Source organism: Scylla paramamosain, chromosome 2 (genome assembly GCF_035594125.1).
Source record: "Scylla paramamosain isolate STU-SP2022 chromosome 2, ASM3559412v1, whole genome shotgun sequence".
Lineage (NCBI taxonomy): Eukaryota > Metazoa > Arthropoda > Malacostraca > Decapoda > Portunidae > Scylla > Scylla paramamosain.
Genome location: NC_087152.1, coordinates 26,638,994 through 26,783,172, shown reverse-complemented (window position 1 = coordinate 26,783,172; position 144,179 = coordinate 26,638,994). Strand labels below are relative to the sequence as shown.

General features: G+C 39.1%; 1 protein-coding gene across 3 annotated transcripts in view; it reads right to left on the bottom strand.

Annotated features, from left to right (window-relative positions):
- Positions 1-137,985: 137,985 nt before the first annotated feature.
- The window catches only part of LOC135112558 (uncharacterized), a 7,482-nt gene continuing 1,288 nt past the window's right edge, over positions 137,986-144,179 (bottom strand). The window contains exons 1-3 of one of the 3 annotated variants that reach the window (XR_010274457.1): positions 138,642-144,179; positions 138,330-138,447; positions 137,986-138,016 (exon numbers count right to left, since the gene is read on the bottom strand). The exon at positions 138,642-144,179 is cut by the window's right edge and continues 1,288 nt beyond it. Coding sequence is in view for 1 of the 3 variants with exons in the window: in XM_064027012.1 (XP_063883082.1) it covers positions 139,053-144,179 (5,127 nt within the window). In the remaining 2 variants the exon portion in view is untranslated. The other 2 variants (XR_010274466.1, XM_064027012.1) reach the window with 2 other exon arrangements.

The following is a 144,179-nucleotide window of genomic DNA, read 5'->3' as shown; positions in this document are numbered from 1 at the left end:
GGTGGATACCCGGTTCACTGTATATACATACATATGCACGTCAATGTTGATCCATACTGTGTCATCAATAAGCTCCAACCGAGGCTCGACACCGGGCGGTAATTTGATTGATAGTTTAAATGTTCTGAAAAGCCCAGTTGAGCCTGGCTGGAGCTTGGAATGACACAATGAATTCAACTGAGCGTCCAGGCCTGTGTTCCCCAGTTGTGTTCGCGCGTGACCCTCAGGCTCCGGCCAGGTTCAACTGGTGTCGGTGGTTTCGTTGAATTTTTCAGAAGTTTAATTAGATTAAAAAGCTACACAGGTTTTTGAATGTCAAAATATTCTGAAAAGGCCAACGATACCGGCAACGCCTCCTAAGCCGGGCCGTCCCAGCTCAACTGGCTCACCGTTATCATTGAGTTTTTCGGAAGATTCATATTAATATCAAAAGTTTGGTCTTGATGTGGTAGGTTTTAAAAAGTTTTTTTTTTTCTGAAAAGCTCAACGATTCCAGCGACAGCAGTTGGGCTGGGCCGGAGCTTGGAGTGACACTGAGCGCCCGGAAGAGTCGAGCCTTTTAGATGAACTTTTAAAATATACCTCATGAAATCCAAAAAGCTGCGCAGCTCTTTGATGTTAATATGAATCTTCTGAAAAGCTCAATGAAACCGGCGACACCAGTTGAGCCTAGCCTGGGTTGGATGGTCGCGCGCGAACGCAAGCAAACCAAATTTATCATAACTCTGCTGTAGATGAAAGAAGCCCTATCATCTTGTCGGTGCAGCTTTTCCACAGACAAGACAAGAAGACCGCTTACGAAATTCTTTAACATGTTCTCTGTGATACTAATCTCTCTTGTTTGTTCCTCTCTGCTCTTCCTCTGTTCTTCTATCTTGGAGTCTAATTTGTTCATATCCTTTTATAAATGCTGTTCGACGTTGTAGTAGCTCGCATTGCGGGGCGACACGTTCTTCCAAAAGGTAGCCAGATCTCTGCTGAGTGACATCTTCAAGTCGAGCGTTATCCACTCTCCACCAGCTTTCTTGTCGTTAGAAACTTTTCCTTCTCTTTTCCTGTCGGGTGTTAACAGAGGACGGATAGAGTTTGTAATTATTTTGATGATTCCTAGAGGGGAGAAGCATTGTCTTAAACATGAGATTCAAGAACAGAGGCGTTGAAGAAGCTTCGTCGTTCTTGATAAATACGCTAAAGTTGTTATTACTACTAGCACTCTCACCCGAAGAACTCTCCTTTCCTCCTCCCTTGATCAACCACTGAGTACCTCGTTCTTCAATTCATTGAAGACTTTAAGAATTCTGCCTTTGTAGAAGATATGCAATGTATGAGCGTGCTGTTTGAGTCATTGACAAACAAGAGAATAGGATGATCTTCACCGGGTCTCCATATAACGAACCTGTCAACTAGAGAGGAAATGAGCGTTGATTCCAGTGTGACTCTGTTTCCAGAACGCATCTCTGTCTCTTCGCTCAGTTCTTCAGGCCAATTGTACAGGTTGCGTCTGGTCCACTCCTAGACCAGCAGATTGGGGGGCAGACTCTCTACTACGTTAGTGAGAAGGACAGGAACGTTTTCTTCTGCGGTGTCGTCCTTCAATAGCGTCGCAGTGAACTTGTCCTTCTTGTCGTTCAAGAATAAGATGAGCACAGCTATCAGTAAGAACCATTCCAGTTTAACATTATCGATATCATCCCAGACGCGTTTAGCGTTGAACGGAGCTTCCATCACTTTGTATAGGTCAGTCTCAACTATAGCCTGAGCACAATTGCGTAAATGGACACAGAGTCACTATAGCTCTAGCCATGAGCGCTTTAGGTGCAACCATTCTAGTCATAAAGTCGGTTAACGCCTTTGATAGATAGACCTTTGTCTCCTCAAACGTTAGAGAAATCGTACCACCACCAAGGATAGTTAGTTCCTTCGGGGATGGACGGGCGGTGTTAGTTGTGTATTGCCCTCCTCTTCTTTCTCCTCTTCTTCGTCGGTGCATATATCAGCTCGATAAAGCTCGTGTCTTTATCGTCGAACCTGATCAGCCTCTTGTTGATTCCGTTCTCTCTTTTGAGAATGTCATTTTCAAGTTGAATCTTGCCCATGGCTTCTCTTATAAGGCCAATATTGCCAAACCTTCACCCTGTAGGATGGCCGCACTTGCTATGCTCTTTGGATCCGGAGGTCGCACCAAGGCTAGGGAGTGAGGTCTGTTCTCAAACACTTTTGTGTGTTCTTCAAATGCCAATGCTTTTCTTTCTTTTTCTGGTATCCTAGAGAGGGAGCTAACGTAATTGGCAAGGACGAGTCTAACTTCTCCCAGTATATTCTCTACAGCTGTCGAAAGGAATTTCATGTGATTCTTCATGCTATAACAGGCCGTCAGGACGTAATCCCAACCTTCCGGTTTAGCCCACCTGGCCATGGCCACGGCGTTGATGTTTATTCATTCGAATGTGTCGGTATAGTTAGCGCTGTTAATTATACGTTGAATGTGCTTTAGAAGGTTGGAACTTATAGAATCGCAACTCTTTTTCATTCCTTCCCTCAGATTGTGTTCAGAGTCGTCGATCAGAGATAAAATTAAATCCAATTCATTAGAGCCCATCGTAGGTATATCACCTAGATGAATATGGATCCGAAAGGATTTGTAAACGGTGTGTTCGGCAGTTGGTGTTGGTTGTTTGAATTTATGTTTATCGTGACGTTAGTTACCCTAAAGAATGGAGATTTTATCATCAGAAACCTCGCCGGTCTTGTAATAACGGAGGATATAAACGGCAAGCTTTGACGTCAACCGTCAAACTTTCTTGACGAGCAGCGAGCAAGAGGATCTGACACGGCCGCCAAGTGGAGAACGGCAGAAGATTTCACCCTGATCAGTTCCAGCGGCAAGTATTCACTGCCTGTATCTACAAGTATGGGCGGGAGGTGAGCCGCGGCAAGAGAGTCTTGAGATTGGACCCGAGAGTGGGTCTCGTGGCCAGCATGGGAACTTTTGACAGATTACTAGTTGTCGACTTTGACAAGAACACTCGTCTATAACAAGAACACTGGTCTAGTCAAAGCTGTAAAGTATTTGGGCTATATGCATCCTTTGGATAAGAACAGTCCAATCAGATTAGATATGGCTTCTTCTGCCTTACAGGATTTCGTATGGAACAGGAGAACATTTAGAGGAAACGAACTGTTTCTGTGTGTAAAAATACCATCCGTGGCAGACCTCTCATGTAGTCGAAAAGTCAGATGAAAACAGACTAGAATTATTTGACAGTATGGTTGAGGAAGATGTAGTGTCTACAAGCTACATAACATACATAAACAATATCTCTTTTGAAGTTTTATTTACCTAATGAGCCAATTTATATATGTGCAAAATTATAGGGAAAAAATGGTCATTTCACAGAGTTGGGTTAAATCGTAGGCCTTCCCGTCTATATCACATTTCCACAGCGGTCGAGCTCCGAAGAAGCGCCTTCTTCATCAGCGGCTCTCTTCACCAAACTGGTAAACCATAACATTTATAATTATTAAAACTAAGTTGTAAGAATTTATCGACTTCGGTCATGCACATGTGGGCATATACGAAAAATTCGATATGTTCTGACACAAATATACTATTCTTTGGAGTCAGTTGCTCGATATCAAGGTCATAGTTATTAATCATAATCTTGTCGCCTGACGTAAGCACGGTAGTAGCTGCTTCAAATGCCCCTTGATCATTTCCTCTTCTCCCTCCTCCTGTTGCGCAGTATCGATAGCGATACTCCGTTCCTCGTTTACTTGTTCTTCTTTTTCTGTATAATCCAAGATTACTCTTTGCTTTACACACTGAAATCTTTTAACTGTTGCAGGTGAAACACGTATGGAAAGATAGCTAGCACCCATAACTACATTTTTCTGTTGCGGCATAAACCTTCTATTTTATCATCTATAGCCATTACTGCTCAGGTACTTATGAAAAGATTTCTCATCAACTCGTCCTCCCTTTTGGCTCGTTTGGACCCAAAGTACTCGTTCTGGAACTGTTTATAAGTCATTGTGCCAGTAAGGCGTTTAGCTAGGCATAGAGCATAAGAACTATAATAATAATGGTACGTTAACTGCCTCAAAAGCGTCAATGACATCCTTACATTATATACCAATCTAGGATCTTCTTTACATAGTATTGTAATAACGTTAGTGGCAGCTACCGTAGATATGGATGTCACCATAGATTCGGACACGACGAAACCGGGTATGTCTCCGTGGGACATACCCGGCTTCCAATCAACACCAAGGAGACGTGAAGACCTAATAACACGATGTTTAAAAAGTAACCGTTCGTGACATCCAACCCCTCCACAAAAGCGTAAAAACCAGCCCTGTCTTCCATCTTGATGGTCATTTTCGACAGAGCTATGAAGATTTCTATAGGATTCATGTCTCCCGTCAACATTTTTATCATCGTGCCCATCGTCTTTAACAGTAGTATTGTTGCTGTACCTATCGGCGAACGATCCAGCTTGAGAATCTTTAACTCTGGCTTCCAAACTATCAAACAACCGCGAGTCCGATGATGATATAAGGTAGATGAGTGAAGTCAACTGTCCGTTACGGTGCGTTTTGCCAATAGTCTCTCTGTAAGAAATGGCATTATAGGGCAAGTCTATGATAAAATGAACTCGTCTGCCGTTGCATTTGTTTTTTTTCGAGTCGTGGAGGAAATATCCCATGCTCCCTTTGGGGCCAAGAAGCATGGCATCCACCTGGGAAGAGTTGTAAAAGTTGCTTATGCATTTGGCCGTGTTGGAAGTCTTCAAGTTGCTCCTAATCATCATCAAACCGTTATCTGAGAACCTAGAAATGTATTTTCTGTTGGATATTTCAGCATGCTTGGACTCTCCTACCGACTGTTCTATAATGTCTATAGAATTGCCGGGAAGAGACATGAGGGGGTTGATGGGAGGAGGTCTGGTTACAACTAGGACGTATAGATCCTCTACCGTGCCGTTTTCCGTCCCGGTTATCCTCGTTAGTGTTCCTAACGCCATGGCCATACACACCTCGGCGTAACCGTTCATGACATTACTCGCCAAAGGCGAAGATTCATACAGGTTAATATCGAATATATTATAGTTCTTGTTCGTCGTCGTCTTCTTTTTTACCTTTTTTTTTACTACTACCACTTTCATAAGTCGATGAAGATTAGCCATACAGGAGCCGCGAAGCCAAGTCCGATAAGAACGAATATCCAGTCTGTTCTAGCGACCTTACCGCTTACTGCTGTCATTTTTTTACTTTCTTAGTCGCTTGACAGTGTCCGGTATGGATCTCGACTTGATAGACAGTAGTGCTGCTTTACAGGCGGCCACCGTTTTGCACACTATCGACGCTTTATACTATGTTAGCTTCTTTGATAAAACCTCGTTGATTATGGGCGCTGAGCAATAATTGTTTGAAGATAAAGCCGCCGTGGTTGATTTCTCTGGCAGCAGCCCCGCTCCCGAGAGGAGTTTGTCTACGAACCTAACACATTCTTCTTCTTCTTCTTCAGGCATTACAACTTCCTCCTCCTCTTCTAGATCTTTTATAGATATTTTTTTTCCGTTTTTTGTTGTTAGTCTTGGCAGATGAATTCTTGTGTTGCTGCGATGTATCTCCGGCCATCAGGCTCTCTATAAAGAACGGGATGGTGATATCGGAATTCTTCGATGAACTATCTGTGGCTCTCAACATTATAACCTTCATTCTGTGGTCTATCTTCTCAATTAGATCTTGGCCGATAATTTTTCCTTCGTTTATTTGTTTAATATTTAATATGTTTAATGTATTTAATGGCTTTATCGGAAGATTCTGTCAGAGGGGGCGGCAGAGAAGACAACAACGACCGTAGCGTCTTGCCTATACCAATCACATCGGTCCGAACTCTCAACGTTCTCCAGACTTATACTCCTGCTGACAAAGTACCCTTTGTTCCCCAGCAACTTGACTATATCCTCGAGGAACACGGTCGAGTATTCCGAGGCGTCCACGATGCCCGAGGGGTTAGACTTGCCCGTTCCTCTCAAAGCCATACAGGAAGACGTGTAAGCCGGCACTACTCCTCTGATGATATGATCTATAGAGTGAAGATCGTCGGTTCCCTTGAAGGGCGTGGCGCTGGCCATGAAGAAGAAGGTATCGTACTTCAGCAGTTCCACCAGCAACCTGAAGCTATCAGCCTTGCTCAAAGTTCCCAAAAACTTTTCAATGTCGCTAACTGAAGAAGAATACTTGCGACTGACATGCGCCTTTTTTCTATCGCTAGTGTTATTCTTCCTCTATTTGTCAAAAGTGTCTTTCAATCTTTTGATGGTGTCGGTGACCGCCGGCCTCTGATGATGGGATTGGTTTTTCTAATGTCTCATGTCCTCATTGTTGTTAGTCTTGGCAGATGAATTCTTGTGTTGCTGCGATGTATCTCCGGTTATCAGGCTCTCTATAAAGAAACCAAACATTTTCTAGAAACCCCCTGAACGTATCGCTAATATTATGAGCCGTATGGAATTCATTGCACAACAGCGCGTTCAGAAACGTATCGGGTTTAGAAAAGCTGTTTTCGTAATCTCCGAATAAGAATTTGAGTAAGATTGGGAGATTGCAGTTCAAGCCGTCGTACGTCATGAACAGCACCGTCGGGGTCAGCGTCATGTAATTGATCACCTGCGACACGTCCTTCGCTTTTATGTGTGCCTTTATGGCCAACAGATTGTCGAATCTGAGCTTGATGGTTTCTCCATTGTGGTCGGTAGTGTTGATGCTGTAGTTGTTGACGCTGCCGCTTCCGCTAAGGCCCGAGTCGAGTCGATCTGCGGCGAGTCTGTGAACCCTCGCTTAGCCAAAGACTCTTGGTTCGAGTTCACTAATATGCCTAATGCGTCCAACTGACAGTCTATGAAATGAGTCCGACTGCACGTCAACGAAATAAAGAAGACGTAGAGGAAGAAATAAAGAAGACGTAGAGTGGACCAGTGATCTTCTCCCGAAATGATATACATGTATTTTGAATTGGTGCAGTTTTGTACTTCTTTTTTTTTTTTATGTAGGAAGGACACTGGCCAAGGGCAACAAAAATCTAATAAAAAAATATCCACTGAAATGCCAGTCCCATAAAAGGGTCAAAGCAGTGGTCAAGAATTAATGAATAAGTGTCTTTAAACCTCCCTCTTGAAGGAATTCAAGTCATAAGAAGGTGGAAATACAGAAGCAGGCAGGGAGTTTTAGAGGTTAGAGAGGTGGACAGAATAGGAGTGAGAGAAAGAAGAAAGTCTTGTGCAGCGAGGCTGCGGAAGGAGGGGAGGCATGCAGTTAGCAAGATCAGAAGAGCAGTTAGCATGAAAATAGCGGTAGAAGACAGGTAGATATGCAACATTGCGGCGGTGAGAGAGAGGCTGAAGACAGTCAGTTAAAGGAGAGGAGTTCATGAGACAAAAAGCTTTTGATTCCACCCTGTCTAGAAGAGCACTATGAGTGGAACCCCCCCCAGACATGTGAAGCATACTCTTGCTCTGCAAGTACCACGCTGATCAGGAAGGAGGCCATCATTCTAGTCTTACCTATACCGGTACCGTCTCCTATGACCATCCCACCACCATAGCGATTCTTTAGTTTTCTGGCCTTCTTTGTTGAAAGAGTACATGATCGAGTGTTCTTCACTTAGGTAAGGTCTCCATAGTCGATGCTTGTAGTACTGTATGAGAGCGAGTCGAACCGCGTGTGCCTGAACAGAATTAATGGCGTACGGGCTAGGCAAGTACTTGGTATAGCTTGTCCTTGAAGCTACCGCACAGGCCGGCGGTTAGTAAGGTATCACTCTCGTAAATGTCAAAGACGGGCTCTGGAAATGTAGTGCCCAACTCGGCCGCTTCTTTGGATCAAATAAATAGGCGAGACTTCAGCTCTGAAGGAGTATTATGATGACGGTATCTCTTCTGGATGGCTTTGTCCTTGCTGCTTCCGTCACTATTACCAGTAGAACCTATAAAGGCTACATTTTGGACATTTCCTTTTTCCTCTTCTTCATCCTCCTACATGGGTTCTAACGCGTTGTCATTGCTAGCTTCTGTTGTAGTAGTAGTGTTATCGAAAAAAAATATGGTTCCATATATACGAAAATGATTAGGTAATCGAGCACACAATTTATATGTTACACTGACATAAATGTATTTTGTGGGTAAAACGGCATCATTCGAGGGCTTAGCCTTCCTCAAGGCAAAAAAGAAAAGGGAACTGGAAGATTTTAAAATACAGCAACAGAAATTGCTACTTTTGAAGCAACAACAAGAGAAACAAAGTGCTGCTGCTGCCAACAAACCGAACGAAAAGAAATGCAAGAGACAAGAAAAGTATAAACTGCCGCCATAACTGTCCCCTTCTCCTTCTCCTACCGTTATCAGTGCGACCAACCCTCTACTATTACCACCCCCTCCGTCTCTAGGGACTTCCCCGAAATTAAAATTCGAAAGAGACCGATGAAAGAATACAAGAATGACTGTCTATAATAGTAGAGGCGGCGAAGGAGGGAGAGAAAATTTTGAAAGAAACAGTGCCTTTTTCCGAAAATGATGACAAGTTCTCAGGAATCAGCAATCACATATACAAAATCTCTGCATCTTCTCTCGGCAATCATATATATCGCGTGGCAAAGCTGGCAGAGATAGACAGCGCCATATCCGAACTCGACGTCAAGAACAGGTGTTTTCTTGTGTTCAACGAAAAAAAGTGCATAGAGTTCATCAACGAACAGAAGACGGTGATACTTCAGATCGCCTTTCAGATCCTCTCGCGCAACTTGTCCATATACAGCAAGAAAACACAGACATAAGTTGTAAAAGTAATCAAAACTCATCTTTGTCACTCGCGACGAGAACGAGAAACAGAAGCTCATCGGCGGACGAGGTATCATAGGCGACAACGGGGAAGGGACCAAAAATGAAACGGTGAGAGAGTTTACCACCCGAGGAGTAGATCCGTCCGTAATGGCCAGAGTCTTGATGAAAAAGACGTGCGCCGCCGACGACGAAGACGAGGGCTACGTCAGACCACAGGAGCGAGTGTCTCTCGATCTCCGAATTGGCCTCCGAGTTGCTATCGAACTACAGGAGGCTCCTAGTAAAGAACGCCAGAGACAAGAGGTATCCATCCAAGCTAAAAGAGCGTGCGATCAATCCCCAGTGGGACAATCCTGTAGAGTACACCGAGATCAACAAAGTCATCGACGACACGCTGGACATCATGCTGAGTATGTCCCCGGAGAGCGTCTTTATAAACCTCACGGTAACCAACTATAGGCGAAAGTTTAAGCAGTACACGGTTTTGCTTCACCATGTTTATCATGGATCTATGCCCCTTTCTGAGAGAATATATACAACAGTACAACAAGTACTAGTACAACAAGTATAGTACAACAAGTACTTGGAGAACCACAACCACGGCAACGCTGTCAGTCCTTTGTCGTACAATTTCTTCAACTTTTCTCGTACATGTACGCCAACGGCCAATGTCTATGCTTCGTTTTATATATCCATAATGAACTTTTTATAAATCCACCTTTTCAATCTTGTGTCCAGCGCGGCGCTGGCCTTCTCGGTAAAGCGCCTGTTGGACATTAATTCTACGGTACTCAAGGGAGGTAAGACCGCCATATGGGACTTTGGGTCTCCGGCTAAGACTATCATCCACACGAGAACCATGGTGTCCTTCCTGGGATTCGCCAAGAACATGTTGCGTCTCAGCATGTCGATTCTGAGAGGAACGGGCATAGATCCGAACAACAAGTACTTGAAGAAGAGCACTCTCTCGCTAGAGAGGTAGTGCAACGCTATACTCTTTGTCTTTTTTACTTTTGTCTTGTTTCATCGGTTCAGTATGGCCAAGAAAATAAATCTAGAATGACTGATGTTGGGGCAGACTCATCTGCACATAAACAAAGCATGAGCTTCCAAACTAGTCAGAATGGCTAAGCCGGATAGTCTTTTCGCAAAATATACCGTGGATGAGCATGTAGTTTGTTTCAAGACAGACATGGACGTGGGAGGAGAGGAAAATGGATGCATCGAGCAAGAGGAAGAGGAAAAAAACTAAGACAATCAATTGGCAATCTAGCTTCATCTACAATCCATCCATCACCTCTTAGGCTTTGCCATACAGCGAGCGTTAGTAGTAGAGTCTGCGTTTGAAGAGTGCGCGGCCTTACTAAAGTTCGGTATTAACATTCCGAACATACCGATACAGCACTCCAATGGAGGCGCTATCACTTCAATTGACATGTTCGAGAACCTAGTCTCTGACGCTTTCGACAGATTCTACGGTAAGGACTCCTTCGTCAGCATAGTCAACGCCACTAAAAAATCGATGGAGATGACCGAACTGATGCCTAACGATAGACTATCGGCCGACCTCGTAGAGACGTGCGACATTAGAAGAGGAGAAGGAAACTGCGACGACCGCGACAGGAACAATTGCTCGTTCGATATCGCCAGAGACGTGCTGGATTACTTTAGTGCTTCGCCGATGGCGCTCGTGTTCACTGTGATAACGGACGTGGAAGATCGGGAAAGAGTCATGAACATCGGGAACATGGCGTTGCTCGCCATATGGATCAAAGTGAGAGTTCTAAAGTTGGATTGGCAATCTAACGCGATAAACATATCTAACAACAAGTTCTTGAGCACTGATTTGTGCACTCAGCTGTTACTGACAGATCTGGCCAACTTTGGCGTATTGGGAGAATCGAAGATTCTAAACAAACTGGATTGCAACATCAACAAGATGCACAAGGACGGAATCCAATCGCCAACCGAAGCTGAGCAGTTCAATTTTTTAAAGATGATGCCCCTCCAAGACAGAAAGGTCGCGGCCAGCCTCCACGGGCATGTCAATGCTCGCACCCGCACTCACTTGGAAACGCGCTCTGCACGCTGACTAAGGGCGATAGCGCCGTGTTTGGCAGACTCGTCAACAATCTGGATCTATTTCGCCTGGGGCACACTAACAGTGCGAATCTAGTGCCTTATTACAGCAAGTACTTGAAATCCAATGAGAAGGAGAACGGCCTCTGGGGTTACATAAAGAGAACGTCGTCGCTAAGGACCGAGGCCGAGGTTTGTCAGACACGGCAACAGGTCTAGCTGCTGCAGATACTTGAACTTGGAAAGATCGAAAATGAAAGAACGCGCGCTGTGGAGCAGCAGCAGATGATGTTTCCAAATCGGCTTTCAAGATGAAATCCCTTTGGAAGTTTCCCGATCTGGTCGAGCGCCTTCTGAAGGGTTATGCACCTTCGGTGGTGTGCCCCACCACTGGGTTTCTGAACGTGGCCGTGCACGACTACATTCTAAAGTATGACTTCTTCAAAGATAGCAATTGTGTCAAGATGAGTCTGCGCCTACTCGGTGACCGCGACATCGCCACAAAGGAAAAGAAATTAAGCATGTACAATATTGAAATGAATGGAACAAACAAGAGGAAGCTGGATGACAACGTCATCGTCACCTTTTCTAACAAAATCTTTAAATCCAACTCTAAAGAGATACGAGATCGACTCAGAGAGAAGGATAAGCAGTGCAGAATAGCTTCCAGTATTAAAAAGGTCCTAGCTCACCCCGTTCAAGGCGGTATCGGTTATAACGATATTGTATCTACAGAAAAATTGATGAAACAGGCAAATAAACTCGCATTCCTGTCATATGATTGAGATGGTATCCAGGGAGACGGCAGAGAAGATTGTACGATGGCATATGGAATTCGGTTGCAATTGGAACGACAGGACAAAACTGGATAGGGTCTTGGGCATGTTGGGCGGAGTGGACACGGCTTCCGTGAGGAGCAGGCCCTTCCTAGAGACTAGGGAAGATGACGAGAAGGCACCCGCCAAGATCAGTGACATAATCCACCTAGTACTCAAAGATTACTAGGTGGCGACAGCCGTGTTCAAAATAAACATAAAGCAATATTCCTTTTGTGAATGCTCCGATCACAGAGGTAACTCTTCGGTCTTTGTGATGACAGCGTGGTTCAACGACATTGACGATAAAGACATTGAAGTTACTTGTCCTTCTTGCGCCGAAGACTACAGCAGACGAAGAGAAAGCGTGATGAAAAAAAGCATGTCTCTGACTAGAATGCTCACTGCTGGTGGTGATCCATAGACCGGCGACCTCACCGAACAGCTTCTATTCATGTCTCTATCCACAACGGGAGGCTGCGGACGCAATTCGGAGGCTAGACTATCTTCTTTCGGTGGATCTTGGACCGGACTGACTTACAACATTGAAAAAAAGATAATAGACCGAGATATTTTAATGAGCAACGCGGTATTTCCCTCGTGTAGGCTCCAGCCTTCGTGCTCCTGCAGTGAGATATTATATATCGTATCGAGTATTATTCGCAAGCTGGAAGAAGAGGATGTAACATTTGCATTTAAGGCTTCCGAGGTTAAAATTTTGGGCGGAGGAGAATTCTTGTTCATCAAATACAATTTACAGACAGGGGTCTGTATTTGATAGAGTGTCTTTCAAAGCTTTGAAAAGCCTGGTGGCTAGTGAACCGAACGGCCTAGCCGTGAGCGAGACCATGGAAGAAGGCGAAGACGACAAAGAAGGGGATTCGGGAGGCTGCAGCATTAAGAAGCTGACGACCGGCAAGATGCCTCCTCTACCACCACTGCCTGTCCAGGCATCATGAAAGAGCAACCGAAACGCCGAGAACGCCGCCACTGATCACGACAACGTCGTAAATATGCAACAATTGATGGCAATGATGTCAAAAGGAAAGAAAAACAATAATGCTAGACAAAAGAGCAGCAATAACAGAAGAAGAGACGATTCACTCACAGATGTGAGTGAATCTACTGTATTTACTGTATCGTAGGTGCGGTAGCGACCTGAAAGGCTTGTATAACTCCTGCACGCCCAAATCGACCTAACCGACATTGGGTCTTGGTCGATAAAAGGTTCAAAAGAACTTTCGTCTTCGCGAGTGCCTGCCTCTCGAAGAAGAAGACGACGATGTAATTGTAGTATGTGGTTTCGTCCTAGGTCCATGACTAGACCCTCTTCTTCCTTCTCCTCTATTTTTTTTTTTCTTATTCTTGTCGTTTGATGCTTCGTTCTTGTTCTTCATATTTCTGCCCCATCCCAATCCCATCAATCCACTGCCACCACCTCCTCCGATCTTCAGATATGGTTGAAACAAGGGTGTTCTTTTTCTCTTCTTCACACTCCATCGATTCTTCAGATCCTTTAAGTGGCGCATCTACGTCGCAAAGCCTGAGGGTTTCCTTGTTAACTATGCACACTTTTCTAGCTGACGGACTGTCGTTGATGGGATTCATAGAAGAGAACATAAACCTCTGGGTACCAGTATTGTTGCTGCCGACATTGGCCGTGGCCATCTCTAATGCCACCATAGTGGACAGGGCTACTGATCTAGCTCCTAGCACCTCGGTCAGAAATCCGACAAGATAGTTGTATTTAGGAGACGACTATTTTTTTTAAATGTGATCTATATTGCACAAAACTAATGTATCACAATCATTATCTATCTTTCCTACGAAAAATTGATGTTGGTTCCCTTCTTTGCCGGTATTGGCACTTAACATCTCTTGGGCGATTACAACCACCTTTTTTAATTATGAGATTTCACATGGAGTTGGAAGCGTCAGTTCTTTTCGTCTCCCAGAAGCTGTAGGGCTTGTAGTAGCAGTAGAAGATGGAACTGGATTGCTTATGCTTGACGAAGCATCGATAGTAAACGAACTGTGGTTTAATCGTGCAGTTTCGGCATTAATGATACTTAATCTCGTTAACCTAGGAATCAAGCGGTTGTTTACTTGTTTCCTCATACTGGGCATCATCTCTATTCCCAATCCTAAATGTTTCATTACGTTCAAGTCTTTGTTGATGTTGGTATCCAAATAGTTCGAGTTGGCCACGAATAGAGACGCGAACACTACGGCCGCGGCCGTATTAAGGATTAGAATCGTGAATATGCCCATCCTGTTTTTAAACTTGTCTTTTGTTAAATGTTAGCTTATTCTTCTACAATACGATTGCATACATCGTTGGATGGGTACCTGTTATTTTTATTCATTGGGATCCAGTAGTATAACTGTATCCCTTAGCGACAACGTTTTCCTACCATTCGTCTCTTTTAGATGATGACGAAGAGGACTCGTCATCAATAGGGGAGCTTCAGCATGAACAGCAGCCGTCGGCCGCAGCTATATCGGGCGGTGTAACCGAAGAAGAAGTGAACGATCACGATACGGAAGAAGACAGTGATGAATACTACGAAGAGGAAGATGACGATAACGGTAATGATGAAGAAGAGGGCAACGACAATGAAGAAATAACAGAACGGGCTCTCACTGAAAAAGAAAAAGGAAACGCCGTAGAACCTTTTTTTTAACGACATAGTCGATTCCAGTGTTCAACCAGTAGATGATCGCTAAACTAAACAGACTGACGATGCCCTGTCTACATCGGCGGTCGGCTCCGATCCCAAGATGAGTATGTTGTCAAATTTTTTTTTAAAGAGACTACTAAGACAACAACTCAAGAAAAAAACGAAGAAATAATTGTTTCATCTAGCGGAGACCACATATCAGATGAAACACCAGCATCCCCGAGTAAGTCCGACGCGGGCGCAACTTCTACCGCTCTTCCGGCGCCACAACCCGCTCTGAAGGAACCTGTCCTTCTTCAGATTATTATTATTATTATTATTATTATTGTTTATTAACCATCAACATCCCTTACAAATTTACACTTAATTACATACGATTGGTCCATAAAATAATGACAAATAATTCCTCATATATGCAAATAAACTTCATATTTCAATAAATAATGCATCACTGTTAGCAGTTAACCGAAAGAAGAAAGAAAAGAAAGAAAACACTAGTTTTCAACTGATAAAACTGAAAAAAAAGAAAATATCCTATAAAAACCAATAATCTTCGAATAAACTGTAACAATTTACATGCGTACTAAACAAGATAAAAGGGAATAACATTCAAAAACATTAACTTAAAACTTAATCAAACTAACCTAATATAAAAAAAGTTGTAAATAAAAACTATTCTAAAAAGATCAAACTCATGTAAAACTAATCCAAAACTTAATTACACACGCATCAATACAAGAAAAAAATATTAAAATTAGGTAAATCACAATTAAACATCCCCTAATTCATGACACTAGTTTTGACACATAAAAAGTAGTATTTAGTGGAAAAATCAGTTGTTGTGTTAGTGTACAATATTGAACCACATGTACCTCTGTCTGTATCTGACCACACACACATGTCCTGTCCTCTACCGGCAATCATCCTCTACCCCTTCTGTTCCACCTTCCAACTTCAATTGCCAGTGAATGTGCCGACACCCAGAACCGAGTGAAGGTAACACGATGGTGCTCACTGACGTTACATTTCGTACTATACACAGAGTGAACTGACAAACTAGGGTTTATATCTTTATATACAATTCGTCTGGAAGAAGTTGAATCAAGGAGATGTGCTCTCAGCTCATTAACTCCCTCACATAATATGTCGTCAGTGTTGGCATACAACAAATCACTGACGTAATTGCGTGTCCTCTATTAACTTTCCATAACAGTTTTTACAGAAAAAACCAAGGGATCATCTTCCATTGACGACCTCTCGTTCCACATCTTACCAAAGAAGTTTCTCTGCCTACTCTTTACTAAAGCGGGCAATGGGGGACAACCAGACTCGGTATAACATACATCATTACATGTAGATAATCGTACTCCCAATAAATATTTTAATGCCCAATTATATAATTTCATCACCGGTCTCAAGTCAGCATTCAGCCAGGACTCACACCCATACAGTATAGCTGACATTACGCAGGCTTCAAACACTCGTTTTTTGACATGGAATGGAATATCATTAATTTTCTTTAGGAACGATATAAATTGACATGAGCCATTTTAGCAGTGGCGTGGGTCTCCACTGACGACGACATGGACCTATCAGCAGTGAAGGGTGACCCTAGGTACATGTACTGGCTACACGGCTCCACCTTCAGGTCACCTATGCGTACAATTTCTCGATCGTGCCATTTATCACAAAAAAAAATTTGTTTTTGCCTCATTGACTTCCATTCCGTAACCATCACAAAACTTATTCATAAGAGACAATTTTTTAATCATTCTTTCTCGGGTAGTTGACAATAGAACAGTGTTATTCATTAGAATATGTATGTGTAACCATTTCAAGAAGCCATCATCATTACAGTTATCCTTAATAAGCTTAATAAGATCATTTACATATATAATAAATAACAGACAGGATGTGAGAGAGCCCTGGCGGACCCCGATTGTGGCCACGAACATAGCGGTACCAATGATACTCTCTGTCATACTGTACATGGCATAGACGACACATCCCACACCCAAGGCGCATTAGAATTCTTGGCACTAAATCATACGCTTTCCTAAAATCGATAAAATAATCGACAAATATTTTTTTTCTTTCTTCTGGCAAAGTCCATGAGGAAACGTAAGGTTACAATATGTTCCGTACACCCACGACCACTCTGTGGTCGTGGGTGAACGGCGACCTGCCTGCTCACAATATGGTTTGAACCACTGCTCTAGCCTTGCGCACAGCACCATATCGAACAACTTCGAGATACTGTTTGTGACGCTAATGCCCCTATAATTTTTAGTGTTTTTCCGATCCCCACTCTTAAAAATGGTAAAAAAAAAACTTTGGGCGATTCCAACTTGTAGGGTACTAGGCAGTAGTAAATATTGTGTTAAAAAGTGAAGTGACAAACATTATCCACTGGGCTGGAAGCAGCTTAAAAATCCCAGAAGCTATGCCGTCAGGACCGCAAGCCTTATTTGCATTAATCTTAGCAATCTGAGCCGTGACCTCGGCGGGAGAAATCGGGTCATCCAACACCGGTAGCATTACTTGAGCGTCACGGTACTCATCTGCGAGGTCGGGTGTGGGAACATTCATTAAATTGTTATAATAAAGTTTAAATTCCTCATCAGAAGGCTTAATATCTGCCTGAACACTATCATGTAGGTTTCCTCTCCAATTGATGGCCTGCCACACCCGCCTATCATCCCGGTCTTCTAATAGTCGTTCCCAGGGAGTGAGCATACTGCCGCCACCTCGCATCCTCTCACCGCGACAGCGGCTTGACTTGGCACAGACGTACAGCGTGCTGGCTAAGCTTTCAGCACATTCATTGATGTCAGTCATGTCATGAAACCTTAATATATCAAGATTGTGCATATTATCTGTGAATAAATTTCTATCAATACAAGTAAATCCTACAGGTCTGCGCACCCTCGAATCATGCTCTAAGGATTCGAACCAGGCGTGCGCACCAAGGTGACACACGAGGCGGTAAACATTGTCCAGACTAATCCGAGTGTAAACAGTTTTCTTGATACACACAAAAGGATTCTATAATATTTACCACATCATGTGACACCAAACATACATCTAATTCTGATATCCAATTTCTCCTTCTATGGTATGTCATATTACCCTTAGGTATGGAGTAGGTATGTTATCAGAAATAGTAGGATATTCATACATGTGAGCGTTAGGGATGTCACTAAGTGCTGGTAACTCACGGACATATTCTCTAAATCTAGCATTCATGTCCTCCATGATAATGCACTTGTCGTCAGTCTGGAGTTTTTCTTGGATGGCTGAAAATGCATGGTGAGTGAAATATTCAGAGTTGTGGGGCGCAATACAGCAAAAACCAAAAGCGAAACTTGGAATACATCTTAGTTGATCATCTGTGTTGCAATGTACATTACTAATATATCGAGTTAGATAATTCTTAATCAGCACTATGGTGCCACCTCGGTGGGCTACAACACTATTAGTACATCTGAAGGTTACATAGCCGGACAAAGACACACTCATTTCAGTTTTGATTTCACTCAAGCTGCTGTTCTTTATAGTCCATGTAGATATTACAACCGACATTTTCAGGTTTTTCTTTCTCTCTTTTTTCAACATCCTTTAGCCGCTTCCATTCTTCTCTTACCGCTGGGTGTGTATCCTTTTTAATGAAGATCCTTTTTATACGCAGCGCTTGGCACGCTCCAGCACAAAATCGCGGTCATTCCTTGACGCCACAGTGATTAGTATGGGGCGGCGTCGACCACCCTCCCGACCCAGGCGTCTTGATGATATTACGGCAGTGGATGATCCTACAGCTGTCCACACTTTCTCGATCTAGGTCTCGTCTGTCATAGCACTATCTATACTCTCGCTCCCGTCAGGCACACCAAGCAGCACCAGGTTACACTCCCTCTCCTTCCAGTCGTGTAGCCATAGCCATAGCGTCGTGTAGCCATACACGTCGTCTAGCCATACATACAGTCGTGTAGCCATAGCCATAGCGCACTGCGTTATCTCACTAAACCAGCAATCAACCACCAGATAGAGTCAAGGTAGCGACAGGGAGGCGGCGCCAGGGCGTCACGGTTGCCTTGGAAACCATGTAAATCAAGTGTGCATGCACAGACTTGGAAAAATCTTCCAGGGAAGGTTTTACCACCAGTGTTTAGCTTTTACTGCTTGTAACTATAAAGTCCACCGGTTTTTCCACCAGTTAACACTCCCAGCATGAACTTACTGCATTCATGGAGTGGTATTCTGCCAAGATCGGCGTACAGAGGTTCTAACAGGGATTAATTCCAGTCAAGTTAGTGGAGACGGGGACACTTGTTTTCACACACCAGACATCACCTCCTCCTACGGTAAAGCGCACATCGGAAAGAAAAGAAGAAGCAGCAGCAATGATAAACCAAGAAGAGAGCCGCAATGCATTCTCAGACGACGATTACGAGTTTGTCTCTACTTTCTTTAATGAAGGAGGTAATAAAATAGACTTTGAACACGTTTCTCGGGAGTCCTTCGACGCCCCTCGCAACAACAACAACATGCGTCATTTACGAACAGGACACCGATGACGAACTAAACGACGTAGACGGCGATACACAAGATGTATTTAAACCCACTATTGAAAAACTATTGAAAAGCAGTTCCTGATATAAGAGGAAAGGTCAGCTAGATCAGAAGCTATAAGATCAGCAGCTTCTGTGGCTAAAACTTTTAACAACATTAATAGCAAAAATGTTGGTAAGTCTTCTTCGAGGGGTTTACCTCCTCTTTGTCGTCGCTCATGAGGACAGGACCGAATGGAGTCTGAAATATCTGGTTTTCAATGATAGCGCTTTTGGTGCCGGTGAAAGTCAGAGTAGGAGCACTCGCCAACACAGGAGAAGGACACCGCACGAAATCTCTCCCGACCACTAAAGTGTCTCTCCTCAACAACTACCACCACAGATATCACCAGTGCCTGCTCTCCCACCTTTACCCATTAATGTGTTCTCTGCAGCTTTTCCTCCACAAAAAAATTTACCTCTGCCAGAAAGAATTTACAAGAAGTATATTACAGGGAGAAGGAAGAAGGAAAAGGAGACTAGGATTCTATAGTCTACAACCCCTCTTATACGCCCGAACTGGATATTTTACTCCTCCTCTTCCCCCGCAAGCGTCGCCGGGATTGATAGTATAAGCTGGCGTGGCTGCTTCCGAAATAATGTCGCAGGAGGAGAGTAATGCCAACAAGCTTAAAAAAATATCATTCGCCATTAAAGTCAAGATGCTAAGGGAAGAAACTAAAGGGCTCCAGTGCAATAAATTAGTAGATATGCTCTTTGGAGAAGACGACGACAACCCGACGATGCCATCTCTAGAGATGCTCCAAAAGCTAAAAAAGTCAATAGATATCGACCTCACCATCAAGCGATTTATAGATTACAGAATGGTGGTTGACATCAAAACGGCGGAACTTTACATGAAAGACAAGAGTGTCCTAGAGAACATTTGCAGACAACAGGTCATGTCCAACCCTCTGCTCTCTTCGTTATACTATGATAATTCAGTACCTAAGAATTATAATAAATCCAAGAAGAAAATCTTTATGTCGGGAAGTCCTCTAGAGGACGAATTAGACTCGGCTTCAATAGTCAGTGAGAAAGACGCCGTCGCAATTACTGCTGCTGCTTCGGTAGTGGTAACGCCAGAATTGATCCTTTATCAGGAACTCACCGATATTTTAACCAACTCTTCTAAAAACACCGATCCGGCTACGCGCTTGACCAACAAGATCTCTTTTCTCAAAAAGATGTTGGCCTTCAAGATTGGAAACATGTGCAACATGAGCAAGATGTTAAACCTGTCTTCATTTATCGTAATGTAAGCCATAAATACGATAAGGGGAGGTGCGGCGACCGAACGAGTCTTGTTGCACGGCGGCGGCAGTGGCGGCTCATTCTACAGTGGCGCGATGGGAGAGGGTCCCTCGCTTCTGTTTGGGACGATATTAGGAGGAGTTAATTCGGTCATCGTCCGACCTTGCGTGTCGGTAGCCAGACTAGCCAGGACTATGGGCGTACTCATAGTCATGTTAAACTGGCCACAAGAATTCAAAGCCAGCAAGGAATACGAGAATAATCTTTGTGAGAGCATTCTCAAGTTTAAACACACTTCCAATGTGTCTCTATCCTTTATTCTGGTTTCTGTATTCCATGTGGAGGAAGAGGAGGAGGAAAATGAAACATCCAGCAACAATCCAACCGCTGCAGTGTATATCTTGACAAACATGGAAAAAGCCAAGAATATAAGAGATTCCATCAATAATGACAATAATTACAGCGATAGAGACTTTTTTGGATCTCTCTTTGAGGGCTATTACGGACACAATAGTAATAAGAAGCAAAGAGGGAAGACGTTAGAAATACCTATGGAATTACTATATCAGAACGCCTCCAACGTAACAGAATACAAAAACAGAATAACAGACAACATGTTGAGTGGCATCGAGTACTTAGAAGAGAATAAGATACTATTGTCCAAGATTCTAAACAAGCTGCCACCATGTATTACATCAACTCTTCTTCCATCAAAAAAGTCAATAACGATAAAAACAACAGCGCTCACAAAGTGAGTGGAAGCTACTAGAACGATCCTCACCGACAGGAAAGCGATGGTGGAAGGTGGTTTGAGCGCCAGCTGAGGTAGACTTAGATTTATGATGCTGGTCATCGCCAGGTGGCAGAAGAGAACCAGTGCGAAACCGTCCAGACTGTCTAGGTACAGATGCGATTCTAACGACTCTGATTTTCAATTCGCATCTGTTTACCGATTACCGGAGGACAGCATTCAGATAATGGACCGACGCATAGTAACTGTGTATGCGTTTTTGAAAGCAGGGCGAGGGAGATGGGATCCGTGCATCAAACAAGAGAAGAATGTAGATAGAGCTACCTGTCACAAAAAAAAAAAAAAAAAATGGATTTCTCTAACCTCACTGGGAAAGACATCGCTGTCGTTCTGACCATCCTCGTTGTAGCCATTGTGCTGATTGTTTTCATCATCTTGGGCTTTAAAGAGAAGAAGATCACTGTATTACATTGAAAAACATGGACTTTACCGTGTATCCTACTCTGACTTTCACCGTCACCAAAAGCGCTACCATTGAAGACCAGATATTTCAGACTCCATTCGGTCCTGTCCTCGTGAGCGACGACGACGAAAAGATCGAGGTGGATAAGACATCTACTGTGCTCGTGCAAGTTGAAAGCTACTCTTCCAATGTCCCACTCACCGATAAAGTAAGTGGTTTTCACTCGACAGTGAAAACCCCACCATGGTGGCTGACACGACGGCCGAGCCAACTGGGACGACTTTAAGGAGTATCTTAGTGCTAAAGCCGAAAACAAGATGAGGTTCCTGTCCCTTATCATTTTGAGGGCCGTCATGGGCGTCGGTAAGAGACTGGAACGATCTGACAAATGGATTTTCTACGTGACCATAGACAACGAAGAACGTGTTGGGATGAAGAAATGTGAAGATGTACTGGAAGACTCGGCAGAGTTCATCGCCTTGTGCACGCCCGTTACGGACGAGGACATGCAGCTAGAATTCGTGGTGTGCTGGGTTCTTTGACGGCAACTGCCGTATGATAGTATGGAGGTTGAAAAGAAGCCGAAACAAAAGAACAAGAGAGCTGCAGCGCCTCTAACAATGACGATGACGAATTTCACGAGTGCCAACGCGGTGACAATATTCTGATATCGAGAAAGCTGATCCTGAACGACATCAAAATGACCATCACCGAAGCTGTGAGAGACTCGCCTTTTGTCTTCTTTGATAGATGCATGAGAAAAATATATAGAAATCTAAATGAGATCATTCGACCTGCAGAGTTTTTACATGAGAGAATTTAGATGGCCGAAAGAGGATATATAAAAGGATATCGCCCCGCCAGTCTAAATCATAGAAGCAATGACCTCTCCAGAAAGATGAGCTTTACCAAAGTATTGCTTCTGCTGTCGCTGTTTGGCATTTGGCACCAAATTCTTCAGAGAACCTGTCAAAGTCCGCATATATGGGTCTGAGAGCCAATCACGTCAGAGTCGTGTTTGGCAATGTTAACCAAACGGAATTTCCAGATATCGATCCTAAAAAAGAGATTGAGGACGAGGAGTGGCACTGTGGACGTATCAATGATCGACGTGCAGTCTACTTCGATATAGGGATTGATAACGAGTGTCGCTTAACCATAACTCCTTCATTTGTTGGGACTACAGACGTCTTTTATCTCAGAAGATGGCTTCTTGTTCTTTGTCTACGGACGGCCGCGCCAAGGGCGTCAAGTATCCCTTCCGTTCCACACACTCGCTGCTTTGGAAGAGTTGCCAGCGGGATAACTCTTTTGCAAACCCCATGAAGGGGAGCATCATCAACAAAAAGAGAATTACCGAAACCGCCTCCTCAAATATGATGCACGGCAACAGCAATTACTTTGAAATCTCGAAGGTGGACCCCGACAGAAGATCCTTAGAAAAGGTCAAAGTTTTATTGACCCAATAGTTCATAGTCAAAATGCACCGAATGTACGACCGGTAACTTTTTCCACCTCGGCGGTTTGCCGGGCGAGGGCAAGACGGCCACCATCACATCTTTGATCGAAGACTTGGCCGACGCCAACATGACCAGCAAGGGCGCAGCAAAACGAACGCCGGCAAGTCGAACATGTTCTCTTCGTGTGTCGATCAATCGACGCCGGGTAAGGACAGCGGGTACATGGTCGAGTCCAAGTTCGTCACCATCAACTGGGGCTTCGCCATACCGGTTATCAAGAACAGCGCTGATACTGAAGACGTGATGATCCAGTGTTACATCAACAACCTTAGTCGCAAGTTTATCAGCAACATTTGTCTTTCTGACATGATTGTGATGGACGTGTAAACCATGACTAACATCAACGAGATACTATTCATAGATTGTCTCCTGAGGGCCTCCAGAGGCAGACCCAACGTGCCGTTCGGTGGTGCGCCCGTGATATTCTTGAGCAACAACAGACAAAATTCTGCAGTGGTAGATAGGAGGAACTCTTCCACCACAATGATCAGAGGAGGAGGAGCCCTTGATGTGAATCCTGATAAAGATAAGACAGCAGGAAGGAGCGTGATAGATTTGATTTCCGAAGTGGTCACCTTTGTACAAAGCAAAGACTTTATCACTCTGTTCACTAGAGGCTGTAAAATAAGGAAGGACGCTCTCGTCGACAGACATAGTCTGACAAGAGTCTGATTGATGATAGCTTAGCCGTGACAAATGAGGTTCCAAACAAACGACACAGGACGTCTTCTTTTCTTCTTCGACACCTCCGGAAGCAGCAGAAGAAGAAGACAGCACTAGTATGGACGATCTGGATCTCTTTGACGATAGCGACTTTGAAGAACTCATGACCGAGATGTTGGACGTGCACGAAAGACCTCTAACTACCTTTGCCGTGTGCATAGACAAGATAAGATCTGCCAATGGAGGCGGAAAAGAAGAAGAAGGAGGAGGAATCGCAACGGTAACCAAGATCACAGGCTACGACGTGCTCAGAGAGGAAGCTCTTCGAGCCGAGATTGCCCACGTCGACAAGTACCTGACTTGCAAGGGCGAGAGAACAAAGAAGATGGTGGACGACATGGTAGAAGAGATTGTGCAATTTGCCACGCTCGCAAAGCGAGAAATTATAAACACTGGACGAGAGAGGCCCTATATCCTATCTGGAATGACGGACATGTTACAGGATTGTCACGTTCTGTCTTTGGCCAACGAAGAGATCATCAACATCAAACTAAACTTCGTAAATGATCCGAAATGTTTAGATTCGACCAAAATCGCAGCCTGAATATCGGAAGGAGTAGAGGATGAGAGTGCCGAGCATGTATCCGACGCAATCATGAATGCCATATATAGACGTTCACGACACGTCCGAGTACTTTTCCGAACTCGCCAGCATGAACATGTATTTTGACACAAGGGAGTATCTCTTTGTTCTTGTCTTTGAGTCGAAGTTGGGAATCAGCACCAAGGGGCAGGCCACGAAATATGTGGAGCAAGTGTTGGCGAACCACGGGTGTTCAGTGAGGGGAATGGAAGCCTTGGAGTCGTTGGACGAGTACAGCTCGTATTTCGGAGTCGTGGCCAATAGAACGCTGCACAAGGCCTGTCCGACGGAGCCGTGCGCGCTGGAATCTTCTACTGAATTTACATGCGAGTACGCCAGTCGACATCAACCACTCTACGCCTCTTCCATAGAGAAGGTATCTCACGTATGCCGAGAGTCCATTAGCGACTTGAAAGGGTCGCTCATGTACAGAGGAATCTACACCAAAGGACCCTTTTTCTCTTACCGAGGTAGGAGAGCCATCACGCACGTTACACATGATGAGTATGGACAAACTACTTTGAACCTGGGAGGGAAACAAGAGTACAAAACTATACAAGACGATGAGGATTTGCTCAGTGAGGGGAACCTGTGCAACGTGTACAGGAGAATAAACAAGCTAAAAGACGAGCGCGACTTGATTCGGAAATGCACCTTCCAACACGTGGGTGTTGACAAGTGGGATGAGGGACCCATGTACAACAGACATCGCTTGTATGCCGAGTCATCCGGTATCGTTAGTCTTTTCAGAACATTTATAACACAAAAACATAAGTTTGTGTTATTTTTCTTCATTTACATAGGCTCAGATGGTGGAAAAAGCTGAGCAAAGTTTTTGATGTTGATCTGATCAACACTAAAAAAGCAGAGCTGGGTTTTAGTGTAAAAAGCTGTGCAAGGTTTTTGATGTTCATCTGATAAACACTAAAAAATCTGCGCACCGTTTTGGTGTAAACAGCTGCGCAAGATTTTTGATGTTCATCTGATCAACATTAAAAAGCTGCGCAAGGTTTTGGTGTAAAAAGCTGCGCAAGGTTTTTGATGTTCTTCTGATCAACACTATAAAAGCTGCGCAAGGTTTTGGTGCAAAAACCTGCGCAGGGTTTTAGTGTAGAAATCTCCTCAAGTTTTTTTTTTTATAATAATCTGATCAACACTAAAAACGCTGCGTAGCGTTTTGGTGCAAAAAGATGCGAAGGGTTTTGGTGTAAAAACCTGTGCAAGGTTTTTTACATTTTTCTGATCAACACTAAAAAAACTGTGCAGGGTTTTGGCGTTAAAACCCGTGCAGTGTTTTGATGTTCATTTGATCAACACTAAAGAAGCTGCCCAAGGTTTTGGAGCATGATGTTCATCTGATCAAAACAAAAAAAGTTGCACGGGGTTTTGATGCAAAAAGCTGTGCAGGGGTTTAGTGTAGAAACCTGTGCAGGGATTTGATGTTCATCTCATGAAAACTAAAAAAGCTGCGCAGGTTTATGGTGCAAAATTCTGCGCAGGGTTTTGGTGTTCTTCTATAAACAATAAAAAGGTGCTCAAGGATTTGGTGTGAAAAGCTGTACAAGGTTTTGGCGTAAAAAGCTGGCAGGCTTTTAGTGTAAAAACCTGCGCAGGGTTTTGGTGTAAAAACCTGTGCAGGTTTTTGATGTTCATCTGATCAACACAAAAAATGCTGCGCAGGGTTTTATTATAAAAAGCTGCGCAGGGTTTTAATGTTCATCTGATCAACACTAAAAATAGCTTTGGTGTAAAAAACTGTGCAGGTTTTTGGTGTTCATCTGATCAACACAGAAAAAAAAAAGATGCGCAGGGTTTTGGTGTAAAAAGCTCTGTAGGTTTTGCATGGTTTTGGTGTAAAAACTCTGCTTTTTTGGGAAGGGGGAGTAAAAATATGTGCAGGGTTTTAGTGTAAAAAGCTCCACAGGGTTTTGGTGTAGAAAAATGTGCAGTGTTTTAGTGTAAAACCTGCGCAAAGTTTTGGTGTAAAAAGCTTTGCAGGGTTTTGATGTAAAAAGCTGTGCAGGGTTTAGCTGTTCATCTCATCAACACTAAAAAAGTTGCGCAAGTTTTTGGTGTAAAATGCGGCGCAGAGTTTTAGTGTAAAAAGCTAAGCAGGGATACTGTAAAATGCTGTGAAGGGTTTTGGTGTTCATCTGATCAATACTAAAAAAAGCTGCGCAGGGTTTTGGTGTATAAACTGTGCATATTTTTTGTGTTCATCTGATCAACACTAAAAAAAGCTGGTTAGAGTTTTAGTGTGAAAAGCTGCGCAGAATTTTGGTGTTCATCTGATCAAAACTAAAAAAGCTGCGCACAGTTTTAGTGTAAAAAGCTGTGCAGGATTTTCGTGTCCAACTTATCAACACTAAAAAGATCCGATGGGATTTAGTGTAAAAACGTGTGCAGGATTTTTGGTGTAAAAAGCTGTGCAGTATTTTTGTGTTCATCTCATCAAAAATAAAACAGCTGCGAAGGGTTTTCGTGTAAAAACCTGTGCACGGCTTTGGTCTTATACCATCTGCTGGTTTTGGTGTAAAAAGCTCTGTAGGATTCTGATGTAGGATTCTGGTGGTGTGCAGGGTTTTTATGTTTATCTGATCACCACTAAAAAAAAAGTTGCGCATGATTTTGGTGTAAAAATCTGTGCAGGTTTTTGGTGTTCATCTGATCAATACTAAAAAGAGCTCCGGAAGGTTTTACTGTTAAAACCTGTGCAGGTATTTGGTATTCATTTGTTCAATACCAGGGTTTCATTGTTAAAACGTGCGCAAAGTGTTGGTGTAAAAACCTGCGCATGGTTTTGGTGTAAAAACCTGTGCAGGGTTTTGGTGTAATAACCTCTGCAGGGTTTTAGTGTAAAAACCTGTGCAGGGTTTTCGTGTAAAAACCTGTGAAGCGTGAAGCGTGAACCTGTGATGTCTTCTAATCAACACTAAAAAAAGTTGCACAGGGTTTTGGTGTAAAGAACTGTGCAGGTTTTTTTTTTTGGTGTTCATCTGATCAACACAAAAAAAACCTGTGTAGTTTTGGTGTTCATCTGAACACTAAAAACACTGTGTAGGGTTTTCCTATAAAAAGCTGTGCAGTTTTTTTGGGTGTTCATCTGATCACCATTAAAAAAAGCTGCACAAGATTTTGTTGCAAAAACATGTGCAGGTTTTTAGTGTTCATCTGATTAACACTAAAATAAAAAAAAACCTGCGCAGGGTTTTGGTGTAAAAACCTGTGCAGGATTTTGGTGTTCATCTGATCACAAAAAAGCTGTGTAGGGTTTTGGTGTTAAAACCTGCGCACAGTTTTGCTGTAAAAACCTGTGGAGGGTTTTGTTTTAAAAACCTGTGCAGTATTTTGGTGTAAAAACCTGTGCATGATTTAGTGTAAAAACCTATAAAGGGATTTTGTGTAAAAACCGGTGCAGGGCTTTGGAGTAAAAAGCTATGCAGGGTTTTGGTGTTCATCTGATCAATACTAAAAAAGCTGGGCAAGGTTTTGGCGTAAAAAGATGAGCAGGATTTTGGTGTGAAAAGCTGCGTATGGTTTTTGTGTAAAAACATGTGCAGGGCTTTGGTGTTCTTATGATGCACACTAAAAAAAAACTGCGCAGGGTTTTGGTGTAAAAAGTTGTGCAGGGTTTTGGTATTCATCTGATCAACACTAAAAAAGATGCTTAAAGTTTTGAGGTAGCAACCTGTGCAGGGTTTTGGTGTTCATCTGATCACCACTAAAAAAAGCTGCGCAGGGTTTTGGTCTAAAAATCTGTGCAGGTTTTTGATGTTCATGTGATCAACACTAAAAAAATCTGAGCAGGTATTTGTTGTTATAAGCTGTGCAGGGTTTTGGTGCTCATCTGATCAACACTAAAAAAGCTGCGCAAGGTTTCGGTTAAAAAACCTGTGCATGGTTTTGGTGATTGGTGATTTTGCGTGGTGATTTTAGTGTAAAAACACACTAAAATTTTTGGTATAAAAAGCTGTGCAGGATTTTGGTGTTTATCTGATAAATACTAAAAAAGCTGCGTAGGGTTTTACGGTAAAAAACCTGTGCAGGGTTTTGGTGTGAAAAGCTCAGCAGGATTTTTGTGTTCATATGATCAACACTAAAAAAGCTGCGCAGGGATTTGGTGTAAAAACCTGTGCAGGGTTTTGGTGTAAAAAAATGTGCAGGGTTTTTGTGTAAAAACCTCTGCAGGGTTTTGGTGTAAAAATCTGCGCAGGGATTTGGTGTAAAAACCTGCGCAGGGATTTAGTGTTAAATGCACTGCAGGATTTTGCTGTTCATCTGATCACCACTAAAAAAAGTTGCGCTTGGTTTTGGTGTAAAAAGCTGAGGAGAGTTTTGGTGTTCATCTTATCAACAGTAAAAAACCTGCTCAGTATTTTGGTATAACAACCTGCGCAAGATTTTTGTGTTTATGTGATCAACACTAAAAAACCTGTGCAGGGTTTTGGTGTAAAAAACCTGTGCAGGGTTTTGGTGTAAAAAGCTGTGCAGGAAATTTGTTTTCATATGATCATCACTAAAAAAGCTCCGCAGGTTATGGTGTTAAAAGCTCTGCAGGATTTTTTGCGCAGGTTAAAATCCTGTGCAAGATTTTGGTGTAAAAACCTGCGCAAAGTTTTGGTGTAAAAAGGTGTGCAGGGTTTTAGTGTTAAAAGCTGTGCAGGGTTTTAGTGTACATCTGATCAACAATAAAAAAGCTGCGCAGAGTTTTGGTGTAAAATGATGTTCAGTGTTTTGGTGTTTATCTGATCAACACTAAAATAAGCTGCGCAGAGTTTTGGTGTAAAAAGCTGCGCAGAGTTTTGGCGTTCATCTGATCAACATTAAAAAAACTCAAGGTTTTGGTATAAAAAAGATATGCAGGATTTTGGTGTTTATCTGATCAACTCAAAAAAAGGTGCACAGGGTTTTGGTGTAAAAACCTATGCAGGATTTTGGTGTAAAAAGCTGTGCAGGATTTTTGTTTTCATCTGATCAACACTGAAAAAGCTGCGCAGGGCTTTGGTGTATAAACCTGTGCAGGGTTTTGGTATAAAAAAAACTGTGAAGGGTTATGGTGTAAAAAGCTCTGCTTTTTTTAAGGGGGGAGGTGAGTAAAAAAATGTGCAGGGTTTTGGTGTAAAAAGCTGCACAGGGTTTTGGTATAGAAACCTGTGCAGTGTTTTGATGTAAAAACCTTCGCAAGGTTATGGTGTAAAAAGATTTGCAGGGTTTTGGTGTAAAGAGCTATGCAGGGTTTTGCTGTTCATCTGATCAACACTAAAAAAGCGGCGCAAGGTTTTGGTGTAAAAAGCTGCGCTGAGTTTTAGTGTAAAAAGCTAAGCAAGGATACTGTAAAAAGCTGTGAAGGGTTTTGGTTTTCATCTGATCAACAATAAAAAAAAGCTGCGCATGGTTTTTGTGTAAAAAGCTGCGCAGGGTTTTGGTGCATAAACTGTGCAGATTTTTTGTGTTCATCTAATCAAAACTAAAAAAAAGCTGCGCAGAGTTTTAGTGTAAAAAGTTGCGGAGGATTTTGTTGTTCATCTTATTAATACTAAAAAAGCCGCGCACAGTTTTGAAGTAAAAAGATGTGGATGATTTTGAAGTTCAACTTATCAACACTAAAAAAGATCCGCAGGGATTTGATGCACGTGTGCAGGGTTTTTGTGTAAAAAGCTGTGCAGTATTTTTTTGTTCATCTCATGAACAATAAAAAAGCTGCGCATGGTTTTGGTGTAAAATGTTGTGCAGGATTCTGGTGTAAAAAGCTGTGCAGGGTTTTGGTGTTTATCTGATCACCACGAAAAAAAGTTGCGCATGATTTTGGTGTAAAAATCTGTGCAGGTTTTTGGTGTTCATCTGATCAATACTAAAAAAAGCACCGCAAGGTTTTACTATTAAAAGCTGTGCAGGTTTTTGGTGTTCTTTTGATGAATACTAAAAAAAGATGTGCAGGGTTTTGGTGTTAAAACTTGCGCAGGGTTTTCGTGCGAAAACCTGTGGACGGTTTTGGTATAAAAACCTATGCAGAGTTTTGGTGTAAAAACCTGTACAGAGTTTTGGTGTAAAAATATGTCCAGGGTTTTGGTGTAAAAAGCTGTGCAGGGTTTTGGTGTAAAAAACTATGCAGGATTTTGGTGTTAATCTGATCAACACTAAAAAAGCTGCTCAAGGTTTTCGTGCAAAAAGCTGCGCAGGATTTTGGTGTAAAAAGGTGAGCAGAGATTTTGTGTAAAATGCTGTACAGGGTTTTGGTGTTCATCTGATCACTACTAAAAAAAAAACTGTGTAGGAATTTGGTTTAAAACCTGTGCATGTTTTTGGTGTTCATCTGATCAACACTAAAAAAAGCTGCACAGAGTTTTCCTGTAAAAAGCTGCGTAAGGTTTGGTGTTCATCTGATCAACAGTTCAAAAGCTGCGCAGGGTTTTGTTATAAAAAGCTGTGCAGGATTTTGGTGTTTTTCTGATCAACACTAAAAAAAAGCTACGCAGGGTCTTGGTGTAGAAAACCTGTGCAGTGTTTTGGTGTAAAAAGCTGAGCAGGTATTTGGTGTAAAAACCTGTGCAGGGTTTTGGTGTAAACACCTGTGCAGGGTTTTGGTATAAAAAGCTGTGTAGGGTTTTGTTGTAAAAAGCTGTGTAGAGTTTTAGTGTTCATCTGGTCAACATTAAAAAAGCAGCGCAGCGTTTTGGTATAAAAAAAAAAATTGCGCAGGGTTTTGGTGTAAAAAGCTGCGCAGGGATTTGGTTTAAAATGCTGTGCAGGGTTTTGGTGTTCATCTGATCACTACTAAAAAAAGTTGCGCTTTGTTTTAGTGTAAAAGGCTGCGTAGGGTTCTGGTGTTCATCTAACTGATCAACTGTAAAAAACCTGCTCAGAATTTTGATGTAAAAAGCTGTGCAACATTTTGTTTTTTATCTGATAAGCACTAAAAAAGCTGCCCATGGTTTTGGTGTAAAATACCTGTGCACGGTTTTGGTGTAAAAAGCTGTGCAGGATTTTTGTATGATAAACACTAAAAAACGTGCGGAGGGTTTTAATCTAAAAATCTCTGCAGATTTTGTGTAAAATGCTGTGCAGGGTTTTGGTGCTCATCTGATCACCACTAAAAAAAGTTTTCCAGGAATTTGGTTTAAAAACTTTTGCATTTGTTTGGTGTTCATCTGATCAACACACAAAAAAAGAGCTGCGCAAAGTTTTGATGTAAAAAGCTGCGTAGTGTTTTGGTGTTTATCTGATCAACAGAAAAAAAAGCTGAGCAGGGTTTTCGTGTAAAAAGCTGTGCATGATTTTGGTCTTTATTAGATCAACACTAAAAAACCTGCGCAGGGTGTTGGTGTAAAAAACCTGTGCAGGGTTTTGGTGTAGAAAGCTGAGCAGGTATTTAGAGTAAAAACCTCTGCAGCGTTTTGGTGTAAAAACCTGTGCAGGGTTTTGGTATAGAAAGCAGTGCAGGGTTTTGGAGTAAAAAGCTGTGCAGGGTTTTAGTGCTCATCTGGTCTACATTAAAAAAGCTGCGCAGAGTTTCGGTGTAAAAAGCTGCACAGTGTTTTTGTGTAAAATACTTGTGCAGGGTTTTGGTGTAAAAAGATGTGCAAGATTTTTGTGTTAATCTGATCAACACTAAAAAAAGGTGCGCAGGGTTTTGGTCTAAAAACCTGTGCAGTGTTTTAGTGTAAAAACCTGTGCAGGGTTTTGGTGTAAAACACCTGTGCATGGTTTTGGTGTAAAAAGCTGCATAGGGTTTTGGTGTAAAAAGGAGTGCATGGTTTTGGTGTAAAAATCTGTGCAGGGTTTTGGTGTGAAAAGATGCACACATTTTTTTGTGTAAAAAAAAGGTGCGCAGGGATTTAGTGTAAAATGGTGTGCAGGGTTTTGGTGTTGATCTGATCACCACTAAAAAAACCTTCCCAAGGTTTTGATGTAAAACCTGTGCAGGTTTTTGGTGTTCATCTGATCAACACTAAAAGAAGCTGCGAAGATTTTTGGTGTAAAAAGCTGTGCAGGATTTTAGCAGGATTTTGGTGTTTATCTCATCAACACTAAAAAAGCTGCATGGGGTTTTGGTGTAAAAACCTGTGCTTGGTTTTTAAAAGCTGTGCAGGATTTTTGTGTTCATTTGATCAACAATAAAAAAAAGCTACGAAGGGATTAGGTGTAAAAACCTGTGCAGTGTTTTGATGTAAAAACCTGTGCAGGGTTTTGGTGTAAAAGGATGTGCAGGATTTTGATGTTCATCTGATCAACATTTAAGAATCTGCGCAGGGTTTTGGTATAAAACGCTGTGCAGATTTTTTTGGGTGTTCATCTGATCAACTCAAAAAAAAAACCTGTGTAATGTTTAGGTGTTCATCTGATCAACACAGAAATAGCTGCGCAGGCTTTTGGTGTAAAAAGCCATGCTGTTTATTTATTTTTTTGGTTTTAGTGTAGAAAGCTGCGCAGGGTTTTAGAGTAAAAAGCTCTGCAGGATTTTTGTGTTTATGTGATCAGCAATAAAAAAGCTGCGCAGGGATTTGGTGTAAAAACCTGTGCAGGGTTTTTGTGTAAAAATCCTGTGCAGGGTTTTCGTGTAAAAAAATGTGCAGGGTTTTGATGTTCATCTGATCAACATTTAAAAAGATGCCCAAGGTTTTGGTATAAAAAGCTGTGCAGGTTTTTTTTTGGTGTTCATTTGAAGAAAACTAAAAACACCTTTGCAAGGTTTTGATTTTCATCTGATCAACACTAAAAAAGCTGCGGAGGGTTTTGGTATAAAAAGCTGTGCAGGTTTTTTTGGTACTCAACTGATCACCTCTAAAAAAATCTGAGCAGGATTTAGGTGTAAAAACCTGTGCAGGGTTTTGGTGTAAAAAGCTAAGCAGGGTCTTGGTGTAAAAAGTTGCGCAGGTTTTTGGTGTTCATCTGGTCAACACTAAAATAACCTGTACAGGATTTTTGTGTAAAAACTTGTGCAGGGTTATCGTGTTCATCTGATCACCACTAAAGAAAGCTCCACAGTGTTTTGGTGAACGAATCTCTGCATGTTTTTGGTGCTCATTTGATCAACACTAAGAAAAACTGCGCAAGGTTTTGGTGTTAAATTCTGCGCAGGGTTTTGGAGTAAAAAAATGTGGAGGATTTTGTTGTAAAAACCTGTGCAGGGTTTTGGTGTAAAAACCTGTGCAGGGTTTTGGTGAAAAAAAAAAAAAAAAAACATTTTGCAAGGATTTGGTGTAAAAACTTGTTCAGGGTTTTCTTGTAAAAATCTGTGCAGGGTTTTGGTGTTCATCTGATCAATAGTAAAAAAGCTGGGCAGACTTTTGGAGTAAAATGGTGCGCAGGGTTTTGGTGTGAAAAGTTGCGCAGTGCTTTGGTGTAAATCATGTGCAGTTTCGGTGTTCATCTGATCACCGCTAAAAAAAAAACTGCGCAGAGTTTTGATGTAAATACCAGTGCAGGTTTTTGGTGTTCCTCTGATCAACACTAAAAAAAGCTCCGTTGAAGTTTGTTGTAAAAAGCTGCGCAGGGTTTTGGTGTAATAAGCAGTGCACTGTTTTGGTGTTCATCTGATCAACATTAAAAAAAAAAAACTGTGCAGGATTTTGGTGTTAAAAGCTGTGCAGGGTTTTAGTGTTCATCTGATCAACACTAAAAAACTGCGCAAGGGCTTTGTGTAAAAACCTGTGCAGAGTTTTGATGTATAAACATGTGGTGGGTTTTGGCGTCAAAACATGTGCAGGGTTTTGGTGTAAAAAGCTGTTCAGGTATTTGGTGTTCATCTAATCAACACTAAAAAAAAACCTGCGCAGAATTTTGGTGAAAATAAACCGGTGCAGGTTTTTGGTGTTTATCTGACCACTAAAAAAGTGCTGCGTAGGGTTTTGGTGTAAAAACCTGTCCAGTGTTTTGGTGTAAAGAGCAGTGCAGTGTTTTGGTGTAAAAAGCTGTGCATTGTTTTGATGTCTTCTGATCAAAAAAAAAAAAAAAAGCTGCGCAGGGTTTTGATGTAAAAAGTTGTGCAGATTATTTTTTTTTTTTTTGGTGTTCATCTGAACAACACTAAAAAAGCTGTGTAGGATTTTGGTGTAAAAAGCTGTGAAGATTTTTTTTTGGTGTTCATCTGATCACCACTAAAAAAAGGAGCGCAGGATTTTGATGCAAAAACCTGTGCAGTTTTTTGGTGTTCATCTGATCAACACAAATAAAAAAAACCTGTGCAGGATTTTGGTGTTCATCTGATCACCAATAAACAAAGCTGTGCAGGGTTTTGGTGTTAAAACCTGCGCAGGGTTTTGGTGTAAAAACCTGTGGAGGGTTTTGTTTTAAAAACCTGTGCAATGTTTTGGTGTAAAAAACCTGTGCAGGATTTTGATGCAAAAACCTTTGCTGGGATTTGGTGTGAAAAGCTATACGGAGTTTTTGTGTTCATCTGCTCAATACTAAAAAAGCTGGGCTGGGTTTTTTTTTGTAAAATGCTGAGCAGGATTTTGGTGTCAAAAGCTGCGCATGGTTTTGGTGTAAAAACGTGTTCAGCGTTTCGGTGTTCATCTGATCACCACTAAAAAAAGCTGCGCAGCCTTTTGGTGTAAAAATCTATGCAGGTTTTTTTATGTTCATCTGATCAACACTAAATAAAGCTGTGCAGAGTTTTTTTGTTCATCTTATCTATACTAAAAAAAACTGTGCAGGGTTTTCGTGTTAAAAGCTGTGCAGTATTTTGGTGTTCATCTCATCCACACTAAAAAAGCTGTGCAAGATTTTGGTTTGAAAACTTGTGCTGGGATATGGTGAAAAACATGTGCAGAGTTATGGTATAAAAAGCTGTGCAGGTGTTTGGTGTTAAAAGCTATGCAGGATTTTCTTGTTCATCTGGTCACCACTAAAAAAGCTACGCAGAATTTTGGTGAATAAAACATGTGCAGGTTTTTGGTGTTCATCTGATCAACACTAAAAAAAAGCTGCGCAGGGTTTAGGTGTAAAAACCTGTGCAGGGTTTTGGTGAAAAAACGTGGGTAAGGTTTTGGTGTAGAAACCTGTCCAGGGTTTTGGTGTAAAAAGGTGCGCAGGGTTTTGGTGTAAAACCCTGTGCAGGGATTTGGTGTCAAAACCTCTGCAGGGTTTTGGTGTAAAAAGCTTCACAGGGTTTTGAAGTAAATACCAGTGCAGGATTTTGGGGTAAAAAGGATTTTTGTGTAAAACTTGCCCATGGTTTTGGTGTAAAAAGCTGTGCAGGGTTTTGGTGTAAAAAGCTGTGCAGGTTTTTATTGTTAATCTGATCAACACTAAAAAAAGCTGCTCAGGGTTATCGTGTAAAAAGCTGCGCAGGGTTTTGATGTAAAAAGCTGTGCAGGGATTTTGTGTAAAATGCTGAGCAAGATTTTGCTGTTCATCTTATCACCACTAAAAAAAAGCTGCACAGGGTTTTGGTTTAAAAACCTGTGCAAGTTTTTGGTGTTCATCTGATCACCACTAAAAAAAAGCTGCGCAGAGTTTTGGTATAAAAAGCTGCGCGCAGCGTTTTGGTGGTCATCTAATCAACAGTAAAAAAAAACTACACAGGGTTTTTGGTGTAAAAAGCTGTGCAGGATTTTTGTGTTTATCCGATCAACATTAAAAACACTGCGCAGGTTGTTGGTGTAAAAAACCTGTGCAGTATTTTGGTGTAAAAAGCTGTGCAGGGTTTTAGTGTTCATCTGGTCAACATTAAAAAAGCTGCGCAGGATTTTGGTGTAAAAAGTTGCGCCGGGTTTTAGTGTAAAAAAGCTGCGGAAGGATTTGGTGTAAAATAGTTTGCAGGTTTTTGCTGTTCATCTAATCACTACTAAAGTTGTGCTTTGTTTTGGTGTAAAAAGCTGCGCAAGGTTTTGGTGTTCATCTGATCAACAGTAAAAAAGCTGCTCAGAGTTTTGGTGTAAAAAGCTTTGCAAGATTTTGGTGTTTATCTTGTCAACACTAAAAAAGCTGCACAGGGTTTTGGAGTAAAAAACCTGTGCAGGGTTTTGGTCTAAAAAATTTGTGCAGGATGATCAGATGATCAGATTAGTTGATCAGATGTGTTCATCTGATCAGATGATTAGATCAGTTGATCAGATGTGTTCATCTGATCAACACTAAAAAGATGCGCAGGGTTATGGTGTGAAAAGCTGCGCACCTGTGCAGGGTTTTTTTTGGTGTGAAAACCTGTGCAGGGTTTTCGTGTAAAAACCTGTGCATGGTTTTGATGATCATCTGATCAATATTAAAAAAGGTGCGCAGGGATTTGGTGTGAAAAGCTGCGCAAAGCTATGGTGTAAAAAGGTGCGCAGGGATTTAGTGTAAAAAGGTGTGCAGGGTATGGGTATTAATCTGATCACCACTAAAGAAAGCTTCGCAAGGATTTGGTGTAAAAAAAACTATGCAGGTTTTTGGTGTTCATCTCATGAACAATAAAAGAAGCTGCGAATGTTTTCGGTTTAAAAAGCTGTGCAGGATTTTGGTGTAAAAAAAATGTAGAGGATTTTCTTGTAAAAAATCTTATCAACACTAAAAAAGCTGAACGGAGCTTTGGTGTAAAAACCTGTGCTTGGTTTTCGTGTAAAAAGATGTGCAGGATTTTTGTGTTCATCTGATGAACAATAAAAAGGCTGCGCAGGGATTAGGTGTAAAAACCTGTTCACTGTTTTGATGTAAAAACCTGTAAAAAGCTGCGCAGGGATTAGGTGTAAAAACCTGTGCAGTGCTATCTTTTGGTTGAAAAAGATATGCAGGATTTTGATGTTCATCTGATCAACATTTAAGAAGCTGCGCAAGGTTTTGGCGTAAAAAGCTGTGCAGATTTTTTGGTGTGTTCATCTGATCAACTCTAAAAAAACCTGTGTAAGGTTTAGGTGTTCATCTAATCAACACTGAAAACTGCGCAGGGTTTTAATGTAAAAAGCTGTTTTTTTTTTTTTGGTGTTCATCTGATCATCACTAAAAAAAACTGCGCAGGATTTTGGTGAAAAAACGTGCAGGATTTCGGTTTAGAATGCTCCGCAGAGTTTTAGTGTAAAATGCTGTGCAGGATTTTTGTGTTTATCTAATCAAAAATAAAAAAAAAAAAAACTGCGCAGGGATTTGGTGTAAAAACCTGTGTAGGGTTTTGGTGTAAAAGGATGTGCAGGGTTTTGATGTTCATCTGATCAACATTTAAAAAGATGAACAGGGTTTCGGTGTAAAATGCTGTGCAGGTTTTTTTAGGTGTTCATCTGAAGAACACTAAAAACACCTTTGAAGGGTTTAGGTGTTCATCTGATTAACACTAAAAAAGCTGCGGAGGGTTTTGGTATAAAAAGCTATGCAGGTTTTTTGGTATTCAACTGATCACCACTAAAAAAAAAAAGCTGAACAGGATTTTGGTGTAAAAACCTGTGCAGGGTTTTGTTGTAAAAACCTGCCAAGGTTTTTGGTGTTAAAAGCTGCGCAGGTTTTTGGTGCTCATCTGATCAACACTAAAATAACCTTTGCAGGGTTTTTGTGTAAAAACTTGTTCAGGGATTTCGTGTTCATCTGATCACCACTAAAAAAAGCTCCGCCGTATTTTAGTGTTTTAACTTGTGCATCTTTCTGGTGTTCATTTGATCAACACTCAAAAGAGCTGCGCAGGGTTTTGGTGTTAAAACCTGCGCAGAGTTTTGGTGTAAAAACCTGTGTAGGGTTTTAGTGTAAAAAGCTGCGCAAGGTTTTGTTGTAAAAACCTCTCCAGTGTTTTGGTGTAAAAAGTTGTGCAATGTTTTGGTGTAAAAACCTGTGCAGAGTTTTGGTGTTCATCTGATTAACACTAAAAAGCTTCGCAGGGTTTTAGTGTAAAAAGCTGCGCAAGGTTTTGGTGTAAAAAGCTGTGCAGGGATTTAGTGTAAAATGCAGTGCAGGATTTTGGTGTTCATCTGATCACCACCAAAAAAGGCTGCACAGGGTTTTTGTGTAAAAACCTGTGCAAAGTTTTGGTGTAAAAACCTGTGCAGGGTTTTGGTGTAAAAACCTGTGCAGGGTTTTGATGTAAAAAGATGGATAGGGTTTTGGTGTAAAAACCTTTGCAGGATTTTGTTGCAGAAAATCTGTGCAGGGTATTGGTGTTAAAACCTGTTCAGGATTTTCATGTAAAAAGCTGCGCAGGGTTTTCGTGTAAGAACCTGTGTAGGATTTTGGTGTAAAAACCTGTCCAGGGTTTTGGTGTAAAAACCTGTCCAGGGTTTGGCGTAAAATGCCGTGCAGTCTTTTGGTGTTCATCTGATCAACACTAAAAAAGTTGCACAGGGTTTTGATGTAAAAACCTGTGCAGGGTTTTGGTGTAAAAAAATGTGCAGGATTTTTGTGTTCATCTGATCAACACTAAAAAAACTGCGCAGGGTTTTGGTGTAAAAACCTGTGCAGGGTTTTGGTTTTGTTCATCTGATCAATACTAAAAAAAAACTGTGCAAGGTTTTGGTGTTCATCTGATCAACACTAAAAAAGCTGCGCTGGGTTTTGGTGTAAAAAGGTGTGCTGGTTTTTTTGTTGTTCATTTAATCACCACTAATAAAAGTTGCGCAGGATTTTGGTGTAAAAATCTGTGCAGGGTCTTGGTGTAAAAAGCTGCGCAGGGTTTTGGTGTAAAAAACTGCGCAGGATTTTGGTGTAGAGAGCTGCGCAGAGTTTTGGTGTAGAAAGCTGCGCAGGGTTTCGGTGTAAGAAGCTGCGCAGGATTTTGATGTAAAAAGCATGCGCAGGGTTTTGGTGTAAAAATATGTGCAAGGTTTTGTTGTAAAAAGCTGTGCAGGGTTTTGGTGCAAAAAAACTCTGCAGGGTTTTGGTGTAAAAATCTGCCCGGGGTTTCGCTGTAAAAAGCTGCGCAGGGTTTTGGTGTTCATCTGATCAACACTAAATGTGCTGAGCAGGGTTTTAGTGTAAAAAGCTGTGCATGGTTTTGGTGTTCACCTGATCAACAGTAAAAAAAACCTGTGCAGGGTTTTGATGTTCATCTGATCAACACTAAAAAAAAAGCTGCACAAGGTTACAGTGTAAAAAGCTACGCAGGGTTTTGGTGTAAAAAAATGTGCAGGGATTTGGTTTAAAGACCTGTGCAGGGTTTTGATGTTCATGTGATCAACACTAAAAAAGTTGCGTAGGGTTTTGGATTAAAAAGCTGCGCAGGATTTTGCAAAAAATCCTTTTGCAAAAAAGCTTTGCAGGGTTTTGATATTCATCTGATCAAAGACCTGTGCAGGATTTTACTGTAAAAACCTGTGCAGGTTTTTGGTGTAAAAACCTGTGTCGGATTTTGGTGTAAAATGCTGTGCAAGGTTTTGTTGTAAAAAGCTTAGAATGGTTTTCGTGTAAAAAGCTTTGCAGGTTTTTGGTGTAAAAAGGTGCGCAGGGTTTTTGTGTTCATCTGATCAACACTAAAAAAATAACTGTGCAGGGTGTTGGTGTAAAAAGCTGTGCAGGTTTTTGGTGTTCATCTGATCAACACTTAATAAAACCTGTGTAGGGTTTTGGTTAATCTGATCAACATTAAAAAAAGTTGCGCAGGTTTTTGAAGCAAAACGCTGCGCAGTATTTTGGTGTAAAAAGCTGCGCAGGGTTTTGATGTAAAAACCTGTGCAGGGTTTTGGTGTAAAACCTGTGCAGGATTTTGATGTTCATCTGATCAACACTAAAAAAGCTGCGCTGGGTTTTGATGTAAAGAGCTGTGCAGGTTATTTTTTTTTTTTTATGTTTATCTGATCAACACTAAAAAAAGCTCTGCAGGGTTTTGGTGCAAAAACCTGTGCAGGATTTTGCTGTAAAAACCTTTGTAGGGTTTTGATGTAAAAACCTGTGCAGGGTTTTGATGTTCATCTGATCAACACTAAAAAAGCTGCGTAGGGTTTTGTTGTAAAAAGCTCTGAAGGTTTTTTTTTTTTTTGGTGTTCATCTGATCAACACTAGAAAAGCCTGTGCTGTTTTTTGGTGTTCATTTGATCAACACTAAAAAAGCTACGCAGGGTTTTGGTGTAAAAAGCTGTGCAGGGTTTTTTGGTGTTCATCTGATCAACACTAAAAAAAGCTGTGCAGGGTTTTGGTGTAAAAAAAGGTTTTTGGTGTTCATCTGATGAAGACTAAAAAAACCTGTTAGGTTTTTATGTTCATCTGATCAACACTAAAAAAAGCTCTGCAGGGTTTTGGTGTAAAAAGCTGCGCAGGGTTTTGGTGTAGAAAGCAGTGCAGGGTTTTGGTGTAAAAAGCTGCGTATGGTTTTGTTGTAAAAATCTGCGCAGGGTTTTGGTGTAGAAGGCAGTGCAGGGTTTTGGTGTAAAAAGCTGCGTATGTTTTGTTGTAAAAATCTGCGCAAGGTCTTGATGTTTATCTGATCAAGCCTAAAAAGGCTGCGCAGGGTTTTGTTGCATAATCATGTACATGTTTTCGATGTTCATCTGATCAAACCTAAAAAAACTGCGCAGTGTTTTGGTGGAAAAACCAGTACAGATTTTTTTATGCCCATCTGATCAATAATAAACAAGCTGTGCAATCAGAAGAATCACTAGGATCAGAAGAAATGGCGGCGTTAATCATTTCAATATCTTCCTCGGAAGCATATTACGTCCAGTTGTTCTCTCTGGAAACATATCCTTCGTCGTTAGCAAAGTTGTCATTCGCCGCCTCGATGTTGGCTATACCAAACTCAACAACTTCTTCCAATGCAGGTACGTCGTCTTCTATCAAAACAGGAGCTGCAGGAGTTCCTTTTAGTCGGCCCATATCTTCGGTTTCTCTTCTCCCAATTTCCTCTTCTTCTCCCCTCTCTAATGATTTAATGATTTGTGGGACGAGTCTCTTGAAAACTACTATCGCAGGTTTTATTATTGGTTTGGTATTATTGGTTGCTCGTGACATCGAGGCTACTTAGGAAAAACCCTGCTATTTCTTGCGCGGTACGACTATGGTCCTGGTGTACTTTCTGTCGAACCGTAATTCTTCCTCCTTCTCATTGTGAGAACGCCGTCTTTTCAAAATGTAGCTGCCTCTGCTGTTGCCAGCAGGGGAAGGAGGGGCTGCTGGAGCTGTCGTGCTCGTGCATAAGAACGAAGATGTCTTGGTGGCCTGCCGTTGTTTGACGTACATCTCCAATTCATCTAGCCTATCATCGAACAGAGATGGCATAGAAACATCAGTTCCGGCGTCTTGTATCAATTCTTCTTCTAGACCTATGTCCAAAACGTCTTCGTCGTCTTCCATCAAGGCCTTGGCTAGAACTTCACCAAGACGTTCTTCTTTTCCGTTGCTTGTTGCTTGTTGCTTCTTTTTCGTTGTTTGTTGCTTCTTGTTTTCTGTTTCCCTGGCAGCAGCGGCTTTGGCAGTGGCCGTTCTATTTTCTACTTCTTTCTTGTCCTTAGCGACGGCCGCGGAGGAAATATCTTCTACTTCTTTCTTGGCCTTAGCGATGGCCGTGGAGCAAATACCTTCTACTTCTTTCTTGGCCTTAGCGACGGCCGCGTAGCAAATATGTTCTACTTCTTTCTTGGCCTTAGCGACGGCTGCGGAGCAAATACCTTCTACTTCTTTCTTGGCCTTAGCGACGGCCGCGGAGCAAATATCTTCTACTTCTTTCTTGGCCTTAGCGGCGGCTGCTGGTACTATATCTTCTACTTCTTTCTTGGCCTTAGCGGCGGCGGCTGCTCCTATATATTCTACTTCTTTTGCTTCGGCTACCGCCAGCTCTGCCATTCTCGCTTCCGTTGCATTCTTCTTGGCCAATTCCACTCCTTCTCATATTCCCTTCTCATATTCCCTCATATTCCTTTAGGGGAAGACATATAAACGCCGTCGAAACTGCTCATAGAATCCTCCGACATTCATCGTCGTTCTACAATTTTTCTTTTCAGGTCAGCTTCTCGTCTCATAGCATCCTTCTCCTCGGTCACGGGCAACGGACTGTTAACGCTGTTGTAAGAAGACGACTTGATGTCGGCAAATATGGCACACGGGGGGTCATCACTGTTAGGATTTTGCACGATAATCCTCTTGCTGTTCTTCTTAGCAGCAGTGCTGCAGGAGGAGGGGGTGAGACTTGGCAAAATATTCTTTCATCGCCTTGACGACACTTTCCAAGTAAACTAGTTACGCAGACAGGCACTCTTTATTTTTAACCAAGTTTATGATAAACTTTGGGAGTGGAACATGGCGACTGTGACCGCGGCGAAGTACAATAAGACATGCTGGGGCTGTCCGTTGTCTTATCGAATAGGGCCCTGTACAGTTGCTTCAGCACGGTTTCTTCTTCCGTCATTTCTCATTTCACTATAAATACATAGGAAAAAAACATTTTGCACGTAGAAAAGCTTCTTGTACTTACAAAATATTTCAAAGCGAGTCAGGGAAGAGGTTTCACATGGTATACAGTAAAGGAAGGGACACTTACATGGATCGGTTTCAGATGAGAAATCTGAAACAAATGAGAAAGATTGGATCGGTTTCAGAAAGAAAAGGAACGTCCTTCGGGGTTGTTCCATTCCTGATGGCGACAAGCCTCCTTCGCTTCATATGAAGGTGGCGGTAGACCGGAGGAGGAGGAGAAGACACTAGTGACGATCCACCTCGGCGGTAATACTGTTGCTGCTGGTAGTGGTGGTGGTAACTACGACGATGGGATGGCCAATAAGGAAGGAGACGCCCTTTGATTCTAATACCACTGCGACGGCGTTCATCTCTTGGAGGGCGAGGACTTGCAGGCACCACGGTGATCATACTGTTATCAGTACGAACTGCGGAGCTAAACTGATGCGGGAGCCGGTTGCGCAAAGAACTTTTAAATCCAGCGATAAGTAGGGGGGTGAGGTGGGAGGAGGGGGGTAGAGGGAATGACGGTTGTATTATGATTACATGATCAATATGTGCGGGGGGGAGGGAATGATGATCATACCACACACTCGCCCACACACACCATGTACGTACGCACGAACACGCACATACCTGTTTCTCATACACCAAATTGAAACACAAGCATTATTTGTGTAAGGACAGGTCAGGGAAGGTCAAGCACTGCAGCTGTATTGACATAGTTAACGCATATAAAGCCGGGCATTCTCGCAAGCCACCTCAGAACCGTCCAGACAGGGATCCGGATCTCTACTGGTATCGATTCTGCCCCAACCACTCAGCCGTCTTTGAAACGAGGCGCCCGATCGAATTGGGGAGAGGGATTGGATCTGGTACACCAATTGGATGGCGGCGACGGCGAGCTCCTCGCCCTCTGTCCCTCCCTCGCAGCGGCGGCGGCGGCGTCGGCGCGCAGACGAAGGCGGCGGCAGGCCCAGGCCCAGGCCCAGGCGAAGGCCGCACGCCGCGCTGTCTTCGTCCTGCCTGGCGCGCCCAGAGTATCTTTCTTTATATTTTGCGGTAATACCAAATAAGCTACAACCCCCTGTCCTGATCCAGACCCCAGTCTGATTAAACAGATAATAATATGCAACTACGTCATCCAAGAGCAATATAATCGCCGCGGCGCTAGCATCAGGATCATAGTGCCTCTCTTCTCAGGTGCTGCAGCTACTACTACTACTCTAGCCAGCGCAACAAGAACAGCAATAGATGAGTCCCCATTTTTTCTCTATGGGAGATGGTAGCTTATTTTTTTTTAAAATTCATACGTATATACGTAAAATAGTTTCCATAAAAAAATTGATCATTAGAGGGTGTTGATATAATAGAATTAACCCTTTTTCATTAATAGGCTAGTGGCTTTTACCCAGCTGTCTATGACTCTTTCTTAAAAACCTCTCCTAGCATATTTCTGGTTTTCCGGCCTTTTTTAGCACTTGGTTTTTATTTCGGGTTTTCTGGTTTTTTGTTGTAGATTTATGTATTTAACTCCTCACCCGCCCCCCAACCTTCACAAAAATGGACAGCCAATGTGTGTCTAGAGCTCTGGCTAGAAGCTATACCGAGAGCGTCATGTGCCTCGCCCACTGGCAAGTATGCCTCGCTAAAGGAGTCTATAAAGTGTGATTACGATTGCTTTAAACTGTCTGAGGAGAAAGAGATCAAGAACTGGGCCATGTCCATTTTCAAGTATACGCCTTCGGTCAGGGGCAGGACAAACGAAGTTGTGTGGACAAAGGCTCTGTGTGGCACGCAATTGAATACACTATCAATTGGCCAAAACGTATCATGGGTTCGTTTAGCTTAGTTTAGTTTAGTTTAGTTTTTCTTAAATAGTGGCAGTATATGTCTGAGGAAAAATACAAGAACATGACTTATTATTAAAACACTTTAGAAAAATAGAAGTGTTATTGATTTTTTCTTCTTTCAACAGATCTCAAGATTTCCATCATGGATTACATCCCGTGTGCTATGGGCAAGAAGCTTCCTGAGTCTTTTAAGAGCATCGAGGCGCTCTACGAAAAGAATAGCAGACGTGTATCTTCCTTTAAGTTTACCAATGCTTGTATCCTGTACATCGAGGAGGTTCTTTGGGTCTTTGACGAAGAATCTCTGCCCAAGGTAATGGCGGAGTTGACTAGGAATACGGCTTCTCTCGTCAAGAACTCGGTGCTCGTGATAATATCCTCCAAGGCTGTTCAGATGTACAAAAAGGGCATCGAGGATGATAAACCCAAGGGCATGTTGGAGTGTTACAGGCAGGTTTCGTTCGCGAAGGTGATGGGGGAAATTGAACGGATTGTGACATCTTCCCTGAAGATTTCTATGGAAAATATGGAATGGTACAAAAAGGCGCCCTTCGCAGTGGCGCTCTTCGCTGCCGAAAAGGAAGAAGGAGGAGAAGGCAACGCCGTTGATATAAGAAATGAAGAGGAAGACGACGTGAAGGAGGTCGAAGTGCCACCTTCTTCTCAAAAGTCGTCGAACCGCGACACTGGCAACTTTTTGGTCTCTAGAAGGACGAGTTATCTGCTGGTGTGTATCAAAGGAAAACATTATCAGGTTAATAAGACGGAAGTGAAGCTGATTTCCACAAGGGGTGCATTTGACATCGTCCACGCTGATAACAAGGAGCACAGATCCGATTCCAAGGCCAATAATCGTCGGAATGTGTTCTGATGATGCGTACTCTTCCCAGTCTACTGATGAGCATTACATGGCTTGTCGCCATAACTTTGTGTCGGCAATCAGGCCTTGGCTGGCTTCCAATGAAAAAATGATGCGCAATTACGACTTTTGTAGCATTAAGGTCCTTCGTGAAGTGAGTGGCATGGACGGGTGCGATCCGGAGGAGATTCTCTCTAAGAATGCCAACAGCAAGTACGTCAGGACCAATGGCAAGTACGCCAGATTACAAAAGTATTCCAACTTTGAAGTGTTTGTCATGAACACAGCCGAGAAGGCTATCGTCCCTTATGCCTCACGCGAAGAAATGAGACAACCTCTTGTAAAGGCCACGAGCGGCATTTTGAGCGTGGAGGCAATCGTCGAGAGGTCCTGCGGCACGAAGAAGCTGACTTTTAAGGGTGTGGTGAACCCTGAGAGGGCAACGCTGGAGAGCCTCGACAGGTCGATGAGCCGTAACAATGGGGTTCTCTTCTTTAACACTATTGCCTTTGTTGACAACTACATCAAGTACCTCCGAGGTAAACAAGACGACTTTTCGCTCAAGGAGGAGGACCTGGTTAGATTGGAAAAGGCGTTCGAAGGTTTTACGAGATCTCAGGAAGAGAAGGATAAAGAGTATTGCCACTTGGACCACATCGTGGCTAAAGGCTTCGACCTTCCCTCTGGTCCACATGGTGTACACGTCGTTCTTCAACAACTGCACGTCAGCGTCTCACAACTTGCCGGTGCTGCCTATGAGTGTGTACGACGAGACCAGCCAGGCCGTGAAGGTGATGGAGATGAAGAGGCCAGACGCTTGGAAGGAGGAGAACCTGCAAAACAGAGAAGATTTCTCCTGGCCAAGGACGTTTACGTGTCACCTTTCTTTGCCGCGTTGGATAAGCCAGAAGACGCTCCCCATGGTGTGGATGAAGAGACCATGACTGTCAAGAGCTCTCCCTTGAACCCCAAAATTGAGATGATCAAGCGTCGCCGCAGAGAGGAGGAGGCTACTAAAGGAGGGGCCGTCAACACAGTGTATTCGCCTCACCTGCCCCACTCTCTAGTAACCGCGATGGATAATAACGAAGGAGAGTAGGATTCTGACATTGAGTTCATAACTGAAATAGACGGAAATGACAAGATCGTAATGGACACAATCGAACTGGATGAGGAAAGACAACGACGGAGATTACGGAGTTTTGCGAGAGCGACGGAGAGGTCGAGAGCGAACGTAGAGTCTGTCATCAAGAACGAACTAAGAAAAATGGACATGGAGAGGCTAAATGTGTTTAGCAAGATGGGTGTTTCTTCTGTGCTCTTGTGCGGAAAGATGAAGGAACCTAGTGTGTTGCCCGTGTCCGAGGATATTAGGGACGAGTTAGAAAGAAAGAAACAGAAGGCCAAGGAAAAGAGAGAACGGCGCGAGGCCAAAAGGAGGACGGAGGTAGCCAACGGCACCAGTAACAACATCTCCGTTGACACACCTGTCGGTGTAATAGAGGTTAACAATGGTGGGCGAGTGCCTGATGTCGAAAAGAGGGAAGAAAAGGCTGTAACTACCTCAAAGAAAAAATGGCAAGAAAATAAGAAAAATAGTGCTGTTGAGGCAAAAAGAAGTCTACCTGCTCCAGACACGGAATCGAGCGAGGTTGCTGTTGCTAGAGAAATGAAGAAGAATAAAAGGACGAAGAATAGAGAGATGGGAATGGAAGAGCAACAACAACAACAAGTTAACACGGCTGTATCTGGGACAGTGATGAACACCGTCATGGAAACGGAAGAAAACGAGTCGATGTATTATGATCAGGGGGGAACTGATAAGGCTACATATAGCCTGTTTGACGCCAACCTACCCTCTGTCATCGATAATATAACCGATATTAACTTAGAGGATTTAATTGCCAGCTTTAGAGACCAGCCCAACTACTATGGGGTTGACATTGAAACATTGGACGCGCTTGGAGCCGGAACGGTACAAACGGAACGGCACTGGCGAAATGTTTATTTTAATGCCAACATTTTCTATAACACTATTTTTTTTGTGAGGAACCCAATAGTGAACTTACAATTGACTTGATGCGCGAGGACAACTATCAATATTGCCGAAAAACACCTGAGTGGAATGGGCCTTGTTGCCACGTGGCACAACACACCCAGTCTGCAGACTCGTTGAGTTCACACACACAGGAAGGAAGAAAAAATAAAAAAAATAAGAAACATGCTAATTCTTTTCTTTTCTCTGGTTACATCCGTGTGTGATCCTCCGCCCGGGGTCCGACTCATCTAGTGTCGCCAGTATCGTTGGGATTTTCAGAAGAACTTTTTCTGAACATCAAAAACCTGCGCAGCTTTTTAGGGTTGAACGAATGAACATCAAAACCCAGCGCTGCTACTTATGGTTGAACGAATGAACATAAAAAATCTGCACAGCTAAACGGAGGTTGTGAGAGCGAGAGTGGAGTAGGAAAAAGATATAAAGCGCGTATTAACTCTTCCCCTCCTCCTTTCTCTCTCTTTCTCTGGTTGCATCCGCGCTTGACCCTCCATCTCGGACCCTGCTGGAGATGTAACCTCTTGTAATGGAGATGAAACCACTTAAGAATGAAAGAAAGAAAAACTGACTGGTTCCTCTACTGGAGTTTCAACCTTCGCTAATGGAGGCAGAACGAGAGGAAACTGAATGTCCTCTTTACTGGAGTTGTAACCTGTAATGGAGACTTGTAGGGGTTGTATGCAAACACAGACACTGATTGATTATGTTTAATTTTTATTTCTTTTGCCGTTCCAGACACTTTCTCTTTGGTTGTAACAGCACTGTTTCCTCTTTCTCTCCTTCTTCTCTGGCTCGCTTCATCATCGTCATCACCAGTCCAGAAGTAGACGTCTTCGCCTCCACTGTAACCTCGGACGGTTTCGTCGCCGCCGCTATTGTATTGTTCACCACGCTCCTCACAGATGCCTCGTACAGCTACTCCAACTCTTCCATGCTAGTGGCTGTTTCCCAATTTTTGTCTCTTCTCCCTCCTGTAATCCTTGAAAATCTAACCGAGATGCCGTTAGCAGTTTGGTTAGTAGTCCCATTTCCGCCGCCACCGCCTGTAACATCCTTGGTGGACTCTGCCCCAGTCAGTTCCCAAACCGGCGCTTTCTTCGGGTCCTTCACAATATAATCTGGTTTCATGGCCAAACTCTTTACCAGCTTGAACCTCCTTCCTTCTTTTCCACTCTTGACCATAATCGCCTTCATCTCGTCCTGCAGACGTTCCAGCGTAGCGTTCTCGAGACCGGCGTGCGCCTTGGTCACCGTCTTCCACTCACCCGTCCTCTTATCAAGACATCCCATACGAAAAGTAGATGTCACACAAAACCAAAGTTAGTCGTGCTGACTAACTTTTCTTAGTAAAACCCATGGGGTCTAGAACGAGTGGCAGCATTAGTCACAGTGACTAACATAATGTTAGTCAATTTGTGACTAACTGAGCACTCAACCTGAGTATGGTCTTACTCAGATATATCTGACTAATGCCTTCGTACTGTTCACTGCTTCTACTAACCACATTAGTAAAGTGGATCATAGGTGTTAGTCAATTAAATGACTAATTAGTTAGTCTTTCTTAGCCAGATGATGAATCATTAGTACCTTTAATACTAGCAGCTAGCTACTGCTGTCTGAAGGTTAGGGAAAGAAATAGGTAATAAATTCAATATATTCATATACAATTAAATGTTCCCTCCATTTCATTGCATTAAAAAAAATAAAATAAATAAAAAAACACTAATTTTTATCATCTATAGTATAATATGCTTTTCACTTGAACATTTAACAGAAAGCTTCCCTCAAAACTGTAATGATATATAAAACAGATGTAAAAAATAAACTCCATTAGTAATACTTCATCCTAGTATGAGAAAAAAAAAAACACAAAAACAACCTGTTTTGACAAGCCATTAAGTAAATAATACACATTTGTGAGTATTAATCACTAAAACTTGCAATGTGGAAAAGAAAGTAAGCATCTCTTAAGATATGAATATTAAACCTTCCTCCCATTCATAAACTAAAGGAAAAAATATGTAAGTAAAGTTAACATAAAGGAAATGTAAGGAGTTACAGACCCTGTAAAGAATAATTAATTAGTCCACTGCTAATCATTATATCACACTACTTTTAAGAAACTTAGGGAAACAACCAGTGCAAGAATAGACATTTAACCTTATTTGTACAAGCTTTTAACCCAGATCATATCCATATGTCACTATTAATCCTTTAAAGCCATACAAAAAAAGAAAATGAGTATTTCTATGGAATATACTAACTAAACAAATCTACAGAAATGCTCAGAACAGTAATAAAGAAACTTCACGTATCAGTTGCAATAACATAGAGAAATAAAATAAAAAAAAAGGTAAAAAATGCATAAAAAAAATAAAAATATATGCATCATATGGTACATGAAGAATACTACCCAATTTGGAGAGAGAGAGAGAGAGAGAGAGAGAGAGAGAGAGAGAGAGAGAGAGAGAGAGAGAGAGAGAGAGAGAGAGAGAGAGAGAGAGAGAGAGAGTCTATTCTCCATTCATTATATATATATATATATATATATATATATATATATATATATATATATATATATATATATATATATATATATATATATATATATATATATATATATATATATATATATATATATATATATATATATATATATATATATATATATATATATATATATATATATATATATAAAACATAAGTTAACAATTCAGTAAGATTTCATGAATACTGGGTGGGGGGAAGGGGAAGTACAAGTATTTCCTTTTCCTTTTAGCAAAACTTATTAAAATAATGTTATGTATTTCACTGATTAATCTTTAACTAGTAATTGACTAGTGTGTGTGTGTGTGTGTGTGTGTGTGTGTGTGTGTGTGTGTGTGTGTGTGTGTGTGTGTGTGTGTGTGTGTGTGTGTGTGTGTGTGTGTGTGAGAGAGAGAGAGAGAGAGAGAGAGAGAGAGAGAGAGAGAGAGAGAGAGAGAGAGAGAGAGAGAGAGAGAGAGAGAGAGAGAGAGAGAGAGAGAGAGAGAGAGAGAGAGAGAGAGAGAGAGAGGCATTATGTGTGGAGTTTAATATATCTGGAAGCAGATTTATGCAATTTTGTAGCTCAATTCTGTCTTTACTTCACTGAGTTTTACAAGTAGAGATCTTGTTTTTGAAGTGTTACCTTTGTCATACTTGATACCTAAGAGATGGGATGTTGTGAAATGGAGGAAATGTTCACAATTTTTTGGGTGTTCAATATTAAACACATAAAGCCCTGCTACCAATGACACTACAGCCATAGAAATACATGTTGGTTCAGCTACAGGTGCACCATCAAATAATACACAAAATCTGTCTGACATGTATGTCCCCAACATGTTGAATGGACACACTAGTCTGCCCTGTTCTTAGTTCTTCTTCTTAAGGAAGAAATAATAGTGTAAACATTAATAACATTTTGACATTAAAATAAAATTTATATGTAGATGTATATCTTAAGGTGATAATATATTCAGAAATTTCAATATATACACACCACACTAAAATCAAAGGTAATGAAATTTAACCTTAGTAAAAATGGAGTCTTTCCTTTCTCCAAGCAGGTGAAGTAACCCCAATATAACTAAGCAAGCATCTGGTACAAATAAATAAATATATAAATAAATTTGATAATAAGTAAATCAAATAAACAAAAGAAAATTAACTGTGAAAGGAAAAAGTGAAGATATGGTCACATCCAATAGGACAGTCCACTAATTTGAGTACCAATCTTTTAAAAGCCTCCTGTAATTATTGCTTTATCACATAAGAATTAACAAAAGTAAAGCTCCTCCTAATTATATGAATGACAAGCATTTTGACTGAATGCTCAGAACGACCAGTATACTAATGATTTTTGTCCTTTGTGTCACAGCAGCAAATCTTTTTGTACGAGTATGCGGTTATGTTTTTTACTTGAGACACTATTTTGGTAATATCATAATGCAGTAATGCTTCGTGTAGCAAGTCCTCGTAAGAATATGATGAGTACTGATCAAAAAAAAAAAAAAAAGAAAAAGAAAGAAAACCCCAGCCGAACCTACATGCCCCGACATAACGCATTGATGTTCCGAACTCCCTATTCTTCTCATCATATCCACCAAAACAGTGTGAGAAGTCCTGAACTTCATCACAACCATGGAAGAAACCTTTATCAGACTGTTTGCACTTGCGCCAGCGCCGGCAAAGGTGACTCCAAGAATTCTATCTCCATGCGAATTAGTGACCTGTCTTATTGGACTGCAAGGGAAGAGGATGCAGCTAACAATTCTAAAAAGATTGATAATATTTACATTTTAAATTTCAAATTGGACAGCTTATTGGGTTTATTTACACTAGAAATAATGTCTTTCCTTACGAGAGAGAGAGAGAGAGAGAGAGAGAGAGAGAGAGAGAGAGAGAGAGAGAGAGAGAGAGAAAGAGAGATGCTTTACACCTATTAAAATCTTTAACATCACTTATCCTGCAAACAATTATTTAGCCATAGCACTCAGCCAAAAATTTGATAGAAGAGCAGGAATTTAACAATTAAATGAGTACCTTTATAGAAATTGGTGCAAGCATTACAGGTAGATAGGTCATGCTTAATACAATGTTTGGTTTTTGCATGCAGCATAGTTTCATGAATACTATGTTTATAAAAGTGAAAGATGCATTGCTAATGATGAAAAAATACATATATTAAATTGCTACCAGCTACTGAAATGAACAAGTTGAACTAGACATTACTCACATTGACTTTCATCATGGTCATAGAGTTCAAGTAAGGTTTCCATATACAGAGGAACTGCTTTTCTTTTTTTGAGAATGGCAATTGGTTCTAATGTGGTTCTAATCTCAGGAACTCCTTGATTATCTGTAAAGATATTAGCATCAAATAATTATAAGTGAAGGTTACAGAGATGAGCATCTGCAATAACTGTACTTAGTTATGAGTGCTCATCTTCCGTTACTGAGGCCTTTGAGCCTGAGAGGGAGAATGGAAGAACCGGTAGTTAAATATCAATTACCTACTATAAAATATAAATAGCTATATACATTATAGCCCTACAAATAAAGTTGACAATTAGTAGCAATATGTAGCAAAATCCATAAAGTGTACATATATACACACTTACACCATCAAAAGTCTGAATCCACGGCTACAAGTTCAGGATTTCTGCTACAAGAATGTTCCCATTGATTATTTTTTTTGCGTCTCTCAGAGAGTCTCAACTGCATGAGGCGTTCAGCCTGAGGAAAATCGTTAAAGTAAAATTAGTTTTCATAAGTTGACTGTCCTGCCAGCCTCCCTCTCTCCCTCATATATATATATATATATATATATATATATATATATATATATATATATATATATATATATATATATATATATATATATATATATATATATATATATACATATATATATATATATATATATATATATATATATATATATATATATATATATATATATATATATATATATATATATATATATATATCTACGAGCATCATTTTTCAGTGGCCATCCACCTGTACCATTGAAATTGCTTACATAAGAGCAGGTATTTTTTAAACAACACCAGTAAAGAAGTCTCTGAAATATAAAAAAGATAAATCAAGCGTACAAATATCACATACCTTATCTAACTCGGGATCTTTCTTCATCCAATGTAGAGCAAGCCAATGTCTATGTCTCTCTAATGACTCATCATCTTCTGAATGGGGCCTTGGTGGAAGGTAAGCCTTTACTCCATACATCAGAGGACACGTAGTCTCTTTTGGTGCTATGCAAGGGATCTTCCTTTTCCTTGATGTCACCTCAGTCACTGAGGAATCCTGCCTCTTCCTTGAATTCTGAAACTTGCGCTGGATGCACAATTTCCATTGCAGCTGCAATTCATGCTCCTCGAGATCACTGTTTCTCAGGATGGCAGGAAATGATGTCAAAACAGCATTTGCCATATTCATATACACTGTTCTGATGTTGGATAGCTGAAATATGATAATGATGATAATAATAATAATAATAATAACAATAATAATAATAATAATAATAATAATAATAATAATAATAATAATAATAATAATAATAATAATATATTATTAATAATAATGTCATGATACCTTGATATGTAATAATGATGATAAAAATAATAATGATAATATCAATCTAGCTAACTATATAGATGGCTTAACTCCTTTTATTATATTATTATTATTATTATTATCATTATTATTATTATGGTTTTATTATAGTTTAAGCCATTACACACTACGTGGTAATAACCTACATCATTTTGTTCTTCTCACTAATTTGTCGGAAATTAATAATAACGCCGTGGGCCGTGGGTAGAGATTGGGGACATTGGCTTAAACTATAAATTTACCAGAGACCTTAACCCGTATCCCTCTGGAGGCATATTTCCGAAGTGTGGTAATGTTTAGGCCCATTTACTCTTGTAGCGATTAGGTTAGGTTAGATTAAGTTACGTATAGGTAATTTTGTGCGAGAATCTCAATGAGACTATTTTAGAGAGAATCCTACAGTTAGTTTTGGAGCTGCAGCTTAGTGTCCATACAGGCTGGCGGACGACTCCTTCCAGACTTCAAGAATATGCATTCTGGCCCTTCACAAGCCTCAAGAACCAAAGTGATTACAGATGACCATTGCAGCCTCCTGTAACATTGCATAACATGCCCCTACCCAATTAAGAACATACCGGCATCATACAGCCCCACAACTGCATGTACTGATTCTACACACAAACTTCAGCCATAACTATCCAACATTAATCAATACAGAAACAACATCAATGATTAACTTACCAGAAATGAAGGAGGCACAGCCCACGTGGCTCCTTGTCTTGAGCTTTGAATGATGGCTGTTGGACTGGCGAGCGGCGACGCTACTACTCCCCTCTACTGGCGGGATGCCACGTCAAAGGCGGTAGATTCAAATTGCGGAAATTGTCCCAAACTACGCTTGATGTACTATATTGTCATATATAACATCAGATTATTTCATAAAATATTACAAACATTTCAAACGAAGTGATTTTCATCGCAAAGCAAGTGTGTAAACGTGTTTAACCAATAATTACAAGGAAGCAGCGATCGCATGAAATGACTAATACATTAGTCACAGTTGTTTTGACGAAGGATTTGACTAACTTTGGTTTTGTGTGCATGCAGCAATCCTCCCTTCCTGCCCTTTCCGTACCAGGCTCCGAGCACCACCAAGTCGACCGTGTCCGCTATGGCTCCTTCGTTCAGATAATCCTTCTTGATCTTTAGCCAGTGCCGCTTGCCGGGTTCGTACTGCCCCTTGACGTCCTTTACCATCAGTCTCTCCAGCCCGCCCTCCAACACTCGTTCCAGCATACCGTCCAACTCTTCCTTTCCGTTCTCGATCTTCACGTATTCAGACAAGACGACTCGATTCTTTTGTTTAATCATGACACTTTCCAAGAGCGCCCTTCTGTCCGAAAGAGATCTGTTGAGCATGTTCTCGTTGTTGTAAAGCAGCACGTCAAAAACAAACAGGCAGTTGTTGGCGACGTCTTCTCGTTTGTTCTTTCCCAGAGTGCCAAATGGCAGCGGCTTGCCGGTCTTCTTGCAAACCATCGACTTCATAGGGCGAGAAAAGAAGATAAATCTGTTCCCCTTCTTGTGAACCTCCGTTGTACTTGATCTCGGAGTACAGTAGCCGTTGCCGTCCGTTGCCTCCGCCTACCTTCTCCACGGCCTCGGTCGCAGACTTGCAAGACTGGGCCGACATGGGCATCACGAACATAAACACACGTGGCGCTGTTGTTGCTGAAAAAGAAGACAGTTGGCGGCCGGCCGAGACCGCTTTGCTTATGTCCCATCTGATGCAGAAGGGATCATAATCGCTGAGTCCTACACCGTTGAGTACGTGTTTAGCGCCAGCCTTGATTCTTAGATTCCCGATGACAGATAAAGTAGATGACCTCTTCACAAGAACAGAACTTGTCCACTATATTTTTGACGATCTTGAGCTTTTTCTTCTCTTTGCTCTTATCGCTCAGCTCGAAAAGCATGTCATCCATCTCGGCGAGCGAAATGGACGACGATGATGCATCTCCTTCATTGACATAAGCATTTTCAATCACTGTAGATACGTCTCCAAACCGCTTGAGCTCTTCTTTCAAAAAGTCTATCGACGGTTGAAACCGTCGATAGACTGTTGAACAGCGTAGCATCTTGATCAGAGAACGGATAAATTGTTGTTGTTGAGGCAAAAGTTCTATTCTTTTTCTTTGGCTTAGCCAAAGCTTAGCTGCTGCTGTTTCGTAGTAGTTCGGCTACCTTTTTGGAAATCAAGGCTTTTTCCTGTTCGACAATGTCGTTCCATCCTTCAAAGTCCGCGGCCGGATCGACAATCTTTACCGTGGACGCGCGAGCACGTCAGAATTTCTCAAAGATGCAATCGACGTGATACCACGGCTTCGTCTTGTTTGCGTTGGCATCGTCCTTCCTGGAAGCTTTAGGGACGAGTCTAGCGATCCTGAGTTGGCCTCTTTCGAGCGTGCCCTTGCATACTTTGCACTTGGCTAAGCTCTTCTTTTGATTCGTATCGGTGGAAGGCGATGAAGATCCTTCGACTAAGAAGTACTTATGTTTTTTTTCGAGAGATGATGAAGGAATTGTCCACGTGTTGCTTCTGGTAGATCTAGAGAGCGTGTGATGTCTTTTCTGGTCGGTCGTGGCTTTTTTATTGGGTCCTCAGTGAGGCTTGATAACCGTAACCAGAGGCTCAGGCAGGAGGAGAAGGAGCAGGAGGAGATTCTCTCTCAATCGGAGCTTCCTGATTGAGGAAAGCTCCGGCTCAGCCAGAGCTCGAGCTCCTCGTCTACCCTCGTTCAAGTAGAATTCGGTAATGCACCCCAATATATTATCCAAATTACACAGTCTGAGTGACGTGCGGTCGAACGATACCGAGATACCTGTTGAGCTGGACCCAAGGCGGGAATGCACCGCTGAATTCAACTGAGCGCTCGGATCGGTTTACCAACCTGAGGAGAGTAGCGCCGGTATGATTGGGCTTTTCAGAACTTTTCTTTGTGATTTACAATAAAATCATCTATCTTTCTAATATATTCTGAAAAGTCCAATGATACTGGCGACACCAGTTGAGCTGGGTCCTAGCTAGGGGTGTACCATTGAATTTAACTTTAGCAACTTGAGGGGTAGAGGAGCTCCAGCTCTTGCACGAACCGGAGCTTCCTCGGGTTGCATCTGCCAGAGAGACTTGGCTCAACTAGTGTCGCCAGTATCATTGGGCTTTTCAGAATTTTTTCTTTACAATTTACAATAAAAAAAAGTGAAAAAACGTACAAATTCAAAAACATTTTTTATTAATCGAACAAAAATTATAGAAACCAGCTTTTTCTTCTTCATATATTCATCTAATCTATTTTGAGCTGCGTTCCCGCTTCTTTGTAGAACGACGAGCCTTCTTACCCGCCTTTCACATCGGAGAATGTAAAACGACCCTACTACGCACTCTTCTTCATCCCACTGGGTTTCTTGACACGGTGCTCCTGGCGGCCGGTCTTCTTTGCCTTTTTTGTCTTTTTCATATTTGTATAATATGGTCTTCCTTTCTCTTATTCATAGAGTCAATAATTGCTTGAAGCTGTCGATATCTTGAATCCTCAAATATCATAAAGCCAAACAAAATCTTACGTGGCTACTGACATTTTCAAGAGCGCCTCATTCTACTGGAAGGAGACGCTTGGGTGTGTAGTCTTCCTATCCTGTCTTGTTTTCAATCTATTCTCGTAAGAAGCGTTAACGCCCAAGTTTATGATTAAAGTTACTTAAAGTTACTTAAAGTTACTTAAAGCTAGTTTCTTCTCCGTTAACATACAACTTAGAGTTCTTGGGGATGTCAAAGGGGCGTTTGGTTGTCTCCTTAAAGGCGTACTGTTTCAACGCACAGCCTGAGAGATGGCCCGACAGTAAACCCTTGACGTCATCGAGATCCACAGTTTCTCTTATGGTTTCAATGCCCTTGTCGCCTCTGGCTTTAGGTATAGTCGTATGAATTCGTAGTTATATTCAACCTGATAGTGTGCCAGCTCAGGGGATCTGTTGCGGGTAGCAACCAGGGTGAAAAAGTCACCCCTATGATATTTTTCTTTTTCCGCCGCGTTCAGAGCTTCGGACTTAGAAGCGAAGGCAACTGAAGTTTCGCTGATATTTGACACTGCTATTGTCACCCTTACATCTCCACACTCCAACTTTGTAATTTTCACAAACAAAGTGACTATAAAATCAACCTCTTTAGAAGAGAAGAATTCACAAGTCAGAAGAATACAAGTCAGGTTGTCTTTAAAAAACTACCTTTTTTGATTTATGTTATTTTGCACATACTCTTGAACATCTTACACACTGGTAAAATGCAATTGAGAATGTCCTTTTTTTTTCTCTCAAGCTGCCAAATAAATATTCTATTACTAGGTGATGGTTGTTCATTTCCTCCTTGGGAGGCTTTTAACATGACAGAACGTATGAGGCGCGCGGCGCAACAACGACGTAACCGAGAAATGGAAGTTTCGAGAAAAACGCGCTCAAAGTTAAACACTGATTGCGCACAATAGGATACCCTTAAATAAGTAAGTATTATACATCATTTGAAAGGTCTTGGGTAGTTCTGTTTGGGGATGTAGGTTTCGAAGTGATAGGTGACGATTTTGGGTGGATGACTTACGCGTTAATTAACGCGTATACCGTAGGTAATAATTTTTTTTTCCCGATATTGTTTTCATTTGTTAATAATGTGTTAGAGCCTATTACACATAGTATTAGGTGAAAGTTTCATGAAGATTGGTACATAAATAAATTTTTTATGAATTTTTTTCCGAGCGTAAAAAATAAAACTTACTCATTACCGGCACGTTATTACTCCTACCATAACTTTGACGTCCTGCTATGACTAACAGTGTGTAATGCTGATAATTTTATGTTTGTGCATGCATTCTGGTAAGTATTAATGGAAAGCCGCTATGTCAAGAACATTATGAAGAAACGAATTTTTTTTTTTTTTTTTGTATTCAATGAATATAGTTGGCTCTCATCCTTTACACTGGCTTGAGACAGTTAAGTTGATTACCAGGATACGTCTGTTTGATCCTGGCAATGCCCTTAGCGGATTTACCAACCCTTTAAATCCCCCTTCAACCCACTAAGTCGGGTTGACTGGGGATTTAAAAAACTTACGTAAGGCTGGTGGCCACAGCAAGATGCTGTGACACTTTCGTCTGCACTCTAGTAGCCATAGTTGCGTAAAGAGTCACGAGAAAGGTAGCGTGCGTCTGTGCTCGGGCGTGTTAAAGGGCAGAGTGGATGAGCACATGGTGAGTGTGTTGTCACCATGGCAACGGCGCTGGTAAACATGGCAGCGGTGCTGTGATTGGCTCGCCCGCGCCGGGCGGCTGCAACCGCGCCGCTGATTGGCCATACGCACGTGAGGCTGGGAGGAGCAGGTTGCGTCGTTGTTGTACCGCTTTCGAGATGTTAGTCCAGAGAAATTTTCTCCGCACTACGCTCGACTTTGAGCCTTAGTACAGGTGCTTAGATGGTCGAATATGACTTGGCCGACATCACCACGAGACTTTTACACCCTTCTACCACACGGAGCAGGCAAAAACACGAAATCTCAAATTTCACGGTTACGTCGTTGTTGCCCCGCGCGCCTCGTATAAGAACAGGTCCCAGTCTGTATGCACTCAACCCTCGTCCAGTTAGTGCCCACCCTCTCTTCCCTTCCCTACCACGTTAAGCCCCGCGGCTAGCCAGCCTCAAGGGTTTGGGATAAAAACACACGAAGTCCTTACATCTATTTATTTTTGCTCAGCAATTGCATTCATGAAATTTATCACAACTTTACTCAAAAAAGACATAGGACAGCGCATCGCTGGCGTGTTACTGCACATCATTGTGATCATGTGCATTATCTCGTTCGACAACATTAACAATTTTTTAAGGGAGTTGTTAACAACAGAATTTGACGAAGCTTTGTCGTAACTAGAGGCGTTTCTAGCCAAGCGCAGTGTTTCTTCCAACACCTTGCCGATCACGTAAACGGTAGAAGCTTCTGTGGCTTCAGACACGTCAGTACTCGAACCTCCGCTAAAAATGGGCACATTTATTATTTCCGGCGCACAGGAAGGTATTATGTAGGCAGGAACGTGATAAAATGTTTAATACCTGTCTTGTGAGAAAGGGTAGTAGTTGTCAATGCTTTCTTCTATTGCTGCTGCTGCGGCTTCTTCAGAGCATGTAACTTCTTTTCCCGTCTTTTCTTCTTCAATCTCTTCGGACTAACCCCTATTATGTGCCGGTGCATCCCGCTGCGTCTTTTTAACTTGTCTTTCTGCCGTCTTGAAGTCATATCCCAGAGGAGACAAGCAATCCAAGATGGCTAGCACAGGCCTGGTGTTGTCTTTAATGTCCACGGCAAAGTAATTGGCCGTCAGCTAGCCCGTTATTGATCAAACGTTGATCTAAGTTACAAATCTCGATGACGACAAAGGGCATCCTGTTGATCAAAACTTCCCTATATCGAAAGATGTTCTCTTTACCGTCGTTCCCGTATCTTGCAAAGCCCTTAACAGGACAATGAGTCCTGTTAAGGACTGACTGTCAATTGTAGGACAGCCGTAACGGCTGTCCTACAATACCTCTTTCAGACCCAAGCCGAGAAAGTCGTACTCTGCGCACATCAAGTCGGTATAAAAGGCGATGCATTCGGCCATCCCCACCCGCTTCGCCACCCCACTTAAGAACATCAGGGTAGCTTTGATATTGGTGTTGATAAAGATGTTTCTGGCCAGTTTCTTGAAATCGGCGCGAGAAAACGACGATTCAAGGAAAACGGGTCCTAGATAGAACATGGCCTCATGGGCAAAGTTAAAGTACTGGTTATACTTATCGGCGTTCACGCCAGGGAAGCGCCTAGTAAGGTCTTCTATGTTTTTAAATACGCTTTGCAGAGCATCTGTGTTGAGAGCCGGTAGCTTACTTACAGAAGGATAATCCATTGCCGTTTTAATACTGCTCTTTTTGCAGAGCACGGGAACGTGATTCATTTCGTGCTTGTAGTCGAACGCTGCTACTTTTCCTCCTCTGAGTACTTGTTTATTTCTTCTCATTCGGCGAGGCTTGGCGGCGCGAGAGCTGATGGAATGCGAAGCTTGCGGAATAGACTTGAGTATGTTGTCAAACATGCATTGAAAGAACTTGGCATTATCTATCTGCTCCTGCTGAGATTTGGGTCCGTCCTCCACAGTCTTCCCATAGGAAACGACGCTGGCCTGGTAAATGAGTACCGGCACGCTACCATGGTCTCCCGTCTGCGTTGTTCTAGCTACTCCTCGGGAGATGAAGGCGTTTGCAAGCCATCAAAGCGGTCGAATATTTTTTTGAAATTGTCTATTTTGGCGTACACGTGCTGCTCGCTCGGGCGTTGGTCAGTGTGTGTTCTCGCGCAGCCCTTGCTCGTCCTTTTATCCCTTTGTTTTCTCAGGCCTTGGAGGAGCCTACATGCGTGCTTGAGAGTAGTGCTGGGCGGCCCGAAACTGTAAGAAAAACTTACCATTTTTTTTGGTTTCCACGTTCTGCTGCGGCGCCTACGGCTATCGAAGACAGAAGAACAATACGAACAAGCTCGTTTGTACTTCTCGAGCACGGATTCGGCCCCTAGTGAGCCTCCCCCGAAAATCTATAAATCCTTTCTGTCGAAGCTCTTGAAGCTCTTACAACGCCGCTGCCGCCTCCTCATCATTACCAACAACAACAACAACAATAACAACAACAACTTGTGATCCCTTGTAAAATATGTTTCACTAATGAAAGTAATATAGTTTGGCTTCCTTGCAAACACCTCTATAAATGTTCTCTTTGTGCATTCTATTTAACGAAGTGTTATTTGTAGGGTACATGTTAAAAATTTTATACAAATAAAAAGATGTTAATTTTCACTGTAGATTTTTTTCCTTTTCTTCTTGATTGTAGCTCACAGCACAGTGATCAGAACCCAAGGGCTCAAACTCATGTATCTTACCACTCGGCTTAATTGAATTCGGTAGTGGTTTGCTCTCAGGTCAACTGATATTGCTGACATCATTTTCAAAACACAATACTTAACAATCATAATACAATGATTTTTTTAATGTTCTTGTATGCAAGCCGTCGGCAATCGCGAAGAAGACGAGTGTGTACTTGATGAATGAATTGCCTCTCGTCATTGGTCAAGTCATTCTCCCAATTTTTTAGTCCTTGGATAGTTTAATGTCGGCAGGATGTCAGAAGACCCTGGATGCTCATTAGATACTTATCATAAAGTTCTTGATACTTGTATTTGCTCTTTCTGATATACAGAGATTACTATTTTTTATCGCTTCTTTGGTATTTCCGTCGAAAGTAGAGCGAATATCTTGAACAATACTATGGCCCTTCCTAAAAATTTGGAAATCCTCTCTGATGAAGAAGTATACGAAGCTCTTACGACGCCGCTACCATCTCACCATCATCAACACAATTACTTCATTGGACAGGGGACCCATGATGACTTAATTTGAGGACCATCAATCCTTTCAATTGAACTCGAGTTTTCTACTACCTTACCTTTGGTCGCTCAGTAGTGGTTTGCTCTCAACTCAATCAATCTTACTAATATAATTGGACCATTTTTTTTTTCAAAATATAACACATAGCAATATATTTATTTTTATAATTTATTATTTTTTTTTTTTACATTTTTTATGTCATGATGTACATATCAGATGGGTTTGATTACAGCTAATAATAATAGTTATCTATTGCTGGGTACACTTTGATAAATTCATCCAGGGTTTCCACGAGTTGCTTCGGTAAAACGTCAGAGTAGTGACGCAGGAGATGTTCGTTATCCTTGATAGTCTTATGACACAAGAACAACAGTGTGGGTACCGGGTAGTTCCACAAGCGGCCCCATCTACTGCTACACCAACGGTCTACAACAATAACATGTAGTACCACAGTGAATTATATTAATGGTACCTGGCATAAGTAACTACAAGTCCTTGTCTGGGCCTGGCTTCAACCCCTTCCTTCCCCTCTCTCTCTCTCTCTCTCTCTCTCTCTCTCTCTCTCTCTTAATGTGACGGTTGTAAGCGCGAGATCACACTTGCCATATAATTAGTGATGGGTCAGTCAACAAAACCCATCTTGTCATCACAAGGGTCTTTATTTAAGTTCTTCATTCCACGTTGCCTCTTTAAGGGCGTAAAAGCTGCAAGTTATACATTAAAATTGATACCTAGCCACACAATACTTTTGGGTATTAATGACTCATCTTACTACGCAATTGCTATCACAAAGAAATTATATACACATATTTCAGGTAGTGTTTCTTAATTGACCATATTATAATTCACATATTAAATAATATAAAATTACAAATACATGCTAACTATTGGCCTCTATGGGAGCTTAAACCTTAAATCTAAGAAATAAACAACTGACAAGTCCTCTCTTGTTACATGTTGCCTGCTTTATAACAATAAGTACACTGAAAAATATATTTTATGTAGGAAGGACACTGGCCACGGGTAACAAAAATCCAATAAAAAAAATATGTCCACTGAAATGCCAGTCCCATAAAAGGGTCTAAGCAGTGGTCAAAAATTGATGAATAAGTGTCTTGAAACCTCCCTCTTCAAGGAATTCAAGTCATAGGAAGATAGAAATACAGAAGCAGGCAGGGAGTTCCAGAGTTTACCAGAGAAAGGGATGAATGATTGAGAATACTGGTTAACTCTTGCGTTAGAGAGGTGGACAGAATAGGGGTGAGAGAAAGAAGAAAGTCTTGTGCAGCGAGGCCGCGGAATGAGGGGAGGCATGCAGTTAGCAAGATCAGAAGAGCAGTTAGCATGAAAATAGCGGTAGAAGACAGCTAGATATGCAACATTGCGGCGGTGAGAGAGAGGCTGAAGACAGTCAGTTAGACGAGGGGAGTTGATGAGACGAAAAGCTTTTGATTCCACCCTGTCTAGAAGAGCAGTATGAGTGGAATCCCCCCCAGACATGTGAAGCATACTCTATACATGGACGGATAAGGCCATTGTACAGAGTTAGCACCTGGGGGGTGAGAAAAAGTGGCGAAGACGTCTCAGAGCACCTAACTTCATAGAAGCTGTTTTAGCTAGAAATGAGATGTGAAGTTTCCGATGTGAAGTTCAGATTATAAGTAAAGGACAGACTGTGGATGTTCAGTGTACAAGAGGGGGACAATTGAGTGTCATTGAAGAAGAGGGGATAGTTGTCTGGAAGGTTGTGTCGAGTTGATAGATGGAGGAATTGAGTTTTTGAGGCATTGAACAATACCAAGTTTGCTCTGCCCCAATCAGAAATTTTAGAAATATCAGAAGTCAAGCGTTCTGTGGCTTCCCTGCGTGATATGTTTACCTCCTGAAGGGTTGGACGTCTATAAAAAGACGTGGAAAAGTGCAGGGTGGTATCATCAGCGTAGGAGTGGATAGGACAAGAAGTTTGGTTTAGAAGATCATTAATGAATAATAAGAAGAGAGTGGGTGGCAGGACAGAACCCTGAGGAACACCACTGTTAATAGATTTAGAAGAAGAACAGTGACCGTCTACCACACCAGCAATAGAACGGTCAGAAAGGAAACTTGAGATGAAGTTAAAGAGAGAAGGATAGAAACCGTAGGAGGGTAGTTTGGAAATCAAAACTTTGTGCCAGACTCTATCAAAAGCTTTTGATATGTCCAAGGCAACAGCAAAAGTTTCACCAAAATATCTAAAAGAGACTAACCAAGTCTCTTTTTTAAAAGAGACTAACCAAGTCAACCAAAATATCTAACCAAGTCTCAGTAAGGAAAGCCAGAAGATCACCAGTAGAGCGTCCTTGACGGAACCCATACTGGCGATCACATAGAAGGTTGTGAAGTGATAGATGTTTAAGAATCTTCCTGTTGAGGATAGATTCAAAACTGTAGATAGGCAGGAAATTAAAGCAATAAGACGGTAGTTTGAGGGACTAGAACGGTCACTATTTTTAGGAACAGGTTGAATGTAGGCAAACTTCCAGCAAGAAGGAAAGGTAGATGTTGACAGACAGAGCTGAAAGAGTTTGACTAGGCAAGGGGCAAGCACGGAGGCACAGTTTCCAAGAACAATAGGAGGCACCCCATCAGGTCCATAAGCCATCCGAGGGTTTAGGCCAGCGAGGGCATGGAAAACATCATTACGAAGAATTTTACTACGTTGCATGAAGTAGTCAGAGGATGGAGGAGAGGGAAGAACAAGCCCAGAATCGCCCAAGGTAGAGATTTTAGCAAAGGTTTGAGTGAAGAGTTCAGCTTTAGAAATAGATGTGACAGCAGTGGTGCCATCTGATTGAAATAGAAGAGGGAAAGAAGAAGAAGCAAAGTTATTGGAGATATTTTTGGCTAGATGCCAGAAATCACGAGGGGAGTTGGATCTTGAAAGGTTTTGACATTTTCTGTTAATGAAGGAGTTTTTGGCTAGTTGGAGAGCAGACTTGGCATGGTTCCGGAGAGAAATATAGTGTTGCACTAATTGTTCTAGGTCATGGAGGATAGCAAAGTTGTAGGCTAGTTCACCAGGATGGTCAGTAAAGGGAGAGGAAAGCCAAACCTGGTGGTGAACTTTGAAGTTTCCAAGAATGGAGATCTCTGCAAAAGGGAAGAGGGTCAGAATGTGCTCCACTTTGGAAGTTAAGTAGTCAAAGAATTTCTCATAGTCAGAGGAGTTAGGTGAGAGGTATACAGCACAGATAAATTTAGTATGAGAGTGACTCTGTAGTCGTAGCCAGATGGTGGAAAACTCGGAAGATTCAAGAGTGTGGGCACGAGAGCAGGTTAAGTCATTGCGCACATAAACGCAGCATCCAGCTTTGGATCGAAAATGAGGATAGAGAAAGTAGAAGGGAACAGAAAAGGGGCTACTGTCAGTTGCCTCAGACACCTGAGTTTCAGTGAGGAAAAGAAGATGAGGTTTAGAAGAGGAGAGGTGGTGTTCTACAGATTGAAAATTAGATCTCAGACCGCGAATGTTTCAGAAGTTAATGAAGAAAAAGTTGAGAGGGGTGTCAAGACACTTAGGGTTGTCGACAGAAAGACAGTCCGACCTGGAGACATTTATGGTCCCCTCCCCAGATGGGGACTCCGAGGCTGGTGAAGAAGTCGCCATGATGGTTTTAAAATTTTTGAGTGAAGGGTGTGTGTGTGTTATTAGGTGCTTGTAGTTTTGTGTGGAGGAAGAGAGTTGTCTTTAGAGGGCAGGCTGTGACTGCCCCCTTGTGTTGTGAGACACAAAGGGAAACGTTCAGTGAGGTCACAGCTGGGTTTAATGAAAAGTTCACAGCACCCCCTGAAGAGTGCTTTAGACCTCACTGGGAGTAATTATCGTTTCGGCAGGTGTCTACTGCCTCCTCCTACATATTCAAATCTTCTTTAATGCTGCTCGATCATCTTATATAATAGGATTTAGTAGGTAGTTTATCTTCGCATATATAAACAAAAGATCTTTTCAAGGTAAACTTGTCTATACTACTTAATCTCTCTTCCATGTTGCAAGTGCCCTTCAGATCTCGTATAATGAAAAAAAGAAGATAATTTGTATAGAATGTAACAAAGAAGAGAAAATGAAGGATTTGCATTTTTTTATGAATGCTTTAGTCGATTTTAAAGTCTATATTTGTTAGTGAGAAAGTAATGAAATTATTTACTTTTATAAATTATAAAGTATAAATAAATATTATAATAAAGTATAAATTATTTATTTTTAGTTGAGTTAGAGGTATATCTGGTAAATTGCAAAGAGTGGAAGAAATGGTAGTGATGTGGGAGCGTGCCCGTGACCACCGCTGACCCACACACTCTATGCATTGTAAGGGAAAATTCATAACTCTGTCAACAGAGTTATGAATAAATCGCGGGAGGTTAGGTATATTGTTTAGTTATGTTACCCACTTAAAAGTCTTCATTTCTATGGCAAATAGCCACGCCTAGTTTTCTTTATTTGAATTAGTACGGTAACGCAAGTATTATTGATTTTATTTAATTTGTGTTACTCGCACACTATTTACTTTAGCGACATTGATCTTATTTATTTTGCGTTACTCTCACACTATTCATTTTCGAATGATAGCCACATGTCATTATTATTGTGTCTATATAACTACATCCAGATTTTTTTTTTTTTTTATTGCTGGAGATAATTGATGAGGAGGCAGTAAGTTAAACTTATCTTTCTTGGTCTGAGTGACATTCCTATTGACCATCGGTGTATTCAGGGACGCTGCTATCTGTCGAGGATTCCTCCATAGCAATTTCACCCTGCAGAAAAAAAAAAAAAAAAAACTCACCCGCCGCCCTGCTTCTCAAGGTGACTCACTCAGGCTACCCCTCCCCCCTCCTTATACTGTAGTGTCTGCACTGCCCGCCCCTCGCGCTCTGCTCGGGTATCGCCTCTCTCCTCTGACCTTCGAACACCTCACCAATAACATACCCACATTTTCTGCTACACAGGTGTCCAAATATATATCAAAGTAGAGGGTTTGGTACAGACAATACATTAGGAGGAAAAGGGAGGCGAGGAGAAGCATTTTTTGGATAATCAATACATTTATATAATTCCAGTTAATCCTTATTGAGCAAAGAAAATTACGTCTACGCGTGAACGTGGACCACCTAGTTTTTTTTATCATAATATTCTTACAATAAAACATATTACTAATCACTATCACCGCTACTACTACTACAGCTACACATTATACAGTACAAAAAGTTGCAGAATAACGATGACACGCACTTAAGAGAGAGGCTGCTGATCTTTTGGTGACGTGTCAAATTTAGTGAACTCCCTGTGCTGATAAAACGATTATGTGTAGACCCTCTCCCGGGCAGAAAATTAAATAATAATAAAACAAGGAAAATTAATCTCTTAATTTGTCAAGAACGTGATGCAGAATTTAAAAGCAACACACACACACACGGTGTCGGCGATGAGGGAATGAGGATAAAAATTAACGAAAACACACACGTGTGTTTAGAATTACTGAATATAATGATCTTAGCAGAAATCAAGTCTCTCTCTCTCTGTTACCATTACACCTTTTCCTTGCTTTCTCTTTTTCGGGAGAACTACTATTTTGCAAGGAATTCTGAATATAATATATCATTATTGAATTATGTGTGTATCTCCTTACCCTGTGTTTGCGTGTCAAGCAAGGCACAAACTGAGTTGACGTGATATGTAAAGTAATCGATAAAAAATAGTTTGCCCGTTAATTTTAATGGGCAGCAAAATGTACATTAACGTTAATGAGCAACTTCGCTTGCCAAGTAAGAAATACTCTGTCCATTAACGTTAATGGTTTATTATCCTTATTGAGCACAACAAAATAATTTGCCCGTTAACATCAATGGGCAGCAAAATGTACATTAACGTTAATGAATTATCCTTATTGAGCACAATATATATATATATATATATATATATATATATATATATATATATATATATATATATATATATATATATATATATATATATATATATATATATATATATATATATATATATATATAACATGGATAACACGCTATGTTGGAAAAAAATAATAAAAACATAGGACCCTATCATTGGTAAATACATTATATTATTATAAACGTGTCATTTGGCTGTTTATAAGCGTATTAGGTACCAAAACGTTAAGAAGCATGAAGAACCATATATATATATATATATATATATATATATATATATATATATATATATATATATATATATATATATATATATATATATATATATATATATATATATATATATATATATATATATATATATATATATATATATATATATATATATAGAAAAATGATTTAACGTTATGGAAAACGTGTCTTTTAGTGATTTTGAGCTTGTTTAGGAACCAAAACGCATGAACACATCAAAATACCCTTTACATAAAAACAGAATAACATTATAATTTTTTTTTTTAAGGGCCTTTAAGCTTCTTAGGTACCTAAACGATAAAAATGCTTTCAAAATGCTTATTGTGAAAAACGAAACGATATTATTAGTGTTTTTTTAGCTTCTTAGCTACAAAAAACGATAAAACACACAAATAGCACAATATATGGAGAAACAGAACAACATTACAATAAACGTATATTATTAGTGATTACCGAAATATATATTGTTACGCCATCACTTCTACAGCAAGGTAGGAGGTGAGGGTGGACTGTGTATGGTGGACAGACACGAAACCAGACAAAATCTTTCCCTAGGTCCGGCTCACACTCCCTCATTATTTCACTAAGACTCAGGAAAGAATACAACAAACGTGGGTTTTTTGTATGATTAAATGTATAGAGAACACTTACATCTAATATCCTTAACCTAATACATGGAAAAACAAAAAACACCATCACCATTACTCGCGATTCACGCAGTCACGCCTAAACCCGATATCACCAACTGCCAACAGGCTTCACAGGTACAACTTAAATAAAGCAATTTACAACAAATATAGCTAATCCTGTTACAAGTATACAAAATGCTAAATAACTCTTGATAGGAAAATCTCAGCCAGACCCTAAACATGAGCAAACTTAAGTTAACATACAACACCTTAGAATAAGTCCCGTCCTCGGTGCGGGGAGCACAATCTGCACTACCACCACCAGTCCCGATCTGCTTCTGCCAGCCAAAACCGTCAGGTGTACCAAGTAGACATAAAGGTTTCCAATTCCCATATTAGATACACCAAGGCAATAGTAGTCATAACCCCCACCACCAAAAAAAAAAAAAAAAAAATTGTTAGTTTCCTCTAAGGGCAGTGACCTGGTACCTTGAAAATAATGATTATATTTATAATAAACCTTAAGGTAGTTCCCTATCAGCCACCCTTAAAATTAAAACACTACTATTTTTATTAGTCAAGGGCGCGTGACAAAGCGCTTGCAGTAAGGTTATCTAAAAAATATGCCTACTGAAATGCCAGTCCCATAAAAGGGTCTAAGCAGTGGTCAAAAATTGATGAATAAGTGTCTTGAAACCTCCCTCTTGAAGGAATTCAAGTCATAGGAAGGTGGAAATACAGAAACAGGCAGGGAGTTCCAGAGTTTACCAGAGAAAGGGATGAATGAGAATACTGGTTAACTCTTGCGTTAGAGAGGTGGACAGAATAGGGGTGAGAGAAAGAAGAAAGGAGGGGAGGCATGCAGTTAGCAAGATCAAAAGAGCAATTAGCATGAAAATAGCGGTAGAAGACAGCTAGATATGCAACATTGCGGCGGTGAGAGAGAGGCTGAAGACAGTCAGTTAGAGGAGGGGAGTTGATGAGACGAAAAGCTTTTGATTCCACCCTGTCTAGAAGACAGGTCAATGTATACTATATATTTCTGATTAGTGTTACCAAGATATATGTCAAACTTTTCTAGGGCCATCAGTAAGGCGACAGGTTCTTTTTCTATAGTGCTGTAATTTTTTTGGTAAGATTTGAACTTCGTTGACATGTAATATATAGGATGCATTATGTTATTGTCATTAGTCATTATTGTAATAGTACAGCACTACTAGCAACATCACTTGCATCCACTTGTACTTGGAATGGGCGATGAAAATCAGGTGCTCTGAGGACTGGCGATGTAACCAGTAGAGAGTAGATATTATCAAATGTCATCTGCCATACAGGTGACCACACAAACTTCTTGTGAGGGCTGACAAGGTCTGTGAGTGGAGTAGCAACTATCGAGAAGTTCGGGCAGAATTGACGATAATTAACCTGCCCTCATGCCCACGCTCTTGAATCATCCGAGTTTTCCACCATCTGCCTACGACTACAGAGTCACTCTCAAACTAAATTTATCTGTGCTGTATACCTCTCACCTAACTCATCTGACAATAAGAGATTCTTTTACTACTTAATTTCCAAAGTGGAGTACATTCTGACTATCTTCCCTTTTGCAGAGGTTTCCATACTTGGAGACTTCATTGTTCACCACCAGCTTTTGCTTTCCTCTCCTTTCACTGCACATCCTGGTGAAGCTATCCTCCACGACCTAGAACAATTGGTGCAACACTCTACTCGTATTCCTGACCCTCTTGGAAATATGCCCAATATTCTTGACCTTTTCCTGACTCTAATCCTCCTGTTTATGATGTCACCCTCTCTTCTCCGTTGGGTTACTCCGATCACAATCTCATATCTGTGTCTTGTCCTATCGCTCCAATCCATCCTCACGATCCCACTAAGCAAAGTTGCCTCTGGCGTTTTACTTCTGCTAGTTAGTTGGACCTGAGGAGGTATTTTGCTGATTTTCCTTGGAATGACTACTGCTTCCGTGTCAGAGTCCCGTCTTTGTGTGCCGAGCGCATAACAGAGGTGATAGTGTCTGGCATGGAGGCGTACATTCCTCACTATTTTTCTCGACCTAAACCTTCCAAATCTTGTTTTAACTCAGCTTGTTCTCTCTAGCAGAACCAAGCAACAGTGAGTAGGCCTCCCAATGTATGCTTGTGGCCAAAATTGATGGAAGTTTTCGCTTGTGCACAGAGTATCGGGAGGAAAATCAACTCATCCGAGCAGACAGTTTTCCACTATCTCGCATCGACGACATCATGGACTCGGTGGGTAATGCTGCTTACGTCACGAAACTTTTTTTTTTTATGTAGGAGGGACACTGGCCAAGGGCAACAAAAATCCAATAAAAAAAAAAAAAAGCCCACCGAGATTTCAGTCCCATAAAAGGGTCCAAGGCGGTAGTCAAAAGTTGAAGCATAAGTGTCTTGAAACCTCCCACTTGAAGGATTTCAAGTAATAGGAAGGTGGAAATACAGAAGCAGGCACGGAGTTCCAGAGATTACCAGAGAAATGGATGAATAATGGAGAATACCGGTTAGTTAGTTCTTGCATTAGAGAGGTGGATAGAATAGGGATGAGAGAAAGAAGAAACTCTTGTTCAGCGAAGCTACGGGACGAGGGGAAGCATGCAGTTAGCAGGATCAGAAGAGCAGTTAGCATGAAAATAGCGGTAGAAAACAACTAGAGATGCAACATTGCGGCGATGAGAGAGAGGCTGACAGTCAGTTAGAGGAGAGGAGTTGATTAAACGAAAAGCTTTTGATTCCACACTGTCTAGAAGAGCGGTATAAGAGGAACCCCACAAACATATGAAGCATACTCTATTCATGGACAGATAAGGCCCTTGTACAGAGTTCGCAGCTGGAGGGGTGAGAAAAACTGGCGGAGACGTCTTAGAACACCTAACTTCATAGAAACTGTCTTAGCTAGAGATGGGATTTGAAGTTTCCAGTTTAGATTATAAGTAAAGAACAGACCGAAGATGTTCAGTGTAAAAGAGGGGGACATTGAAGTGTCATTGAAGAAGAGAGGATAGTTGTCTGGAAGGTCGTTTCGAGTTGATAGATGGAGGAATTAAGTTTTTGAGGCATTGAACAATACCAAGTTTTCAGAAATTTTAGAAATATCAGAAGTCAGGCGTTTTGTGGCTTCCCTGTGTTAAATGTTTACTTCTTGAAGTGTTGGAAGTCTATGAAAAGACGTGGAAAAGTGCAGGGTGGTATCATCAGTGGATAGGGCAAAAATTTTGTCACTGATGAATAATAAGAAGAAAGTGGGTGACATGACAGAACCCTGAGGAACACCACTGTTAATAGATTTAGGAGAAGAACAGTGACCCTCTACCACAGCAGCAATAGAAAGGTCAGAAAGGAAACTTGAGGGATCAGAACGGTCACCCTTTTTAGGAACAGGCTGAATGTAGGCAAATTGGAGAAGAGACTTGACATGGTTCCGGGCAGAAATATAAAGTGCATGAAATTTTGGTGATGGAAGGCTTAAACACCTTTTGTGGGCCACCTCTTCATTATGTAAAGCACATAAAAGGTGATTTCTATGCTTCTTAACGATTTGGTGCCTAACACTCTAATAAACACTCAAAGATACGTTCCTGGAAATTATTTTTCCCCCATATAGTGGGATTTGCATGGATTTTGGTGTTTTGGTACTAACAATGTGAAAACACTCAAAATTTACGATTTTGGTAATATTGTTCTGTTTCTCTATGTAAATTTCTAATTATGTGTTTTTTTTTTTGCATTTTGGTACCTTAGATGCTTAAAAACTCATAATGCACATTTCTCATAGTGTCTTTTCGTCTTCTGTTATAGAGTACTTTGCATTGATTTTGGTATTTTCTACGTAACAAGCTCAAAACACTCAAAATACACTTTTTTTGGGGGGGGTAAAGCTATAATATTTTTCCATAAAAGAAAAAAAATTTCATGCATTTTAGCTTTTTGGTAGTTAAGAAGTTGAAAATACCCAAAATATATGTTTTTCGTATTGTTGTTCTGTATTCCCATATACGGTGATTTCCATGTTTTTTTTTTAGCATTTTTGGCGAATAACACGCTTATAAACATTCCAAAAACAGTTTTCTATAAATTTCGTTTCGTTTCCCCTTACAGGGATGCTTTGCTTGCATTTTCGTCTTTTGATACTTAAGAATATGAAAAACGCTAAAGGTTTTAGCTAATATTGTTCTTATTCTCTAGATTGAGTGGTGTTTATGCTTTATATTTCGTTTTTGTAGCTAAGAAACACTCACAATATACGCTTCTTGTAATGTCTTTCCTTTTTCCCGATATAGAGTACTTTGCATTGATTTTCACGCATTTCTACGTATTTCTACACTCAAAATAGTTGTTGTTGGTAATGTTAGTCAATTTCTACTTAAAAAGTGTATTCATTCCGTTTTAGCGTTTTCTTACGTAAATAGCTCAAAAACAGTCAAAAGACACGATTTTTTTTTTCTTTGTGGCTAACACACTCATAAACATTCAAAAGACTCGTTTTTTTTTTCATGCTTTGCATGCAATTTGGCATTTTGGTACCTAACAATGTAAAAAACACTGAAATTTTTGGTAATGTTGTTCTATTTCTCCATGTAGAATGCTATAAAACGTTTTCGCGTTTTGATACCTAAGATCAAACATATTCATAATACACGTTTCTTGTAAAGCCTTTTAGTTTCTCCACATACAATAATTCCCGTCCATTACATCGTTTTTTTTCTATCAAACAAGCTGAAAAAAAAAAAAAAATTCTGTTTCTCCATGTATGCTGTTTCCATGCGTTTTAGCGTTTTATAATGTAACTTAAAAAACACTGAAAAAACGTTTTTTTTTTTTTTCTCAGGATGCATTTTATGATCTTTTTTTTTTTTTTGCATCTAATAGGCTAATAAACACTCAAAGACACGTTTCTGGAAATGTTTCTTTTCCTCATATAGGGTGCTCTGCATGCATTTCAGCTTCTTGCATCTAACAATGTAAAAAAAACACTCAAAATACATGTTTTTGGTTAAGATTTTTTTGTTTCTCCATATAGAGTGGTTTAAACTCGTTTTCATGTTTTGGTACCTAACAAACTCAAAAACATTCATAATACACGTTTATCGTAATATCTTCTCTTTTTCCCATATAGGGTACTTTGCATGCATTATGGCACTTTTGTACGTTATTTTTTCTATGTAACAAGGTCAAAAACGCTCAAAATACTTGTTTCTTTGTAATGTTATTATATTTTTCCATAAAGTATCTTTTACATGCATTTTAGCGTTTTGGTAAGTAAGTAGCTCTAAAACACTGAAAGGAGACTTTTTCGCAACATTGTTTTCTTTTCCTATATAGGGAGTTTTTCATCCTTTTTAGTTTTTTGGCGCCTAACACTGTCATGAACACTCAAAGACACGTTTCTGGATATTTCGTTTCCTTTTCTCCATATATGGTGTTTTGCATGCATTTTGGCGTTTTGGTACTTTACAATTTGAAAACATTCAAAATACACTTTTTTTTGGTAGTGTTGTTCTGTTTTTCCATATAGAGTGCCATTCATTCGTTTTAGCGTTTTTGTACCTAAAAAAACTCAATAAATCTAATAGTACATGTCTCCCGTAATGTCTTTTCGTTATCCCACATCACACTTTCCATGCTTTTTTGATATTTTTGTACGTAACCAGCTCAACACAAAAAAAAAATACTTGTTTTTGGTAATGTAATGCTTTATCCTTATAAAGTGTGTTTCCCAGGCGTTTTAGTTTTTTTTTTCTTTGGTACATAAGTACCTTAAATACAGTATAAACAAAATTTTTTTTTGGTAATGTTTTGTTTTCCATTATTGGGAGCTTTCCTTGTTTTTAAGCGTTTGGTTGCCTAACAGGCTGGTAAACTACGTAACAAACTCAAAAAACATTCGAAACACTTTGGTAATGTAAGTCTGTTTCTCTGTATTCCCATACAGGGTGATCTCCATGCTTTTTTAGCGTTTTTATACTTAACACGCTCAAAAACACACAAAAGACACGTTTCAGGAAATTACGTTTTGTTTACCCATATAGCGGACTTTTCATGCATTTTGGCGTTTTTATACCTAACAATGTGGAAAAACACTCATAATACACGTTTTTGATAATATTTTTTTAACCATATATATTTTTTCTCTTCATTTTATTTATTTGGTACGTAAATATCTAAAACAGTCCAAAGACACGTTTTTCGTAATGCGTAATCGTCCTATATTCCCATATAGGACGATTTCTTTGCCTTTTAGCGTTTTGGTACCTAATACCCTTACAAACACTCAAAAGATACGTTTCTGGAAATTTCGTTTAGTTTGCCCATATATAAGACTTATCATGCATTTTCGCGTTTTGATATCTATCAGTGTGAAAAACGCTCAATGGTTTTGGTAATGTCCTCTGTCTCCATTGAAAGTGCTATTCATGGATCTTAGCGTTTTGGTACGTAATAATACATACATAATACACTTTTCTCTTAATGTTCTTTCGTTACCTCATATATGATACTTTCCATGCATTTATTTATTTATTTATTTTCTTATTTTACGTAACAAGCTCAAAAAAGTCTCAAAAAATCGGTTTTTGGTAATGTTAATCTTTTTCTCTATAAAGGATATTTTTCCATGTGTTTTACCGTATTGGCACGTGAGGAGCTCAAAAATGTTGTTTTGTATTTCCATATATGGTGATATATATGTATGTATTTTGCAGGCATTTTTGGCGTTTCGGAACCTAACAACGTGAAAAAAAAAAAAAAATTAAAATACACGTTTTTGGTTATGTTCTGTTTCTTCATATAGAATGCTATAAGCGAGCTTGCTCAGAAACATTAATAATACACGTTTCTCGTAATGTATTTTATTTTTAGCAAAAAGGATACTTTGCAAGCATTTTGTATTTTTCTTGGAAACAAGCTCTTAAACATATAGGGTGATTTTCATTTTTTTTTTTTACGTCTAGATGCATAAAACGCTTTTAAATACTCGAAAGATACGTTTCTCGAAATATCCTTTCCTTTCCATATAGGGGTTTTTCATGCATTTTGGTGTTTCGGTACCATAAAATGTCAAAAAAAAAAAAATGAATTTACAAGTTTTGATAATGATTTTTTTTTTCTTTTTCATATAGAGTGCTATTCGTGCATTTTCGCGTTTTGGTACCTAAGAAGCTCAAAAACACTCATAAACTCATAAAACACTCATAAACTGATAAACTCAGTTTTTCGTCTTCGTTTCTCCATATAGGGTACTTTACATACATTTTGGCGTTTCTCAACATAACAAGCTTAAAAAACACTCAAAATACTTCTTTTTGGTAAGGTTATTATGCTTCTCTATAACCCAGCCACTAGGGGGGCAAGCCAGCCGAACTCAGTGCCGGTCACAAGCCCGGATAAATGGGGAGTGTTGCTGACAGGTCTAGTCAACCGAGCGTCAAAAAACAAGACCAAACATAAATAATGAATCTCGAGTTATTTGTGGACAATAATATGGCTAGGGCGTCCCCATTAAGCGACGCACTGCAACAACCCCTGGTTGCAGTGGAAAATGGGCAAAGGGTACCGCAGAACCCGCGACTGCGGTTAAAAAAGATAGTGGGAAACAAGACCAAAAAGTGGAAAAAGAAGCCAAGAATTAGAATAGGCAACTGGAACATAGGAAGTCTTACAGGCAAAGGAAGAGAGCAAGTTGATGTAATGCAGAGAAGGAATATCAAAGTCTTGTGCATCCAAGAAACTAAATGGAAAGGAAACAGTGCTAGAAAAATAGGAGAAGAATACAAAGTGCATTATGCTGGAGAAAGTACAAAGAAAAATGGAGTGGGCATTATTCTTCATCCATATGTACAGGAACAGGTTACTGAAGTTAAAAGAGTTAATGACTGGTTAATGGGAATGAAACTAATCAGAGATGGAAAAATGTGGCATATTGTATCTGCATATGCACCTCAGCAGAGTTGCAGAGATGAGGAGAAAGAGGAATTTAGAGAAAATTTGAAGAGTATATAGAAAGTATAGCACGAACATAATTAATAGCTGGAGACATGAATGCACATGTAGGGGAAAGTGGTAATGTGTATGAGGGAGTCCATGGTGGAATGGGTCTCGGAGGACGAAATGTAGAAGGTGAGCGATTATTGGAAATGGCTGAAGCAGCAGAAATTACAATATTGAATACTTGGTTCCAAGAAGACACAAAGCCATCTAATTACATATGAAAGCGATCAGAATGAGACACAGATTGACTATATCGTGGTAAGAAGAGAAGACAAACGACTTGTAATGGATTGCAAAGTTATACCTGGAGAACCAGTGGTAACGCAACATAGATTATTAGTAGCAGATTTTAGGATGAAAAGTGGAAGGAAGAGAAGGGAAGAAGAAAGAAAGAAAAGATTAAAGTCTGGGAGCTGAAAAGTAAAAAAAAAAAAAAATGAGTTTAGAAACAAAGTTCAAGTAACGTTCAGGGAAAGACATAGAACTGGCAGCTTACCAGAAACAGCAGAGGAGGTGTGGGATAATATGAAAGATATATTAGTAACAAAAGCAACAGAGATTTGTGGTAAGACGAGTGGGAAACCAAAAGAAGAGAAAGATACATGGCGGTTCAAGCTGCAATAAAGGATAAGAAGTTAGCACTGAAACAAATGAAAACCATTGAGAATGACACCACTAAAGAAAATTATAGACAAGCCAAGAAGCAGGCAAAAAGAGCAGTAGCCAGAGCAAAGAGTAATACATACAGAGATTGGTATGAGAGGCTTGATACACCAGACGGAGAGAAGATTATATACAGAGTAGCGAAGGTAAGAAATTAAATGAGGAAAAATGTTGGTGAAGTAGCAATAGTAAAAGGACCAAAACGGAAACATTCTTATTATGGAAGAGGACATAAAAAGAGGATGGCAGGAATAATTCTCAAACCTGTTAAACATAGAAAATGAATATGAAGAACTTAGTGAAACATTACCAGTGGAAGGGCTAGTACCCAACATAAGTAGAAGGGAAGTGGATAAAGCCATAAAGAAGGAAAAGGCTAACAAGGCAGGAGGAAAATCTGAAGTAACAATATAAATTATTAAATTACTGGGAGAGTTTGGAGTGGAGTGGACATACTCATTGTTAGAAAAGATTTGGAGCACGGAGAAAATACCTGAAGACTGGAAGGAAAGTAGAATGGTTAAGTTGTATAAGCAGAAAGAAGATATATTAAGCTGTGAAAACTACATAGGTATTAAGCTGCTGGAGCATAGTCTGAAAATACTAGAGAGTGATAGAAGGGAGACTGAGAGAGATGGTCAAAATACACAACCACCAATTTGGATTTATGAGGGGATTGAGCAAAGTAGATGCAACATTTATTGTGCGACAGATACAGAAAAAATATCTAGAAGGAAACAGAAAGGTGTATTGGTGTTCTGTGGACTTGCAGAAGGCGTATGACAGGGTGCCTAGGAAAGTATTGTAGTGGAGTTTGAGAAAGAAAGGAGTGCCAGAAAAGATGATAAGACTAGTGAAAATTATGTATGAGGGAGCAAAAACAACAGTGCAGACAAGGTATGGGGGAACAGAATCCTTCCCAGTTGAAGTAGGACTCCATCAGGGATCAGCTTTGAGTCCTTTTCTCTTTCTCATAGTGTTGGACACAATAACGATGGATGTGAGAGACAATGCGGCCTTGTGGGAGTTGCTGTTCGCCGACGACCTAGTCATCATTGCGGATACGGAGGAAGAGTTACAGGAGAGATATTTGTTATGGAAAGGCAACCTGGAGAGAAAGGGAATGAAAGTGAACACACAAAAGACAGAGGTAATGGTAAGCAACAGAGAAGGTTATGAGGAAATAAATGTATCAGAGGATGGCATACGACTGAATCAGATAAGAGAGTTCAAATACCTAGGATGAGTAATTGCAGAAGAAGGAGGAACAGAAAAAGCAGTTAGACAAAGAATAAAAGCTGGATGGGAAAAATGGAGGGAAGTGAATGGAGTAACCTTTGATAAGAAAATACCATTGAAGCTGAGAATGAAGATATACGAGTACAGAAGTGTGTTCAGAGCAGTACTTCTGTATGGTGCAGATACATGGTCTTTAAGAAGAAAGAGGAAGGCATTCTGGAGAGAATGGAGATGAGGATGGTGAGATGGATAGCTGGCATTTCACTGTTAGAAAGGAGAGAAAGTGAAGATATATGAAGAATGTGTGGAATATGTAATATCAAAGATATTTTGGGCACGTGATAAAGAGAGAAGAGGATGAACCAGTGAGGAAGGCAATGATGGCGGAGGTTAGGGGGAGAAGGAGGGTTGGGAGACCCAGAATAAGATGGAGAGACGTAATAAGGAGGGATATGAGTAAGCTGGGAGTGCAAGATGATGCAATGGATAGAAACAGATGGAGAAGGATAACTCGAGCGGCTGACCCTGCAATACAGTGGGATTAAGGTCGTATGAAGAAGATTATGTTTCTCTATATATGGTGTTTTATGTGCGCATTAGAATTTTGGTACGTATGTAGCTGAACAAACAGTAAAGAGACTTTTTTTGTTAATATTTTCCTTTTTATCGTTTTGGTGTTCAGCACTCTCTTACTCAAAAGACACATATCTGGATATCTCGTTTCCTTCTCCCATATAAGGTGCGTTGAATGTATTTTTTTTGCGTTTTGGTACCTAACAATGTGAAATAGACTTAAAATACATGTTATTGCTAAGGTTGTTCTATTTCTTTTTATAGAATGGTATTCATACGTTTCAGCGTTTCCGTACCTAAAAATCTCAGAAACACTCATGATACGCGTTTTTCTTAATTTCTATTAATTTCCCCGTATAAGGTACTTTCTATGGGTTTTTAGCTTTTATATATATATATATATATATATATATATATATATATATATATATATATATATATATATATATATATATATATATATATATATATATATATATATATATATATATATATATATATATATATATATATATATATATATATATATATATATATATATATATATATATATATATATATATATATATATATATATATATATATATATATATATATATATATATATATTACCAAAACGTTTCTTTTCTTTGGTGAACTGACACGATATTTCCAGAAACATGTCTTTAGGGTGTTTATGAGCCTGTTGAGCCCCAAAATGCTAAAAATCATGGAAATCACCCTATTTAAATAAAACAAAACAAAAAACAACATTACCAAATACGTCTCTTTTCAGTGTTTTTGAGCTACATAAGTACCAAAACGCTAAAACGGATGCAAAACATACATTATGGTGAAACACATTCTAATTTAGAGCTTTGTAAGTAAAAAAAAAAAACGCTAAACTGCATGTAAAGTACCTTATATGATGTAACGAAAGAACATTAGGAAAAACGTGTATTATGAGTACCTTTAAGATTAATAGCGCTCTATATGGATAAACTGAAAAACATTACCAAAAACGTGTCTTTTGAGTGTTTTTCTGCTTTTTACTTACTAAAACACATGCAAAACACCCTTAAAGAAGAAAGAGAATAACAGTACGAAAAATAAGTATTTTGAGTGTTTTTTTTTTTTAGCTTGTTAGGTATACAAACTATAAAATACATGCAAAGTACCTTATATGGGGAAAGAGAAAAACATTACGAAAAACGTGTTTTATGAGTATTTTTAAGCTTCTAAGCTACCAAAATGCGAAAAAAACGCATAAATAGCACTCTGTATGGAAAATCAAAGATACTTTACCAAAAAGTGTTTTTAGTGAAGTTTTTTTTTTCACATAAAATAAAAATCACCATATAAAATCGCCGGTATAAAATCGCCAAAATACATGCAAGCCCTTGATATTGGGAAACGAAACGAAATTTCCAGAAACGTGTCTTTTGTGTTTTTATGAGCGTGTTAGGCACCTAAACGCTAAAAAGCATGAAAACCACCCTCTATGGGAATACACAAGTTACGAAAATCGTGTGTTTTAAGCGTTTTTATTACGTACCAAAACGCTAAAACGCATGCAAAACACCATTTATAGAGAAAAAGAATAACAATACCAAAAAAAGTATTTTAGTGTTTTTGAGCTTGTTACGTACCAAAACGCCAAAACTCTTAAAAAAAAAAAAAATGTACCATATATAGCGTAATGGAGGAACATTACGAGAAACGTATATGACTGCTTTTGAGCTTCTTTGGTAGAGAAAGCTATGAAGAAATAAACAACATTAGCAAAGACATGTATTTTGCGTGTATTTTACAATGTTTGGTAGTAAAACTCCAAAATGCATGCAATTACCCTATATGGGAAAAAGAAACGTCAATTTTATGAGTGACTTTTGAGTATTTAAGAGCGTGTTAGGCACCAAAACTCTAAAAAGCGTGGAAAGCATTCTATATGGGAAAACAAAATACCTTTACCAAAATCGTATGCAGAAAACGCTTTCTGTAGATAGAGAATAACATTACCAAAAAAAGCAAGTATTATGGATGTTTTTGAGATTGTTACGTTGGAAAAAATAAACATTCATGCAAAGTACTCTATGAAGGGAAACAAAAACACATTACAAGAAACGTGTTTTATGAGTGTTTTTTTTTCTTGGTTACCAAAAGCAAAAAGAACATGAATGACACTATATATAGAGAGAAACAGAACAACAACAACAACAAAAAAAACGCGTATTTTTTATTTTTTATTTTTTTTTCACATTGTTAGGTACCAAAACGCCAAAATCCATGCAAAGCTCCTAACACTGGGAAACGAAACAATATATCCAGAGCCGTATCTTATGAGAGCATTTACGAGCGTGTTGGGCACGAAAATTCTAAAAAGCATAACAGTCACCTTATATGGGGATACAAAACAACTTTATGCAAAACGAGTCTTTCCAGTATTTTTGAGCCTCTTACGTACCAAAACGCTAAAACTCAAAACAGAATATTACCAAAAACAAGTATTTTGGAAGTTTTAAGCTCGTTACTTAGAAAAACGTCTAAATGCATGAAAAGTACCCTCTCTGGTGTAACAAAAAAACATTATTAGAAACGTGAATTATGGATATGAATAGCGCTCTATATGGAGAGATAAAACATTACAGAAAACATGTATTTTGAGTGTTTTTAAATTGTTAGGTACCCAAACGCCAAAATGCATGCAAAATAAATTTTATGGTGAAGTGAAACGACATTTTCAGAAATATGTGTTTTGAATGTTTAAGAGCGTGTTAAACAGCAATACACTAAATAACATGGAAAGCTCCCTATAAAGGAAAACAAAATAACATTACTAGAAACGTGTTTTTTAGCTATTACCAAAACACTTAAATGTACGCAAAACACCCTTTATGAAGAAACTGAATAACATAAATAAAAACAATTATTTTGAGTGTTTTTGAGCTTTTTACGTACAAAAACGCTTAAATGTATGTAAAGTACCCTATATGGGAAAACGAAACGACATTACGAAAGACGTGTATTTTTAGTGTTTTTGAACTCTTTAGGTACCTTAGGAAAAAAGCCTACTCGTGTATTACTAGTGTTTTTTAACTCCTTAGGTACCTTAGGTAAAATATCCTTTATGGAGAAACACAATAGAATTAACTAAAACAAGTAATTTTAGTGTTTTTTAGCTTGCTAAGTAGAAAACGCCAAAATCCATGTAAAGTATCCTATGTATGGGGTAATGAAAGAGCTTTACGAGAAACGTTACCATCAGTGCCTTTGAGCTTATTAGGTACCAAAACGCTAAAACGCATGGATAGCACTCTGTATGGAGAAACAGAACAACATTACCAAAACCGTTTTTTGTTTTTCAGTGTATTTCACACCGTTAGGTACCAAAACGTAAAAAGAATAATACAAAGCACCTTGTACGGTGAAACGAAAAGATATTTCCAAAAATGTGTCTTTTGAGTGTTTATGAGCTTGTTAGGTACCAAAACGCTATAAAGAATGATAAGTTCCCTATATGGGAAATGAAAACGACATTACCATAAACGTGTCCTTTTAGTATTTTTGGGCTACTTACGTACGAAAACGTTAAAAGGAATACAAGACACCATTTAATGAGAAACACAATAAAAGTACCAAAAACAAGTATTTTGAGTATGTTTTAGCTTTTTTTATTTTTTTTTATGTAGGAAGGACACTGGCCAAGGGCAACAAAAAAAGATGCCCACTGAAATGCCAGTCCCATAAAAGGGTCAAAGCAGTAGTCAAAAATTAATGAATAACTGTCTTGACACCTCCTTCTCGAAGGAATTCAAGTCATAGGAAGGTAGAAATACAGAAGCAGGCAGGGAGTTCCAGAGTTTACCAGAGAAAGGGATGAATGATTGAGAATACTGGTTAACTGTTGCGGTAGAAAGGTGGACAGAATAGGGTTGAGAGAAAGAAGAAAGTCTTGTGCAGCGAAGCCGCAGGAGGAGGGGAAGCATGCAGTTAGCAAGATCATAAGAGCAGTTAGGATGAAAATAGCGATACAAGACAGCTACAGATACAACATTGTGGCAGTGAGAGAGAGGCTGAAGACAGTCAGTTACAGGAGAGGAACTGATGAGACGAAAACCCTTTGATTCCACCCTGTCTAGAAGAGCAGTATGAGTGGCAGCCACCCAGACATGTGAAGCATACTCCATACATGGACGGATTGTACAGAGTTAGAAGCTGGGTACGGGAGTGAGAAAAACTGGCGGAGAGGTCTCAGAACACCTAACTTCATAGCTGTTTTAGCTAGAGATGAGATGTGAAGTTTCCAGTTCAGATTATAAGTAAAAGACACACCGAGGATATTCAGTGTAGAAGAGGGGGACAGTTGAGTGCCATTGAAGAAGAGGGGATAGTTGTCTGGAAGGTTGTGTCGAGTTGATAGATGGAGGAATTCAGTTTTTGAGGAATTGAATAATACCAAGTTTGCTCTGCCCAATCAGATATTTTAGAAAGATCAGAAGTCAAGCGTTCTGTGGCTTCCCTGCGTGAAAGGGTTAGACGTCTATGGAAAGACGTGGAAAAGTGCAGGGTGGTATCATCAGCGTAGGAGTGGATAAGACAAGAAGTTTGGTTTAGAAGATCATTAATGAATAATAAGAAAAGAGTGGGTGACAGGACCAAACCCTGAGGAACACCACTGTTAATAGCTTTAGGAGTGATCGTCTACCACAGCAGCAATAGAACGGTCAGAAAGGAAACTTGAGATGAAGTTACAGAGAAAAGGATAGAGGCCGTAGGAGGGTAGTTTGGAAATCAAAGCTTTTTGCCAGACTCTATCAAAAGTTTTTGATATGTCCAAGGCAACAGCAAAAGTTTCTTCAAAATCTCTAAAGGAGGATGACCAAGACTCAGTAAGGAAAGACAAAAGATCACCAGTAGAGAGCTCTTGACGGAACCCATACTGGCGATCAGATAGAAGGTCGTGAAGTGATAGTTGTTTAAGAATCTTCCTGTTGAGGATAGATTCAAAAACTTTAGATAGGCAGGAAATTAAAGCAATAGGACGGTAGTTTGAGGGACTAGAACGGTCACCCTTTTCTAGGAACAGACTGAATGTAGGCAAACTTCCAGCAAGAAGGAAAGGTAGATGTTGACAGACAGTGCTGAAAGAGTTTGACTAGGCAAGGTGCAAGCATTGAGACAGTTTCGGAGAACAATACGAGGGACCCCATCAGATCCATTAGCCTTCCGAGGGTTTAGGCCAGCAAGGGCATGGAAAACATCATTGCGAAGAATTTAAATAGGTTGCATGAAGTAGTCAGAGGGTGGAGGAGAGGGAGGAACAAGCCCAGAATCGTCCAAGGTAGAGTTTTTACCAAAGGTTTGAGCGAAGAGTTCAGCTTTATAAATAGATGTGATAGCAGTGGTGCTATCTGGTTGAAATAAAGGAAGGAAAGAAGAAGCAAAGTTATTGGAGATATTTTGCGCTAGATACCAGAAGTCACGATGGGAGTTAGATCTTGAAAGATTTTGACACTTTCTGTTAATGAAGGAATTTTTAGGTAGTTGGAGAACAGACTTGGCATGGATCCGGGCAGAAATTTAAAGTGCATGAGATTCTGGTGATGGAAGGCTTAAGTACCTTCTGTGGGCCACCTCTGTAGCATGTATAGCACGAGAACAAGCTGTGTTAAACCAAGGTTTGGAAAGTTTAGGTCGAGAAAAAGAGTGAGGAATGTACGCCTCCATGCCAGACACTATCACCTCTGTTATGCGCTCACAAAGATGGATCTCTGACACGGAAACAGTAGTCATTCCAAGGAAAATCAGCAAAATACCTCCTCAGATCCCCTCAACTAGCAAAGGCAAAACGCCAGAGGCACCTTCGCTTAGGGAGATCCTGAGGAGGGATTGGAGCGATAGGACAAGATACAGATATGAGATTGTGATTGGAGGAGCCCAACGGAGAAGAAAAGGTGACAGCATAAGCAGAAGGATTAGAGGTCAGAAAAAGGTCAAGGATGTTGGGCGTATCTCCAAGACGGTCAAGAATACGAGTAGGGTGTTGCACCAATTGCTCTAGGTCGTGGAGGATAGCAAAGTTGAAGGATAGTTCACCAGGATGGTCAGTGAAGGGAGAGGAAAGCCAAAGCTGGTGGTGATCAATGAAGTCTCCACGAATGGAGATCTCTGCAAAAGGGAAGAGGGTCAGAATGTGCTCCACTTTGGAAGTTAAGTAGTCAAAGAATTTCTTATAGTCAGAGAAGTTAGGTGAGAGGTATATAGCACAGATATAATTAGTTTAAGAGTGACTCTGTAGTCGTAGCCAGATGGTGGAAAACTCGGAAGATTCAAGAGCGTGACCACGATAGCAGGTTAAGTCATTGCGCACATAAACGCAACATCCAGCTTTGGATCGAAAATGATGATAGAGAAAGTAGGAGGGAACAGAAAAGGGGCTACTGTCAGTTGCCTCAGACACCTGAGTTTCAATGAGGAAAAGAAGATGATGTTTAATAGAGGAGAGGTGATGTTCTACAGATTGAAAATTAGATCTTAGACCGCGAATGTTGCAGAAGTTAATTAATGTAGAAAAAGTTGGGGGGCGGGTGTCAGGACACTTAGGGTCGTCGACAGAAAGGCAGTCCGACCTGGAGACATTTGTGGTCCCCTCCCCAGATGGGGATTCCGAGGCTGGTGTAGGAGTCGCCATGATAATTTTGAAATTTTTGAGTGAAGGGTGTGTGTGTTATTAGGTGCTTGTAGTTTTGTGTGGAGGAAGAGAGTTGTCTTTAGAGAGCAGGCTGTGACTGCCCCCTTGTGTTGTGAGACACAAAAGGGCAGTGAGGTTCAGTGAGGTCACAGCTGGATTTAATGATAAATTCACAGCATCCCCTGAACAGTGCTTTAGACCTCACTGGGAGTAATCATCGTTTCGGCAGGTGTCTACTGCCTCCTCCTGTAAGCTTGTTACGTAGAAAAATGTCAAAAAGCATGCAAAACACCCTATATTGGGAAAAGAAAGGACTTTGTGAGAAACGTGTATCATGAGTGTTTTTGAGCTACTTAGGTGCCAAAACGCGAAAACGCATGAATGGCACTCATTACCAAAGCATTACCAAAATTGCGTATTTTGGTTGTTTTTCACATTACTAGGTATCAAAAAAAAAATGCATATCAATCTTCATATATGGAGAAATAAGGCGACATTACCAGAAACGTATCTTTTGATTGTTTTTGAGCGTGTTTGATTCCCCCCCCAAAAAAAAACGTGTATTTTGTTTTTTACATTGTTTTTTTTTTACATTGTTAGGTATGGAAACACTAAAATGCATGCAAAGCCCTGTATATAAAAAAAAAAAAAAAATGGAACGATATTACAAGGAACGTATCTTTTGAGTGTTTTTGTGCATGTTAGGTATCAAAATATTATAAAGCATAAAAAAAACACTCTATATGGGAATAAAAATATTTTTACCAAAAATGTGTCTTTTAAGTGTTTCTAAGTCCGAAACCGCTAAAACGCATATAGAATACCTTTCATGGATAATATTATCAAACGCAAGTATTTTGAGTAATGTATAATCTATATAAGGCAATAAGAATATGTATTATGAGTGTTTTTTGAGCTTCTTAGGTACCAAAATGCATGACGAGCACTCTATATGGAGAAACTGAACAACTTTAACAAAAAAAGTTTTTTTTTTGTCAGGTAAGAAAAAAACAAACGAAAAATGCATGCAAAGCGATTTTTTTTTTTATGGAGCAACGAAACAAAATTTCTAGAAACGTGAATTTTGAGCAGCAAAACGCTAAAAAAGCAAGGAAATAACCGTATGTGGGACTACAAAACAACATTAAAAAAATGTGTCTTTTCAGTGTTTTTCACATTCTTACGTATCAAAGCGCTTAAACGCAAGTAAAATACCCTTTAAGGAAAAACAGAATAACATTACCCACAAAAAATAAGTATTTTGAGTGTTCTTTAAGCTTATTACGTACAAAAACACCAAAATTCATGGAGTGTCCAATATGAGGCAGTGAAAGAACATAAAGAGAAACGTGTACTATGAGTGGTTTTCAGCTTCTTAGGTAAAAAAAAAAAATACTAAGATGCACGAATACTACTCTCTACGGAGGAACAAAACAGCATTACCAAAAACGTTCTTAAATGTACAAAAAAAAAAAAAATTGATTTAGGTAATGTTATTTCGTTTCTCCATAAAGAGAGTTTTGCTTGCATTTTAGCGTTTTAGTATGTAGCTTAAAAACACTCGTAAGGCACGTTTTAAGTAATAATATTTTGTTTTCCTTTACATGGAGCTTTCCATGGTATTTACCGTTTTGGTGTTTAATAGGCTCAAAAACACTCAAAAGACAAGCATCTGGAAATGTCGTTTCACTTCACCATAAAGTTTGTTTTGCATGCATTTTGGCGTTTGGGTAACTAATAATATAAAAACACTCAAAATACATGTTTTCTGTAATGTTTTATCCCTCCATATAGAGTGTTATTCATACTTCTAGATGCTTCAGTACCTAAAAAGCTCAAAAGCATTCATAATTCACGTTTCTAATAACGTTATTTCGTTACACCAGAAAGGATACTTTTCGTGCATTTAAACTTTTTTTTTCTATGTAATAAACTTATAAACACTCAAAATACTTGTTTTTGGTAATATTTTGTTTCGCGTTTTTAAACACTCAAAAACACTTTAATGGAAATGACTTTTTCTTTTCCTCATATAAGATACATACATTTTGGAGTTTTGCTACCAAACAATGTAAAATACGCGCAATATACACATATTCGCTATAGTTGTTCTGTTCCTCCAAAGCGTTTTTCTACTAAAGATGCTCAAAAGGACTCATAATACATGTTTCTTGTAATGTTTTTCCGTTACCTCATACATGGTACTTTTTTTTATGAATTTTGGTGTTTTGTACGTAAAAAGCTCAAAATACTCAAAATACTTTAAAATGTTATTCTGTTTCTCCATAAATGGTGTTCTGCATGCGTTTTAGCGTTTTGGTAACTAATAAGGTCAAAAAAACTTAAAAGACGCATTTTCCGTAACATTGTTTTGTATTCCCATATTTGGTGTTTTTCATGCTTTTTTTAGCGTTTAGGTGCCTAACACGCTCTTAAACACACAAAAGACACGTTTCTGAAAATTTCGTTTCGTTCCCCACTATCAATGCATTTTTGTGTTTTTGTACCTAGCAATGTGAAAAAAATCTCAAAATACACCTTTTTGGTAAAGTTCTTCTGTTTTTGCATATAGAGTGCTATTTATGCGTTTTCGAGTTTTCGTAATTTCGAAGCTCAAAAACATTCATAAAACACATTTTTCGTAATGTCTTTTCCTTTCCCCATCTAGGGTACTTCGCATGTATTTTTGTATTTTTATACATAAGCTAAAAAAAAACACTCAAAGTACTTTTTTTGTATAGTTATTCTCTTACTCCTTTAAGAGAGTTTTGCATGAGTTTTAGCGTTTTAGTACGTCAAAAGCAGAAAAATACTCAAAAGTCAAGTTTTTGGTACATTTTTTTTTTTCTATTTATCCATATAAAGTGCTGTTAACGCGTTTCCGCGTCTTGGTACCTAAGAAGCTCAAAACACTCATAATACACAATTCTCAGAATGTCTTTTCGTTTCCCCATATAATTTAAATATGTATATTGGCGGTTTTCTACGTCACAATATAAAAAAAAAAAACACGTCTTAGAGTCTAACACGCTGAAAAACACTCAAAAGATACATTTTCGGAAATATCGTTTCGTTTCCCATATGGCTTTTCAAGCTTTTTGGCGTTTTGATAAATAACAATGTGAAAAACACTCAAAATACTCGTTTTTTGGTAATATCGTTATTTTTTTCTGCATATAGAGTTTTCGCGCTTAAGCACTTAATAATCTTAAAAGCACTCTTTCTCGTAATGTTCTTTCGGTACCGCATGTAAGGTACTTTCCATGCAGTTTGGAGTTTTCTTTTTTTTTTTACTTAGCTCTAAAACCCTTAAATTACTTTTTTATCTTATTTATCTATTTTTTTTTTATTTTATTGTTTCTCCATATTTTCTGTTTTAGTGTTTTGGTACATAAGTAGCTCAAAACCACTACAAGGAGACGTATTTCGTAATGTTTTTGTTTTTTCATGTAGGGTGCTTTCCATGATTTTAGCGGTTTTGGGCTTAATTAAGAGACTCATACACACCCTAAAGACATGTTTCTGGATATTTCGTTTCGATTCACCAAAGGGGATGCTTTGCGTGTATTTTGCCCTTTTGGTACCCAGCAATGTGATTAAAACTCAAAATACTCGTTTTTGGTAATATTCTGTTTCTATGTATAGAATGCTGTGTTAGCGATTTGCTACCTAGGAACCTAAAAAGCTCTCATAATACACGTTTTTCGTAATGTTGTTCCGTTAGTCCATATATGTTACGTTAGTCCATATATTACGTAAGTACCTCAAAAACACTGTAAATATATATATATATATATATATATATATATATATATATATATATATATATATATATATATATATATATATATATATATATATATATATATATATATATATATATATATATATATATATTTTTTTTTTTTTTTTTTTTTTTTTTCATATATAGTATGCTTTAGATGCTTTTAAGCGTTCTAATGCCTAAGACGATCATAAACAGGCAACAGATACGTTTCTGTAAATCTCGTTTCCTTTCTTTATACGAGTATAGGATTCTTTGCATGCTTTAAGGCTTTTTAGTACCTAACATAGTGAAAAAGAAACTCATAATACACGTTTTTGCTAACGGTCTGTTTCTCCATATATAATGCTATTCATGATTTTTACGGATTTATACCGAAAAAGTTCAAAAACCCTCATAATAACACGTTTATCTCAATGTCTTTTCGTTTCCTTATATAGAGTACTCTGCATTTTGCCATTTTACTATGTAAGAAGATCAAAAACACTCAAAACACACTTTTTTAAGTGAAGTTATGCTGTTTTCCATAAAGATATTTTTACATATGTTTATAATGTTTTGGTAAGTAACTCAAAACATTGAAAAAGACGTTTTTAGTAATGTTTTGTTTTCCCATATAAGGTACTTTCCGTGCTTTTTTAGTGTTCTGTTGCTTAGCACGCTCATAAAGATATGTTTACTTTCCCATATAGGGTGCTTTACATGTGTTCCTCCTACACAAGTCCCATAGGAGGAGAAACCGGTGAAAATAACTCGCGAGGTGGAGCAACACATGGGAGCTATCAAACAGCTCGAGTCTCCTGGTGTACTGAGTTTAATAACAGCGGTGAACCCAAACATCTGTTTCGCCTGCCGACGTGGCAAACCCGCAGGCAACAATGACGTGTCAGGCACAGCTTATTTGTGCACCGAACTATGAACAAACATATAATTTATACCCAAATTAATGAAAATTCATATATAATAATAAATCAAATATCAACATCCTTTAAAGTCTCAATACTTGGTAATCCCATTCTTCCTCACAAACTGAGTGAACCAAGTTCAAACCCCTGGCGTCAACATCATTCAAACCCCTGGCGCCAACACCATGCATTTTAGCGTTCTGCCACCGAATAATGTGATATACACCCAAAGTAGACGTTTAAGGCAATGTTCTACTGTTTCATCATATACAGTGCTATTACAACGTTTTCGCGTTTTGGGACGTAAGAAGATCAAAGACTCTCATAATACTCATTTCTTGTAATGTTTTCATTTCCCCATATAGAATACTTTTCATGCATTTTTGTAAGAAACTCCAAAACACTCAAAATACTTGTTTTTGGTAATGATATTTGTATTTTCATAAACGGAGTTTTCCATTAATTTTAGCGTTCGTGTATGTTAGAAGATCAAAACTCAAAATAGACTTTTTTTCATAATGTTTTGTATCCTCATATAGAGTGATTTTCATACTTTTTAGCCTAACGTGCTCATAAGCACTCAAAAGACAAGTTTCTGGAAATTTCGTTTCGTTTCTTCATATAGGATGTTTTGTATGCATTTTGGAAGGTAACAATGTGAAAAAAAAAAGAATGAAAATGTACGTTTTTGGTAATGTTGTATATTTCCATATGGAGTGCCATTGATAAGTTTTACCCTTTTGTACCTGAGAAACTCATAAACTTTCGTAATACACCTTTATCGTAATTTCTTTTCGCTTCGATATATAGAGTACTTTGCATGCATTATAGCAATCTTCTCCTTTTTAAGGTAAAAAAAAAGAAAAACACTCAAAATACACGTTTTTGGTAAAAAAAAAATTATATATATATATATATATATATATATATATATATATATATATATATATATATATATATATATATATATATATATATATATATATATATATATATATATATATATATATATATATATATATATATATATATATATATATATATATATATATATATATATATATATATATATATATATTTGGTAATGTTCTGTTTTTCTATGTAGAGCGCTATTCATGCGTTTTAGCGTTTTGGTAATCAAAATACAGTGAAAACGTACAAAAACGTTGAAATGCATACATAGTACGTTATATGAAGAAGCAAAAACACATAACTAGAAACGTTTATTGTGAGTGTTTTTTTTACCTTTTTAAGTACTAAAACACTAAAACGCATGAACAGCACTCTATATATATAGAGATACAGAACAGTATTTCCAAAAACGTGTATATAGAGTGTATTTCACATTGTTAGGTACCAAACCCAATACAAGCATGCAAAGCACCGTACATGAAAAAAGAAAACGAGAATTTCAGAAACTACTCTTTTGAGTTTTTATAAGCGAGCTAGACACCAAAACGCTAAAAAAAAAAAAAAAAAAAAAAAATGTAAAGCTCCTTATATTAGAGGGCAATGTAACACATTACAAAAAAACGATTTTTTTTTGTATTTTTTTTACATATTCACGTACCAAAACGCAAAAATACATGAAAAACTTTTTATATATGAAAAAAACATAATAACATTACCAAAAACAAGTATTTTTAGTACTTTTTATCATATTACATAGAAAAATGACAAATTGCATAAAAACGAAAAGCCATTACATGAAACGAGCATTATAAGAGTTTTTGGGCTTCTTACTTACCAAAACGATGAAACGCATGTATAGCACTCTATACGAAGAAATCCAACAACATTATCAAACACGTGTATTTTTAGTGTTTTTCACATTGATAGGTACCAAAACGTTAAAAAGCCTGCAAAGCGACATATATGAGAAAACGACGCGAAATTTCCAGAAACATATCTTTTGAGTGTTTATGATCGTGTTAGGAAAAATAAAACGCTAAAAAGCATGGAAGTCACCGTACATGGGAATACAAAACATTACGAAAAACTTGTCTTTTGAGTGTTTCTGAGCTTCTTACGTACAAAAACGCTAAAACTTGTTTTATGGTGAAACAGAATAACATTACCAAAAACAAGTATTTTCAAAGATTTTGAGCTTGTTTACTTAGAGAAATCCCAGTGTGGATATAAAGTACCTTACATGGGGAAACGATAAGACATTACGAAAAACGTGTATTATGAGTGTTTTTGAGCTTCTTAAGCACCTAAGACGCACGAATAGCAATCAGAGAAAGATAACATTATCAAAAACGTGTTTTTCGAGTGTTTTTTCACATTGTTACATTCACATTCACATTGTTGTTCACACGCCAAAATGCATGCAAAGCACCCTCTATGGTGATTTGAGACGGCATTTCCAGGAAAATGTCTATTGAATGTTTATGAGCTTGTTAGGCAACAAACGATAAACAGGAAAGTCCCCTATATGGGAAAACAATACATTACCAAAAACGTCACTTTTCAGTGTTTTTGAGGTACTTACGTACCAAAATGCTAAAACGCATGTAAAACACCCTTTATGTAGAAACATAATAAAATTACCAAAAAGCTATTTTTTTTACTATTATTTTTGAGTTCGTTACGTAGAAAAATGCCAAAGAGCAAGGAAAGTACTCTCTGTGGGAAAACATAAAAAGACATTACGAGAAACGTGTGTTTTGAGAATTTTTAAGTTTCTAAAGTAACAAAACTCTAAAACGCATAAATAGATCTCTATATGGAAAAATTGCGAGAAATGTGAATTTGGGAGAAATGTGAATTTGCGAGAAATGTGAATTTGAGTGTTTTTTTTTTTTCATTGAGAGGTACCAAAACGCCAAAAAAGGATGCAAAGCCTTCCATATGGGGAAACGAAACAAAATTTTCAAAAATATGTCATTTGGGTGTTTTTGAGTGTATTAGGCACCAAAGCGCTAAAATTCGTGGAGATCATCCTATATATGTTTACAAAACAACGTTACGTAAAACGTGTCTTTTCAATGTTTCTGGAACCCTAAAACGTATGCAAAGCACCCTTTATGGAGAAACAAAATAAAATTATCAAAAACTAGTATTTTGATTGATTTTTGAGCTCGCTCCGTAGAAAAACGCAAAAATCCATGCAAAGTACCTTAAATGGAAAAAAAAAAACAATAAGACATTACGAGAAAAGCGTATTATTATGAGTTTTTTTGAGCTTCTTAGGTACCAAAAACGCGAAAACGCATTAATAACGAAAAAGAAATGCATTACCAAAAATGTGTATTTTGAGTGTTTTTCTCAATGTTAGGTACCAAAGCGCCAAAATGCATGTGGGGAAACAAAACGAAATTCCCAGAAACGTGTCTTTTCAGTTACTATGAGCATGTTAGCCATCAAAACGCTAAAAAGCATGGATAAACTTATCTTTTGAATGTTTTGAACTTCTTACGTTCTAAAATGCTAAAAAAAAAACCATGGAGTAGTAAGTATTTTGAGTGTCTTTCAGCTTGATGGGTAGAAAGTACTCTATATGAAGAAACAAAAAAAAAAAAGAACATTACGAGGGACGTGTATTATCAGTGTTTATTTTTTTTTTGAGATTCTTAGGAACCAAATTGTTAAAACGCTTAAAAAAAAACACTCTATATAATGAAACATAATATTACCACAAACGTGTATATGCATGCATATGGGGAAACGAAAATAAATTTCCAAAACGAGTCTCTTCAGTTATTATGAGCCTGTTAGTCATCAAACCCCTAAGAAAAATAAAAAAAAATGGATATCACCCTATATGGGAATACAAAGCAATATTATGAAAAAACCTGCCTTTTGAGTGTTTTTGAGCTTGTTGCGTACTAAAAGGCCAAAACGCATGCAAAATAGCCTTTATAGAAAAAAAAAAGAATAACATTATCAAAAACAAGTATTTTCAGTGTTTTCAGCTTGTCACGTAGAAAATGACAAAATGCGTGAAAAATACCCTATATGGATAAAGAAAAGGACATTACGAGAGGCGTGTATTATTCGTGTTTTTCAACTTATTAGGTAACAAAACGCTAAAACTCATGAATAGCATTCTATATAAAGAAACATAACATTACCAAAAACGTGTATTTTGAGAGTTTTTTTTTTCACATTGTTAGGTACCAAAACACCAAAATGTTTACAAAGAATCATCTGTGGTTTATTAAATGATATTTCCAGAAACATGTCTTTTGAATGTTTATAAGCGTGTTAGACACAAAACGTTAAAAAGAATGGAAAGTTTCCTATTTAGGAAAATAAAAGATTACCAAAAACGTGTCTTATGAGTGTTTTTGAGCTAGTTGCATACCAAAATGCTAAAACGTATGTAAAACACCCTTTATGAAGAAAAAAAAAAATTGAGTAATTCTTACGTAAAAAAAAAAAATGCAAAATACATGCAGAGTACCCGATATGGGGAAACAAAATGACATTACGAGTGACTTGTATTATTAGTGTTTTTGAGCTTCTTAGATACCAAAACGCTTAAAAACGCATTAATAGTACTCTATATGGAGAAACAGAACAACATTATGAAAAACGTGTATTTCAGTATACTTCACATTGTTGGTTATCAAAATGCTTTATATGAGGAAAGAAAACGAGATTACCAAAACACATGTATTTTAAGTGTTTATGAGCGTGTTAGGCACCAAGACGCTAAAAAGCATGGAAAGCACTTTAAATGGGACGACAAAACATTACCAACATTTTTTTGAGCTGCTTAAGTAGCAACGATAATTTCTCCTAGTGTACCTCCTAAAGCACTGGATCAGGGGGTGCTGTAACCTTATCATTAAACCTAGCACTGACCTCACTGATCGTTTCCCATTATGTTTCACATTACATGGGTGTAGTCACAGCCTGGCCTCTAAAGTCTTGAATTCCTTCAAGAGAGAGGTTTCAAGTTATATTTTTTACTACCGCTTTGCACCCTATTCGATGACCGGCATCTCAGTGGGCTTTTTTTTTATTTTTATTACATTTTTGTTACCCTTGGACGACGTCCCTTCTACATAGAAAAAAAATAAAAATTATAATAACAAAACGCTACAACGCATGCAAAACACCTATATGGTGAACATTACCAAAAAGAAGTATTTTAATGTTTTTGAGCTTGTTACGTTGGAACACGCCAAATTGTACGAAAAGTACCCAACATAAGTAAACGATAAAATATTAAGAAAACCGGGTATAATTAATATTTCTCAGTTTCTTGGATACGAAAACATGTACAAAAACGCTAATATCCATTGAAAGTATACTCTATTACTAAACGAAAAGCCATAACGACAAACGTATATTATGAGTGCTTTTTTTATTTTCTTAGCTACAAAAACGCTAAAACGCATGACTCTCACTCTATATGGAGAAACAGACAAACATTATCAAAACCATGTCTTTTGAGTGTTTTTCACAGTTAGGTACCAAAACTTAAAAATGTATGCAAAGCACCCTATATGGGGAAACGAAACGATATTTTCAGAGATGTGCCTCTTTAGTTATTATCAGCCTGTTAGGGACCAGAACACTAAAAAGCATGGATTCCACCCCGTAAGGGAATACAAAACAATTTTACGACAAACGGGTCATTTGAGAAAGACATTGCGAAAAAAACAAGTAGGTAGTTTAATTTTTAGCTTGTTACGTAAAACAAAAACGTTAAGAAAAGTACCCTATATGGGGAAACGAAACGACATTGCGAGAGGCGTGTATTATTAGTGTTTTCAGCTTCTTAGGTACGAAAAAAAAAGTATATAAAATGTTATTCATGTGTTTTCGCGTTTTGGTAACTAAGAAATTCAAAAATATTTATAATATACGTTTCTCGTAATGCATTTTTTCTTTCCCCATATACAGTAGTATGAATGCATTTTGGCGTTTTCCTAATAAGCTCAAAACACTCAAAATGCTTGTTCTTAATAATATTATTGTCTCTCCATAAAATGTGTTTTGCATGCGTTTTAGTCGTGTAAGAAGATAAAAAAAAAAAACACTCAAAAGACACGTTTTTCGTAAAGTTTTGTATTCATGCATGCATCCATTATTCATGCATCATCGCATGCTTTGTAGCGTTTTGGTGCCTAACACGCTCAAAACACACAAAAGACACGTTACAGTAAATTTCGTTTCGTGTCCACATATAGTGAGCTTTGCATGCATTTCGGTGTTTTGTTACCTAATAATGAAAAAACATCCAAAATACACGTTTTTATTAATGTTGTTCTATTTTTCCATATAGAGTGCGCTTCATTCGTTTTTGTCTTTTGTTACCTTAAAAGCTCAAAACACTCATAATACACATTTCTCGTAATATATTTTCTTTTCCCCATATAGGGTAGATCGCATGCATTTTGGCATCTTTCTACGTAACAAGCACAAAATCACTCAAAATGCTTGTTTTTGGTCATTCTTATTGTGTCTCTTTATAAGTCGTGTTTTGCATTGGTTTTAGCGTTTTGGTACGCAAGTACTTCAAAAACACTAAAAGGACACATTTCCTGTAATGTTTTCTTTTCCCATATGTAAGAAGTTGAAGTGGGCGCGCCTGCGAGAGGCTCACAGACTAGTCAGCGAGTCCCGCCAAAACGAGTCTTAAGGCCCTGAAGGTTTGTTGTTGTGGGGATTTTGGCGGGAGAGGTGAGCGAGAGAGAGACAGGGTGCAGAGTAGTGGTGGATTTGCCATTTGATTTGCAGGTATGTTATTGGGATTTGTTGTATTCTTTCATGGTGAAACAGTGTACATTGGGGGACATTATTGGGAGATAGGGTGGTGATTTGTACGCTTGGTTGGCAGGAGTTTGGTCTTGGCAGTGTGCTGTGGGACGTCAGTGAGGTGGCACCGTAGCAGATACTGTGAACTAAGGAGGCTGCAGTGAGGAACTTGCTGTCCCTGGCTGCTATGGTGTTAGTACCGCCGTGCATGGAGGAAGAGCTGCAGTACTTCAGGGTAGTGGTAGTGGCGTACCTTCAGCGCGTTGGGTCGGTGTGCGGTTGGGCCTATAGGGTGTGAGGGTCCTGGGGGTACTGGTTAGGGTGGGACAGTGTCAGTGGCATATAACATTTCTTGTGTTGGTGCGTGAAGTGTTTATTTCTCCTGTTTATTTGTATGTGGATTTACCCATTTTCTCATGGGATCAGGTATTTTGGAGTGCCAGCAGTGTGGCCTCTAAGAGTGTGAAGCACTCATATTTTATTTTTGTTTTCTTTATTATGTACTCATTTGTGTTTTCTTTATTATGTACTCAACCATTAATTTTTTTAATTGTGGCCTGGGTTTCTGTGAACCTAAGCAGGAGGTTCAAATTAATCAGTGGGTTCTTGTGGTGAGTGCTTGGTGAGCCTAATTAAGGTAGGTTAACTGTGCCCTAGTTTTGCACTCATTACACATATAAAGTATTTTCTGTGCTCTTTAGCGTTTTAGTTACTAACACCCTCATAAACACTCAAAGACATGATTCTAGAAATTTCGTATCCTTACCCCATATGGGGTACTTTGCATTTTTACGTTTTGGTATACTTTGCATGCACTTTGGCGTTTTGTTACCTAACAAGCTCAATAACAGTCATAAAACAGGTTTTGGTAATCTTCTACTTCGTTATAGAGGGTTATGTGTATGCATTTTGGCGTTTTGGTGACTAATATGTAAATAAGACTAAGAATACACGTTTTTAGTAATATTGCTCTGTTTCTCTACAGTACTTTTCATGTGTTTTAGCGTTATGATATTGAAGAAGATCAAAAACACACTTAATACACGTTTATAATCATATCATTTAGTTTCCCTATACTGGACTACTTTGCATGTGTTTTGGCGTTTTGGCACCTAATAAACTGAAAAAAAAAAAAAAAATTTGAAACACACCTTTGTGGAACTGTTGTTCTCTCTCTCTTCAGGAAGGATGGGTGTCTGGTATGCGTTTTAGCGTTTTGGTACGTAAGAATCTCAAAAAAAGTCAAAGGACTCGTTTTCAATTATGGTGTTTTGTTTTCTTTAGTAGGATGTTTCCCATGTTTTTTTTTTAGCATTTTGGTGCCTAATACGTGCCTAAAACTCTCAAGTAATATTTCTGGTAATGTAGTGTTGTTACTCCATATTGGGTTATTTGTATGCATTTTTTTTTTTCGTTTTGCTACTTGAGAAGCTCAAAAACATTGATAATACATGATTTCGGTAATTTTGTTCTCTTTCTTCATATCACTCCATAACACACGTTTTTGGTAATGATTTTCTAAACGGAGATATTCATATGTTTTAGCTTTTTTAGTACCTAAGATCCTTAAAAACACTTACAAGACACGTTTGTGGCAAAATTTTTTAGTCTCATTATACTGGCTACTTTGCATGCGTTTTGGCGTTTTAGTACCTAACAAAGTCAAAAACACTCAAAACACATGTTTTTGGTAATGTTTTTTTTTTCAGTTTCTCCAGAAAGAGTATTTTGCATGCATTTTAGCTTTTTGGTTTGTAAGAATTATAAAAACAAAGGAAAAAAACTCGATTTAAATTATGTAGTTTTAGTTTCCAATGTAGGGTGTTATTCCTACTTTTTTTTTTATAGTTTTGGTTCCTAATACGTCTAAAAACACCGAACATTCTGATAACGTCGTCCCGTTACCTTATATGGAGCTGTTTGCATGCATTTTGGCGTTTTGGTAACTAAGAAATTCAAAAACTCTGAAAACAGACGACTTTAATAATGTAGTTATGTTTCTTCATGTAGGGTTCTTTTATACATTTTGTCGTTTTGGTACCTAACATAGTGAAACACAATCATAATACACATTTTTTTTTTTTTTTTTGTAATGATATTCTGTTTCTCAACATAGTGATAATCATGTGTTTCATCGTTTGGGTACCTAAGAATCTCAAAAACATTCTTAAGATATGTTAATAACGTTTAGTCTCCCCATATTAGCTGCTTTGTATGTGTTTTGATGTTTTGTACTTTTAAAAACTCAAAAACCATCAAAACACGTTTTTTGTAATGATCTGCTACTCCAAATAGGTGTTTGCATGCATTTTAAAGTTTTGGTACATAAGAAGCTCCAAAAACTATCAAAAGACACGATTTTGATAAAGTTGTTTAGTTTTCCTATATAAGGTATTTCCCATTCTTTCAAGCGTTTTGGTACTTAATATGCTAAAAAAAAGAAAAAAAAAAGAAAAAAAAAGAAACATCGCATATGACGCGTTTCTGGTGCCTAACAAGTTAAAAAATACTAATAATACACAATTTTGGTCATGTTTTTTGATATACAATTCTTTGTATGCATCTTGGCGTTTTGGTATGTAACATTGTGAATGACACACATAATATACGTGTTTCGTAATAATGTTTATATATATATATATATATATATATATATATATATATATATATATATATATATATATATATATATATATATATATATATATATATATATATATATATATATATATATATATAGACACACACACACACACAGTGATATTAACATGTTTTAGCTTTTTGCTACCTAAGATCTTTCAAAACATTCAAGGACACGTTTGTGGTAATATCGTTTAGTTTCACTATATTGGCTAATTTGCATATGTTTTTTTGCGTTTGGGTTCCGAACAAGCTTAAAAACACTCAAAACACTCGTTTTTTGGTATTACTGTTCTGTTTCTACGGAAAGGGTGTTTCGCATGCTTTTTCGCTTTTTCGTACACAAGAACAACAAAAACATTCAATGGACGCTTTTTCGATTACGTTCTTTTGGTTTCCCATGTAGGGTGTTTTCAATGCTTTCTAGCATTGAGTGGATGTTTTTTTTTGTTTTGAAAAACGTCTTTTGAGTTTTTTTTCTTTTTGTACGTACTAAAACGCTAGAAAGCATGCAAAACACCCGTTTATGGCTAAACAGAATGACATTATCAAAAACAAGTATTTTGAGTGTTTTTTAACTTGTACGTAAAAAAACGCCAAAATGCATGCAAAGTAATCTATAAAGGGGAAGGAAAATACATTACGAGAAACGTGTATTATGAGCATTTTTGAGCTTCTTAAGTATGAAAACAGTAAAACGCATGAATAGCACTCTATATGAAGAAAATGATTCCTTTGAGTGTTTTACAGATTCTTACGTACCAAAACGCTAAAACGCAATTAAAATATCATGTATGTTAAAACAATAATTTCACAGAAAACAAGTATTTTGAGTGTTTTGAGCTTGTTAAGTAAAAAAAATAAATAAATAAGATAAAATGCATGCAAATTACCATATATGGGGAAACGAAAAGAAATTATGACAAACGTGTATTATGAGTGTTTTTAGGTTATTCGGTACCAAAACGCTTAAACGCAATAATAGCACACTGTATGAAAAAAAAAAAAAAAAGCATTACCAAAAAAACGTGTATTTTGATTATTTCGCACTGTTTTGTACAAAAAAATGTCAAAATGCATGGAAAGCACTGTGTATGGGGAAAAGAAACTACATTACCAGAAACGTGTCTTTTGAGTATTTGTGAGCGCGATAGGCACCAAAACTATAAAAAAGCATCAGAATCACCCTAAATGGGTCCCTTTTCAGTGATTTTTAGCTTCTTACGTACCTAAACTCTAAAACGCATCTATAAAAACTATTATAAAGAAATAGTATAACTTTACCAAAAAACGTGTATTTTGAGTAATTTTTGAGCTTGTTACATAGAAAATGCCGAAATGTTTGCAACGTACTCTATATGAGGAAACGAAAAGACATTACTACAAACGTTAATTATAAGAGTATTTGAGCTTCTTAGGTAGCAAAACGCGAAATAACGAGATAAAAAATAAATAAAGAGAAATAGAACATTACTAAAGACGCGTTTTTTTTAAGTGCTTTTCAAATTATTACGCACCAGAACGCCAAAATGAAAGTTAAGCGTCATATAAGAGGAAACGAAATGACATTAAAATAAACCTATATTTTGGGTGTTTTTTTGTGGATGTTAGGCACCAATACGCTCAAAATAATGGAGAACTCCCTATGTGAGAATAGATAACAACATTACTAAAAATGTGTTTTGAGTGTTTTGCAGCTTCTTACATATGAAAACGATGAAACGGATGCGAATCCCATTTTATGTATGAACACAGTAACATTACTGAAAACAAGTTTTTTTTTTTTTTAGCTTACCTACAAAACTCCAAAAAGCTTGCAAAATAATCTATATATTTGGACACGAAATGACATTACGAAAGCTGTTTTTTTTTTTTAGTTTCTTAGGTATAAAAACGGTAGAACGTATGCATACCATTATATATCAAGAAACAAAACAACTTTACCAAAAAAAAGTTGTATTTTTAGAGTATTTCACATTATTAACTACGAAAAAGCCAAAATGCATACACACGATCCTATATGAAGAAACGAACCAATATTTGCAGAATAGAAAAAATCCAAAAACGTGCCTTTTGAATGTTTTCAGCTACTTATGTTCCAGAACGCATGGAAAACATCATTTAAGAAGAAACAGAATAACATTATCAGAAAAACAAGTACTTTGAGTTTTTTGTATCTCGTTACCTACAAAAACACAAAAATGCATGCAAAGTATCCAATATTTGGAAACAAAAAGACATTACGAGAAACGTGTATTATGAGTATTTTTGAGCTTCTTAGGCACTAAAACGCGAATACGCATGAATAGTACTCTATATTGAGAAAAAGAACAACAATAGTAAAAACGTGTATTTTCAGTGTATTTCACATTGTTAAGTACCAAAACGCCAAAATATTGGGGAAAAGAAATGACTTTCGCAGAAACGTGTCTTTGAGTGTTGATGAGTGTGTTAAGCACCAAAACGCTGAAACACATGGAAAGCACTTTATATGTAAATACAAAACAACATTACATAAAATGGGCTTTTGAGTTTTTAAGCTAGTTATGTACCAAAACGCTAAAATGCATGTAAACACCCTTTATAGAGAAAACAGAATAACATTACCAAAAAGAAGTGGTTTGAGTGTGTCTGAGTCTCTTAAACATAAAAACGCCAAAATGTATGCATTATACACTATATAAGGAAAGGAAAAGACATTACCAAAAACGTGTATTATGAGAGTTTTTGAGTTACTTAGATACGTACCAAAACACTTAAACGCATGAATAGCACTCTACTTGCAGAAAAGGAAAAAAAAAAAAATACACACACAAAAAAACATGTATTTTGAGTGTTTTTAACATTTTTAGGTACCAAAACGTGAAAATACATGCATAACCTCCTATGTGAGGAAATGAAACAACTTTACCATAAAAGTGTCTACGTGCTTTTAAGCGTTTTGATCACTAAAAGGCTGAAATAAAACATAAAAAAGCACCCTATATGGGAAGAGAGAAAAGAGCATTACCCCAAAAAATTTTTCTTTTTCTTTTTCAGCTTAGTACCAAAACCTTAAAACGCATGCAAAATATCCTTTATAGAAAAATAGAATAGCATTATTAAAAAAAAAAAAAAAAGTATTTTGAGTGTGTTTTAGCTTGTTACGTAGAAAACGCGAAATGCATGCAAATTACCATGATTAAGAAACGAAAAGACATTACGAGAAACTTGTAGTATATACTACAAGTGTTTTTAAGCTTCTTAGGTACAAAAACGCTAAAACACATGGATAGCACTTTATGTGGAGAAGCAGAACAGTATTACCAAAAACATGTATTTTGAGTGCTATTAAGTACCAAAACGACAAAATGCACTCTCAACATCCTATATATGGAAGGGAAACGAAATTTCCAGAAACGCGTCTTTTGACTGTTTATGAGGTGCTCGGCACCAAAAACTCTAAAAAGCATCGAAATCACCTTATATAGGAAAACAAAACAACATTACGAAAAAAGAAGTGTCTTAAGTGTTTTTGAGTTTCTTACGTATCAAAAATACTAAAACGCATGCAAAACACCCTGCATGGAGAAACAATAATTTCATCAAAAAACGTGTATTTTGATTTTTTTTTTCTTTTGAGCTTGTTACGTGGAAAATTACTTAAATGCATGCAGAGTACGCTATATGGGAAAACAAAATCAGTTATTGAGCTTCTTAGGTACCAAAACGCTAAAACGCATAAATAAGCTCTATATGGAGAAAAAGAAGAACACTACAAAAAATGTGTATTTTAAGTGTTTTCACAATATTAGGTATTAAAACGCAAAAATACATGGAAAACCTCCTTTATGGGAAATCGAAACATTACCACAAATGTGTCTTTTGAGAGTTTTAAGGGTGTTACGCACCAAAAGTGTAAAAAGCATGGAAAGAAACATATATGGGAAAAAAAAAATGCCAAAAATGTTTCTTTTCATCTTATGTACCAAAACCCTACAACGCGTGGAAAACTCCTTTTATGGAGAAACAGAATAACATTTAAAAAAAAGAAAAAAAAAGTTTTTGTGTTTGTTACGTACAAAAACTCCAAATGCATGTAAATTACCATGAATGGAAAACGAAAAGACGTCGAAAAACTTGTATTATGAGAGCTTTTGATCTGGCATCAAAATGGTAAAATGCATAAATAGTTCTCTATATGGAGAAACAGAACATCATTACGAAAAACGTGTATTTTGATTTGTTTTTTTCACATTGTTAGGAATTAAAACATCAAAATGCATGCAAAGCTGCCTCTGTGGAAAAAGAAACGACATTACAAGAAACGTGTTTTTTGAGAGTGTTTAGGACCAAAACGTTAAAAAGCATAAAAATCACTATATATTGAATACAAAAACAGTATTACGAACAATTTGTTCATTAAGAGTTTTAAACTTTTTACGTATCAAAACTTTAAAATACCTGCAAAACACCCTTTATGGCTAAACACGATAACGTTATTTAAAAATAGGATTTCTTCGTGTTTTTATTTTATTACGTTGAAAAGGCCAAAATACATGTAAATTACACTACATAGGGAAACGAAAAGACATTGTTAGTAACGTTGAGTGTTTTTTTGAGCTCCTAAAGTACCAAATTGTGAAAATACGTTAATAACATTCAATATGGAGAAACAGAAATACAAAAAAAAATAAAATAAAATAAAAAAACGTATATTTTAAGTGTTTTTCACATTGTTAGGTACCAAAACAAAAAAAGTGCATGCAAAGCCACTTAAATGAAAAAAAAATCAAAATATTACAAGAAACGTATCTTTTTCTGCAGGTTAGGCACTAAAACATTTAAAAGGATGGAAAATACCCTATATAAAAATAGAAAACATTACTAAAAAGTGCCTTTCCAGTGTTTTTTTGCTTATTACGTATCAAAAACGTATGCAAAACACCCTTTATGGAGGAAAAGGATAACATTACCAAAACCCAAAAAGTATTACCAAAAAGTATTTTGAGTGTTTTTATCCTTCAGCGATACAAAAACGCCAAAATACATGCAAAATACACTATATAGGATGTTCCTCCTACACAAGTCCCATAGGAGAAGAAACCGGTGAAAATAACTCGCGAGGTGGAGCAACACATGGGAGCTATCAAACAGCTCGAGTCTCCTGGTGTACCGAGTTTAATAACAGCGGTGAACCCAAACATCTGTTTCGCCTGCCGACGTGGCAAACACGCAGGCAACAATGACGTGTCAGGCACAGCTTATTTGTGCACCGACCTATGAACAAACATATAATTTATACCAAAATTAATGTAAATTCATATATAATAATAAATCAAATATCAACACCCTTTAAAGTCTCAATACAAATAATCTTGGTAATCCCATTCTTCCTCACAAAGCGAGTGAACCCAGGTCAAACCCCTGGCGTCAAAATCATTCAAACTCCTGGCGCCAACATCTCCTCACCATAGGAGTACTTTTAATAAGTCCTATCCTTACTCTCAACAACATGATCATATGGCATCAGGATGTTTAAATACAAATGTCTCACTAAGAGACAACTCAACCCTCACCCTGGGAAGCAAAGGATACAATAAAACAATAAACAATACCCAAAGGGACAATACTTATCATCAACCTAAATCTACAATACATCTCAAAACCTCAAATCTCTCATATTCAGCCTCTGAGGAGGCTTTACAGTTCGTCCTGTTCTAGAGACAAGTTGACGACGGTGTCATGGAGTGAGCCTCATCAGAACCTTGAGCATATGCTGGGAAGGCATCTGTTGGTGGTAAGGGACTATGAGCTTCATCTGTTGTAGCATCCTCCTCTGCAGATGAAAGCTCCAAGTTATGCAGTTTTTGCACTGGCCTACTAATTACTCCCTTTGAAATTGTTCACTACGAATTATTCCATCCTTCCCAGGGAATAGCTCAACAACCACTCCAAGGGGCCATTGCAAACGAAGAGAATTATCTTCCCGAACCAGCACAACAGATCCCTTCTCCAGTTTACATCTGGGTATGAAACCTGTAATGATAGGGGGTAAATTCAATAAATAGTCAGACACCCACACACCAAAACTTATCAAGTTGTTGTTGTCTCAGGCTTTCTCTCTCAGACTTTCTCGCTCACATAGGTCCTTATGTGACACTTCAGGAACGTGGCAATCACCTTTAAGCTCTCTATGAAATCCAACAGTGCGCCCAATTAAAAAATGAAAAGGTGTTAAAGGGTCTTACAGAATTAGGATCATCTGTGGCAGAAGTTAAGGGTCTGAAATTTACACATGCCTCAATTTCATGTAAGGTAGTCTTTTAGCTCACATCTTGTTAAACATTTTATACCAAGAGTCTTTCTCAAGAGCTAATTTAACAGATCGGACTAATCTTTCCCACCAACCTCCCCACCATGGAGCATGGGGTACAACAAACTTCCACTGGGGAGCAAGGGTGCCAAAGAACTGATGCATTTATTTGTTTAGACATACTAATAAAAGTCTTGGCATTGTCAGAGTAAATAACTGATGGAAGGCCTCTTCTGGCAGAAAACCTCAAGTAAGCAATCATCATAAGACATAGTTAGTCAACTCTAAGTGTACTGCACGGACAACTCCACAAATGAATAACAAAATGTACAGCTTCTTGCATGGAAAATCAATGCAAAACAGTGGTCCAGTATAATCTACACCTGTCACAGTGAAAGGAGGAGCAGAGTTAATTCTTAGTCCTGGGAGAGGAGCTACAGGCTGATGGCAAGCTTGTGAGTGATGTATACAACAATTCATACACTCTCTACAGACTACCCTAGCAAGCTTTCTTAATCCGACAATTAAGTAACAAGATCTTAATGTTGAAATTAAAGTTGAAACACCAGCGTGTTTCAGAAATACATGTTGGAAACTAACTAACAGCTTGGCAATGTGACCTGCTGGAATAATCATAGGACACTTGCAATCATAATTTAATTCAGCCTGGTCCAGCCGACTCTTGCTTCTCAAAAGACCATTTTCATCCATAAAAGGATTGAATTTCCTAATGTCAGAACTCTTAGGGAGTGACTTTCCAAGCATTAAGGCATTGATCTCTTGGCTGTACCTTTCTCTCTGAACACAAATTATTCACTTTGTCTTAGCTTGATCTAACTCTGTATAAGACAAGGGCCCAAAACATTTAACAGCATGAGATTTACAATTGTTCGTAAACCTTATTACCCAAGCTACACACTTAATAGCTTTTGTAAAATTACCTCAGCGGGCGTAGTCAATCCCTATTGATGGATGCTCGGACACTAAGCATGTCACTGGGCTGTCAGGGAATACCTCCTCTACAATGGGCAGTGCTGCTGGTACCTCATCCTGTTACATGGAAGTAAAGTGTTCAGAGATCCAAGCAGGACCATTCAGCCACGAGGTACAGGAAACTAAGTTTTCAGCAAAGGCATCTCTGGAAATAAGGTCTGCTGGATTATCTTTACCAGGAATATGCTTCCACTGAACTGGGGGGATTAAACTCTGAAACTCAGTTACTCTATTCGCTAGAAAAGTCTTCCATTTATTAGGGTCTCCCTTTATCCATAACAATGCTACTTTAGAATCAGTCCAGCAGTACATTTGTACATCAATTAAGTGTAGGGAAGTCTTCACAAATACAGATAGCCTAGCACACAGAAGAGCACCCATTAATTCCAACCCCGGCACCGATAATTTCTTGATAGGTGCTACCCTTCCTTTGGCTAGAACTAAGATTACCTTAAATGACCCGTCATTATCAGGAACTCTCAAGTATACACAGGCACCATAACCCTTCTCGGAAGCATCTCCAAAGGCATGCAGTTCTACATTTTGTAGCTTGTTACATACAAGTTCTGGAAAGTAATAACGATTACCTTGCCATGTGTTAAGAACTTTTATATTTTGAGCCCACTTCTGAAACCGGTGTTGCAATTCTGTAGGCAAGATCTCATCCCAAGAAAGTCCAAGTCTCCAAATATCTTGGAACATAATTTTTGCCATCATGATTACTGGGCATAGAAGGCCAAGAGGATAAAATAATTTACTGATGACACTGAGAACTGCTCTCTTTGTGGATGCTACCTCAAGATCCTTTAATTCTAAACAATCAAATGAAAAACTATCTCTAGTCAAACACCACTGTAAACCAAGAATCTTTGTCTCTGCATACTTGCTGGGCTTTAAGTAGTCATTAAATCTGACTGTTAAGGCATTGCAGTTCGAGCTCCACTTTGAAAGTGTCATACTGGCCTTGGATAGAACTGACCGTGCCTCATCAAACTTAGCAAAGGCTTCCTCTGCACTGTCAGCTCCTGACAACCAGTCATCCACATATAGGTTATCCTTTAGCTCTGCAATAACTTCAGAATCAGGAAACCTTTTAAGATGATGTTTAACAGTTGCGTTCAACAGAAATGGACTACTTTTATTGCTAAGTGGAACTCTGGTAAATCTCATTATCCGAATGTTACCATTGTAGTTCCAAAGAAATCTATGCACGTCCCTGTCTTCTTTCCTTACATTAATCTGGAAGAAAGCTTTTGTTATATAACAAATCACCAGTTGAGGCAACCTTCCACCTTCTGAACCTCTTAAGTACCTCTACCAATTGAGGGTTAAGAGGGGAACCCACCTCAAGACAGTGATTTAACGAGACTCCATTATAGCTCACAGCAGATGCGTCAAAGACTGGTCTTACTTTACTTGTGGTGCTGACTTCCCTGACGACAGGATGATGAGGAAGGTAAAATGTGGGGTATGGGCTGTTCATCTCACCCTCAGGTACCTCTTCAATGATGCCTTTCCGTTCGTAACCCTCAAATACGACATCATACTCCTCCTGAAGTTTAGGATTGGATTTAAATTTATGCATCAAACATAACATTGTTCTTGCAAGCCTTTCATTATTTTGGAGGCTACACTTATGTTCTGATTTCCAGGGAAGAGCAGCCTCATATCTATCATCCTTAAATTTAACTGTCTTTGAAAAGGATTTTAACACAGGATGGTTGCTAACATCAGGATGTACTTCCTTGTTACAAATTCCCACTGACTCTAAATCCCAAAACTTATGTAACTCATTCTCATTGAAATTGTTAATGCATAATATCTGAGACAACTTAACATTTCCCTTGGATGCTGAAGCACAAATCCCAGACAGGATCCAACCAAGCACCGTCTCTTGAGCCACTAGTCCCTCAACCTGCAAATTCTTGTTGGGGATTACAAATTACCAATAGGCATCAAGTCCTATCAAAATGTCAACATTTACCTTCCTGTCCCGCTCATACTCATCTGCTAACTGCACACTTAAAGGGCAGTAAGATTTCAGCTGGAACACTAGGACGTAATAATGGAGCACATATTGTGGGCACTTCAGCTGCAAGTAAACACACAACTTCATTATTAACATCCACTAAATTCAGGTCATAAATATTACACTGGGTAGATCTAGAACTCTTACTTTCCCCAAAGGCAGAATAAGACATCTGTTCAGAAGATACTCTTGTAGGCCTAACCTTGCTTACAAATTCTCTCGACACATATGATCGATCTGCCCCAGAGTCGAACAACAAGGTAGCTTCACTGTACTTGCCATGCTTTCCATACACTTTAACTTTTGCTGTTGGCAAGACACAACACCTGTGTTTAAAATGTGAAGAATGAGAAACACCAACTAGATCACCAGGCATAACATTGGTATCTCCCGTTTCACCTTCACTCTCCTTGGCCGGCTAACAGCCCTGCCCTTAGGTGAAACTTTGAGCAGAGGAGGACATTATGGTTGCCTTTACACTTAGAGCACTTTGCCTTGCAACCTCTAGCTACATGCCTCCACTTAAAACACAGCTCAACAGAACGAATATTTTCCAGTCGTTCTGCATGTGGAAGTTTCATAACTTTAAAGCACTTTTCACTGGAATGGCACTTATTACAAAATCCACACCCACCTGAATATGTCTCTGACACTGTCTGAAGAGCAAATGCAGAACTAGGAGACTTCTTTCTTTTCTCCGACTCCCTCACACTGCGGCCGTCTGTCCCTGCAGCAGTAGTCACGTCCTTAAAGGAGTCTGAGCGTTCACGGCGCTCAATCTCCTTCCTAAGAAAATCCAGCAGCCATGCGAGATCCCTTTCGTGACCCGATCCTTCCCTCGACCACTCCAAACGGATGTCGCTCGGCAGACGAGACAAAATCACTGAGGTGAGGAAGAGGCCTAACTCACTGCCACTTACCCCCAGTGCCTCCAAACTCCTGATGTAGATCAGGAGGTCATCCTGCAGCTTCCTCGAGGCAGACACATAAGTCGTAGATCCTTGAGGCTTGAACGACATGCTCAAGCCAAGAAGAGCTTGAATGTGGGCGAAGATAATCCTCTCTGGCTTCCCATACCGCTCCTTCAACAGATTACAGGCCACAGCATAATTAACTGCAGTAAGTGACAAGCCTTGGATGATAGACTTGGCCTCACCTTCCAATAAGGCCTGCAGATAGGTGAACTTGCTGATGGCTGGTAGAGTAGAGTCGTCTACCATGGCCACGAACAAATCCCAGAATGACTGCCACTGGGTTAGTTCACCACTAAACTTCGGCAAGTCAAGCCGTGGAAGATTCACACTGGCACTAGTAGACACTGCACTTGCACTTGCAGACTTTTCACTACTTCCTAACCCTTTATGGACGGCAGTCTTATCCAGTTTCGCCAACAGTTCGCCAGCCTGCACCCGAACAGCTCTAACACCACTGCGTAAACTATCTGCTTTGTCCAGGTCTGCTTCCAACAACTCAGGGTCACTTATTGTCAGTTCATATTCCCCTTGAACTCGGTCTAGGTGTCTAGACGCTTATCTGAATCCGCTATAGCGTCTTCCAGCTGCACCCTGGAGTTGGCAGTTCAAGCAAAGTCTGCAAAGCCTTGGAGGCTCTCGTACACCACCCTCGAACAGCCACCCGTCCTCTTTCATGTTGCTCTTTCTCCGCTATCACGAGTAATCACCACAGCTTGCTGCACGTATACAGAAGTTCAGTTCTCTTGAGCACGTAAAGGCTGCACCCGGGTCTGGGCACCACTGTTCCTCCTACACAAGTCCCATAGGAGGAGAAACCGGTGAAAATAACTCGCTAGGTGGAGCAACACATGGGGGCTATCAAACAGCTTGAGTCTCCTGGTGTACTGAGTTTAATAACAGCGGTGAACCCAAACATCTGTTTCGCCTGCCGACGTAGCAAACCCGCAGGCAACAATGACGTGTCAGGCACAGCTTATTTGTGCACCGACCTATGAACAAACATATAATTTATACCCAAATTAATGTAAATTCATATATAGTAATAAATCAAATATCAATACCCTTTAAAGTCTCAATCTTTAATCTTAATCTTGGTAATCCCATTCTTCCTCACAAACCGAGTGATGGCGTCAACATCATTCAAACCCCTGGCGCCAAGATAGGGAAACAAAAGGACATTACGAGAGACGTGTATAATAAGTCTTTTTGAGCTTCTTATATACGAAAACGCTAAAACAAATTAATATCACTCTATATGGAGAAACAAATGAACATTACGAAAACTTCTATTTTCAGTGTATTTCCCATTGTTAGGTACCAAAATGCCAAAATGCATGCAAATTACCCTATATGAAAAAAATATATATATTTTCAGAAACGTGTGTTTTGTGTGTTTATGCGCGTAATACACACCAAAATCTAAAAAGCATGGAAAGCACCCTATATGAAAAAAAAAAGATTACCAAAAACGTGTCTTTTGATTGTTTACTTATGCTAAAATTGATGTAAAATACCATTTACGGAGAAACACAATAGTATTGTCAAAAACAAGTATTTTTACTGTCTTTGAGCTTGTTACGTGCAAAAACGCCATAATGTGAGGAAAGTACCCTATATGGGGAAACGAATGGACATTACGTGAAAAGTGTATTATAAATGTTCTGAGCTTTTTAGATACCAAACCTCGAAAACGCATTAATAACGCTCTATATGGAGATACATGACGAATGTGATGAAAACGTGTATTTTGAGTATATTTCACATTTTTAGGTATCAAACCGTTAAAATGCAGGCAAACCACTTTATATAGGGAAAGTAAACTCTGTAAAGGTTAGGGCGCACGGGATAGATGGGAAGGTGTTAGGTTGGATAGGGTCATGGCTTGGTAACAGGCGACAGAGAGTGCTAATAAACGGCTCGAAATCCGAATGGGGTCATGTCATTAGTGGGGTGCCACAGGGATCAGTATTAGGGCCATTATTATTTCTAATATATATCAATGACTTGGATAGTGGAATTAGTAGCGATGTTAGTAAATTTGCGGATGACACAAAGATAGGTAGATTAATTAGGTCAGAAGCGGATGCCATCGCCTTGCAGACAGACTTAGATAGAATGAATGAATGGACGGATAGATGGCAAATGCAATTTAATATCAATAAATGCAAAGTGCTTAGCGTAGGTAGAGGAAACCCACACAATAGGTACACATTAAACACCCAAACTCTGGTAGGTACAGGGTACGAGAAAGATTTAGGAGTTATAGTTAGCTCTGAACTCCGTCTAGGGAAACAATGCATAGAAGCCAGAAACAAGGCAAATAGGGTACTAGGATTCATTTTTAGGAGTGTTAAAAGTAGAAGGCCGGAAGTAATATTAAAGTTATACTTGGCGCTGGTCAGACCTCATCTAGACTACGCTGTGCAGTTCTGGTCCCCACATTACAGGAAAGATATAGGTCTATTAGAATCAGTACAGAGGAGAATGACTAAAAGGATACAGGGGATGAGGAGTATTCCTTACGAAGCGAGGTTGAAGCGGTTAAATTTACATTCTCTAGAGAGACGTAGGTTAAGAGGGGACCTGATAGAAGTCTTTAAGTGGTATAAGGGTTATAACAAGGGAGATGTAAGCAAAATTCTTAGGATCAGCAACCAGGGTAGAACAAGAAATAACGGGTTCAAGCTTGAAAAATTTAGGTTTAGGAAGGAGATAGGAAAAAATTGGTTCTCGAATAGAGTGGTAGATGAGTGGAACGGACTCAGTAATCATGTAGTTAGTGCTAGGACACTAGAGAGCTTTAAGAGAAGATTAGACAAGTTTATGGATGTGGATAACAGATGGAAATAGGTAGGAGTGTTTCATACAGGGACTGCCACGTGTAAGCCTGGTCGCTTCTTGCAGCTTCCCTTATTTCTTATGTTCTTCTTATGTTCTGTTTACAGAATTATGTCTTTCTGAGTATTTATGAGATTGCTTGGCACCACATGCTAAAAAGCATGGAAAGCACCCTATAAGGGAAAACAAAATATTAACAAAAAATTATATTTTCCGTGTTTTTTTTTTATTGAATTAATTAAGTACTAAAACACTAAAACGATTTTAAAACACCCTTTATGGAGAAACAGAAAAAAAAAAACATTACCAAATACAAGTACCTTGAGTGTTTTTGAGCGTCTTGAGTACAAAACACCAAAATGCAGGGAAAGACACCTATATGGTGAAACGAAAAGACATTGCGACAAACGAGTATTATGAGAGTTTTTTTTTTTTTCGAGTTATTTAGGTACCAAATCCCTGAAACTCATGAATAGCACTCTATTTGGAGGAACAAAACAACACTACATAAAACGTCTATTTTGAGAATTTTTCACATTGTTAGGTACCAAAACGCCAGTATGTATGGAAAGCCTATTATTTGGGGAAGCGAAACGACATTACCGGAAACGTGTTTTTTCTTTGTGTGTTTTTTTTTTTTTTTTTATGTTTTTGAGTGTTGGGCACAAAAAACGCTAAAAAGCATGTAAAGCACCCTATATAGGATTAGAAAAGAACATTACCAAAAACGTGTATTTTGAATCTATTTTTCAGCTTCTTACCTAAAAACTCTAAAAAATGAAAAAAAAAATGAAGAACATTAATAAAAAGTATTTTGAGTTTTTTTTTTTTTAGCTTGTTACGTACACAAACGCAAAAATACAAGCAAATTACTATATATGGGAAAAAGTAAGAATATTATGAGCAACGTATATTATGAGTGTTTTTAAACTTAGCAAAAAGGCTAATAACACTCGACATAGAGAAGAACAATTTTATAAAAAAAAAGTATTTTACAGTGTTTTCACATTGTTAGATACCAAAACGCAAAAAAATAAATAAATAAAATAAAAATAATAATAATAATAATAATAATAATAATAATAATAATAATAATAATAATAATAACAATAATAATAATAATAATAATAATAATAATAATAATAATAATAACACCTGCATAGCACCTTGTATGAGGAAAGTAAACGACATTACAAGAATCGTATTTTTTTGTTTCTGTACATCCAGAATGGTGCCTAATATGTACAGAAGCATCCTATATGGGAAAACAAAACAAAACAACATGTGGGGTCCCCCAGGGGACCAAGATGGGTCCTCTATGCTTTCTCCTTCTCATTAACGACGCCCTCACTGACACCCCCCATCGCTGGAAGTATATGGACTACTGAAATGTGGGCGTCCCAGTTTCCACCTAGAACCCGGACTACTCGCCACTGCAAGCAACTCTGGAGCGACTACAGACGTGGACAGAGGAGAGCAGGATGGCCATCAACCACAGCAAAACTGTGGTGATGCATTTCTGTACCTCCTCTGTACCAGTGCCCCCTCCCCAACTCACAGTGTGCCCTCACCCCCTCCAGGTGGTCCGATGTGCCAAGCTTCTCGGAATCACGGTGGACGGCCAGCTGACCTGGAAGCAGCATGTCGCCAGCGCCGTAAGATCGGCTACCTACAGGTTGTACATGCTGCGCAGACTCAGGCCGCTGGGGACGCCGACAGACGAGTTAAGGGGGGTGTACCTCATCTTCATCCTCCCCAAACTCATGTATGCCTCCCCAGTGTGGTCCTCCTCCCTCACACACACTCAACAGCTATAGCTAGAGAGTGTGCAGAAAAGGGCGTGCAGGGTCATCCTTGGCCCTCCCTACACCACCTATGAAGGCACCGAGAGGCCCTGGAGAAGTTTGGAAGGGGACTACTGCATCATCCACGTCTCAAACACATGCTGCCGCCTGACGCACCTCGCCCGGTCCGTGCCACCAGACACCCCCCTAAAGGCGCCGCGCATGGACCGGTACAGGCTCAGCGCGATTCCCACCATGGTTTGAGCCATCAATCAATAGTCAATAGTCTAGATTAGACTTACCTTTATGATTTATGTTAAGTATTTCCCCACCCCCTCTGTACATTTTCAGTTTGTTAACTGCCTAAATAATAAACCGTTTATTATTATCATTACTATTATTATTATTATTATTATTATTATTATTATTATTATTATTATTATTAAGAACAGGTCCCAGTCTGTATGCACCCAACCCTCGTCCAGTTAGCTCTGCCCACTCTCTCATCCCTTCCCTACCACGCTAAGCCCCGCGGCTAAGCAGCCTCAAGGGTTCGGGATAAATACACACGAGGTTCTTACATCTATTTATTTTTCATCAGCAATTACATTCATGAAATTTATCACAACTTTATTAAAAAAAAGACACAGGACAGCGCATCGCTGGCGTGTTACTGCACATCATTGTGATCATGTGCATTATCTCGTTCGACAACAATAACAATTTTGTAGGAGAGTTGTTAACAACAGAATTTGACGAAGATTTGTCGTAACTAGTCACGCACAGTGCTTCTTCCAACACCTTGCCTATCACGTAAGCGGTAGAAGCTTCCATGGCTTCAGACGCGATGTCAATACTCGAACCTCCGCTAAAAATGGGCACATTTGTTATTTCCGGCGCACAGGAAGGTATTATGTAGGCAGGAACGCGATGAAATGTTTCATTCCTGTCTTGTAAGAAAGGGTAGTAGTTGTCAATGCTTTCTTCTTTTGCTGCTGTTGCTGCTGCGGCTTCTTCAGAGAATGTAACTTCTTCTCCCGTCTTTTCTTCTTCAATCTCTTCGGACCACACCCTATTCTGTGCCGGTGCATCCCGCTGCGTCTTTTTAACTTGTCTTTCTGCCGTCTTGAAGTCGTATCCCAGAGGAGAAAAGCAATCCAAGATGGTTAGCACAGGCCTGGTGTTATCTTTAATGTCCAAGGCAAAGTAATTGGCGGTTGTTTTGGTTATCGCTAGCCCGTTATTGATCAAACGTTGAGCTAAGTTATAAATCTCGACGACGGCAAAGGGCATCCTGTTGATCAAATCTTCCCTATATCGAAAAATGTTCTCTTTATCGTCGTTCCCGTCTTTGTCAAGGCCCTTTATGCAGTTGATCTCGATGTCCATGATGCCGTAACGGCTGTCTTGCAATAACTCTTTCAGACCCAAGCCGATAAAGTCGTACTTTGCACACATCAAGTCGGGATAAAAGGCGATGCATTCGGCCATCCCCGCCCGCTTCGCCAGCCCCGGGAAGTTATCCGCGGCGGCCGAGAACAACATGTCCACCTGTCGGTATGGCTCGACCCCAGCCAAGAACAGCTGAGTAGTTTTCGTCTTGGTGTTGATAAAGATGTTTCTGACCAGTTTCTTGAAATCGGCGCATGCTATCGACGATTCAAGCAAGGTAGGTCCTGGATAGAGCATGGCCCCATGGGCAAAGTTAAAGTACTGGCCATACCTATCAGCGCTCACGCCAGGGAAGCGGATTATAAAGTCTTCTATGCTTTTGGATACGCCTCGCAGAGCATCGGTGTTGAGAGCCGGTAGCTTACTCACAGAAGGATAATCCATCGCCGTGTTACTGCTCTTCTTGCAGAGCACAGGAACGTGATTTCGTTCGTGCTCTTAGTTGAACGCTACTCTTCCTCCTCTGTGCGCTTGTCTATTTCTTCTCATTTGGCGATGCTTGGAGGCGCGAGGGCTGGTGGAATACGAAGGTAGCGGGATAGACTTGAGTATGTCGTCAAACATGCGTTGAAAGAACTTGGCATTATCTATCTGCTCCTGCTGAGATTCGGGTCCGCCCTCCACAGTCTTCCCATAGGAAGCGACGCTGGCCTGGTCTATGAGTACCTGGAGGCACGCGACCATGGTCCCCCGTCTGCGTTGTTCTAGCCACTCTTTGGGAGATGAAAGCGTTTGCAAGCCGTCAAAGCGGTCGAATATCTATTGAAATTGTCTCCATCTCGGCGTACACGTGCTGCTCGCTCGGGCGTTGGTCGGTGTGTGTTCTCGCGCAACCCTCGCTCGTCCTTTTATCCCTTTGTTTTCTCAGGCCTCGGAGGAGCCTAAATGCGTGCTTGACAGTAGTGCTGGGCGGCCCGACACTGAAAAAAAAAAAGCTTCTCCAATTTCTTTAGTTTCCACGTTCTGCTGCAGCGCCTATGGCTATCGAAGACAGAAGAACACTACGAACTAGCTCCTCTGTACTTCTCGAACACAGGTTCGGCCCCTAGTGAGCCTCTCCTGAAAATCTGGAAATCCTTTCTGTCGTAGCTCCTGAAGCTCATACAATGCCGCTACCGCCTTCTCATCACTACCACCAGCACCACCACCACCAACAACAACAACAACAACAACTTGCAGGAGATGAACCGGCTCAAGAAGTGTCTGATGAAAGTGCTGCTGATTAAACAACAACGGAGTTGAGGGAAGGATTGTCATCAGCTCCGAAAACTGAAAAAAAAACAAAAACAAAGCAAATGTAGAAGAGGTGGAGGGTGGAGAATCTAGTATAAAGAATGATTAGCTAGATGAGATCCTTTGTAAAATATGTTTTACTTATGGAAGCAATATAGTTTGGCTTCCTTGCAAACACCTCTATACATGTTCTGTTTGTGCATTCTATTTTACGAAGTGTTATTTGTAGGGCACATGTTAAATATTTTATACAAATAACAAGATGTTAATTTTCACTGTAGTTTTTTTTTCTTCTTCTTGGTTGTACCTCACAGCACGGTGACCAGAACCCAAGGGCTTAAACTCACGTACCTTACCACCCGGCTCAATTGAATTCGGTAGTGGTTCGCTCTCAGTTCAACTGATATTGCTGATATCATTTTCAAAACACAATACTTAACAATCATAATACAATGATTTTTTTAATGTTCTTGTACACGAGCCGTCGGCAATCGCGAAGTGTGTACTTGATGAATGAATTGCCTCTCGTCATTGGTCAAGTCATTCTCCCAGTTTTCTAAGTCCTTGAAGATAGTTTGAAGTCGGCAGGATGTGAGAAGCCCCGGATGCTCATTAGATACTTATCGTAGAGTTCTTGATACTTGTTCTTGCTCTTTCTGGTATACAGAGGTTACTATTTTTCATGGCTTCTTTGGTATTTCCGCCGAAAGTAGAGCGAATATCTTGAACAATACTATGGCCCTTCCTAAAAATTTGGATATCCTTTCTGATGAAGAACTATACGAAGCTCTTACGACGCCGCTACCATCTCCTCATTATCATCACCAACACCAACACAATTACTTCATTGGACAGGGGACCCATGATGACTTAATTTGAGGACCATCAACCCTTTCAACTGAACTCGAGTTTTCTACTACCTTACCTTTGGTCGCTCAGTAGTGGTTCGCTCTCAACTCAATTAATCTTACTGATATCATTGGATTTTTTTTTTTCAAAATACAACACATAGCAATATATTTATTTATTATAATATTTTTTTTTACATTTTTTTGTCATGATGCACATATCAGATGGGTTTGATTACAACTAATAATAATAGTTATCTATTGCTGGATACACTTTGATAAATTCATCCAGGGTTTCAACGAGTTGCTTGGGTAAAACGTCAAAGTACTGACGAAGGAGATGTTCGTTATCCTTGATAGTCTTATGAAACAAGAACAACAGTGTGGGTACCGGGTAGTTCCACAAGCGGCCCCATCTACTGCTACACCAACGGTCTACAACAATAACATGGTAGTACCAATTTGGTAGTATTTAATTTGCGTTACTCTCACACTAATTATTTTCGAATGATAGTCACATGTCATTGTTATTGTGTCTATATAACTACGTTAAAACATCCTGAGTTTTTTTTTTTTTTTATTATTGCTGGTGATAATTGATGAGGAGGCAGTAAGTTAAACATATCTTTCTTGGCAGGAGTGACATTCCTAGTGGCCATCGATGTATTCAGGGACTCTGCTATCTGTCGAGGATTCCTCCATAGCAATTTCACCCTGCAGAAAAAAAAAAAAAACACCCGCCGCCCTGTTTCTCAAGGTGACTCACTCAGCTACCCCCCTCACCCTCCCTTCAGACTGTTGTGCCTGCACCGCCCGCCCTTCGCGCTCTGCTCGGGTCTCGCCTCTCTCCTCTGGCCTTCGAACACCTCACGTATAACATACCCACATTTTCTGATACACAGATATCCAAATACATATCAAAGTAGAGGGTCTGGTACAGATAATACATTAGGAGGAAGAGGGGGGGCGGGGAGAAGCATTTTCAGGATAATCAATACATTTATATAATTCCAATTAATCCTTAATGAGCAGAGAAAATTATGTCTAAGCGTAAACGTGGACCACCTAGTTTTTTATCACAATATTCTTATAATAAAACATATTACTATTCACTATCACCGCTACTACTACTACTACTACTACTACTACAGCTATACAATATACAGTACAAAAAGTTGCAGGATAACGATGACACGCACTTAAGAGAGAGGCTGCTGATCTTTTGGTGACGTGTCAAATTTAGTGAACTTCCGGTGCTAATAAAACGATTATGTGTAGACTCTCTCTCGGGCAGGAAATTATATACAATAATAAAACTAGGAAAAATAATCTCTTAATTTGTCAAGAACGTGACGCAGAATAGTTTATGTTCAAAAGCAACACACACACGGTTACGGCGGTGGGGGAATGAGGATAACATTTACGAAAACAGTGAATTGCATTTCGCTTTCTCACGCACACACGCCATCAAATAATTAGGCACACACAATCACAAATACACAAACACATATGTGTGTTTATAATTACTGAATATAATGACCTTAGCAAAAATCAAGTCTCTCTCTCTCTCTGTTACCACCACACCTCTCCTTCCTTGCTTTCTCTTATTCGGGAGAAATACTATTTTGTATGGAATTCTGAACATAATATATCATTATTGAATTATATGTATCTTCTTACCCTGTGTTTGCGAGTCAAGCAAAGCACAAACTGAGTTGACGTGATATGTAAAGTAATCGATAATAAATCATTTGCCCGTTAACATTAATGGGCAGCAAAATGTACATTAACGTTAATGAGCAACTCGGCTTGCCCAGTAATATATATATATATATATATATATATATATATATATATATATATATATATATATATATATATATATATATATATATATATATATATATATATATATATATATATATATATATATATATATATATATATATATATTTATTTATTTATTTATTTATTTATTTTATTTATTTATTTATTTTTTATTTATTTCAAGGTATAAATTTCACCATGGATTAGTGTTGTAGACTCTAGAGTCTAGAGCATCCATCGTGACAACAAAAGGCTCACTGAGTCCAATTACACTTTGTCGAGATGTAAACTGAAAGTACTACAAAGTATTTAAAAGTATTAAAAGTTCCATCACACTAAATCAAAACTTGTTCCATCGCTAAAATTATTCGAAAGTAATTTGTACGAATCAACCATGTGCTTCCTCCTGCTATGAGACAGGTGGATCAAAGGTGAATGCAAAATAAAACACCTAGGAATTCAAAACATTCACTATATAAGGAGAAGTGAAGAACGGTCCAGGTGAAGCAACTCTTTAATACGTCCCTCCAGGTGACACAGCGGGAGGTGTCAGCGGTGGAGGAGTGGATGGCATCTTGGAAGATGTTCCACGTGATGAGGGACCATCCCTCCCAGAATGTGCCCGTGCCTGGCAGGATGTGCGACGTCCGCTGGGACATCGATCCTGCATTAACCACCAAGTTAAGAAACCTCAGGTACAAGATGATGGCAATAGCCGTTGGTAAGAGAAACTACGGTCTTGATCAGCAAATCATCAAGGTAAATGCCTCTCTAGTTTAGCTTGTCCGTGGCCTTCCTCGGTTGGCAGTGATATCTTCATCATCATCGTCATCACCATCATCATTGTCATCGTCATCATCACTGTCATCACCAATGTCATCGTCATCATCATTGTCATCATCATTGTCATCACCATTGCCATTGTCATCATCATTGCCATCATCATCATTATTGCTGTTATTGTTATTATTATTATTATTATTATTATTATTATTATTATTATTATTATTATTATTATTGTTATTATCATCATCATCATCATCATCATCATCATCATCATCATTATTGTTATTATTACTATTGTTATTGTTGTTATAGTTTTTGTTGTTGTTAATAGTAGTGATGGTAGTAGTACCAGTAGTAACATCATCATCGCCACCGTCATCGTCATCATCATCACTATTGCTGTTCTATTTGTTGTTGTTGCTGTTCTTGTTGTTGTTGTTGTTGTTGTTGTTGTTGTTGTTGTTGTTGTTGTTATTGTTGTTGTTCTTGTTGTTGTTCTTGTTGTTATAGTTATTGTTGTTGTTGTTGTTGTTATTACTGTTGTTGATATTATTATTATCATTTTATCAATATTATTATTATTATTGTTATTATTATTATTATCATCATCATTATTATTATTAACATCACCATCATTATCATCATTAGTACTGGTAGTAGTAGTAGTAGTAGTAGTAATATATCTATGTCCTTCCATCTACAGTAAAATCCCTCTCATCCGGCATTCGAGTATCCGGCAGCTTCAAGTATCCGGCACATTTTTCCCCGAGCCTTAAAATCAATAAAAAATCAATGTGTACTCATAAAATCGATTAAATTATGATTAATTATGAGGACGGCACAATAACCGAGTTCCAAAAACAGTTTAATGTTAAGTCATGGCTTGACTTGCTTGGCTAGACGTTAAAAGGCAAACATTGATGCGATGTTGGCGCAAATTGTACCCTTTGATGATGTGTGATGATGAGGATGATGAGGAGTTTGAAGGGTTTGTAGGTGGCATGAAAAATTCGGTGGTGAGCGAGCTGAGGGAAATGGGGGGAAATGTGCAATTTAAAGTGACAGATGAAGCGTTACAGAAATGGGTGGACGTGGACGAAAATCAGGCCGTAACATTCACTCTCACAGACGAGGAACTTATCAACGCTGTAGTAGAAGATCATTTAGAGAAAATTAGTGATGATAGTGATGATGATGATGATGATAATGAGCCTAAAGTAACTTGGGAACAGGCTGCGAAACACATAGCTGGCTTTGTCAGGTTTGCTGAACAGTGCACATACATCCCAAGCCGAGATGTTATGACCCTTCACTGCAGTGAGAATGAGTTTTTGCTGCAAAGAAGGAGCTGCAAACAAGGAGACATTATAAACTATTTTAAAGTAGCTTATAAGGGAAAAGAAGTGGGGCAAACAAGTACAGAATCTGATGATGTTGATGACCCGGAGGGTGTTTAATAAGAGGTGTGGGGAGCGAAAAAGTGTCACAAACACTCGTACATTTTCATATCTTTATTGTATGCTATACATGTTGGCTAATATTGAATAAAGCAAATAAGTGTATACATACTTTATTTTTGTAACCCATCAACTTATTTATAAGAGGAAAGTATTAAAGAGAATGTTAGTACAGTAGTATTATGTGTTGGTGAGTGTGAGGTGGCAGCGCGGGTGGCAACCCGCGGCACGGCGATCAGCTGATCTTTGTTATGGTAAGATGCGTGAGTGTATGGTGGTGATTGTGGACATAATTTCAACTTCTATTCAAGTATCCGGCATGCTTCAAGTATCCGGCATGTCGGCGGTCCCGTTGATGCCGGGTAAGAGGGATTTTACTGTATTTCTATTTACATATTTGCGTGTCTGTCTGTCTGTCTTATTTAATTACTTACCGGTCTGGTGTCCTTTCCGCCATTTTTGGGATGGAAGGTAAAACAAGGGTCTGTATTGATCTTGACCAAAGTGTTTTGTGTCGTCGTGGGTTACAGAAAGTCCTGTGGCCGACGATAACTGGCAGTTTGGTGGCACACGACAGCTACAACTGCAAATCATTTAAGGGATCTTCTCCGTGGCCCTCGCAGCGATCGAAGGAGATTTTGAACATAAGAACATAAGAACATGAGAAATAAGGGAAGCTGCAAGAAGTGACCAGGCTTACACGTGACAGTCCCTGTATGAAATATACCTACCTATTTCTATCTATTATCCCCATCCATAAATTTGTCTAATCTTTTCTTAAAGCTCTCTAGTGTCCTAGCACTAATAACATGATTACTGAGTCCGTTCCACTCATCTACCACTCTTTTTGAGAACCAATTTTTTCCTATCTCCTTCCTAAACATAAATTTTTCAAGCTTGAACCCGTTATTTCTTGTTCTACCCTGGTTGCTGATCCTAAGAATTTTGCTTACACCCCCCTTGTTATAACCCTTATACCACTTAAAGACTTCTATCAGGTCCCCTGTTAACCTACGTCTCTATAAAGAATGTAAATTTAACAGCTTCAATCTCGCCTCGTAAGGAATGCTCCTCATCCCCTGTATCCTTTTAGTCATTCTCCTCTGTACTGATTCTAATAGACCTATATCTTTCCTGTAATGTGGGGACCAGAACTGCACAGCGTAGTCTAGATGAGGTCTGACCAGCGCCAAGTATAACTTTAATATTACTTCCGGCCTTCTACTTTTAACACTCCTAAAAATGAATTCTAGTATCCTATTTGCCCTGTTTCTGGCTTTTATGCATTGTTTCCCTAGACAGAGTTCAGAGCTAACTTTAACTCCTAAATCTTTCTCGTACCTGTACCTACCAGAGTTTGGTTGTTTAATGTGTACCTGTTGTGTGGGTTTCCTCTACCTACGCTAAGTACTTTGCATTTATTGATATTAAATTGCATTTGCCATCTATCCGTCCATTCATTCATTCTATCTAAATCTGCCTGCAAGGCGATGGCATCCGATTCTGACCTAATTAATCTACCTATCTTTGTGTCATCAGCAAATTTACTAACATCACTATTAATTCCACTATCCAAGTCATTGATATATATTAGAAATAACAATGGCCCTAATACTGATCCCTCTGGCACCCCACTAATTACATGACCCCACTCGGATTTCGAACCGTTTATTACAACTCTCTGTCGCCTGTTACTAAGCCATGACCCTATCCAGCCTAACACCTTCCCATCTATCCCGTTTGCCCTAACCTTTCTCAGGAGCCTTTGATGGGGTACCTTGTCAAATGCTTTATTAAAGTCCAGATATAAGATATCATAATTATCACCATTATCTACTGCCTTGTACACCTTACTGTAAAAACTTAACAAGTTTGTCAGGCAAGAATTCTCCTTCGTGAAGCCATGCTGTGTCTGATTTATCAAGTTATGTTTGTCTAAATGCTCCCTAATGTTCCTCACTATTATTGACTCTAATATTTTCCCTACAACTGAAGTTAAGCTGACAGGTCTATAGTTAGACGCTAAAGTTTTATCTCCTTTCTTAAAGATGGGTACTACATTAGCCTGCCTCCACATTACTTAGCATGAAAAATAGGGCTACTAGACAGCTAGAGATGCAACATTGCGGCGATGAAAGAGAGGCGAAAGACAGCCAGTTAGAGGAGAGGAGTTGATGAGACGAAAAGCTTTTGATTCCACCCTGTCTAGAAGAGCGGTATGAGTGGAAACACCAGACATTGGAAGCATACTCTATACATGGACGGATAAGTATTTACATTTACATATTATGACGGATAAGTCTCTTGTAAAGATTTAGCAGCTTGGGGGGGCATGTAAAAAAACTGGCGGAGACGACTCAGAACACCTAACATCATAGAAGCTATTTTAGCTAAAGATGAGATGTGAAGTTTCCAGTTCAGATTATAAGTAAAGGACAGACAGAGGATGTTCAGTGTAAAAGAGGGTGACAGTTGAGTGCCATTAATTAAAGAAGAGGGGATGGTTGTCTGGAAGGTTGTGTCGAATTGATAGATGAAGGAATTGAGTTTTTGAGACATTGAGCAATACCAAGTTTGCTCTGCCCCAATCAGAAATTTTAGAAAGATCGGAAGTCAGGCCTTCTGTGGCTTCTCTGCGTGGTGATTACTTCCTGAACTGTTGGACGTCTATGAAAAGACGTGGAAAAGTGCAGGGTGGCATCATCAACGTAGGAGTGGATAGGAAAAGAAAATTGGTTTAGAAGGTCATTGATGAATAATAAAATGAGAGTGGGTGACAGGACAGAATCCTGAGGAACATTACTGTTAATAAATTTAGGAGAAGAACAGTAACCCTCTACCTACAATATTATCCATGGCAATATCCCTAACCACTTATTCTATCTGCTGAGAGTGAGTGATGTCTGTACTGCCCCCACTAGACAACAGCATAATGTGTATGAGCCCAAAACCTGTACTGGGGCGAGGTCTCTACTGGTTGCTGGACCAAAATTCAGGAACAGCCTTCCTTATTCTATAAGGAATACACCGTCCATACGAACGTATAAAAAGCTGTTGTTCATTTATCTTTTCAACAAACAATTCAGTGTGTAAATCAGTAGCACGCCTTTCTTACATGTAATTCTGTATTATATAGTGTCTCATTTATATTGTACACTCTTATATCTATTGTTTTACTTTTATTTTTTACATTTAACTACTGTCTCATTTATAATTTTTGCACTCCTTTATCTACTGTTTTACTTATAGTTTTAGTCACAGTAATAACATGCACCAGTTGTAGGATATAGTGTGAATCTAATGTATAAGTTATATATTGAAGTGGACTTGACTCTACTCAAATAGAATGTAATAGTTGTAAACCGAAACAAGAATAACCATTGTACAATGAAATAAATATCTGATTCTAATTCTAATTCTGATTCCTTCCCTCCCTCTCTTTATAATCTTATTTTGCATCCTTCTAACTCCTTCCCTCCTCCATTTCATCTTATTTCTTGCTACTTACTTTCCTTCCTCTACATTTACCTCTATCTCATCTCACTCCTTCCATTTTTATGTCCGATAATGCTCTTTCTCTTCCTCCTCCTCCTCCTTCTCTTTCCCCTCTTCCTCATCCTTTTCCTTCTTTTCTTGTTTCTAGTCCTATGCATTCTCTATATATCTGCTTTTTCCCTCCTGTTCTGATTTCTTTCTTATCATTACTCTCTCTCTCTCTCTCTCTCTCTCTCTCTCTCTCTCTCTCTCTCTCTCTCTCTCTCTCTCTCTCTCTCTCTCTCTCTCTCTCTCTCTCTTAGTAGGCATCACCCATTTTTAGCACTTAATTTCTTGTTTTTTTGCTTTCAATCTGTTACATATTTTCCCACTTTAGTGTTCTATTTCTTTGTATTTTCCTTGTTCATTACTGCAGCTTTTTTCCAAGTTAAACACTGCTATTTTCTTTCCTCACTCGCCTTTAGATATGATGTCGTTCTTCAAGTAACTTCAGGTACTTACTAATATTAGATTACATTCTCTTCCTGATTTCACTTGTTCACTCCGGCTTATGTCTTTCAATGTGTTTTTTTTTTTCTTTTTCACTTCTCTGTTGTTTTCTGGCTTTTTTTTACTTTGTTTGTGAGGTGCTGTGAATGTCAATGTGTGTGTGTGTGTGTGTGTGTGTGTGTGTGTGTGTGTGTGTGTGTGTGTGTGTGTGTGTGTGTATGTGTGTGTGGTGTGTATGTGTGTGTGTGTGTGTGTGTGTGTGTGTGTGTGTGTGTGTGTGTGTGTGTGTGTGAGCATGTACTCGTATATACATTTTACTTGTATATACGTTCGAAGTTTGTTTTTTTTTTCATTATTTTTTACTTCAACCTTTCTATTTCAGTCTCTCCGATTTTATGTTTGTGCGCGCTCTCTCTCTCTCTCTCTCTCTCTCTCTCTCTCTCTCTCTCTCTCTCTCTCTCTCTCTCTCTCTCTCTCTCTCTCTCTCTCTCTAATACATTCCTACTTTTAAAACTCTTCGTCAGCCTTCGGGAATCCTGAAACTCCAACAAACAGCCAGCAGCACACTCAGTCCCTGTGCTTCCCTGAGCAGTAAAGAGCGGACGTTGTCATCTCCCGGCGTTACTCCTTCGAGACGCACAGTCCAATATGTAAGTTCGTGTAGCGTCTGCGTATTGACCGAACAGATAAAGAATGTATGTTAGTACGTATATCAGTATATCTTTGACCTTCTGTCTGTCTTGTGTGGGTGGGTGCGTGATTGACTGGGAGTCTCTGTCCCCAGCTTATGTGTAATTTTGTGTATTTTAATGTATCTGTTTGTATGTCTGTTTGTCACTTGTCACACACACACACACACACACACACACACACACACACACACACACACACACACAATATCTCAACATTTGCTTTTTTTCCAAATGTTGCATGAAAGAAAGAAGAAAGAGGCAGAAAAGTGTGCACGATATATATGCATGTGTATTGTGTTGCAAGACATCCTCTCTCTCTCTCTCTCTCTCTCTCTCTCTCTCTCTCTCTCTCTCTCTCTCTCTCTCTCTCCATGGTTCTGCCGTTCAAATTTCAACACAATTCCAGTGATCCACAGAACAATATACAAAATTCATAAAATTTATGCACTTTTCATTTCTGGTAAGGTAATTCATAGAGTAGCAGGAGAATTGTGTGTATTTTTGGCGACAGGAAAGTGTGTGTGTGTGTGTGTGTGTGTGTGTGTGTGGGCGCCTCTGTCTGCAACGTGATTCACAGATAAGAGGATTCATGTTCTTTTTATGTTATTTTATTGTCTCTTTTTTTTTTTGTTTTATAATGTTTTGCTTTTCTTTGTTTCTCTAGGTTTATACGTAAAATCTCTCTTTTTTATCCATCGCTCGTGTGTAAGTTACCAAACGCGAACATACAAATATTTTCGTTATGCGAAATTCAGTCTGCCTGCCTCAGTTTCCAATATTTTCTATATGTAATGATTCTATATATGTATGTTTGTTTACTATTTCATTTCGCATATGCACTCATCAGTCAGTCTGTCTATGTGTCTTTGTCTGTCCTGCTTTCTGAATGTCTGATATGCTGGCTGACTCTCTTATGTCATTTCCTTCTAACATAGTACATACCTTTATTTATCTTAGTTTGTTTACCATGATTTACAGTTGCATTTCTATATGTTCTGTCCATCAATATACAGCTAATTTCTCTCTTTATCTGATTCATCGCTTACACTTCCACTTTCTTCTTATTTGTTTATGTATATTGCTCTTCAACCATCCTATCTTCCTGTGTTTCTTCACTTACCTACCCATTCGTCGATGTTTTTATCTGTATATATCTCCCTATCTAATACTTCTACCTTCTTATCTATCAACGGGGATTTATCGATATATTTTCCCGCTTATGTACTTATTATCCCTGTCTGTCTGTCTGTCTATTTACCTAATCAATTTTTCTTCTTATTGAACTGTTTATCTACCCATTTATTTATATTTATATCTAATTAAATACTTATTCATTTATTCATCTATCTATGAATCTATCTATCCATCTATCTGTACATCTATATATTTATTTATCAGCCAGTCTATCTATTTAACCATTTACTCACCCAGCCATCTATCTATAAATCTACCTGTTCAGCCAGATACCTATTCATTGATCAATTCGTCAGACCAACAATACATTTCTCTATCTGCGCCTGAACATACTCACCGATCCATCTCCCCGTTCACCGCCATTGTACCGAGATAGTGTACCCTCAATACACTTCTATACTCGGCGGCGGCTAGGCAACGCTATTTTGCCATGTTCCACTAAGCATCCCTCCAGTTCCTTTCACAGTTCCATGCTTGTAAGGGGAGACAAGGCCCTCCTAATACTACGGGACTGGATGAGGAGGGGGAGGAAGAGGAGGGGAGTCTGTTGCAATTATGTCGGCAAAAGGAAGAATGGAACGTAAGGGAGAGACGATGAAAGATGATGGAGCGAGGGAAGAGAAGAGAGGAATTCGTGAAAATGGGAGAAGTTGAAATTGAGGTGTGGTGGTGGTGGTGGTAGAGTTTATCATTTTTCTCTTCCTCCTCCTTAGGGTGAATTGAAAAATTATGAACCATACCACCACAACCACCACCACCACCACCACGAAGCTGTGGCATGATTGATTGCCGCTTCCCTGGAAAGCGCAACGTAAGGATGCTGCACCACCCCTCAACAACCAAACTGTGCCTTCACCTGCGCTATGAACACACTACATCACACAACTATCATGCATTTACACTCTCCCTCACAAACAAAAGCAGACAGACCGCAACTCTTTCCCTCACTATTCTCTCAAGTTCTATGTGGTTTTTGTATACCACGGGGTATCAATTCCTGTATCTTGTCAGCTTCTACTGGAGGGATTGGTGGGGATGAACCTTTAATCTATCCCGTATCTCCCAATAATAGTTAATGTAGAATAATTATCCAAACAGCCTCGTCAGTACCTCAAGGTTTGGTCTTCCGTTGCATTCCTTTGTATTCCTTTGTATTCTTTCCTCCTCCTCCTCCTCCTCCTACTCCTACTCCTCCTCGCCCTCCTGTTGCTGCTGCTGGAAGTGATGACTCATGAATAATCACTCAGTGAAATCATAATTCGAGCTAAGAGAGAGAGAGAGAGAGAGAGAGAGAGAGAGAATGAGAGAGAGAGAGAGAGTTCTTGGCCAGAGCCACATCAGTCCCCTTCTCCCCCCCCCCCCACCACCCCAGCAACACACTTTAAGCAACCATTCTGTAGACGCATCTCGGGATAATTTTTTAGAGTAATATTGGATGACCACTAGGGGAGCCACACTCCACGGCCACTTGCGGGTCTGTCGGGGGCAAGGGGGCGGGCAAGAGGGGAAGGCGGACCATACCAGTGTGTAGGGTCAAAACATATCACGGCAAAAAGGAGATAGAGGAAGTGAGGCTATGTTTTAATCCTATACATTATTAAAGACAAAAAATGGTCTGTATGAATGAAAATATGGAAAAGAACTTAGATCTTTTTCCTTTCTACAGACAAATTAAAAGGAGATGGAGGAGGTGTGGCTGAGGTTTATCCCTATTTATTGTAAAAAATTGTTCTATGTCTGAGGATGTGAAAAAAGGAACATAGTAACAGTATGATATTTTTTCTTTTCTTTTCTGGACAAACTTGCTTGTAACTAGAAACACTTAATAGCAAAAAGAAGGCAGACAAAAAAGTGAATAATGTTTTACACAGTACATCGCTAAAAAAAAAAAAAAGTTTTGTATGAATCAAGATATGAAGGAGTATAAAATGGTACTTTTTTTTTCTTCGCCTACGGACACACATAGAACACACTTGTCAAGTTAGGTGAACATAAAGTGGAAATGCTGAAGATAAAGAAAATAATGGAAGAACACTAAACCTTTCACTAGAATTGAACTGTTGATATTACTGGGATTTTTATTTATTTTTTATTGTGTACATAATTATCCCAGACTACATCACCACTACTACATCATTCCGTTGCAGCGTAAAGGGAGAGACTATAGTTGTGATGATGTCACTGTATTTATGCTCTACAACCTGCATCACTTTAGCAAACTTTAGGCGCTGTATCATTACAAACATCACTCACAGCAGAGTACCACACTAACATCCGACACTACCTCACCCTCCTGAGCCAATAACCTGCAGGGAGTGCCACAGCCCCGCCAGGCTACATAGAATACAAGCAATCACCCCGTCACGTGGTTCACTCTAATAGAAGCTTACAGTGTAGGGACGCTGCCTCTCAGCGTCACATAATCCTGCACGCCATCCAGACCACGCTACGCTACGCCTCCTCCTCCACCTCCTACTCGTCCTCCCCCTTGTCCCCGCCCGACCACTTGCCTTCCTCTTTTACATACAAACTGCACGCCCCACGCGGCGCATGCAAACACTAGCCTGTCGCCGTACATTTGGCCGTTTGCTCTGCTCTCGACACCCACACTGCTGCACGTAACGGAGAGAGAGAGAGAGAGAGAGAGAGAGAGAGAGAGAGAGAGAGAGAGAGAGAGAGAGAGAGAAATATTCATGGCAAAAAGTAAATTCTTTCATACAAATGCACCACATTAAGCGCCTCCAGCGTAAGACTGTATTATCAGGCAGGAAGCGCGGCAGTAAACACGTGAAGTCTATACAGAAGGTAGGGCGTGTTTCATTTGCTGGTCTTGCCTATCACTTTTTTTATTATACGTTTTCTTTTTTTTTTCTTTTTTTTTTGGCATGGATTGACAAGGTGCGGAATAATAGTAAGAAAATATAAATAATAAAAAAAAAAAAAACTGAATTGGTTTCATTCCAGCTGATAATCCTGCTCTTTACTACTACAATAACAACAACAACAACAACAACAACAACTACTACTACTACTACTACTACAACTACTACTACTACTACTACTACTACTACTACTACTACTACTACTACTACTACTACTACTACTGTTATTAACATTCACCTATTACGACTCAGAAAAGCTTTATTTTTCTCCAACCCTTTATGCTTCTTAAAAACATGGAACTGCATTTGGAAATAAAAATTCAGATAATTGAACACAAAAGTCAATTAGATGCAAAAGATACTGGACGGCTCAACTTGAAACACTGGAGTAAACAATGCAATACTTGTTTAATTTAGGTCAGTATAAAATGGTATTCTTACATTTGCATATAGCCACTATTTATACTCACGCTCTCATATCTTCTCGGCGAATGGCGAACAGAGGAACAAAAAATATCTTTTCAGCTGCCGCTTTCGTACATAGACAAAAAAAAAAAAAAAAAAAAAAAAAAAAAACAATAATAAAAAAATCTAAATATGTTTCTGGAAGTGCCTCAATACTCTTAAAACAACTAGTTACAGGAAGGGGAAAAAACAGAAACAGGCAGAGAATTCCAGAGTTTACCCTTGAAGGGGATGCAAGAATGAAGATATTGCTTAACTCTTGGACTATTGAAAGTGAACGGAATAAAGATGAAAGTCTTGTGTACCGTCAGCGTGGGGAAGGAGAGACGCATGCTGATGGCAAATTCTGAAGAGCAGTAACCATAGAAATAACAACACAAGACAGACTTCCTCCATTTTTTTCCATCTTCATATACTTGTGTGCATTTTTTGTAGCATATCAGTGTATTTGCTATGGTAAGCTCAGTAGGTATGAAATGTTCTCTAGGGTATACATTAATTCGTCCATTTATTTACTTATTTATTTATTCACTTATTTATTATCTATTTATTTCATATTCTGCTTTTCATTACCCCATCGTATTGAGAGGCACTTTTGTGACTCACTGTTTCCTTTACATTGAAAAATTACTTGTTAATTACAGTACAGCATAAAGCAAGTGTCTGCAGTGAGTCAGACACTTTGTCAAGCAGCCTTACCTTACATGCACATGGAATAACATAGGCAAGCATGACAGGCTTCACATAAATGTAAACCTGAAAATGAAAGGACGCACACTGCGCTACAAAAACAGCTCCGTCCCCGTCACTCACCGGTAAATTGTGAGTGTGTCAGGAGGGGCAGGAAAAAGCCAGTCCTCGTCGTCTGGCCGCGAGGACAGCATCCGACAAGACAAACACAAAATCAGAGGACTGTGTTAAACACTAAAGTGTCTGAGTCTGATGGTGTCAACCAAGACTGGCTATCCCGTATATGAAGTGAGTTATGGCAAATAATTCGCGCATTTTGCACGTTCGAGCTCGATCTGTAGTAATGAGGCGATAGTTGCGCGAGTTGCGAGGCAGAAACCTTCGCCCACATGGCGATAAATCGAAATATGCAAAATACAGCAAAAAAAGGTGAGTCTGACGAAGAAATTACGTAAAATAAGAAAGATATGCCTTCAAAAGTTACCAACCAAGAAGTGTTTCCGAAAACGAAATCGAAATTTTTATATGCAATGGACACCAAAAGGTGCTCCCGGCCAAATCATCGTTGTGCCCTCCAAGGCCAGGCGGGAGTGGTGGAGTATAGAGATGTGCGGTAACAAAAATATAAAAAATATAATCTCTCGAAAGATATTTAATACGTTACTAAATGATAAAGAAAATCATAAATTTTCTTTCATTCGCTGACAAAGAAAATAAAAACGTAATGAAACTAATATTTTCAGAAATCTACAACGACGAGCCTCTGAAAAAAAAAGGAGACAAATAGTGTGGGCCGGCTCTAGTCATCAAAGCCCACGTCTCCTTGACTTTTCAAGGCAACAATCGACACACACACAGAGACAAATAAGAACACTTCACAGAATAATACAAGCTTTCCTCTCTTTGATTTTACTTGAATAAAGCTGTAACAAAGGTTATGACGATAAAAAGTGACCTTAGGTTAGGTCACAAATATCATGGTGGTAACGCTTCTCTGGAAGTCAGAGTTAAAAATATCAATACAAATTGAACAAAGAAAATATAAATATGTTTTCTCCATAGAGGGGAAGATTTTTTCTTTTTCTTTTTTTTTTTTTTTTTTCGTAGAAACCAAATTAACTCTAAACGAAAATTTTTACAGTAATAGTTTCCAAGGACGCTTTATCATAACATGTAAAATATTATTAATCTACATAACGGTAAAATACAGTAAAAGATAAATAAACGGATAAATTAGAAGATCTGATATTTGTTACCTAAAAAAAGTGAATATTCCTGCAATTGTGGAAATATTTTTTTTTTTTGTGATTGCATATCTTTCCTTTCTTCACTCATATATTCGTACATACAAAAGACATATACGAAAAAAAAAGAAAAAAAAACGAACGCAAAAATGATAGCTTATTGTTAGGTTTCAACTGAATCTCTAAGTAAATATTTATACCAAAAAGATGACACCATTATAGAAAATATCCTTCTTTTCTCTATGCATACACTAAAATAAGCACACGAAGACTGGAATACAAAAATTATAGTTTTGAAAAAGATTCTCGGTTATTCCTCAAAGTATTTTTTTTTCCCTGTAAGATGTTGCAAATGAACATTATAGACTAAATTTACATTCTTTCTTTTTTCATATATATATATATATATATATATATATATATATATATATATATATATATATATATATATATATATATATATATATATATATATATATATATATATATATATATATATATATATCTTAGGAAGGCAGAAAAATGCTAGACAAAACAACGTTTTGGAAAAAGATTTAAACTAATCCTTCAATGGATAATACTACTGAAACGATACCATGGAAGCACATCCTTTCTTTCCTTCATAGATTCGTGGAAAGCAGACAGGAGAAAGGCAGGCAACAGTGACAGGTTTCGATTGGCATGAAAAAAAAAAAAAAAGTTTAACAGCGAGTTCCAAAATAGAGGGCACATGATGTAATGAAGCAGGTACTCACTTTCCTCCTGCACGTGTTGGGTGTTAACCGCGGCCCCACCTGCCATCCTTTCCTGATGCCCTTCTTTTCTCCAAGTATTGGTCATAGGTGGCACATACACTCCTACATAATTCATTATCCTTCCATTTCCACTTTTTAATCATCATTTGTAGGATTTCAGACTTGTCTTCACTTTTTATTACCTTCTTCACTTTAACACTCTTTTTAGCCATAATGATCACTCCTCCTCCTCCCTTGTCACTTCTATTTTTCACCCATAAATCATATTTATCGTCACCAGTGTCAGGAGTTCCTTATTCATTGCGTGTGCGTGTGTGTGTATGTGTGTGTGTGTGTGTGTGTGTGTGTGTGTGTGTGTGTGTGTGTGTGTGTGTGTGTGTGTGTGTGTGTGTGTGTGTGTGTGTTCCCATCACAATGATGTAAAAGTGGTCATATCTCTTGCCAAGAGAGAGAGAGAGAGAGAGAGAGAGAGAGAGAGAGAGAGAGAGAGAGAGAGAGAGAGAGAGAGAGAGAGAGAGAGAGAGAGAGAGAGAGCAAATATAAATAAAAAAATAAAAAATAAAAAATAAATAAAAATATAAAAAAAGGTCATCTTAATGCAGTTCTATTTGGAATCTCTACGAAAACTAACATTAAGTGGAGCTTTTTATACATTTTGTGTTGCCCTTAACCAGCAACCCTCTTACATAAAAAAAAAAAAATCCTCAATTGTTCAACGTGGTAGCAAAACAAAAGTGCATAGGTGGCAGCTCACTGGCAGGTTGTAGGCCCAGCCAGCCCGGTGAAGCAGGAAATTTTTCCCCACTGACTGAAATTTCCCCCGGGAAAATTAACTTAGGATTGATTTCCCCCCAGGAATAAGAGCACAGGCTGTTTTTCCCCCAGGGGAAATTTCAGATCTAGGATATTTTTCCCCCTCTAGGCTATTTTTCACTCCCCCCCTACATAAAAACTATTTTGATGAATTACATAATCAATGGTAAATTTGACAAAACCACAGCAATTTTTTTTCTACATCAGAATCATATTAATTTATATAGTTTGGTAATTTACTGGTACTTCTGTAGTACTAAAGTGTTGAGTTTATATGGCAGTTTCATGTAGAACAATGGGGATGCCTCATTATGTTTGCCATTATCAGATTATCAGGGTAATCGTAAAAAGAAGTCTTTATTGGAAAGCTAACTAAAAACGTACTTAAAAAGCAATTAAAAGTCACGGGTTTTACAGGATCGTTAATTCATTTTTTATCTTTTGTATTTTTGATTGTGGGGCTGGATTACACTTAAGAAAACTCCATGAGTCCTTATAATTTTGTGTTGTTCCAAGATAGGCAGTGTGGTACCATTCGTAACATGACTCAGACTTAACCACTTCGCGTCCACCTGCTGTGATTCCTTTATATCCTTTTTTTTTTTTTTTTATGTAAGAAGGACACTGGCCAAGGGCAACAGAAAAAAAATCAATAAAAAAAAATGCCCACTGAAATACCAGTCCCATAAAAGAATCAAAGCAGTAGTCAAAAATTGATGAATACGTGTCTTGAAACCTCCCTCTTGAAGGAATTCAAGTCAGAGGAAGGTGGAAATACAGAAGCAGGCAGGGAGTTCCAGAGTTTACAAGAGAAAGGGATGAATGATTGAGAATACTGGTTAACTCTTGCATTAGAGAGGTGGACAGAATAGGGGTGAAAGAAGAAAGTCTTATGCAGCGAGGCCGCGGGAGGAGGGGAGACATGCAGTTAGCAAGATCAGAAGAGCAATTAGCATGAAAATAGCGGTAGAAGACAGCTAGAGATGCAACATTGCGGCGGTGAGAGAGAGAGAGGCTGAAGACAGTCAGTTAGAGGAGAAGAGTTGATGAGACGAAAAGCTTTTCATTCCACCCTGTAAGAGTGGAACCCCAACAGACATGTGAAGCATACTCCATACATGGACGGATAAGGCCCTTGTACAGAGTTAGCAACTACGGGGGGGTGGCGAGAAAAACTGGCGGAGACGTCTCAGAACACCTAACTTCATAGAAGCTGTTTTAGCTAGAGATGACATGTGAAGTTTCCAGTTGAGATTATAAGTAAAGGAGAGACCGAGGATGTTCAGTATAGAAGAGGGGGACAGTTGAGTGTCATTGAAGAAGAGGGGATAGTTGTCAGGATGGTTGTGTCGAGTTGATAGATGGAGGAATTGAGTTTTTGAGGCATTGAACAATACCAAGTTTGCTCTGCCCAAATCGGAAATTTTAGAAAGGTCAGAAGTCAAGCGTTCTGTGGCTTCCCAGCGTGAAATGTTTACCTCCTGAAGGGTTGGACGTCTATGAAGAGATGTGGAAAAGTGCAGGGTGGTATCATTACCGTAGGAGTGGATAGGACAAGAAATTTGGTTTAGAAGATCATTAATGAATAATAAAAAGAGAGTGGGTGACAGGACAGAACCCTGAGGAACACCACTGTTAATAGATTTAGGAGAAGAACAGTGACCGTCTACCACAGCAGTAATAGAATGGTCAGAAAAGAAACTTGAGATGAAGTTACTGAGAGAAGGATAGAAGCCGTAGGAGGGTTGTTTGGAAATCAAAGCTTTGTGCCAGACTCTATCAAAAGCTTTTGATATGTCCAAGGAAACAGCAAATGTTTCACCAAAATCTCTAAAAGAGGATGACCAAGACTCAGTAAGGAAAGCCAGAAGATCACCAGTAGAGCGATCTTGACGAAACCTATACTGGCGATCAGATAGAAGGTTCTGAAGTGATAGAAGTTTAAGAATCTTCCTGTTGGGATAGATTAAAAACTTTAGATAGGCAGGAAATTAAAGCAATAGGACGGTAGTTTGAGGGATTAGAACGGTCACCCATTTTAGGTACATGTTGAATGTAGGCAAACTTCCAACAAGAAGGAAAGGTAGATGTTGACAGACAGAGCTGAAAGAGTTTGACTAGGCAAGGTGCAAGCACGGAGGCACAGTTTCGGAGAACAATAGGAGGGACCTCATCAGGTCCATAAGCCTTCCGAGGGTTTAGGGCAGCGAGGGCATGGAAAACATCATTTTAATAGGTGGTATGAAGTAGTCAGAAGGTGGAGGAGAGGGAGGAACAAGCCCAGAATCGTCCAAGGTAGAGTTTTTACCAAAGGTTTGAGCAAAGAGTTCAGTTTTAGAAATAGATGTGATAGCAGAGGTGCCATCTGGTTGAAACAGAGGAGGGAAAGAAGAAGAAAAGTTATTGGAGATATTTTTGGCTGGATGCCAGAAGTCACGAGGGGAGTTAGATCTTGAAAGGTTTTGACACTTTCTGTTAATGAAGGAGTTTTGGCTAGTTGGAGAACAGACTTGGCATGGTTTCAGGCAGAAATATAAATTGCATGAGATTCTGGTGATGGAAGGCTTAAGTACCTTTTGTGGCCCACCTCTCTACCATGTATACCACGAGAACAAGCTGTGTTAAACCAAGGTTTAGAAGGTTTAGGACGAGAAAAAGAGTGAGGACTGTACACTTCCATGCCAGACACTATCACCTCAGTTATGCACTGTAGCGTTAGGGCAATCCACAGGCGAGCAATGTGTTGCAACATTTATTGTAGCGTTCCAACCTGTGGGTCCAGGATAAATCAGCCCGATACCAAATCATGGTAAAATCATATGAGCGTAGAAACACTAAAAATACAAAAATAATCACTACATAACATGATCAGACCTTGAATAGTTCCCATGTACCTCATAGTATAATAAGTACAGAAATCACAAAAATATCTCTGCAGTTCACAATATGATAAACCTCCCAAACAATGGATAAATACCCTGTGTGACTCACATCATTATAAAGCTCAGAAAATCCTCATACATATCACTGTAAATCATAGCATGACAAAAATCACACAAATACACAATAACCATAACACTCACAACATTGCCAGCGTCAGTTGTGTTGAAAATACTATGGCGTGGAATCCCCAACAGCCGGATACGTCACTGGTGCTTTGATAATTGATAGGTAATCCACTGACGTCTCACTTTCATAACCCTACAAACCACAGACATGTCAATATCTCATTCCCTGATCATATGATTAGTATAATTTAATAAACACAATCATAGGCACTAATAACCCATGATTGATAACAAGTGGTACAGAAATAATGTTGAGCACATGAAGCAAATTGTAACTACTATGAAGATAACCCTGAACAATAATCATGTAAAGGTTATAACACTTACAGTCTATAGAACAGGAGGGGCGACCTTATTCCCGAGTCCTACGAGGGAGACCCGTAGCTAGCAAACCGTCTCCACTTGTCTCACTCTCCTGTCTGTCAGTGTCTATATCAGGCCGCGCGGGCCTCCACAACAACCGTGTGCCACTCCGCATAAACTATACTCTTTAACAAATCCATTGTAGTCTACTTATACAGTATTTTTATCACATCAAATATCAAATACACAATTTACGGACAAATACATACATAGTTGGTGTAAACTCGTTCAGCATACAATAAGAAGTATATTAAGAGAAATAAAACAAATAATATTGGAACCATACCACTGACGGGTAGCACGAACGTAAAATAAACTTAACTTAACATGCGCATAATCATGTTACACTCCCCACCCCAAGAAAAAGAATTAAAATTATTGTTCTTCGATCGGAAGTATCAACACAAGTTTGTGGACAGATCTGTTAACCTTTATATCTTGATGACCCTTATACATGCTATTTCCGCTTTGTAACTTGTATCTAATTTGTACATCTCTAACCTTACCATCAGAACTCGGTAAAACTTGACACACTTCAGCAAGTTTCCAATGCCCTTTCAAATTATTACTATCCTGCACCAAAACAATATCTCCCACTCGGAGATTTCTTTTCTCACAATGCCATTTTTGTTGTACAATTAATGTTGAAAAATAATGCATCATCCATTTCTTCCAGAAGGATTTTACAATTGCATTGATGAACCTTTGGCGAGTCCTTGTGTTTGTACTGCTGTCAAATACACCTTCTGGTGTGTGTACACTTGCACGCCCTAGTATTAGATCATTTGGACAAAGATAAGATCCCTTAGTACAGTCTGAACCATTTTTCATACCTATTGGTCTCTCGTTCAACATATTTGCAATCTCAAACATTGCTGATTGTAATTCACCAAATGTCAATGTACTGTCACCTATTACTCTGGTCATAACTCTCTTCACCAATTTTACCATAGCTTCTGAGCACCCATTCTCCCATGGAGCATCAGCAGATTTTGTAAATTTCCACTCCATACCGCCTTCTCGGCTAAATTGTGATAATTTTTCCTGGTCTTGAGTCAAGAAACAAACTTCTTTACTTGCCAATTTGAGTTGTGAACCATGGTCGGAATACATTGAGTGAGGGAAGCCTCTGATGGCTGTAAACCTACGAAGAGTAGTGATGAGACTGTCAGTATCATACCCTTCTACTAAGTCAACATATGATGCTCTTGTGCTGAGACAATTTACTACAACACCATACACCTTTTTTTTACATCTTCCTTTGACTGTATCCTTAATCATTAATGGGCCAAATAGATCAAGAGCAGAATGGTAAAAGGGAGGTGAAGGTTTCAACCTTTCTTCTGGTACTGGTCCCATGCTTTGTCCAATCACTTGTTTTTCTAAACGTCTGCATGTCACGCAGCGAGATTTAACTGATTTGATTAACTTTCTAGCTTGAGGAATCCAAAATTTAGCCTGTAGTTTACATAGAGTAGATTCAATCCCTCCATGGTCTTTATCATGAATATCCTTAATGCACACCTCTGTGAGTCTATGTTTAGTGGGAAGTAGAATGAAAGCTTCATTATTGTAATTATTCTTCAGCCATGCAGCAATTCTTGATCCTACATATATTATTCCATCCTTACAAAATGGACCTAACCGCTTGAACCTTTTTTCCCAGTTGTCTGTTAAAGAAATCTGGGCTCTTTTGATCCATAATATTTCTGCTTGTTTAAGTTGATCTACTGTTGGTGATGCCAGGATTCCCTTGAAAGAACGCGCATGAAGGGCATTCAAAACTCTTGCAGTGACTCCTATAATTTTGCGGTATGAATTAAATCTGTCTATGTCAAACATATTGCAGTCATTAATATGCCAGTTGTTTACTTCAGCTGTGTTAATGATGGACTTTATCTCTGGTGTTGGAGAGATTGACTTCATGGGCCATTGAGAAAATGGTAATTCTAAGAAAGTGGGTCCACACTGCCAGCATGACGTTGGACCCATATCAACAAATTTACTTGAACGGGTCATTAGGTCAGCTATGTTTACTTCAGTCGAGATCCAGTGCCATTCATTACTCAAGGAGCTTTCTTTTATTTCTACAATTCTATTTGCAACATAAGTTCCAGCCTTAATATTGTGTTTTGTTATTTGTGAAAGCACAATCTCAGAGTCAGTAAAGTGGTGAACATGATCAAATCTGATGTTAGTTTCGTTCATTATTGTATTGCGGAGGCGAACACTAAGAACTGCACTGGACAACTCCAGTCTGGGAATAGTCTGTGTCTTAATTGGTGCGAGTCTGCTTTTGGCTGCAAGTAGCTTTGATTGATACTTATCTTTCCCAACACGCCAACGTGCATAAGCACACGCAGAATATGCTAGGGTGCTCGCATCATTAAACAGTATCAGGGTTGGTTCAACTAATTCAGCATTACAAATGCATCTAGGCAATTTAATAGTTCCCAATTCATGCATATCATGACAGAATTTGTACCATTTCCCTATAAATTCCTCAGGTAAAGGATCATCCCAGTCTAATTTCCGTCCATTCTCATCAATGTACTCAATGATTTGTCTCATCAACAGTTTACCACGTAAAGTCACTGGTGTAACAAACCCCATGGGATCAAATATTGTTGATATGTAACTAAGAGCCTTTCTTTTAGTTAGTGGATTTTGTGGTTCATCGGAATTACTCTTAACTTCAACACTGCAAGTCTGTTTACACGTACTTTTCATTTTCATCTTGAAACTTATTTCATCTTCTACAGGGTTCCATACTAATCCCAGAACCTTTTCTCCTGGTATACCTGACAAGTCCACATCATTTCCAACTTGGGTCTTCCCACTTATGATCCACTCCTTCATGTGAAAGTTTCCACGGTTCAGAATAAGCTCAACATCCTTTATGATCTGACTAGCCTTCTCTGTATCATTCATGCTATGTATGATATCATCCATGTAACTATCTTGCACAATTACGTTGGCTGCTTCAGGGAATTCCTCCTTGCATTTCTCAGCTGTTTGTCTCATAGCAAGTATAGCAATAGCCGGACTACAAATGTCTCCAAAGGGAACTGCTGTGAGGGCATAGTGGTCTGGGGCCCGATCCTCAAAGTCTCGCCAAAGAAACCTGTGTACGTGACTGTCAAATTCAGATAACCTGATGCTATTAAACATCTTGGCTATATCTCCAACAAATGCTATGGAACCTTCTCTGAATCTAAGTAAAAGACCAAAAAGACTGTTCATTACATTGGGACCCTTAGCCCAATAATTATTCAGCACATGACCATTATATGAGGCAGAAGCATTAAATACAATGCGAGTAGGGGTGGAAGCTGAACTTTGTTTCAACACCTCATGATGAGACAAATAGTGCACTGGACCTTTGTACCAATTTAACTCCTCCCTATTTAGTTTTCTAGCAACACCTCTCTTTAACATGTCATCAATTTGTACCTTGTAATTTTCTGTTGACCTACTGCCCAACTTCTTCAGTCGCTTTTCCGTACCTTTAAGTTTCATTAGTGCTACCCCAAAATTATTCGGCAAATGATGTGGATCTTTAATCCAAGGGTAATGTACAGTCCAGGTCTTCTCTTTCTCCTGATATTCAAGTCCACTGAGAATCAATTTCATTTCTTCTTCTTCCTTTACAGTTATGTGCGTCTCTCTATTGCAGTCTTTACAGTTAATGCAATTGGTACATTTGGGTCTACAATTTGTGCCTAGGTGATCCATTGCAAACAAATTATCTATATCCTCCTTAAAAGTTCTACAGATCTCCCCTTGAATTTCAAAAGTGTTAGATGTTAAGGACATGTGGTTTACTTGAGCCACATAGTGCTCTGTATATTCATTTTTGAGTTCTGGGTGCGATCCTCTGACACAATAGCCGAAGGGACCTTTCATGAGTTGCAATTTCCCTACAGTTTTAACAGTTGTAGGAATGATGTCACAACTGTCAGCACCAATCAAAAGATCAACTCTCCCATGAGGACGGAAAATATGCATTGACTGAGAAACTCCTAACTGAGAAAGAATTATGTCCATAGGGACTGGATTAACTTCTGAAGTGATTTCATCCATTCCTACACATTGTATTAAATATTGTTTACCTGTCTCATCTACAAGAGGCATTTTATACATTTTAGTGAATACAGTATCACTTACATTTCCAACTGTTGTCATAGTGATGTTATATGGTGTGCCACATAATCCTAAGTCCCGTGCTTTGCGATGAGTCACCAAGCTACTTGTACTGCCGGGATCAAAAAGAGTTACTAATGAGTCATCTTTACAGTTAACTTGACCAATCATCAGCAAAGTACAACCATCTGACTTGTTGGTGTGAATATTAATATCATTTTGATAAAGCAAATAGTGAAGTCTCGGATGATGTGGCTTACCACAAACATTACCATTTCCTAACTTCATGTAGCAACTGCGTTTTTCCTGACAATCCTTAGAACTGTGTCCCATTGCCAAACAGTGAAAACAAACATGGTTCTTCCGTAAAACCTCCATCTTGTTTGAGGGTTCCAAATTATGAAATGTGTTACAGCGACTGATAGTGTGCGAATCAGAATTGTGATACCAACAAAAGTTGGGGTTTCCGTAGTTTTGTCTATGACGTCCAACCTGTGAACCCCCACTAGATAGTGTTTGAGTGAACTTCTGCATTATACTTTCCATGTTAGCCTGATGTTCTGCTTGTTGAAGTTGCAACTTTTGCAATGTTCTCATAATTTGACTGTCATCCTCTTTTACCTCTACACTATGAACAGTAGCCTTGGAATTATGTGACCTCTTACGAACATCTTTGTCTATATAATCAAGGACATTCTTTTCTTCCTTCAAATACTTTAACAACTCAGGAAAAGCATTTACTTTATTTGACAGATTTTGGTAGATCTTAGTCCACTCTCTTTTTTGTTGGGGTGGAAGTATTTTCTCAATTAAGCTTATCACAATTACAGTGGACATCTGTACTTCTAAATTATTTTTACTCATGTCAGTCCAGCACTTTTCTATGACTTCCACGGTTTCTACAAATTTACCAGTATTGCCTTCAGCAATTGGCTTTAATTCTTGCAGTTGGTTGATAACAGTATCTGTCAATCTAACTGGATCAGCATACCTTTGGTCAAGACGACGGAACATTTCCTTGTAATCATCATCTACTCCATGTACTACACTTAGCGCTTCACCTGATAAGCACTGTTTTAAGGCAAAGGCATTTTCCCCATAATTGACAGTCATTATTTTATCATAGTTGCTGCGAAATGTCTGGTATTGGCGTATGTCACCTTCAAATTTAGGAGGTTCTATTGGCTTCACCTTAACCTTAGTTGCACTATCTGTTAAGGCTGTCTCCTTTTCCTTTTTACATAGCTGTAATAAAGTCTCACAAGCACCTGTCTTCAACAATTCTGCCTGAACTATATACTGTTCTTCATTCTTAAGTTTTCCATTAAAGTCCTCCTCCTCTTGATCACTCTCACATAA